Genomic DNA, 144,179 nt, shown 5'->3' with positions numbered 1-144,179 from the left:
AGGGGCATTCAGTGGACGCCTGAATTTGAGGACCGCATCTCTCTTTACGCGGATGACATTCTCCTGTACCTCACATCTCCCCGGCAGTCTTTACTTGTATTGGTCGATGTTCTAAACTCATTTGGTCGTAACTCCGGCTTGGTCATTAACTGGACTAAGTCATGCGTCTACGTTCTCTCGGGTGATGCTCCTCTCCTCCCGCGTGGCTGCCCTATCCAGAATTCGCAATCGGGGTTTAAATATTTGGGAGTCTTCATAACATTAGACCCTGTGGCCCGTTATGAGCGGAACTTGCTCCCCCCACTTCAGCGACTAAAGGCCGACGTTTTGGGTTGGCGACGGCTTCCGCTTTCGCCGATCAGACGTGCGGCGTTGTTTAAAATGATGTCACTACCACGATTCCTGTATGCACTACAAAACACGCTTGACGTTATACCGGCCCGCTATTTCCGTGAGGTGGAGAGTTTGCAGAGGCAATTGTTCTGGGACGGGCGATCGCGAATCGCTCTCACAAAACTGACACTCCCTTGGTATGATGGGGGTATTGCACTCCCCGATATCAAGCGATATTATTGGGCGTCTCAACTGGCGGCGGTGAATCACGGGATGTACGGACCGGCCCTGAACCCGGCGTTTGCGATGGATAAAATGTTATTGCCTGCTGGGGATTACAATAGGGCACTTTATTCGAAGTCTCCTGGTGTGCAGTTGACAGGCCCAACCAAGATAGCAGTACGTGTGTGGCATGCTGCGAATGCTGCGATGGGATGGAAGGACCGCCTGACTCGAGCGACCCCGCTGTATGCTTCAGAAAGGCTGGGCTGTTTGTGGAAAACAAAAGGATTTGAGAAATGGGATATGATTGGCATATGTAAGGTGAGTGATTTTTGGGTGAAAGGGAAGTTTAAAACGTTTGACATGCTGAAAGTGGAATATAAGCTGAACGATAGCGAGTACTTCCGGTATGCTCAGGTCCGCCATGCGTTGTGTTCGGTTTTTCCTGATGCTACTGCTATCCCGGAATATTCCCCATTGGAGGACAGGGTGCTAGATGGCTACGTGCCTGACAGCACAATCTCCTTGATTTATAAAAAGCTTATAAACGACCGGGCGGACCTGTTGACCCACCTGAGGGAGGTCTGGGTAGCTGACGGTTTGGTATTAGATAATGAGGACTGGGTATCGGCGGTGGCCTCCCCGAGGGAGGTGGCAATTCCGGCTCGCCTGCGGCTCGTACAATTGAAGATACTCCATAGAGTGTATCTCACTGGACCCCGCTTGATGCGCATGGGTCTTTCCGTGGATGGTCTGTGTAAGCATGGCTGTGGTTTGCTGGGTACTTTCCTTCACGCCATATGGGAATGTCCTGAGGTGGCTCGCTTTTGGAATCGGGTGCATGCGGTAATGGAAGAGGTCACACACGTCGCTCTGTTACCGGAAGCTAGAAGGTGTCTGCTGAACGTGTGGGAGCCAAATGATTATGATGTGGCGCAGACGCAGTGGGCGACTCTGGGGAATATGGTGGCTAAACGCGACATCGCACAGTTATGGGGTTCTCAGAGGTCACCCACGATCTCGGTATGGAAGGAGAATATGGACTGGTGCATGTTTAGAGAAAAGACGGTGTATGTGGCGAGAGGCAAGCCCAGGAAATGGTCTAAGGTGTGGGGTCCGTGGAATTCTTATCGCGGAGACATCTGCGCCCCTCCTCTGGCGATAGTATTGGATGTTCCTTTGTCCCCCTAGCTGAACATTCCTAATTTGTTAGGTCATGAGTATGTTACAGTTTGACTTTTTCTCCACTCCCGGCCCCCCCCCCCCCTCTGTCGCAGACCATTCATGATTACTATATGGGGGAGACTTTCCTACCCCGGGGAGCACGTCCTGATACTTATAATTCTTATTGCCTTGTTCGTGTGAAATGTTTATAAGTTTTAAATCAAAAGTTGAAACTGTTTTTATACTGGTATTCGGACACAACTGCTGCCTTCACTTAGAGTGCGGACGGACTAACGGGATCTTTTGATTGACATGTCAGTATAACGATGAACTAACTCTTCTCGTACTACTTAGCGGCCGGCCCAAGTGGTTGTAGGCCCATGTTTGTAACTCTTTGCAGTCAAATAAAGGTTTCTTTTTACAAAAAAAAAAAAAATCAATTACTAATTTTCAGATATATGAATATATGGATCCCTATTTCCATCCTCAAGGATTTCTATTTTTATTAGCTTTTGAATTTGACTTCTTTAGACATATAGTTAATATCTTTTAGCATACCGGGATACTTCTTTGCAAAATGTCAACTTTGTCTAAAATTCAATATCCCAAATTGGATCTCATTAAAGACCTGTACAGATGAATTACAACACATTTGTTCTACTAACTTCCCATACTGGGTTATTGAGTACTCCATCCTTTTGCAATAAGCAGATAAAATGCAATAAATACTAGAACCTTTAGAATTTGGCAACATGCACTTCTTAGTTAGCTATTTTCAAATTGTCTCCGGTAACTCAAATGTCACTGTATCTCAACCGTATGACTGCACTGTGGACAATGGTATTACCTTTCACTTTTTCCAATTCATACCACCTCCTGTCAGGTGTCGGCATCTAATCAAGGATTTGGAACAGAAACTGCAGCTGGAAACCACTGTAACATTCTACTACAAATCATTCCGCAGAGGTGATGCCCATTTCACAACACCGTTTTGTGGTGAGAACTAGAAATTGGTTGCAAAGTGTACACTGCGTTGCACAAGGATATCTGCAAAGTGCAATCTGCTTTTGATACATTGCAACTTTGGGATTTTGCAAATTGCAGGCTTTCAAACACAAAATCCATTAGTACAGCAGTACTGATGCTGTTCTTATACACCTCTGCAGAACCTTTATAGTCTGAAATACAAAACAATTTTGTAGACAAATGCACAGAGAATCTTTCAAAACTATGGTTGACCCTCTTTCCAAAGGGTGCTTCGCAAGGATAAAACTATGAAAAACCTGTTAAACTAGCAGGCTTGTCTTGAACCAAGAACAAGATATGTTCTGACTCAATAACGGCAATTTGGTCAGTGGCCATGAATGGCTATCTTGATGGAGTGCCATGGTATGATACGTTGAAGGTATTTCAGCATAGCGTAATGAATTTTCATTTCTTTCACTTCTTGAATTCAGGATTAGCTAGCATGTTTTTATAGTGGTGCTAGAACAATTATCAAACTGGGGTTGCTGGTCAATGGCATTAACTTTCTTAAGTCGAAGTCATTTTGAGAAATTCTGGTGTAGGTGAATACATGAGTTCAACAAATGAGTTCAGTGGGAAAGTGTGGTAAGGACGCCTTATCCATTTTTGCAAAAATAGAACACGGTTGTGCATTTTGAAGCACATATTTCTAAATATAGTGTTAAGTTATATACATATGCTTGTGTATGATTTATAATGAGCACATTTTCAAAATGGTGTTGTACTAATAAATCACCAAACCATCAATTGCAAATTCATCTTAGGATCATATTGAAAGAACTTTGCATATGTTCATTTGAAAGCTGGACTGGTGACCTTGAACTGATTCAATAACAAGACTAATTGAGATTCTAACAAATAGATAATATGCCATGAATACCCTCTAAAAAATAAAAAATATTTGCAATACTAATATAAAAATAAATGGAAAATGTTAGTTTTCCACAAACCTAGCTCCATCTTTTAAATTTAAAGAATGAAGAACAATTATATTTATCAGCTTGTTCAATATTTTACCATTGGGCAAACATTTATTTTGGATCACATAACATTTACACCATTCACTACAGCACAAGCACCAAAAATGCAGAATATGGGTTTTCCAGCTCTTCTTTTCTTACACCAGTACAACGTTTCTCTAATAAGGTCAATATTTGGAACCATATGATTGTATCCAAACCACCACTATTACCACAGTACACCAAAAGAAATGTTGCTGTAAAGCTTATAAAAAATATTATATTAGCATACAACAAATACTGTTGTTGGGGATTTAGTCCTTTTAACACTGTTTATTGTTGTTTTAAATGACAGGAGATTCTCAGCTTGAGGACAGGGAATGAATTAAGCATGCAAATCTCTAAACAAAAATCAAAGGTTGGAGAAGTTAATTTTTAAATTTTTTTGGAGGAGGATGTGAAGTTGACTGCGAGTTCACTAGCAGCAAGCAGCCAGCATGTATGCATACCCCTGTACAAACAGGGAGAGGAGTTGGCCTAACAGCTAGGGCGCTCGACCTCGAACCTGGGGAACTGGGTTGGAGCCTCGGCAATGACCCTGAACATCCTGTGATTCTGGGCAAATCACTTAATCTCCCTGTGCCTAACAAAAACATGAATGTGTCCTTGTGTAACACAACTGGTGCTATGTAAAACGCTCTGATACCCGATACCTTCGGGTCACGTTCGCGCTATATAAAACTCTGTAAAAGAAAAAATAGCGTTGGAGATAATTTGCAATATTTTCTTCTTTGCACTTCATGTTGCACACATTTAAAATCCCTAAACGTTTCTACAGATTACATTACACACTGAAGATTCCTTCTAAACTCGGTCTAGAACCAATGTAACTATATCATGAGGTTAACCAGAGATGATGACCTCCATAAGAAAGAAGTTAACCGACCTGCATATAATGGAACATCAAATGAACAGACATTCCTACTTAAGTAAGGATAACCTAGAACATTGAAAGTAATATATAAACAGCCATTGTACAAAAAGCCACTAAAGCAAGCTGCAGAATGATTAAAAGAAGACAGGGTTGGAAAAAAGTAATTCCACTATTTGTGTTAAAATATTCAACCTAAAAGTGTTGCAGAAACTTAAGTACATCCTCACAATCAACATTATCAGCAGCTATTCCAGACAGCTGTGCCCAGTTTCTGGTGACCGCTTCCCAATATAACTGTATGGATGCGCAGGCCCATAACACATGGAGTAGATCCCCCTAACTCACCGCAGCGAGGACAACCGGCGTCAGTGCAATTGAAGTATTTATTTATTTGGGCTGGGGTCAAGTACGCCCTATGGACTATTGTAATATTGTATGAGGCGGAATCTGGCATTGCGAGCGATGTGGGTAGGGCCTCTAAGGATATCCACCCATTCACGGTCGGTGCTAGGACGCTGCAAGTCAGAGTCCCAATGAGCTTGAAGGGATTCCAGCCACGGTGTAGTGTGTACTCAGCAAATTATCTGACCAAGGGCCTCATGTAGGTGGGCTTGCATTTACCACTTCATAAATACCGAATCATACCGATTCGGTATTTATGAAGTGGTAAATGCAATGTAGGTAATGAGTCGGTAAATATTACCGATTCGGAAAAATTCGGTAATTACCGAATCGGTATTTACCGATTCGGTAATGAGGCATACCTTCCCATTGATGGGAAGGTATGCCTCATTACCGAATCGGTAAATACCGATTCGGTAATGGGGGAGCACATGCAAGGGTGGCAGGGTGTCACATTGACACCCTGTTGCACCCCTGATTCGGCCATGTGTGCACATGTGGCACACATACATGCCCTAAGGGCATGTATGTCTGCCACATTGCACTCTTCTAAGCGCTATAAAATGCATTTACACATCCATTCATTATTTACCACCAACTATTAGTTGGTGGTAAATACCGACTCCAAACAACACCCACACACTCCCCCTACATCTCATTTCTGTATTCGGAATTTACCGAATCGGTAAAATTACCGAATCGGTAATTTTACCGAATCGGTAATTTTACCGATTCGGTAAATTCCGAATACAGAAATTCTCCCCCTACATCTCAAAAGCCAAAATACCGGTCGGTAACGGTATAATTACCGAAAATCGGCCGTTGCCGACCGGTATTTGGCTACCTACATGAGGCCACAAGTGACGCCCGCTTCCAACTCATGCAGATATTGGAAAGTCAGGTGTGCAGCGGGTTCCTGAGCAATCTCACCCCATGTCTCACACAGCACGCGTACCACCGCCGCGTGTAACAGAAACTGCCCTCTTGGAAGGCCCGTATCCTCTGCTAGAGTGTCATACGGCAGGAGTTGTCCATCATTAAATAAGTCCCCCAGTGTTAAAATACCCGCTTCCCCCCACTGGGATAACTCCGCACAAGTAACAGTCGATGTCTGTTAGGTGTGCCAAGAATTGGAAGAGACGGCGCATAGGGGGTCACATGACGCGTGAGTCGCAGACTGCGACAGAAGCAGTAGTGGGCACTTCTATCAGGAGTTTGGCAGGCGGCCTGCCCCTCTTGGCAATGTGGAATAACGCTACCATCTGTGGGTGAGTGAGTCCTGGGGCGCAAGTTGCTGAGTCTCTCAGATAGCGCGCGTCAAGCCATCTCGCCACCCCCTGGAGCTGGGCTGCAAGATAATACTGCTCCATGTGGGGTAGCGAAAGGCCCCCGCTAGCCGTTGAAGGGTACATTTTGACTAGTGCCACTCTACTAAGACCCACCCCAGATGAATCTTCGGATATCTAGCTCTAAACTCTTGAACAGTGACGGCTTGAGGCACAGGGGGACATTTACAAAATGATATAGCAGCCGCGGGAGACAGGTGTGGAATCTTAATTTTTAAATTATTATTGAAAAAAACAGCTAATAATTTTAGCACAAAGAATAATTTCCCACTGAAACTACCAAGGCCAATGTCTTATTCACAGATTGTTTAACTTTTTCTACAAACAGCTTTTCTAATGGGGATGAATGTTAAAAACAAGACAAGACTAATAACAGGGACTCCGTATTAGATGAGTTTCCATGCTTAACAAGGTCTAAAAAGGTGCGGAGTGAAATGAATGCACCAAATTCATAACAGCCTTGTAATAAAAACACATATAAGGATTTATTTTGTGTTGGTAATTTTTTTTTTTAGCTGAAACCTTTTTCTTGCTTGTACATGGACTTCACGTTTAGGAGGTTGCGTGTTTTTTTTGTTTTTCTTTCCTTTATTTTTGTGGTGTGTGCTAGCAATAAAAAAAAGAATTTCCTACTTCTTCCCATACCTCCCTCTCCGACTCATCTCAAACTCTGCGACTACTAGGGGCTCCCAACCACCTGCTCAAAACTCTTCCCCCTCAATCCAATTAATTCAACTAACAGTCGCACATGTCCATCACTCCCAATAACAACTTACTTCTTCCCTTTACTAATACACTTCAATTAATCCAACCCTTTCAAAACAAATACAGTAAATGCATGGGGTCTCAATGAGCACTAACTTAACACACTTACTACCACTAATCCACAACGAAGAAAACAAAACACTGTTTTCTAACCTACTACCTTCTCACCTCTAACCGTGAGTTCCGGAGAAGCATGCTACTTGCTGGAATGCACTTCAACACCTCACCAGAGGTAGTAACTGCTATAGAAATACAATTTACTACTAATATTTCCCTTGACTAATATCAGATCTTCTTTGCAGAAGTTTAGATTCAGTGGAACCTCTATTGAAGAAATGGCCTAAAATAATACAAAAGACTCCCACCAAAACCAAGTGGATGTCATCCTCTTCTATCAGCCTCCGCTAGCAACTTACTGCGGCAGGTGTCCCAGTTTTCTTGGACATGGGCAGGCTGTGGGTAAGCCACAGAGACTTCGAGTTCTCCCCTACTTCTGGTGCATCAAATGTGTCACTGAGCTGACACCGATGCTCTGGAAGGAAACGTAAATGGTACCATCCCCGGGGATGCCCTAGAGCGCAATCCTGCCCCTGCCAGACCACCTGGAAACTATGAGATGGCATCCAATTGCAACCACTACATCAAGGAGGCAACACTAACCTGCTCCTACAATTTAGTGAACTGATTGACCTGGCCATGGCTGCGCTCAGATGGCACATGTGCGTGTTTGGACTGAATACTTATTTCAAGGCGACTAAAGAAATAGATGGGAAAGGCAAATGTTCCCTGCTGATGTACTAGAAAGGGAAAACAGTATTTAAATTGTACAACAATCTCTCCGGCTTTGATGAAGAACATGACTATGAGAAGGTAATTTGAACCCCATAGCTCACTTTGATTTCCAAATGAACCCAAGTTTTAACATGTGCAAAAGGAGACAAGCACAGCAGAAAGAGGAAGAGTGCATTGACATCTTCTATGCAGGGATGTGCAAAGTCACAAGCACCTGCATAGGAGATGACATGGGGGGGAGGACACAAATTATACATGGCAGCCGCACAGCTGTACTGACACATCTCAGTCTCAGAAAACCAAGCATATCTACTGATGAGATACTCTCTCTGCCCCTAAACTGCACACGTGGAAGAGATGGAGTCTTCAAGGTGGTGGTTAAAGAGAAGCTCAACAAGCAACGAGCAATCAGGACAGAAACAGTTGAAGCCATCAGAAGATGGCAAAACCACAAGGTCATGGACAAACCCTACAAAGAAGACAAACACGACAGCAAAAACTGAGGCTACTGGGCATTGTTGCGGCTCTCACCCACCGAACGTTATGTGTGAGGGAAAACGTGCAAGCTGTGGCAGAACCAACCATTTTGCACTAATGGATGGCACCAAAGGAATGCCAGACCATAGTACAACCCAGGCTGGACCTGCGCATTGTCACTCAAAAAAGTGATGATAAAGAACAATCACAGTGACAGCCTAGGCTTCAATGACAATGATGATGAAAGGAGTTATTTCTAATTTTGTTCGCCACGGAAGCCATGAACCAGGAAAGAAGCCGTTCGATCTGCTATGTGCGAGTTTAAGGGCTAATCGGCATAGAAGTGTCAGTCAACTTGGTGAGCCAAGCTCATACAACCAACTGAAACAACACCCAGATGTGTCACCCACAGTCACCCGAATCTGCCATCCTCAAACACTAATGGGCACATTAAGCACAGGTATTAATGATGGTGAAAGCACATACCTAGCGAAATTCTTCACGTCCATGGCTGGCATGGAGACTCTGCTCAGCTGTATGACAGCAAATGACTCACGTTGCCTGCAGCATTTACTCACAAAGAGCAGATTTTGGGCACATGTTTCAAGACCTAACAGCCAAGCCCACCATCCTTTTGCACCGGAGGGTGCCACTCCACCTGTGCCCCCTTGTGGTGCCTAAACTCTTAGGGTTAGATGTACGACCATTGGAAATTGCGACTCGCAATTTGCAAGTCACAATTTCCAATGTACTACAGTGTCTGAGACACTGTTAGCGATTGCCAAAGGAGTCGCAAATTCCATGCCTCATAAATAATAATGAGGCTGTAGCAATTTGCGACCTCATTGCGAATGGCGGGCACTCCCAGGGATGGTGGCTGCTGGGGTCCGCAGACCTCCATGCCTGGGACCGGTTGTAAATAAAGCAGTTAGTTTTTAAATGCAGCCCATTTTCCTTAAAGGAAAACAGGATGCATTTAATTAAAAAAAATAACTTTTCATTTTCATTTTTTAAGGGCAGGCATTGGTCCCTGGGACCACTGCCTACCCTTAAAAAATGTTTGCGCATTCATTCCCAAAGGGGAAGGGGTCCCCTGGGGACCCCTTCCCGTTTGCGAGTGCTTTACCACCCTTCTGAAAAGCGTGGTAAACTGCAAATGTTTTACAACTGCATTTGCGGTCGCAAAACATTTGTGCATAGCTGTGGAGGTCGCTATCAGGAAGAGAACGCCCCTTACTAATAGCGAGTCGCTAAACACTATTTTGCGAGTCGCAAATTATTTGTGACTCGCAAAATAGTGTTACTACATGGCCCACAGGATTTTTGCATGCGCAAACGGGTCTGAAACCCATTTGCGCATGCAAAAACCCGTCGTACATCTGGCCCCTAAACTCTTGAATTTAATAATCTAATGCAAACCACCCACACCTCCAAACTGGACCAACCACATTGCCATCGGTATCTCCCTGCTCAGTGTTGAATCAATAAACTGACGCCAACCCATAAGAAGACAATAAAGCTTCGAGCCTTCAAGCACTTCTCCATCCACAACCTACAGCTTGAAGTTAACTTTTGCTCTACCAACTCCACTTCTGACATCAACACCCTTTTAAACGCCTTCGACTCTCTTCTGGAACAACATATGAACACTCGTTCTCCCACAAAAACACACAAGTGCAAACTGAAACCTTCAGCACCCTGGCACTCCAAAGATCTTGCTGACAGCAGGCGTTCCATCCGTCACAACCCCGATAAGCTCAAGCTACTGAAGTCCATCGGAATAAAAACAAGCATTGGCATAGCCAATAGGTCTCGCCTTTGGGACCTTATAAGTGTTTAGCCATGCAACAGTTGCATAACTAAATACTTATAAGGTCCCAAAAGCGAGACCTATTGGCTATGCCAAGCGGCCGTGCAGCCGCGAAAGTGAAAGTGATCGCGATCAAACATCAAAGCGGCCGCGAAAGTGAAAGTAATCGCGGTAAAGCGCGGTAAAGCGCGGCGCGCGCGCCCGCGCACATGCACTGTAGCTCTAGGCTGGCCTGGTAGCACTTTTTGGAGCCCTCTCAATAAGTCTCGCCAGACCAGCGCATGCGCTGGGTCAGGCGAGACCTAAAAACACCCTGTTTTACCACAGCAAAAGTGCAAGTTGCAGTGTACAAATGATAAACTGCGAGCTAGAAATGACGATGTAACTCGTAAAAGTAACTCTACTAGTGATTGAGATTTGGGAGGAGGAGGGATAATTCATCTGGTACCGACTTCCTCCTACAGAAGATAGTATTTCATTCGTAAAATGGAAGCTGTCTCTGTGGGGCAGCTTCCATCATGGGAATGTGCGCATCCTGGGTCACAAGGAGCTGGTAGTAGTCCAGAGGACAACTTCAATGTCCCCCAGTGGCATTACCCAAAAGACTGCTTTTGTTTTTGAAAGGAGCCTTGGACAGGGTCTGCTTTAAACAAAAATTGCCATGCGTGAATGTGAATGCACAGACAAGTACTGCTGCGCCTTGCAGGTTTCCACCCCCTCGTTCGCGGACATTTGCAGAGAATTAAAAATGACACTTGCATCATTCAAGTCAATAAGGCACGAGTTATTTAAACTCTCTGCGAATAGGCGAGTGATTAGTACATACGTTTAACATAATAAAACTGAGTAGGAATCGCCACTTAGGCAGTGTGCAAACACACCAACTGATTTGCGACCCCATCATTGTACATCAGTCCCACAAGCCTGCGCTTATACAACGGATGCTGGCTCCCATACCCTCCACACCACATTGAATTCACCAGGTTGTAGAAGAGTCCATTATGTCTTCGAATCAAAATAACAGGTGAATGAACCACAAGGAGTGGTTCGGACTCATTCAATTATCTCCGAAACCGGATAGTGGAATGAATCAAAGCCAGAAGAATCAGGCATCAGTTCAGAAGAAACAGCTAAGATGTGTGGGTGTGTTCAAGTGGTCTCTTGGGAGGTAAAGTAACACCAGCGATATTCGTTTTGTCGTCTGTTACGATGGGGGTGCATATACTGAGGCGCAATGGAAGGAGGCACTGAGGGGCTGGCTCTTTTCTCTCTAGAAATCATTTAGAAGTTGTGTTCCACTATCTGTGACAGGTATTATGGGTAGTCTGCTTACCCTTATGGCAGCTGGCTGATTTGCCAGCTGTGGGAAGTCATATTAAACTATGAAATGCATGTAGAACACTAGCAGATATGATACACAGTGGGCAGTGTAGGCCTGGGATGGAAAGCTGTTGCTAACAATTACAGTACGAATGTCTGCAGACAGTTTTGGCACAGACATAGATGTCACAGCTCAGCACGTATGTAATAGCTACATTGGACTAGAGGCCTATTGACGGAACTTGCTATCTGACTCATTTCCTGGTTTTTCACCTACATTAACTGACTATGCACTTATATTTTGGTGTGTGGCCAGTGTGGGTAGCCAAACCTGGTTACATATGAAAGCGAGTCTATCCTGTGCCTTGTAGTTAGGGCACTTCGCGAGTTGGGGATCTGGTCTCTAGAAGTGGACTTCAGCCATTGCCAGAGCCTGGTCACCAAACATCCATCGGCTAAAAAGTACAGCCTTGGTCTGTGTCCATTGGGCTATGGATTACAATTGTGTTTTTAGTTCTGGCAGTGCTAAGGCCCTTCGTTTTTCAAACAAATCCTTACACAACACACACATGTACATACTTACATACAAGGGTCTTCAGTCAACGAGCCCCACAAGTTGTATTATCATGCACAGCATTCTTCGGACCACCACATCATCCAGCATGGGGACAGCTTTCTGGAACTCAAGCCAGGAAGCTAGGAATGAGAGTAGGGGGAAAGGAATAGGGAGGAAACCTTGAACTAGAGCCCACGGGCAAGGATGGAGACTTGCGAAGTGGTGGGTTAGGGTGTGGTTTCATTCACTTTTTGCTGGCTGCTGAGAAGAGAGCACTGAAATCATGTTTGGTTGTGGACAGAGCAGAGGAAGTCCACATATTCTTGGTTTTGTGCTACTCAAGGAACATTCTGATCTCACTGTGCTTTGATTAGAAAAGTTATAGCATTCCACTGCAGACATCAGGACTTTGCATTGCAGTGCGTGAAAGAAAATGTTCTCTCCCTCTATCTGCCTCTTGTGGCACAACCTCCTTTCCCAGTGGTTAATTTCTCAAATAGTAAGTGCCAGGACCCCTCTTTTGAGGCCACTGCCGATAGGCACCAACCACTGCCCCTGCCTGTGCTACCAATGGAATGACCAACGTAACTATTAACCATCGCACTTCTACAAGTGTGACAGTTCAGACTATCACAAGCCACACAAAGATATAAGAATGGCGTAAGTGGCAGGTATTATTCATTTTTAATGTATATTGAATTATTAAACACTGTTGTTGTGCTGATCGCTAAATTAGACAGACAGTGCCACCATGTGGTGGACTGTCATTAGTGCTGGTGTTGAGCACTGTCCTTTCCTGACCCCCACTCTCTATTAAAAACTTAGTGCCATGTCACCCTTGATGCACAAGCCACTCCCATCCTGGAATGATTTTTCTTTTGCTTTAAGAGAATCCAATCAAAGATGACTACCACACTTGAGTAAGCACAACAGTCATCTCGGGGTAAAAACAAGCAATTAAAAAGCCAATGGGTGCTTGATTCTAGGTCTGGTTTGCAAAGCAGCGGTTGCCGGACCTTATGTCATCTACAGCAAAAGTGCTTCAGAAGTGTTACTAGTGTTGATTTTCTTGAATACAGATTTTGATTGGGCAATTGGGAAGAAGTTGTGTTCTTCCAATGAAACTGAAAATGAGTGCACTGTTTGCCTTGTGGGAAAGATTATCCTCAACACAGCAAGACTGGGTTGGTTTTAAGGGCTATCCATTGAACAAACCTATGGGCCTGATCAGTTTATTACTGAAGGTTACAACAAAGGCAGTAGGCCTGACTTATTTATTGTGAAATTCATTTGCTAAAGCCAGAAGGCATTTTGTTACCGTGTATCTCACAGATTAGCATAGTAGGCAAGACTTTTGGGGTTGGGATGCCCTCATGACAGAACCCTGTGGTAGAAGATTTGCACTTTGAGAATACTTGTTATACAGTTTCAAGAAGGGCTGTAAATTGTTTTTACATAAATCTAATTTCAGGACTACAGAAAGAGCGACTTTGGCTCTGCTCCAGTGTTGATTCCCTTGAGTTCAGATTTTGATTGGGCAAACGTTATGTGCTTCTCCTGAAAAAGTGCGTTTGTAATGCACTTTTTGCCCTGTGGAACAGCTTATACTCAATACAGCAGCTCTGAGTTGCTTAAGATGGCAAGCCATTTTTCAAGACAATAGAGCTGATTGGTGTATTATGCTAAGTTATGACAAAGGCCATGGAACTGGTGCATTTATTAGGACAGGCTTTAAAGGCCTTTAAAGGTGGCCTTTAAAGGTGGAGGATCATTACACTGTGCTAAAGCTTTACTCCATGTGCCAACCATTGGGGTAGAAGATTTGCACTTTCAGAATCCATGTTATGCAGTTTTAAGAAGGGCTGTAAATTGTTTTTTACATAATTGTAATTAGTAATTGTAAGAAGGGATGTATATTGTTCTCTAGTTCACTTTGTGCATAGTTTTATATGTATGCATCTATACTTTATGGTTATCTTGTAGGATAGCTTATGCACAATGGAGTAGGCCCAAGTGGGTGATGACCAAATGATAAAGGATTTTCGTCGGACTGGTTCATTAATAGACATAATGCTATAGCTCTGATCTGTTAATTATGGCACATTGCAATAAAGGCAGCAGGTCTGACTTATATATTGTCAAAATCATATGCTACAGCCAATCGGCCTTTAAGGTTGGATTGATTTTACACGATGCAAATGCTTGCAGACAGGCATTTTTTACATGGCATCTCATAGATCACTCTAGTAAGCAAGGATGTTGGTTATTTCCCTGACAAACCCTGTGAGTAGAAGACTTGGTAGGAAACTGTGGTAATCCCTGCTAGGCTGTCTCTCGGAGGGCCGGGCAGGTGTGACTGTCTACTAGGTCTTTGTAGTTAAAAAAAAAACATAAAAACTCTACATAAGTATAAATCCATAAAGGGTCTTTGGGTCAGCCCTCCTCTATATGTCCCTGAGTCATTAGCATTCTGCTTCTCCCCATGACAGCATAGTGCATGGGAAAACGATTAGCCCATTTCTGCTACTGGAATTGGAGCAGTGGCATTTTGCATGACCACATGTATGTATTCACCATAATATGACTGCAGTTCAATGTTTGGACTTGTGGCCACTTCTTTAGTTTTCCATTATTTCCTTTTATAGGCCCTCTTTCATTTCTTTTCCTCACCTTTTTTTAAAGAGAATCCTGCAGCTTTCCTAACAGCCCTACCAGGCTGCTTGATTGCCACTAATTTCATCCGCGCTTTACTGTAGGCTGTGCGGCTACTATTCCTAAGGTGGGTGGTCATCTTGGAATGGGATTGTCCACAGTGTATCATTGTTTACCCATCCGAAAATGGCCACCATGTTTAGAAGCATTATGTTGGTCGCCGTGGATCAGAGCAAAAGTTAAACTCTCTACACATTAAAATTCAAAGACAGCCTTCCAGTACAATGATAACTGAGCAGCTGACTTGGAATGGCATTGTGCACAGTATATTATTGTTTGTTTGATCCAAGGTGGGCAACACGTTGCTTTGAAATGTGCCAGCTGATTTGGAACTTTAGGTAGTTAATCAAGATGGGATTATTGGACAGAAAATAAGAACAAATGTGGCTCAGTCAGCCCCAACCGCCCCCCTCCCGCACTCTGCACCCTTTCCATGGATGCTCATTCCAAAGGATTGTGCCTAGGGTAAATAGAGCCCCTTTTCCTGTGTTCCATTAAATCGCTCCCCCCCCTCCTGCTCTGTGGTGTCCGGTGCCGCCAAGCGCAGAAAGCGATGGTATCGAGGGCAAGACAATTCAATGAATTCAGTAGAGATGAGTTCTATATAGCTCGCTATATGAGTCAGTGCAAGCATTAGCAGTTCCTTACCTAGGACACGCCATAGTCACTGAAGCCATGCCGTGTGGGATGGGAGTTTCGCTATACCCCGGTTAGAAACGGTGGCTTGGAGTGCCGCTCTCAGAGCCAGCCCAATATGGTGCCCTTTGCATGTTTTACGTGGGAACGTCAGCACATTGGGGAGTTCTAAAATATTATAAGCGGGAAAACCAGGTAACTGCATCTCAAAATACTGGTTAATGTCAGCTAGGATTTTATCACAGTGTTGTGTACATTTTGGTCAGTCCCACAGAAGGTGAAACAGGGTCTCAGGGTATCTACACAGCTGCAGTTTCTTCAATGGGGCGTGGGGTTGTTAACCCACTATCCCTGTTGCCCTCACACGCATTGCCAATAATGCCAAATCAAATTGCCATATTTACTACAGCCGTGGCGTGTTTTTTATGTCTGTCTGCCCATGTAAGGGTAGAGCAGGGCGTGGCTAATCCTGCTGATTAGCAGTCAGCAGCTAAAAGCGAAGTGTGCATGTTGGGTTGGATAGGTCTGTTACGGTGGCTAACCAGACATGCACACTTTAGGCCTCTGAACTGCACTGCTAATGAGCCAGGGGGAAACGCTGAACAGCTGCCCCAGTCTCCTTTGGAGCACTGGATCCACCCTGCTCATACCAATCCTTGCTTTGCTCTCATTCTGTTTACTAGTAAAAACAACATGTGAAAATGACAAAGATCTCAGAAGGAAGTACAGGGGTGGGATTACTGAAGAGAGCAGTATGTGTCGACATCGTCTCCATTGTCCAGAGTGTGCTTCTAGGCCCTGGTGACCAATGGTGAGTAGTTTATAATTAAGGCTCCCTGTTTTCCGTTTTTACTGATTGTTACAGATAAATACAGACAGAAAACATTTATTTTCTTGTCTGTATTTCTTTTTAAATGTGGATAAAAATGTAAATGGGGTTGATTTTTGAGTAATTCTAAACACTGTCTGCCATGACTGCCAGGCCAATAGCTGTGTGGATTGATTGGTAAGGGGCTAAAAAAGAAAGGAATTTTAGTAAAGAGCAGTGGAAATGCACAAGGTTGATACTGAAAAATGCATATTTTCTTATAAGTGCATTGATTTATCTTCTGTGGGGGCTTACAACATTAAACCCTAGTAGGCATTCAAGCATGGGTGCATATTTACCGGTTAAATAAATGTGGAAATATACTAATTTCAGTTTCATTTTTCAACAAAACACAAAATAAATATGGATAAATACAGATAAAATTAGCACCAAAAAATATGGATAAATACAGACGGAAATGCTAAAAAAATAAATACCATAAAACCGGGAGCCCTATTTATAATTATGTTTTTAAAAAACATTTTATTTTGAAAGCTTTCTCTATTTTTCCATGCACCCACACAGGCACTCGAGACTTAAGGGAGAATTTTCGGATGTAGTTTTGAATGAATGAACATGGCCCACAAGACTTCACTGCTGCTTAACGTATTATAGAACTATTTGTTTCTGGTGGTATTTTACTGTCAAATCAATAAAGGGGGTCACTGTTCCTGAGATAGTAAGATGCGGGAAGAGTATCTGGGTTCTGGATAGACCATCAGGGACAGTCAACAAGACTGTTTCTTGTTGCCCTCACATATTCTTAGGGATGATATGCTTCATTGTTGGGCAAGTGCTTCTCATCGGGCCAGCCCTCCAATGCACTATGGGTCCCCCGAAGGGTCCCTTTAGCGGTGATCTTTTGGTTTTATTTGGTGGCACTTCTTCCGGACCATAAAGGGGTAATCAGGCAACCCCAGATCCAAATAATTTCAAGTGGTGCCTCTCTAAAAGGTCGGTCCCTACTTGTTTTATGTTATGATCACAGCTTCGGAGCATGGGCACTGGGCCCTTTATCAGCTCATAGTCCACCTTCTTTCTTTTGATAATATGGTATTTTACTGTTAGTCAGATCTTTGAGCCAAGGTGACAATAATAGTGCCTTTCATTGACAGACCCCATTGGGTGGTCCCAGTCCAAAAGATATTCCAGATACCCCATTCAGCAGTGCACAGTATGCTGATAGATCGCTGCATGAATGTGTTTGAAAGGGTTTTTTAACACCAGGCTGACTGACCAAAGGTCTGTAGGCCTCCACAATCATGTATTCAGGGCACAGCATCAGCATCGCTTCTCTTGCTGTCTCGTCCATAGTAACAAGATGAAGACGTGATACATGGGGAGGAGTTGTGAATTCTTATACCTCACACATGGGGTATGATGTATTTGTTCTGTGTCTCCGTGGAAGCACACACTGCTACCAGTGGTTTTGCGGGAGCCTTACTCTGCGCTTCTCCTGTTAGACTTGTGTGGTAGGTCAGTGAAGTTTGGTGAACATCATTTCACTATTAAAACAAGCATTTGCAATGCAATAGGTCTCACATTGACGCAAGTTTGAGCTATTGACATTGCAAATAACAATGCCTTTCAGTTTTGTTTTCTCTTTAAAAACATAAATAAAAGGCATTGTTATTTACAATGTCAATAGCTCAAATCCGCTTCAATGCGAGACCTATTGCATTGCAAATGCTTGTTAAAACTGCCGGTGCTGAACACCGGCAGCACCTGGCCAACTTAAAGCCCTGGGTGTGGGGGGCAAAACGTTTATCGCACTGGACACCTTCAACGCTTACACTCAGTAGCTGCTAGAAGGGTTTTTTATGTTTAAAACGTTTTTATTGAAACAAAACAAACCATGGGGGAGGGGGGGAGGAGGTTAGGGTACATTTAATACAATCAAAGAAAAAAGGTGCCACTCAAGAGGGTTGGCGATGGATAGCTCGATGGGCCAGGGGAAAAGCACAGTAAATGAAAGGCTGGAAATGCAAACTGTGGAATCCCTGCGTGCATATCCAACACCCCAAATCTGAGCAATGAAAACCAGCAGCAACTCGACAAAGCACAATCCACCCCCCCCATCCCCCCAGTAAAGAAAGGAAGGAAGAAAAAACAATACCCCACCCCCCCCGTCCTATGGTCCCACGTCAGATTAGTCCTCACCAAGAAGCCCCGCACCCCCCCCCCCCCCCCCCCGAGGCCTCTATCTCACATGTGATCTAGTCTGCCGGGATCACCGGCGGCGTCAGCCTGAGAAGCCTAAGATACCTCGGACAGGTGAGCTCCCGGAATTCGGTGGACAGCAGCGCTAGAAAGGGTTGCCACAGCTCTTCAAATTGGTCTATTTCCCCCGCCACCGTGAGCGACAACTTCTCCATTCCCAGCACATGGCAAAGCCTATGCAACCAACCCGTGATGGAGGGGACAGTGTTGGTGCGCCAGTGGATAAGGATGTTCTGGACCGCAGACCCCAGCGCAATCGCGATCTGCCTGCCCCTGCGGGACTTCAGTGGTTACATTAGGTCATTGGGGAGGTCCAGCAGGACATACGCCGGGAAGCGCGGCAGCTCTATCTCGAAGTGCTTATCCACCTCGTCCAAAACTTCCTTCCAGTAAGCGGTCAGCACGGGGCAATCCCAAAGAATGTGTGAGAGGGTACCCTCCTGCCCGCAGCCCCGCCAGCACCCCTTGTCAGTGTGTTTATGCATTTCATACAGTCGCTCCGGGGTGTAATACCAATAAGTGGACACCTTAGTGAAGGTCTCCGTAAGGCCCGTGTGATATGCAGAGTGCCGCGCCCGATACGCAATTTTGTCCCATTCCTTGTGGCTGAGTGTCCTACCCAATTCCCTGTGCCAGCGCTCCCTCCCCGGGTTGTAATAGTGAAACGGCGGGGGTTGTAGGTACTTGTACAGATCGGTAATTAGCTTAGCGTCGGAGGTCCGGGTAGTCAGCCACCTCTCATACGGTGTAATTTGACGAACAGCGGTGTCACGCACCTGGGGCTGGAGGGCCCAATGCCGAACCTGCATGTAGCGCAATCTGTCCAGCTCCGTCAGGCCGAACTCCTGGCGGAGTTGCTGAAACGGAATCACTCCCTCCGGGCCATAGATCTGGAAGAGCGCCCTGCAGCCCGCCTGCACCCAGTGGGAGAAAACTCCCGGCTCCATCCCTGGGGAGAAGTCCGGGTTGCCCGCTATGGGTGTGAACGGCGAAGGGAAGGTGGTGAGGCCCCGAGCCTCACAGACTGCGTCCCACACCCGCAGGGGGACCCGCGTAATAAAAGAAGCGTAAAGGTTAGGGGGGCGGTGCGCGCGGCGCAAGAATGGAACCTCTTGTAAAGTGCGGCCCGCCACTGCCTGGTCTTGAAAGAGCCAGTGTTTGTCGGACTCCCACCTGCTCCACTCCACCAAATATCGCAGCTGTGCCGCCTGAAAGTACTTACGGAGGTCCGGAATACCGAGGCCCCCCGCCTCCGGAGCAAGCGTGGAGAGGACCCTCTTCATTCGTGGCTTGCGGCCCTGCCAGACAAAGCGGGAGATGTCAGCCTGCATTTGTCGTATCCAGCCCACCGGGGGCTGGAGAGGGAGGGCCCGGAAAAGATACAGTATCTGGGGCAGCACCGTCATCTTAACCGCCGCGATTCGCCCCAGCCAGGACAGTAGACCTTTGCTCCAGCGACCAAGCTCCTCCTTGATCTTCCTGCTGAGGGAGGCATAGTTAGCCGTGACCATCTCCGGTAATGTGGGCGCCAGCAGAATCCCCAGGTATGGCACCGTGGAGGAGGACCACTGCATGGGGAAGAGTCGCTGAAGGTCCCTCCTGGTGTCCGCAGCCAGGGACACGTCTAACGCCACCGACTTGCTCATATTCATTTTGAAGCCGGCCACACAGGCAAAGGCGTCTAGTTCCTGGAGGCAAGCAGGCAGCGACCTCCTAGGGTCGTCCAAGGTCAACAGGACATCGTCCGCGTAGAGACTGACCGTGTGGACATACTGGCCCATCCGGACCCCAACCGCATCCGGGTTATCGCGAATCCTCTGAGCAAACGGCTCCATGTAGAGGGCAAACAAGAGCGGCGAGAGGGGGCAGCCCTGCCTTGTGCCGCGTTCGATGGCAAATCCACCGGAGCTACACCCGTTGACCCGCACCGACGCTGAAGGATGCTTATAACAGTTGAATACCATGGTGCGGAACTTATCCCCGATTCCCAATTTCTTGAGAACCAGCTCGAGATACGGCCAGTGAACTCTGTCGAAGGCCTTCTCCGCGTCGACGGACAGCAACATCCGCTCCCCCGGGATCCGCGAGGCCTTCTCCAGAACATGCGCCACCCGCTTGGTATTGTCAACCGTCTGTCTGCCGGGTACAAAGCCAGCCTGGTCCGCCTCCACCAATCCGGGGAGGTGTGGACCCAGCCTGGACGCTAGAATCCCTGTATACAACTTGAGGTCGACATTTAAGAGCGAGATGGGTCGATACGAACCGCAGAGGGCCCGGTCCTTCCCAGATTTTGGAATTACCGCGACCGTCGCCCTCAGGAGATCCGGTGGGATGGCTCCCGGTTCGGAAAAGGAATTAAATAGCCGAGTAAGGACAGGGGCCACAGCCATGCAAAAAGTCTTGTAAAACAAAGACGTGTACCCGTCCGGGCCCGTGGCCTTACCATGCTTCAGCCGCGCGATAGCGGAAATCACCTCCTCAACATGGATATCCCGCTCCAGGTGGTCCGCCCGAGCCGGATCCAGCACCGGAAGGGTCACCGACTCCAAATAGCCTTTGGCGTCCTGTGACGAGGAGGGTTCCTCCGCATACAGCACCTCGTAGAAGCCGCGGAATGATTCCGCTACCTCTGCGTCCCCGGAGACGACCACCCCGTCCGCGCCCACCAGTTCCCTCACGACGCCACGCTGCTGCGTGACCCGGAGCCGGTGTGCTAGGAGCTTGCGACATTTGTCCCCCCCAGTGTAGAAGGCGTGTTTCAAGCGCAAGGCGGCATACTCCGCCCTATCAAGATCCAATGCCGACAGGAGCTTCCTCGCAGCCTTCAACTGCCTCTACACCCTTGGCGCCCCCGTACGGCGGTGGACCTGCTCAAGCTCCCGGACCTGAACGGTCAGCTCGTCCCTCTTCCGTTGCCGCTCCCTATTTTCGGCTGCGGAGATAGAGATAAATTCCCCCCGGAGGACTGCCTTCAATGCCGCCCACTGTGTCGCCTGCGAAGTGTCGGTGTTGCTATTGTGAGTTAGGTAGTCCTGTATGACCTCCCCAATGCGCTGCACTACAGACTTTTTGTGTAGAAGGGTATCCCGGAGGCGCCACACCCCCCGAGAGGGGGAGGCCGCCGGCCACTGGAAGACGCCGGTGACTGGTGCATGGTCAGACAAGGTCAGGACCCCGATGTCCGCCGCCGTGGCAGCGGCATGCATCGGTCCACTCACCAGAAGGTAGTCCAGCCGTGAGTAGGTTCGATGTGCGTGTGAAAAGTAAGAGTAGTCCCTATCCGTGGGGTGCATGGAGCGCCAAAGGTCGTGTAAGTCCATTTCCGCAATCCGGGCCTTCACAGCCTGGGACAGTTCCCCCGTCTGCGGGAAGCGCTGCGCCGATCTGTCCATCGCAGAATCAAATACAATATTAAGGTCTCCCCCCAAAATGAAGTGGCGGTCGGGGGAAGCAGTGACATCCACCAACACGGAGTCTAGGAAACGCTCTTGGTGGTCGTTTGGGCTATAAACGGAGCCAACCGTAAACGCTATGCCTCCTAAGCGCATGCGATACGCAAGAAGCCTCCCCTTCTGTTCAGCACACTTATACAAAACCTCCCCCCTAAAGGAGCTCGCTAGAAGAATGGCTACCCCCGCCGTCTTGTTCGCTGCCGAGGAGAAGAACTGGGTAGGGAACTTAGCAGGGCGCAGCCTATGGCAATCCCGGGACAATAAGTGGGTCTCCTGTAAAAGGCAAATGTCCGCCTGCGTCCCCTCCAGCAAAGATAAGATCGCTCTGCGCTTCACGGGGTTGTTCAGACCCTGAACATTAAGGGTCACTACCTTTAGGGCCGACATTCCTCTCGGGGATCTGGAGCGCCGTGCAATGGGCAGGGGATCAGCGGGTGGGGCGCGCGGGGCAGCCGCGCAGGACAAGCCATAACAGACCAAGCGTGGGCATGGACAACATTGGACGGGACCTCCCCAACCCCAGAACAACCCCTACACCCACCCAAAACACAACCCTGGCAACTAGCCAAACGCAAACTCAAACACCCCATTGTCCCAGTCAAGCCCCAAAACGGGCAAGTCCGTAGAAAGGAACGAAGTGGACGTCCAGCCACTCACCTCCAGCCGCTCCCCCCGCTCCCCCCGCCCCGAACCCAGCAGTTAAAGAAGCTAAAGGCATCTCCCCCCGGAGTGAGTGTTAGGCCGAAAAGGCCACGCCGGTGGAGCCAGCCGAGTCCCTGGCCGCCGCTCTCAAAGCGTCGGCCATGTCCGCCCTGATGGTAGGGGAATCAGGACGCCCTGCGCTGGCCGCTGATCGTCGCCTCGCCGACCTCCGCCGGCTCCGTCTCTCCGAGGCCCTCCACGACGGTGTAGCTCCTTCCTCCTCCGCCGCCGTAAGCCCCAGGACTCCACAAATGTCCTGCAGTAGCTGGTGTAGCACCCCGTTCCATCGGAAGATCAGGCGGAAGGGATGACCCCAAGAGTACGGCGTCTCGTGCTCGCGCAAAAAGTCAGTGGCAATCCTGAAGGACCTGCGTTTCTACAGCGTGATGGCAGAGAGGTCCTGGTAAAGCGCCACCGGCCGCTCCCGGAAAGTCAGGGGTTGTTTCCTGCGGGCCTCAGTCATGATGCGTTCCTTCAGCGGGAAATCGGGCAGGAAGGCCAGAATGTCCGGTGGAGGTGCCGATGACTGGCGCTGCCTGCCAACCCTATGTGCCCTATCAATGCTAATGGGGAAGTCTGCCGCTTCCCCCAGGATCTCTCGGAACAGGTCCCGCAGGTAGCTCCCCAGATCGGACCCCTCATCTGCAGTCGGCACACCACGTACTCGATGGTTGTTCCTCCGTGATCTGTTCTCAAGGTCCTCAGAGTGGGCCTGGAGCTCAACACACTGCTCCCGGAGGCGGAGAACGTCCTGTTGAAGATGGCCTATCTCCTCTTCCCGGCGTTGGGCCTCCGTCTCCATTGTTACAACGCGCTCGCCAAGGCCCTCCACTTCCCTGCGCACTTCCCGGACCTCGCTGGCCACCTCCCGCTTCAGTGTCTGGAAGTCCTCCCTGAGGGAGCTAAACAGTTCCTCCATAAAGGTCCTCGTGACGGGTGGCTCCCCCCCAGTCACGTCCGCCGAGGCCCGGGAGGTCCCCGGCGAAGGCTGTGTTCTGTCCCTCAGTTGCTGGGCCCTGCCAAGCATGTCCGGCAGGGTGCGGTCCCCCTTCTTCGAGCCTCCTCTTCCAGACATCGCAAGCACTGCGGTCGGGCCCTGGTCCAGCCGCCCCAGGGATGCCCAGCTGCTGGCAAGCACTCGACGTGGGTGTCCCCCCACAAGCAGGGTCGCTGCGTCACAGGTGACAAGATGGCGGTCCAGTCCGGTCACCGCCAGCCGCGGGTGCCCATCCGAGACAGGAATGGAAGCTACAGTGAGGGGCTCCTCATCAGCACATCCCCCAAAGAGTCAGCCCGGCAGCCGCGGCGGTCACATACATCCACCAGCAAGGGCTCCAGTGAAGGCCAACACCACTGATCCCACCGGGACAAGATGGCGGCAGGGCGAGGCAGGGCAGAGCAACCAGGCCCGACGACACCACCGGGGCCCCCAAAACGCACAGCAATCAAATAGGTTCCACCGCCGGTGTCAGTCTGTCACACGCAGGGGCCCAGATGGTCCGACCCCAACAGAGAGTCCGCCGTACTTCGGCCAAGGGACAGGGGCCTGCACAGTGCGAAGTGTCGCCGACACAGGTCTGAGTGCCAAAGCACCCGTCCGAAGTCTTCCGCACCGTCGGGTCCCCTCCCGCAGGGCTCCTTCACCCTCCGTCGAGCGACGGGCCAAATTCCCTCCAGATCGCAACTTTCAGCACCAGGCCCAGCCGAGGCGCCCGGACAGCACTCCGATGCGCTCCGCCTCTCAGGCCCTCCTTCGCTCCTCGAGCTCGATCGGACTTTTTGGGGGCTTCCCCCGAGGCGATCAGAACCAAAACGGCAACAACGTGCGCACCAGGTGCTCCGCCACGCTCCTCTTCCACGCTGAGCCTCAGCGGGGGGAGAAAAGCATAAGAAAAGGGCTCAAGCTTGGCCGGGCCGGAGGAGCTACGGGAGAAAGCGTCCGCTCACCCCGCCATCTTGGCCACGCCCTAGAAGGGTTTTTTAATTGCAGATAATGCCTGGGCATTCTGTTTGCGTGAAAGACAATATTTCCCTTGCAATATGAGTAAAGTTTAAAAACTTTCTCGTCATATTTTTTTCAATTATTAGTAAAATCTTGAATGTATGTAACTTTTATATATACTTAGAAATGCATATGTACATATAATAATAAAGACACAAATACACACAACTCTAATAAAATGTCAGACCAACACACACACACGCATACACACACACACACACACGGATGTGCACCTATGCACATGGAAAGTACGAGAAGAGCCTCTGCAAAATCCAGTAAATGGAGTGAAACGAGTTGAACATCATTATGTGGCAAAAATTGTATCTTCTTTCCTACGTCTCACCATGTGTTTCCCGCCAAAATAAAAATCAGAAATTAAATGGAGTTTTCCACCCATCCGTATTCAACACATAGATGAACTGTGTTTTTGAGTGGCGTGCCTTTTAGAGAAAAGCGACCTGGAATATCTCAACTAACTGTTCAACGTTGCCTTTCATTGCCCAATTGTTACTTGCTTAGTTAAGTGCTCTTTAGAAAGCTTGTGGTTTTCATGCAGTAAACAACTCAGTGGAATAAACACGGGTTGTCTCTTGAGTCACTGTTGTGCCTGAAAATTACTTTGATCAGACTATGTGTCTATGTCGTGTTTTGGTACCAACTGCACGTGGAGCATGGTGTGAATGCGCCATGGCTATCAAGGCGCACGGTGAAGTCCAGAGGACGTATGCACTGGCTCGTGAGTGTGTTTACAATACAACACTTCTACTACAACTAGACAAACACATAGAAAATTTCAACCTTCTCGACCCCTTTCAATCTGGCTTCAGAAAAGGCTGCAGCACCGAAACGGCAATGCTCAATGTCATAGATGACATTCATCAATCACTTGACAATGGCGAGACCTGCCTTCTTATCCTTCTTGATCTCTCCGCAGCATTCGATACAGTCAACCATTCAGCCCTACTTAATGTGCTTAGGAACCGTTTCGGCCTTAATGGTTCATCACTTATCTACAACACCGTACTCAGCAAATCAAAATTCAAAACTGTCTCTCTACCCCCACTCCTGTCTCCCTTGAAGTCCCCCAAGGATCTATTCTCTCTCCCTCCCTCTTTAACCTCTTTATGGAACCCCTCACCCTCATTCTTAACCAAGCAGGCATAAATTACCACCTCTACGCCGATGACACCCAAATTACAAGATTAAAACTCATGCTGACATCTTACACCTGAACAACACCCTTACCAAGATCCAAACCTGGTTCCATTCCAATCATCTCAAACTCAACCCTAACAAAACCGAAATCATTCTCTTCTCCCCCAAAAATAACCCTCTACCCGTTCAATCATGGATCCCTGACCTCAATGCACTCAACTGCTCACTCACCCTGTCCAACTCCGTCAAATCTCTCGGCATTACTATCGACAAAACCCTAACCCTTAATGTTCACATCAAAAACTCTGCCAAAGGAGCCCTCTTCACTCTCCGTCACCTCAAGAAAATTAAACCATTCATACCCACCGATGATTTCAAACTCGTAGTTCAGTCGCTTGTTCTGTCACGTATTGATTATGGTAATGCCATCCTTAATGGAATCCCCAAAGTTCACCTAGCTCCAATCAAAGCTGTGCTCAACCTTTCTGCCAGGCTCATCGCTTCGAACATATATCACCGGCTCTCAAATCTCTTAAATGGCTCCCTATCGAAGGCAGATCTGCCTACAAAACCGCCTGCATTACTCCTAAAGTCCTCCACCAAAACACTCCGCATTACCTCTCAAAGAAACTCCACACTGCGGGCTCCACTCGACCTCTGAGAAGCACCAACACCCTACTCCTAATCCCACCTCTGCATAAAAAGAAAGCTACACAATCTCGCTCCTTCTCTGGCAATGTCCCTATTATCTGGAATGCCCTCCCAAAAAACCTGCTCTGTAATCCCTCCTATTCTAGTTTCAAAAAAGACCTCAAAACCCACCTCCTCAATTATTATTGGGGTTCCTAACCTCTGTCCTACTCCTGATTTCTTATCTATCACACGATATTTGTTCAGTAATTTTATACCCTGCTCTCCTGTTTCACCATTTACCTAATTACTTAAATGTATAGCTCCTGCCCCTATTTTATTTATCTGGTTTTGTATAATGCTCATGTTGTCTGTACTTTGTAAATTTTTGTTGCACTACCTTTCATATGCTTTTATACCCTATGTGCCTTATTCTATCCTTATCGTATACCTCTGGGTCTAGCCAGCACTATATAAAACCTTCAAAGTAAATAAATAAATAAATACGACTTGTTGATGCTGTGGTATCTTTCAACCTGCGTTGTGCATGCTCTACCTGATCTTTGCTGACTGCGGATCGGTCTGTTGGAAGGGTAGGATCGAGGAGAAGGGGCTTATATCTATTCGATACAAATGGTACTAATATAAAGATCTTCTGTCCAGCGACATGAGACATATGAGGTGTAGACTGGCGAGCTAGGGTGGACTCTCTGTGTAGCGGGTCCAGGGCGGGGCTGCAGCCTTTTCCATAACAAGCTTCCCGAGGTGCGGCTCAGAGTATGGCTGCCAGGAGCGTGCGGCTCGTAGTCACACAGGCACGCGCTCGACCGTGTCGATCTGCTCGCGCCGATTAGCCAGACAACTGCTGTCAGGGGTAGTGAGCAGATGGGGTTTTTGCATGGGCGGGGTCAGCGACTATGTCAGAGTCAGGGCGCATGCCTATTGACTGTTGCCGTTTGTCCCGGTGCATCCCCGGGCCCCCAAGGCATTACCTTAAACTAATGGAGCTCGAGAGCGCGCGTAGAGAGGGGATGGGACTTCAGGTCACGCTCAGGGGTGGCAGATAGTAAATACCTCACAGCAAACAGAGAGTTTTCATTTACGATGCGATTATGGTACAATACCACGAAATTCAAATATGACGCAATACGATGATGCCGATTATATACAAGTCTTTATTTTAGGAAAGCAGGTACACAATGTATTTTTTCACGCAAGTGAAGTCGAAGCTTTATTAAACAAGCGGTCCCCATGACGTATCAGTCGCCTTTTTCTGCCGTCCCACTTGGACGGCCTCGCCTGCTAAAAGGTTTCTTGTCTTTATGGGGCCATGTGTTTGGCCCTATAAAGATAAGAAACCTTTTGCGACGAACGCAAAGCAGGCGAGGCCGTCCAAATGGGACGGCCGAAAAAGCCGACCGAATAAGTCACCAGGAGCTCTTTTCCAATGGCTGGCCGCCGTTTAGCATAAACGGTGACGCCAGCCAATGGAAAAGAGGGGCGGGGCTTAATGCCCTTTACTAAAAAATCCCCATATCATTAAATCTCGCCAGCGAGACTGCGCATGCGCGCAGCCTACGCCAGGCGAGACCTAAAAAAGTCAATGTGATTGGCACTATAAAAGGTCCCTTTCATGCATCTCTGTGCATTAAATGTACAGGCAATCTTTCCTAGCCTCGGCCAGAAGCCTAATGCACAAGTACTTGTTCATGCACCACTACTTTCAGCTGTGTGCTCAACATGGTGTTGCTGAAGCAAGGTTAGGAGCGCGACACATAAGCGTGAACGTGACTCGCCAGCAGACTATAGGCGTGGTGCGCACCAGTTCAAGTTGACACTGCGGTTACATTACACAAGGGCATTTTTTGAAGGCACCAGAAGATTACTTGATCTGCCCAGAATCACAGAATGTTGAGCCGACGCCGGGACTCGAACCTGGCCTCATCGGCTCCCCATGTGTATGCACCGGCCGCTTGAACTTTATATTTAACTTTCTGCCTCTCTACTTTTTAAAAGCACAAGCCGTTACTGGATCCACAGCCTCTCCAGCAATCTCGCGTGAATGTAGGGTTACCCCAGTGAAGTCTTGTAGGTGTGAGGTACCAGTAAGTAGCAATTTTAATGGCTGTTTAAATGCTTGCAGTATTACGTGTGCTGCGTTGCGCTCTGTGGAAAATCTCCTACCATTTCTTGTGTGAAAGTGTACGTTGTACCTCAAGATCCCATCTCTTCTGCCCCTGGGTTTTCACCACAGTGCAGGACTTCTACAGTAAGGCGTATAATTTAGCAATAAGGTGGCGGTCGTTGTTCTTGGATAAGAGCCACTTTTCAAAGGGTGTGAGCGGTCGAAGAGGCCCTTTCTGAATGGTTGGATGGGCAACCCAGTGTTCAGCCTCTCTAGCTCCGGCAACCCAAAGTCAGCCCTGAGCTGTTCAAAAGTAAGGGGGCCTGTTGTGTCAAATAAATGCTTGATGGATTGGCAGACTGCTGTTTGTCAGGCCGCAAAAGCATCCTGATTCAGCCCAGAGGTAAACTCTGTGTTGCCCGATATAGGAGTCAACGGGGTTGGAAATTATGTAAGGGCTTTCTAAGTAGCCACCCAGTCCCATATGCCAAGAGTGGCCCTGGTGACAAAGGATGAATAAAGTCCCCAGACCCTCTGTGAGCGTTTAAGAAAGGGGATCTTCCAGAGATGATCACCCACTATAGCCCTGTCTGTAAAAACCTGTGAATCTCGGACTCTTCACAACTCGCTTCCACCAGGAAGCAAAACTGCACCACCTGTTAATAATGTAATAGGCAAGGAACTCCTAGACCAGGTGGTAACTCTGACCATTGATAGAGCAGGGGAAAATACAAACATTTTTGTACCCCCTTCGAAGTTAATGACCTCATAACCTTAAAAATACTAACTGTTTGAATGCATGTATTAATCAATCAATGCACCTTTAATTAGACACTACACGCGGGGAAATTCACTGGCATTTGCAAAAAATCAAATTTATTTACCAATGTGAAATTAAATTAACATAGTTTTGTGATTTGTGTAGAAAACAGAAGTAAAATTGCATGTATTTCGTTGTAGTAAAAATATTGTGGCAAAAAGAATGCATAGGGTAAGTAAAATGGCTTTAAATGTCGCTTATGCTAGATAACACCTAACACGGGTCACTAGAATGGCGGGTGGTAAACAGCAGGGCTTATTTTCTATGTCTAATAACTGCTATGTTGTTTTCATGTTAGTTCCGTTCAGCCCTGCTAGGCCTCGCTGAGAAAATGGCCACTGCCGAGAGATGTGATTACGTATAACAAAGATGGCCCCCGCGCATGAGCAGAATGGAAGTTTCAGTCACGAGTGTGTGGCCTATGCCCAGAGTGAGAGATGCCATAATGAGTATTTTCTGCTTCTATTTACAATCTTTATTTGAATACTTATGAAATTAATGTTTATAATTTTGTCTAATATACTTCACTTATTCAATTTATTCAATGAATCTAGATAAAATGTCATGCTAACTCAAACTGAGTCTGTGGTTATTAAAATGAAAGTTATGATCTATAAAAGTTTTAGGGTTTAATTGTGATTGAGCTGGACTTAATGGCCATCAACTGATTCCTACTAGTTGGTCCATCGACCCAAAATAGCGGAGTGCCTTGATGTTTAAAGCCGAAAAATTCTAGAGTTAAATGTATATAATGTATATTGTTATTATTTAGGGAAAATTATTATTAAGGTACCCCGTATGTCTTGCAGCTCGCCAGCTTATCACTGATCCAGAAAAACCGAGTGAATGTGTGTTTTCGGTGTTATGGGCCCAGCCGATGAATAAGTGGTGTAAGGGTTTTCTGGGAATTGTGACATTTGTAAAGGGTTTGTTATAGCCGCCCTGCATCACCATGAATCATATGGGGTCTCCCGTCCGCCCAGACAAAGCAGTTGAATTCCCTCTGCAGAGACTGAGCATGCCTAATGGGGCTCAAGAGGAAGAGCTTGAAACAGAAACAGAGCCCACTGGAGTATGGTCATCTTCAGTGCTGCTACTATTCCAAGCTACGAAAGTATGCAGTGTTTCCAGTGGACAAGGTCCACCCGCATCTGCCAAAGCAAGCACTGGTACTTGAGGGCTGTGGTCCCTTTCACCATTTAGGCTAGCTAATCACCAAGGTAGGGAACTGAAGATGTTGCCCACTGAAATAGGAATTGGGCAGCTAGCTGTGTCCGCATAGAGGGCATCACCAGGAAGTTGAGGGCCTGGAGATTGACCTGAAAGCCCAAGACCTCCCTAAACCTCTTCAATTCTGCTAGAAAGGCCGTTAAAGCCCGTAGTGGGTCATCGAGCATGACTATTACGCCATCAGCATAAAGGCTAATGGTATGTCCCCTCCCTCTGTGCCATTGGCTCCACGTAGAGAGTAAATAGTAGAGGGGACAGCATGCTACCCTGCTGCATCCCCCTACTAATGGTTAACGGGGCTGATGTCTGGTCATTGGCCCGCAATGTTGCTCATGGCATCCAGTAATTACTAAGGACAGTGGCAATGCGTCACCTCCAGATAGGGCCAATGCACCTGATCAAATGCCTTCTCGACATCAATGGCATCAATATTTCTCTCTGTGAGCATTTAGCTTTGTCTACAAGGTGGAGGATCCTTTCGGTGTTATTGCAACAATGGCGATGAGGGAGGATGCCAGCCTGATCAAGATCCACCAGGCCTGGCATGTAGGGTCCTAGTGGGGCGGGTAAGATGCTGGTGAACAATTTAACGACCACATTGATAAGTGAGATGGGACAGTAAGAACCACATTACCTCTTATCTTTCCCAGGTGTAGGAATGACAGTGATAGAAGCCTCAAGCATGGAAGGTGATATGTCACCCCTATGTGCTATGGAATAAAAAAGTCTAGTGAGGACAGGCGCAAGTATTTGACAGAATGTTTTATAGAAGAGAACAGGAAAGCCATCAGGGTCCGGTGATTTTAGAAGATTCTACTTTACAATGGCCATTACAACATCGTATATGTGGATATGTTGATCTAAGGAATCTGACTGCTGGGGCGTCAACCGAGGTGTAAGCGCATCCTGAGGGTACGTGTGTGGGCCATCAGGTGGTAGGTATTGTGCCGTGTAGAGTGGCTCATAGAATTCCTGAAAAGCTGCAGCAATAGGCCCATCGCCTGTGATTTTGCCATCATCATGTTCAACTTTTCCAGCCTACTGCTGATCCTGGCACTTATTAGCCAATAACTGGCCGCATTTGTCCCCCCCGCATAGAAGGAATGCTGTAGACAAAGTATCGTGTATTCGGCCCTGTCCAAGTCTAGGCTGATCAGTTGCGCCTGTATGAATTCCACTTGACGCCATGTGCTGGGAGCCCCAGTGCATTTATGAATGAGCTCCAAGTCTTTCACTTTCCCCTCCAGTCCCTCCCATGTCTCTTGGTGGTGTTTTTTTGTCGGCTGCAGAAATGGCAGTCAGTTCACCCCAGATAACTGCTTTTAGTGCCTTCAATAGAACGGCTATGGAGGTGTCAGCTTTGTCGTTAATATCTTAAAAGGCCGTAATGGCTTGTTGTTAGACCTGGCATCTTTTGGGCGTCTTTCCATTGTCTTTTTTGCTTTTGAACTACTGTTTTTGACTGTGCGCTGCATTTAGTTTTTGCTGATATTTGAACTCTGGGTACTTTATCACTGCTGTTCAGTGCTAAAGTGAAAGTGCTCCCTGTGTAAATTGTGATTGTGATTGGTTATCCATTATTGCATATTTGATTAACTGGTAAGACCTCAGTAAAGTGCACTGCATGTGCCCAGGGCTTATAATTTAAATGCTACCAGTGGGCCTGCATAACTGATTGTGCCACCCCCATGACTAGCCCTGCAAACATATCTCAGACGTGCCACTGCAGTTTCTGTGAGTGCAGTTTTAAACTGTCATGTCAACCTGGCAAGTGCACCCACTTGCCAGACCCAATCCTTTCCTTTCACAACATGTAAGGTAAACCTAAGGTAGGCCCAAGGGAGTCCCATAGGCAGGATGCAGTGTATTTAAAAGGTAGGACATGTACTTGTGTGTTTTACATGTCCTGATAGAGCAATACTGCTAACTTCGTTTTTCATTTTTGCAAGGACTATCTCTCCTATAGGTTATCATTGGAGCTGCCTTGCAACATCTTACAAGTATAACTTCCAACTCGGATGAGATAGAGATTTGGAGTTTGGGGTCCCTGAACTCACAATTTATAAATACATCTTTTATTGAAATTGGTTTTTAAATTTTAAGTTTGACTATGGTACTTTTAGAAAGTGTTCATCTTCTTGCTTTACCATTCTGTGCCACTGCCTGTCTGTGGAATCCACGGCTAAGGGAGGGTGACAGTTGGGCTGTTTGTGCATTCACTCTAGACAGTCACATAAAGGGAGCTGAAGGGTGCCCGCGTATCCTGATGGCCCATTACTGGGCTGATGTGTCTTCCTGAGCTAGAGTGGTGGGATGAGTTGTCACTGACACCTGAATAGGGCTGTGCCTGTCCTCAAACAAAGCTGTTGCCACCCCTCTGTAGTATGTCTGAGCCAGATCACGGAAAGGCAGGGCTTTGTGCACTACAAAGATGTTCCTTTGAAGAGTGCCTATTTTAAAGGCAGAAACTGGTATAAGTACTGGAGCTGTTACACTATAACTTCAGAACACTTCTGGACTAATACGACATTCTGCGAAGAAGAAGTGCTGGAGAAACCGTCATGAGGGACTAACACTTTGCTGTGTGCTTTGTTGTGCTGGCCTGCTGCTTGCTGCTCTGCCTCGGGCAGTGAAAGGACTGGACTTTGCTTTCTACATCCTGCTTGCCAAGGTTCTCCAAGCGCTTGTATGTGCTTGCCTCCTGTTAAGGAGTTTAAGGGCCATCAAAGACTTCATCTGCAGCCCCTGAACTTCTCTACTGTGAGTTCTGACTTGCCAAGTAGCGCCAATTCCAGTTCTGGGGCCTTGGAGGTGGTTTGTGCTGACTAAGAAAATCCACGCATCAACCTCCAGCGCCTGATGCAGCAACACCGTGTGGCTGAAAAACCAATGCATCGCAGCTTTTCGGCCACAGAATCGATGCAGTGCCTGCCGTGCGGCTGAAATTATGCCGCAGCCTGAGCCCTGAGCAGTGTCAGTGACGTCTGTGACACTCACTCCTACTCCGACGCAGGCACTACTGTGCCTGCTGAAGAAATCGATGCATCACCATCTTCGCGGCTGGGGAATCAATGCAGAGCCTGTTCCGCTGCATCTACCCAGCGTGTCTCGATTTTCGACACATAGTCCCTGGGCGCTAAGTTCTTCATAAATGTGGCCCAGCAGGAAGGAACCTAAGCCGCGCATCTGGATATCAACGCATCATCTCCTCTCACAGTAAGGAATTGACTAATCAACACCCCTGCGCTGCAGTTAGAAATTGATGCATCACCTCCCCTAGAAGTAAGGAATTGATGCATTGCTCTGCTTTTCCGGCGCCTCATCTCCCCTACATCTGTTTCTGTCTTCAAATTTGATGCATCCCAAGTACTTTGTGATAAACGTGGCGCATCCATAGTTTCCTATGGACTGAATTGTTTTTTCCCCTTTTAAAAGTTATATCTATGCTTATGTATGTTGGATTTTTGTTGTTTTGATCTTGTTTTATTCAGATAAATATTGTTAATTTTTTTCAACTGGTGTGGTGTCCTTCTGTAGTGTTTTCACTGTGTTACTGTGTGTGTAGATACAAATGCTTTACACATTGACTCTGAGGCAGGCCTGACTGCTCGTGCCAAGCTACCAAGGGGGTGAGTAGGGGTTATCTTGGGTGTGTAATCCCCATACCCTGACTAGAATAAGGGTCCCTACTTGGACAGGGGGCAAGCTACTGCCAACTAGAGACACCCATTTCTAACACTTGTGTGATGTGGCAAACTGTATCCGGCCAACGCAGTAAGCTTTTTCGCATTCACCTTGGCCAGGGGACCTGCCCGGATGGAGGTACCTGAAGTGTAGGGCCCAGTGCAGTGTGCTCGGAGAGAGCCCTAGGCTCAATACTGACTGACTCCTCATCGGTTTGGATAGTGCTTATACCCACTTTACAGAGGAAGTAAGTACCCCTGCAACAGAAACCCCAACCATAAACTAAGGGAAAAAAAGAGTCACAGAAACTACCATATCACTGGCATAAGCCAGGAATGTCTCAAGAGTATCCTCAGGCGTGGGGTCCATTAAAGCGGCCTACAGCACTGCAAGGCAAGGCTGTCTGCCTTCCTCCACCCCACCCCAAATCCGGGAACCAGGCACCACGCCCCTCTCCAGCAGAGAGAGTGAGGGAATTTCAGGCCTGGGTGGGTCTCAGGTTGAGTCGGGCCGCTCTGGATCACCAGCCAAAATGTCCAAGACCACTTGTCTCTCCAGGGCTATGGTTGTTTGATCTGTGTGTAGCCCTTTCGGGGACTCAGGACCTTGCTCCATCTAAAGCATTTGTGGTCCCTTTGTCCGTATGAGCTGCTCTGTAAGCTCTCTACCTCCGTCACAGTGATGTTCAGAAGGCGACAGGCCTTTGACAAAGATTTCAGCTGGTGAAGTTTCCCATCTCATCTGAAGATGAGGTGGAATGGATGACCCCAGTTGAAGGAAACACCTTCAATAGATCAATCAATAAATCAATCAATCAATCAATCAGGGTCTTGGATAGTGCGGCTTACTCCCTCGTGAGGGTCTCAAGGCACTGGGGAAGGGGGCTGCTGGTCGGATTGGGTGGAGGATCATTCAAAGAGCCAAGTCTAGAGGTCCTTCCTGAATTGGATCAGCAATGCGGATTGCCTGAGGTGGAGGGGCAGGGTGTTCCAGGTCTTGGCAGCGAGGTGGGAGAATGACCTTCCTCCGGTTCTGGTCTTGTTGATCCTGGGGACGGAAGCAAGAGCGAGTTGCAGGATTGGAGTTGTCTAGGGTGTGTGTAGAATGTGAGGCGGTGGTTCAGGTATGCGGTTCCTTCATCTTGTACAGTTTTGTAGGCACGAGTGAGGAGCTTGAAAGTGATTCTCTTGCTGACTAAGAGCCAGTTGAGTTGTCGGAATTGTTGCATGATGTGGCTGCGGCCGGGGATGTTGAGTACTAGTCTGGCTGCGGCACTTTGGATATTCTGAAGTTTCTTGGGCTGTTTCTGTGTGACTCCACGTAGAGTGCATTGCCATAGTCCAGTCTGCTGATGATGAGCACGTGGGTGACCGTCTTTCTGGATTCTGTGGGGATCCATATGAATGTCTTCCGAAGGGAACTCTGTCCATCAGTATCTCCATGTATGTTGGTGCATCGAGGATCTGGAGGAAGAGCACCCTCACATAAGCTTCAATATCCAAGCCTTCTACCTCATCTGGTGCTCCACGGATACGAATATTGTTCCTAGGGGAACGATTTTCAAGATCTTCAGCATGTTCTTGTAAAGTGATTTGCTGGTCATGTAGATTTTGCACTTCCTGTTGAAGCTACTCAAGTTCCTCATCTCAACTAGATTTGTCTTCCACTTCTGTCAGATCTCGGCGAACATCTTGCAGTTCTTAAGAGAGCTCCTTTTTCACTTCATGGAGGTCTTCTTGTAGGGATGTAAGCAGCATCTCCATTAAGGATCTTGTCATCAGGCCCTTCTTCTCTTCTCCATCCGCTGCCTAACCTGGTTTCTGGGACTGAGCACTCTCCTCCATTGGTCCCCTAGCCGGCCGGGTGAGCATCGCCTTGAGTGACCTCTCTTTCCTCCCCCATGCTGCTGCCATGACATGTGGGGGGCGAGTCCGACGACAGCAGCTCACAGGGGATGTCTCACTGCTGTTTAGCTGCAGAGCCCTGTCAGCCACAATTTGCCCCTTGTATATGATTCCATAAGGCAGCTCAGCACTACACCTCACCACTGCCAAGAGGAGCCCGCCTTCAGCAGTAATGGATAACTGGTCTGGCCAACAGTAGAGAAGGCCCAACACACAGTCTAGGTGCGATAGTGCCACGAGTACCACCTTTATTTCACTGATGGTAGGATGGGACCAGACAGGCACTGCGACCCTCCAGTCAGGCCAGGCTCAGCATCCGTCGGCTCCACACCAGCAGCACAATGCGGTCCAGCAAGGACGCCTCAAGCCAGCGCTGCCTGCTGCCATGGTCATGGGCCTCTGCGAGTCTAAGGGTGTGGGTGGATGGGTATGCTGCTCACAGTCTTCGCTGAATTGGCCATCTCCCTTTCCATAGTTTCCAGGGAAAGACTTATATGTGAGGGCGTCTTTTGACATCACAGTCGCTGTGATTTTTGGGCGTTTTACGTCACTGTTCCGGTGTGAGTGAAACGCAGCCCGTCCTTTGCTCGTAGTCCAAGGGGCATGCATAGGGATCAGTTCATGCTGCTCCTCTTCCACATCCAGCAAGTATGCCCATAGCAGCAGCCTTGGGCTGCCCGTGACAGCCGCCAAAGCGCAGTCAGCAACCACCCCTCAGCGATAATCAGTGCAGTAGCCCACATGCCTGCACCCCGCTGCCAGGAAAGAGAAAGCAGCTGGCGAACTTCTTCACCGTCAGGGCCCTTCTGCTGTTCCTGTGTCACGCACAGGGAAACTGATAGTGTGGTCCGCAGCTCCCAGTGGCTCTCGTGCAGTCTGGCGCGACAGGTGCGCACTCCATCACAGTGTGGCCGCCGTCATTTTGAGGCCTCGTCTGGCGGCTTAACCTCCCCGCTGTGTGTTCGCTGACTAGAAGGAGTCCCGCTCTCTATGCTAGTGTCATCCTGGGCACGGCTTAGTCCTCTCACAGGACACCCATTCCAGGGCCTGGGTGCTAGGTGTTGGAAACCTATAGTGGCGGGTGGCAAAAGACTGGAAGGCACGTTCTGATAATCTGCCATCTTGGCCACCTGAGTTGGAACTTTAAAACAATGATATACCATGAACAATACCATTGCAAGATGATATGTTTAATTTAATTTTTAATTGCAAACATACACCCGGCACGTTTAGGTGAAGGTATGTTTTCTTCTTCCTACATTTATTTTGTTCATTTATCTTCCATATGCTTGCTGAGTTTGTGTGTCCGTTTTATTGAGAAAGTTGGTCAATACGAATATGAGTCAGTGGATGGATAAATAGATTTAAGAGTGTATGGTGAGTAACAAGTATGTTGACTTATTGCATATTAAACTAATCAGTGACTGAAGAGGCACTTTCAGTTATAAGTCAGATTTACTAACATTGCCAATACTTGTTTTTTAAGATTTAAAAGTTGTTTTACCCCATAATGGTCCATGGGAGAACAAAACACATCTCTTCCACTCAGATGTGCTTTTTAAATTAACTTTTAACTAGACTAAGCACCTTGCATTGAGCTACATCTCATATAGTTCTATCTGGTAATATTTGCAATGTGTTGGAGCAACAACATCTTGGCACTTTAAGTGGAAAACATAAGTTTTAGATCTCTCATGCAATTTTACCACGACTCATCCCTGGCTATGCACCTACTACGTGTACGAGCTCTGTGTACACATCTTTCCAAGATCAAACCTAGGTGGACAAATACTTTTTGGGGAAATTATCTTCAATGAGTCAAAATTATCAGTGATCAAAGAAGTGTTTTTCCTTTGAACTAGGGGTCTCAAGCATTTCTACTGAGTCCATATCGCCAGTAATGGCTGATGTTTGGAATGAGTGGCGAGGCGGGTGAGCAGGAGGTGAGAGGGGGCATAGGGGTTTGCAAAGGGAGGGGGTCAAATTAAAACCAATAATAATTTTAAAAAAATCTTACCTGCGGGCAATCCTGAAGCTGCTCTCACGCATGAGAGCAGCTTCAGTATTGGCCTGAGCGCCCTCGATTAGCGCTCCAGGACAGACTGGGAGTCCGTGCCAGCTCTCTCCAACCCCAGCAATGAAACTAGGGTTGGAGAAGGCTTCACTGCCCATGACCGTTTGGCTGGCTTGAAGTGGCCGGCCAAACCATCATGAGCAATAAAGGGAGTGCACTACCACTCCCTTCAGTGCTGTTGCTCCAGTCGTGGAGTGCAAAATATCCCTCCCTCCGTCACAGACCAAAGATCTCACAAACACACACTTTCCATACATTCGCTGGTGGGGCCCATAACACCAACATTCACTCACCATCAATCTGTGTTTCTTGGGAGGTGATTATCTTCCAAACGCTGGCATGAAAGGAATTACCTTTTTCATCCTAATGAGCAACAAATCTACGTAACCTTCTGATTCTCATTAGGCCCTGAACTTCACCTTTTAGTATTCCTCTCATAAATCGGGATGGATCAGTTAGTTGCAGGTTTAAGTTAACTTCCAATTCTCTAATTTACCTTTCATTAATACATTTTCAATGAATAAACAACCCAACTCATTCTGTAGTTTTTCAATTCAATCTTTATCTAATTAATGCAAATTAAATCATTAATTTTAGTCAAGTTGCCAATCATATTTACCTATTCTGGCTAATTGCTGTCCTCTATGTAAAATCTGGTAGTCTCGCAAATCTATGCCCATTAAATTTAGTAATTTCAGTTCATCAGGAGATTGGGCATTAATTCAGTCTGTCAAAGATTCAGGGAAACAGCTGTCCTGCAGTGTCACCGTCCTCTCCGTCAGCATAACGTCAGGAAATCGAGAAAGGCCAGAAACGAACCCACACCAACCTCTCTATTCTACCATAATTTATAGTAAAAATCATTGACAAATTGTAACAAAGACGGGTCTTCAGTTCCTCTGATTGGTCAATCGAAATCGTCTGACAGGGTTCACACCAAATAATGTCTCTGATGTCATCAATCTTGCTTGTTCCGGTTTTTAAAGGCGTTTAATTGTTCTTTCTGAAAAGCTGGCTTGCTTCCCAGGATGACCTAGATGGGTACAGTCTGGTTAGGGTCATGACGAGGCCACTGTAGCTGGCGTCAGCGCAGGCGCACTTCACCCAAGTCTTATACAGCGTCGACAGTCGGGTTAGGTACCAGAGGCAGCCATTTTGTGGCAGGCCCAAATGGTCAACTTAAACAAAAGAAAACACAAAACGTAATTAATACATAAAAATGACTAAATAAATGTTATTCCCTCACTAATACCCATATGTGTGTGTATGTATCTAGCAATAAGCAACACTCAAGCGGTTTTATACTTACAAAATAAAGCACAAATCACAAATACATCACAAAAGCGACATATATCATGCAATATTCTAATTGTCTATCATTAGTATGCGTACATAATTTAGTTTACGATTTAATAAAGTCATGCAAAGCAATCCCACGTGTTTTTCAATCATTAATAAGGTTGATTAGTAACCATCAATCCATTAGTTCGATTATAATTAATTAATTAATCTAATTAATAAAAATGCAAAATGGGAAGGGTATACAATTTTTTTGTATTACCCGCTCCAGCAATCCCCCCTTTGGTGATTTTATCACCGTACCACCCAAAAATGTTGTTCTGTCTTTAAGGAATCTTTAAATGTTTTCTTGCTTTTAATCATAATTCAGTTTTACCTACGTCTTCTCTTTTTGCTGATTCATACATACTCTCCTTCCACTCCTCCAATTCTATCTCCTCAATTTCCCTTTCTTGTTTCTTATCTTTTCTTTTTAATTTTTCGCTTTTTACTCTTTTCTTGTTTTTATTATTTTTACAACAAATACAACCTAATCTTATCACTAATATTATGCAAATTACACATGTTAATGGAAACAATATTTTGCCTACAAATGCACTACCAAGCTTTACTAAGAAATTTTTAATAGCAGCTATTTTCTTTCCAATTTTTTCCCAAACACCTTCAACCTCTAGTGGTACTATTTCATCATGCAATTCAGTAATATTCCTAATATAAATTTTCAGATCTTTGCTTTCGTCAGGAATGTAAGTACAACAATGTTGAACTTTCAGCATTCCACAGACTCCACCCTCTTTTGCCAATAATATATCAAGGGCAAGTCGATTTTGCATTACCATAGCACGCATGGCAACCATTTCAGTGTCTACCAATAAGAATCCTCCAGCGGTGCTTGTTGACAAGTGATCCACTACTGTTGAGAGTCTTCTAATTTTGTTTGCATTCAGAGATATTCCCACTGCTGGTATCAATGCTCCAAAAATGTCACCTACAATTTCTGCCCAAGATTCTCTCTTACTCCTCGCTAAATGATTACTTAAACTATGTACACCATTTTCTCCTCTATCCATATGAAAATTTTTCGGAAAAACCAGGCCTATATAACATGTGCCATACCAATGGTCTGGCAAACGATAATATGCCCTGTTCCCACAAATAAAATATAATCCAGGAAAGACTGGATCTTTTCCGCCTTTAAATCCCCATCCACCCATGATTCGATATGTATCATGGCACTCAGTATTACCTAGAAAATAATTATCCGTCACAGTTTGATTCCTTCGAATGCAAAATTTGCCTTTCTGAGGCCAATCTAAAGCTATAGTTGGACTAGCTTCTCCTTTCAAATGTTTTTCTCTTTCTACATCCCAGACTGTTTTCTCCACTTTCCCTTTCTTTGCATTTTCAGTCTCCTTTCTTCAACCATGTCTAAGAATGTCCTTTCCTCCTTCTTCAAACTGCATGTCAAATTGTTTCTAAACATATATATTCTAATGTTAGTTCTTTAGTTTCTAAGAAAAATTCACCTAATACCCTAGCAGGTTTTACTTTGTTTAGTTTATTAAAAGAAGGCACTTGCGCAAAAATGTTGTCTACATCGGAAAAATAGTATTCTAATTTTCCTGTCTGGTAAAATAAAATGCTATTACACTACATGTTATTCCATACGTTGCTGGAAGGTGATGATAAGTCACTCCTTCAGAGACAGATGCAGGCAACTGCATGCATACATAGCAGTCCCGTACGTCCATTGTCTTTACATATTCATACAATAATTTTGAAAACACATTATTAGATAAATCTGTTATTGACCTGTCTTTATGCACATAATTATTATCTATTCTAGTTGGAACTACCTTTGGAATCTTCCCTATATTAGTTTTGTTCAAACTCTGTCCCTCCAATGTATCTATAGTAACCTTAAAGGAAATAACAAGAGCAAGGATGCTCCATAAAAGCATTAAGAATCCTGTACAACAACAACACATTTTACACCACCTTTTCATGAATGTACATCTACCTTTGCTATCATCTATGTTAGCCATCTTTGTTAAAATGGAACGTGTCTTTTGACTTAGCCTCTTTCACTTCACAACTAGTTTTCTAACCTAAGGCTCTAACACCTATTTGGTTCTACCAGTATCCAGTGCTTAATTTGTGCCGGTGCTTGCCGGTGCTTAGCACCGGCACTTAATTATCAGGGCCGGGTCTACACGCATTTAGTGAACGTAATTGATTTGCTAGTAATTAGCGGCACAGCGTGAGTGCTGCTCTACCGTAAGTGCTGCTGTTACTGTTACAGACTTGTGTTACGTACTGTTGTGTTGTTGATGGCTGATGTTAGTTGTTTCTGACTTCCATTCTGTTAAATTCTTTCTCACTGACTCAAATCCTGTTCAATGCAGTAGCGGTCGCCGCCCAGCGGCCGCTGCTCAGTGTTGCCGGCCCAGTGGGCGGGACTCCTGAGTTGGGCAGGGCAGGGCTGGATTTTGTTCTTCTGCGGGGGTTGGGGCTGTGCGCGGCAGCGTGCGCAGATTTTTTTTCAGATTGCGCGCGCGCGCATTCGCCACTTCCCAGCATACCCGCACGGCCGCACCTCACCCAGCAGTACCGGCACCGAGCCATCATGGTTCAACAGCCGCCGCCGTTCAAAGTCTCTGACAGTGCGAAGGCAACCTGGACAACGTTGGCCGCGTTGAGGGCTTGAGGCGAGCCTTAAGGAGAAGACACCAGGTAAGGCAGGGCCTGGTACTGCTGGTACCGTCCCCTAGGCCTAATCATTAGTTAAAATAAAGCAACGCACTCAGCAGCCTAAGCTGCACCAGGTGAGGCAGGGCCTGGCAGGCGCCGCGGCCTAATCGGTTATGTAGCTGCGCAGCAGCCTAAGGGCAGTGCACACACAGAGCAGTGTCCCGAGTGAGTCAGGACCCAGACTCCCACAGTCCCACACTCAACTTACTGGTCCCGTGGTCTAAGTCCCATAGTCAAGAAGTGAGACCGTTGCGGACACGCCCGCTGTGAGCCAAGAACAGTTCAGCAGGCAGGCAGCGCTGCGTTCACTAAGTCTAAGTGAAAGTAAGTGTGAAAGCCAGCAGCAGCAATCGCGACTGTCACCGTTCCCGCCAGGTTGTATTTCTTCTACTACTTGGGTCTTGGGTCCTATGGACCTAAGCCACAGTGTGAATATGTGTGAGTTCATAATGATGTCAAAGACCATTATACAGCTGATGCGTACGTACTATCCTAGATAAAAGGAGCACCTTTACACTCGTGGGTTACACGTCATAGCTTTGCCATAGAGCCAACTGTACAAGCTCAAGAGATTATTTTATTTCATAGGAAGGGGCCTTTCTTTTCCTACGAAGGTAGGTTCACTTTTCATGGGAGCAGCTTCGTTTTCACGGAGGATATTTTAACTTTCTATTGAGATGCTTTTTTTTATTTTACAACTTTCCACTAATGAGGGGCATTTTTTCGGATTATGAGTCCACTCTTGAAGATTTTCATTGTCATGGACAGGAATTAGGGCTAATAAGGCCAGCAGCTGTTGGCCACGGGGGCACAAAGTGGCAGAAATGAATTACTGCGCGAGGCTGCAGGCTGTTCACTGCAGTCAGTGTGTGTGTGTGTGTGTCTGTGTGTGTGTGTGTCCCGGGCCAGCCACTCGTCCCAAACCGGTAACTTGTGAAAATTACACTGAGCACTCTGTTACTGTAACAGCATCAGTACATGTACTGCTGCTGCCACTGCCCGTGCCAATTGCTTGCCAAAACAACCAACGCTGCTTTTTGTTTGGGTGCGCACCGTGCGTGCCTCCCTCTCCACCCGAGTCGGAATCCATCATCAGACACAAAACACACAGACGTGAGAACAGTGAAGGCTGGCAAATGAAGTTTTTACCTGGGTCCAGTGACTGTATCTTATGAAAATATCTAGAATCTGCAATTTTCTTCTGCGATGAGCCAGAGAACGGTGGCAGGTTCGGAATTCCTCCATCAGTCCAGAAATAATTTAGATCTGTCTTTTTCTCCAAACTGTGTGTACCTGGCTCAGTGAATATTTGTAACAGGCACCATACACATGACTGCACAGGGCCAGCTGTAGGGCAGAGTGACTATCGCCACAGCACTGGGCGTTGACTTTGGGGGCAGGGTGGTTCGTGGTGCCATTTTCTCAAATATATAATGGAGTTAAAAGCACCTGCTACAGTGTTTCTGGCCTCCAGCAAACTTCTGGCAAAAATAAAAATGTCAATATAACTGGTGATTCAGGGAGCTGATGGACAGAGAATCGAGCTTTGTCTAGTGGAAGTTAACTTTTGACTAATCATAGGGTAGCACAGAAGGTTTATGCTTCAAAGCACGTGCACCATGCAGATCCCAATGAATGCGCGTGTAACAAATAGTTCAGTGGGATACTGTTTTTGTGGGGGAGATCCTTTTATTACTTGCAGTCTATAAGTTAAAATACTAATATAGAATATTGAGCTACTACGTCTACCTGTCACCAAGAGCTGCATGTAGAAATGCATGTGAGAGGGTGCATTAAGGAGATGTGGGTGGGGGACAGTATAGTAAGTGGGTGGAGTCAGAGGTGGAAGTGGGTGGAGCTGAGGAAGTGGGTGTGGCCTCCCCCCAAAAATTTGAGCACCTGCACTTCATATTTTACAAATTATGCACTGCCAGTATCTATCTTTTGATTTAATTTCTTGTTCTCTTCATCAACAGCTTTCTTGATTTATTCAGTTTGGCATCTCATCATTCTTCACTTTCCTCTCGTCATCCAAATACAGAATTTCCTGAACTTCCGTTTCTTCTTCTCCAATGTCGGACAAGAGAACTCTCAGGATTTCCAATTCTACTTCTTCTTCAACCACTTTCAGTACAGCCTCCTCTGGATTTCCTTGACTATCTGCCTCTTCTCCCTTTTCAGGCAGAGCCACGTACGTCCATTCCGGTGACTTATATTTCTGATTAGGTTTCCTTGTTCTTTTACTCTCTTTATTCTCAGTTATTTTGTCTTCTTTTGATTTTTCTTGATTTGTCACTTCATTCACCTGTTCAGCTCTTGGTGAATTCACTTGTGTCAGTCGATATCTCAATTTCCTTATTTTATTGGGCCAAACGTCATCTTTTGCAACTCTTTTTACTTTACTTCCTTTGTCATTCTTTTCATTCCTCCAAGCTCTCTTTCTTAGAACTCGACCTTCAGGTATTTCATTTTCACTCTCTTCAGATTCTGTCTCAACTTGCTTTGTCTTTTCAACGATTTCTTCTTCCACCACTTGTTTTTTTTCCCCTACTTCTATCCCTCCTCGGATCTCCGACACACAATCTTCCTGCTGACTACTTGTCCCTTCACCTAACTGGATGTTGCAGTTCCCTACACCTCCTCGGGGGTCTTCCGCAGAAATCTGTCCCTCTCTCTCTGTACCTGTCCCTTGTTCACTTAAATTTGTTATTTCCGGTGGAATTTCTCTCAGTCTCTCATCTGGTACTTCCTTCTCATGAATTTCTTTTATTGTTTTTTCCTCTTTTCTTTCTGTGTTCTTTTCTAGAACCCTGCGCTTCTTGCTCGTTTCCAGAATCGCTGGATTCAGAGATCTGCAATCTTCTTCTCAGAGAGCCTTCTGGGGACCTAAGCTGGACTTGGTTCTGTTTCCCCCCCTTTCAGAGTTTTCTCGTGTCTTCGACTCTTCGTCATCTGACTCAGTACTTGATTCTGATTCATCAAAATATTATTTTCCTGTGCTGTCCACTGGATTCGGAATTCTCAATGTGTGACTTGCGTGGATCCAGTTTTTCAGTCCAGCACACTTCACAGCTGTTGTCGTGGTCAGAATGACTTGTCTTGGTTTTCCCCACCTTGGAACCAAACAATTTCTTCTTCTGTGGACCTTTATCCTTACCCAGTCACCTGGGCTCAGATAACGGGCTGGCTTCTTTTCAAGTGTGGTGGCATCCGCTCCAACCTGATGAAACACAGTATGAACTGCGTCAGCCAGGCCTTTACAGTATTCCAACACCATGTCATCAGTTATAGTCATCAGCTTGTTGACTGGTATAAACACGTGTCTCATTGCTCGACCCATGATTATTTCATGAGGACTTAATCCTGTAGTTCTGTCTGGAATTGATCTAATAGTCATGAGTACCAGAGGCAAGACATCAGGCCATTTCATACCTGTGGCCAAATACATTTTCCCTATTCTATTTTTGATAGTACCATTCATCTGTTCGACCACGCCAGAAGCCTCTGGTCGGTAGGCACAATGTAGTTTTTGTTGTACATTCAATACTTCACAAATTAATCCTACAATCTCATTATGGAAATGTCCTCCTCGGTCGGATTCAATTGTCACTGGGAACCCGAACCTAGGGATGAACTCTCCCTGGCCACTGTCATCCCATCATTTCTCCTTGTTGGGAATGCTTCCACCCACCTAGAGAATAGGCAGACCACAACCAAAACATACCTCAGTCTGTTACAGGGAGGCATTTCAATGAAATCTACTTGCATTCTGGTGAAAGGCCCTCCTTCTCGACCTATTGTTCCCAGACTCACTACTGTCTTTCTCCCAGGATTGTATTGCTGACATATTAGGCATCTTTGACAAAGACTTTCTGCTACAAGTCTGAATTTTGCATTGTACCAGGTCTGCTTAAATGACCTGATCATGGCATCTCTCCCTATATGTCCCTGGCCATGATACTTCCGTGCCATGGTAAACATTATGCTATCAGACATGACTGGTCTTCCATCTCGATAGACCCACACATGATCCTTTTCCCTTGGGGCACATCCTGCTTTTACCCACTGTCTCATTTCCTCATCTCCTGCCTCTTCTTGCAATTGTCTTACCTCTTCCCAAGTTCCTACAATGTTAGTAAACATCAATGAGCAAGAAGACATTTCTCTTTCCTTAGCCCGATTGACCGAATTCTGATTACGTGCACAATACTGTGCCATGTCATTGGCGTATCGCTTTCCTGTGGCAATATAATCACCACCCTGACTATGGGCAGCACATTTTACAACAGCCAATTATCTAGGCAGCTGTATCGCCTCAAGCAATTTTCCAACCACTTCAGCATTCTTAATAGGAGTTCCACTCGAGGTCAGGAAACCTCTTTGTAGCCATAGTTGGCCAAAGTCATGGACCACTCCAAAGCCATACTGGCTGTCAGTTATCACAGTCACTCTCACAATCTTCACAATCTTGCATGCTCTAGTCAAAGCCATGAGTTCTGCTACTTGGGCCGATTTCACTCCTTTCAGATAGGATGCTTCTATTACTGCTGCGGCTGTGCATACCGCATACGCTGCACTCAGCACTCCTTCATCTGTTCTCAAACATGATCCATCAACGAACATCACAAAATCACTTTCTGGCAAAGGTACATCTTTTATATCTGGTCGTGGTTTTGTACAAAAATCAAGTACATCTAAACAATCATGATCCACTTCATCTCTTACTTCCACAATCTCAGCATCAGGCAACAAGGTTGCAGGATTTACATTCAAACATCTTGCAAGACTCACATTAGTTGCACCCAATATGACCTTTTCATACTTAGTCAGCCGACTGTGTGTCATATACTGAGTACGACTCCTTGTTAACAGGATCGCTACATCATGAGGTACACACACTTTCAATGGATATCCCATCACAATTCCTTCACTCTGCTCCAAACTTCGACATGTTGCAGCCACCGCTTTCAAACATCCAGGTAAAGCTACGGCTACTGGATCAAGCATTGATGAAAAATATGCAATTGGTCTCCTCAGTTTTCCATGCTTCTGGATCAACACAGAAAGTGCACATCCATTTCTCTCACTGCAATACAACTCGAATTCTTTTTCATAGTCAGGCATACCTAATGCAGGTGCTTCACACAAACCATCTCTCAATTTTCTAAATGCTGCCAATTCCTCCTTGTTCAATTCAATGGGATCTTTCACATCACTTCTCGTCAATCGCACCAAAGGTTTTGCGATCAAAGAGAAGTTGCTGATCCACTGACGACAGTATCCAACTATTCCCAAAAACATTCTCACCTCTCTTTGAGTCATGGGAGCTCTCATTCCTTTTATTATTCTGATTCTGTCTATGGTTATTTTCCTTAGTTCTTTCTCAATATTATGTCCTAAATACTGTACTTCCTTCTTACAAAACTGTAATTTCGATGGTGACATTTTAAGTCCTCCATCTGCCAAATGATTCAGCAAGGCTATCGTGTCTACCTCACAGGCTTCACATGTTTTTTGACGCTACCAAAAGGTCGTCAATGTATTGAACTAATACAGAGCTTTCGGGCATTTCTAGACTCTCCAAGGACTTCTTTAATAACTGATTGAATATTGAGGGGCTTTCTGTATACCCCTGTGGAATTCGGCACCATGCCAAAATACGCTCACCAAAACGAAATGCAAAAATTTGCTGACTGTCGTGCTGCAATGGGATGGAAAAGAAAGCATGACACAGATCAATCACCGTATACCATTCTGCATCATGGGGAATCTGATATAAAATCACTGATGGATTTGGTACAACATGATACCACAATTTTATTCACCTTTCTCAGATCTTGCACTATCCTGAATTTCCCATTAGGTTTTTTCAGTCCCATTATCAGTTAATTACATGGACTACTCATTATATCTCTCAAAATTCCTTGCCTGATCATTTTCTCTATTACAGGAGTTACTCCTTCAATTATTTCAGGTGTCAATTTGTATTGCGGAACATTTGGATATGTTACTCCTTCCTTTACTGTTATTTTTATTGGATCCACATTTCTCATTAGCCCTACATCTTCTCCAGTGAAATCCCAAACTTCTGCTTTTACAGACTGTCTCAATTCTTTAGGTAATTCATCAGAGTTGAATACAGCATATGTTTCAGTAACTTCATTTTCTCTGTTAGCTATGGTCATTTTATACAGTACATCATCATCCGGTGTTTCAAAAGCTATCCCATCCGGAGTACAGAATATCGTGCAATTCATTTTGCACAACAGGTCCCTACCTAATAAATTCACAGGACTGGTGTCGCACACCACAAAGCGGTGCATTTCTGAAAATGTCCCTATGCTTACTTTCACTGGTTCTGTAAGGTATGTTTTAATCTGTCTGTTGGACACACCAACTACTTGGATCGTTTCATCCGAGAGAGGAAGATTCTTAACATCAGCTGATCTAACAGTTGATCGAGTAGCACCAGTATCCACTAGGAAAGTAATATTTTCATCATTAACCTTCCCATCTACTAAAGGTCCTGTCTGGTGTACTTCTAGAGTTGCGCCAAGTACGCACTCTCCTTCCTCCCTTCGGCACCGTCAATAGCTTTCTTCTGAGTCACTCTCATCGTGTTGCAGCCAATACTGCGAGACAGCACTAGCGCATGGCAGCTTATTTACCTGTTCTTCATTGTAGAATCCCGATTCACTTCTATACTTCTGTGAGTTTCTGCTCTGTGGAAAAGGCGGTTTTGGCACCTGATTCTGTGGGGTAACAACTTGCCGCTGTTGCTGCAGTTGACCACTCACCTCATGCTGCACCTGTGGGTTCAATGATGGATTTTCATTATTAATACTTGGGGGAAACTTACACTCGGATTTCCAATGCCCTATCCTACCACATTTATGACACGGAAATTTCTTTTTAGCTTCTTCAATATTCCCTTTATATTTCCCAGGATTAAATTTCGGCTTTGACCCTGCTTGTTCCACTAATTGTGCTTCTTGTCTCTCCGCTACCTTTACCTGTGCCCACATCGCCTTCTCTTTTAGTTTCCGCTGTTTTGCTTCAATTTCATCACTGAAATATTTAGCATGTCTCAATACTTCATCTATTTTCTTGTTTTGCCAATCTGATGTTTAATCATTTTACCAATTTCTGGACGTAAACCATATACAAATCTGTATACAAAATGACTCAAATACTTTTCACTCAGATTCTCATCTCCGCTAAACTGCTTAAAAGCTAGTATTAACCTCTCATAATATGCATGTACTGACTCTTTACTTTCTTGGTGTGTTCGATCAATTTTTACCCAATCTGTCTCTTTAGGGGGCACTTTGTTTTTCAAAAATACCATAACCCGCTCATATTTCTTCATTACCTCAGGATCTGGAGCTCCTGTTTTAGGATCCCTAGGATATTCCTGGGTTGGCCAATTAATCATGAGCTTGCACTCTGTCCATAAATCTGCTGGTACGATTATGTCAAATAGACTATTCAAATCAATCCATAATACTTTAGACAATTTCACAAATCTGTCTACCTGCCTGTACCGCTCGACGGGCTTCTCACGCAGTCGAGGGAAATCATTCGTAAAAGACAAAATATCCTGTCTTGTCCATGGGACATGTACATTTCCTCCTCCTGGAATCTCTCTGATAGGGCATTCTGTCACTACCCTTTCCTTTTCTCTTACAGGAAATGCTGAAAATGTCTTTTCTGAGACATCATCCCGTTTTCTATACCATCTGCTTCTCCATTTATCCACATCTCCCCATTTTCTCAGCAAAATGATTATGTCCTTAATTTGACCTATTCGTCCTGTGGTGTTTATATTTTCAATATCCTTTTCAGTGAAATCTACTCGATATGGTTTCTGTAAGGCTTTTACCTTTTCAATATCAATGCCCATCTCATTTGCCACTTCTTCTAATCTTTCATGTAAGTTCTTTGCTCTCCAGGTCACACTTTTGCACAAAAATAATAATTCGTCATCCTGATAGGTTTTCAATTTTTCTGTTGGGATAGTCCCTACTATTAATTCTTCCAATACCATTCGTAACTTGGCCACATCAATTGATTGGGATTCTTTGGCTTTCCTCTGCAAGCTTCTTAACCATTCACTTAACTCCTCTGTCGATGGTCCTACTGGTTTTTCTACATTTCCTTGTCCAAAATCTTTTTGTGTCTCTGACACTGTCTCTATCATTGTCATACATCTCTCCGCACAATTCTGACCTACAAACGGGTTATTTGAAAAATTCGGTTCAATTACACTCATAGTCTGTCTCCATGGATTCTCATTCTGACTCACTCTTGGTTGTTCTACCGGTTTATTACTTCTGTAAGGGACTGTCAAACAATGCTCACTGTCCTTCTGTTTGTCAAAAATAGGCAATACTGGACCTATCGTTACTGGAACAGTTACCGCTTCTAGATTCTTAGTCAATTCTCTTATTTTCTCAGTTAATTCTATTGTCGTTTTCGCTAATTCTACAGAATTTTCTCCATCTGTTTTTTCTTCCAACCTCTTTTCTACTTCTCTAGTAGCATTGTTTTTACCCAAACTTAGGGATTCTGGTACCGATTTTATGATTCGCATTGTTTCTCTCATTGGGGCACTTGGAGTTAATATTTCTGGTTCTGGTCGATACGGTGGTGGATTCTTATAGAACATATCATCAAGAACATCATCCTCTGACTCATTCACTCCGTACCCTCTCGACTCCACATTATGTCTCTTTTCTACACACTTTCGTCCTTCATTCTCTCCTACAGTTCTTACAGGGAACACACCCTCAGTCATACTCGCATCTCGCCATCGTTTCATTCGATCACTATGCGTTTCATGTCCGTATGGTCTTCCAAATCAGTACCTATATCCTCTACCATTTCTTTGTCTCTCTCGTTCATGCATTTCGTCTTCCCATTCCGTCAAAGCCTCAAACTGCGTCGGTCTAGGTCTTGGTTCTAAACTCATCATTTTCTCTCTCAAATTTCTCAAAACAGCCAAATTAAATGAACCATGTTCTGGGAAAGCTAATACTCCGTCTTCTTTCGTGTATCTCACCCAGTTATCTAACCAAATACAAGTATGATACCCATATTTCGCAATCATAAAGGATGCGGGGGTTTTCGGTGGAGGAAGTAACTGTCCTTCCCTAGTTTTGACTGGTTTGTCCTTCTTAAACCACGTCTTGATTCTTCCTAACCATGACTTTTTCTCTTTTTCTGGTGGATTGTAATGCATTTTCTTGCCTTTCGTGTATCGCTAGTCTCTCTTTACAACAGTACCGTTATTCTATCCAATCACAGCGCGACTCACACTAACGCACCAATTCAGAGCGTCTACGTCACTGTCACAATCCTCAAATCTCAGCGCAACTCACACTAACGCACCAATAAGGAGCGTCTACGTCACCCTGTATTTCTCCACTCCTAGCGCGGCGTACACTAACACACCAATCTGGAGCGTTTCACTGTTATGTTATGTTATGTTAATCGTGCTTCTATAGCGCGCAGCTGCCCCAGCAAAGGGGCGTCCCGGCGCTCTGACTAGCAGAAAAGAGTACATAAAGCAGAGAAAGGAGAAAATCAGAAAAAAAGAAGAAACAACGGGCGTGATAAAAAGGTCCAAAACAAAAATTAAGATCCGAAGGGGAAAAGATGGGTTTTAATAGCCCTCCTGAACGTAAGCAAATCATCCAAGGCGCCAATGTGGGCAGGTAATGAGCTCCAAAGCCTAGCCGCCAAATAGCGGAAGGAACGCCCTCCCGCTCTGCAGCGTTTGAACCGTGGAACTACTGCTAGATTTTGACCCAATGACCTCAGAGGGCGGGAAGGGACATAGGGGGTAAGAAGATACTCTAAGATCGGGGGAGAGGACAACTTAAGAATCTTGAAGGAAAGACATAATCTTAAACTCAATCCTTTGAGCCATGGGCAGCCAATGAAGTTTCCGAATGGTTTCCTTAGCAGAACAGAACCTAGGTAGGCCCACCAAGGCTCTGGCCGCCGCGTTCTGTATGCGCTGCATCCGGGTAATTTCCGCCTGATTGTCCCCCAGCAGAAGCGAACTCGCATAATCGAGCCGGGAAAGTATAGTGGCCTGAATTATCAGCTGTCTAGTGGGGGCATCAAAAAATTTAAGTACTGGCCTAAGCCCACGCAGGATACCAAAGCAAGTAGCAGCCACTTTTTTAGTGTGTCCACAAAAGCTCAGGGCAGGGTCTAACCAGATACCCAGATTTTTACCCTCGGGGACCGGGGTAGTAGCTAACCCCAACTCTGGGGGCCACCACTGAGTACCCCAGAGGTTGCTCAGCTTACCGACAATAAGGACCCCCGTTTTGGCATTGAGTTGTAAACAATTGGCCGTCATCCAGCCAGCCACTGCTGACAAACCCTCCCTAAACCTTAATGCCTCAGAGTCGGAAACCCCATTAAGTGCAACTGCCAGCTGCGTGTCGTCCGCATAGGAAACCATAGTCAGGCCCCATTGCTTGGCGACCGCAGCCAGCGGCTGCACGTAAAGGTTGAACAACGTGGGGCTAAGAGCCGACCCCTGAGGCACTCCCTGCTCGATGAGATAGGGTTTAGACTCGAATGGAGGTGTAGCGACCCGGAATGACCGACCTGCTAAGAATGACCGAAACCATTCCAGTGCCACGCCAGAGACACCTGCTTCACTCAGTCGCTGCAAAAGTATCTCGTGTGAGACCGTGTCAAACGCGGCACTAAGGTCAAGTAACACCAGTGCCGCAGTTTGACCGGCATCCAGCACGGAGCGCAGATGTTCCGTCATCGCAAGGAGAGCAGTCTCCGTGCTGTAGCCTGCCCGAAATCCATTCTGGGAGGAATCCAGGATATTAGCAGTCTGGAGGTGTTGAGTCAAAATTCCATTAACATGGGCCTCCGCAACCTTGGCGGCCCATGGGAGAAGAGAGATTGGGCGATAGTTCTCCAATTTAAGAGGGTCCAAGGCGGGTTTCTTCAAGATAGGAGTGACATAAGCTTGTTTCCACTTAGTAGGTACCGTCCCTGAGGACAGCGAAAGATTGATAAGTTGGCGCACAGGGGGGAAACATAAGGCAGCCGATTCTCTGAGCTGCGCGGGTCTAAGCGGGTCGGCAGGGGACCCGGATTTAACTTTAGCCGTCAGCCTATCAAACTCTACCTCAGAGATTCCAGAAAATGTGGCCAGAGCCACATTAGCAGTAGAATTCAGCCTCAGATCCTCACACTGAGGGATGATTGTAGGAAAAGAGCGATAGATAGTATGTACCTTTTCCAAAAAAAAGGTGGCAAGCTCTTCACAATGGGACACTGAGCATATCTCAGCTGCTGAGGCTCTTTTAGCGGTAAGATCTTTAAGAACTTTAAAAATCAACTTCGCAGGATTAGGGCTGCGTTTAAACTCCTGGGAGTAATAGGCCGCACGAGCTCTACATATAGCTCTATGGTAGATTTTTGCTTTAGCGAGATACAGAATTTTTTTCTCTACATCATAGGATTTACGCCAGTCTCTTTCCGCTTGTTTACAAGATTTTTTTAAGAGTGATAGAGCGCTATCATACCATGGACTGGGTTCAGAAGACCGGCTTTTACTCCACGTAGCAGGGATCAGAGAGTCAAGTGACCGGGTGACCCAATCACAGAAGAGATCATAGCCGGATTCAACGTCGTTAAAAGGGCCCAGCGGGTATTCGCTAAGAACCCGAAGAAAGTCCTCAAGCTTAAGTTTCTTCCAAGGACGTTTAAAAATGGGTCTGTCAAGAGTTTTAGGAAGGGGGTTTCTGATCACAAGGTTTAGTTATACTAAAAAATGGTCTGACCAGGCTACCGGAACCGGCGGCAAAACATTAGTCACTGGCAGGTTAGTAAAGATAGGGTCCAGTATATGCCCACCCACATGCGTGGGGTGGGCGACCACCTGACTTAACTGCAGCGCCTCTAAATCTGCAAGAGTACTACTAATAGCAGGGGTGTGGCAGAGGTCAAAATGGAGGTTGAGATCGCCAAGGATAGTAAAGTTGGCCGATCCCAACGCCAGAGAGCTCACTGGTCTCAGGACACCCCCGCGCCGCACGGCCACCAGCTGTGTGTGTGCCCCTCGCCTCGCTGCTGCCCGCAGCCTCGCTGTGCCTGCCTCGCTGATCCCTGCCCCTCCGCCGTATTTGCGTGTGTGTAATTAATCGTTTTGTTTCCTTTTTGTTTTGTTTCCTATTTGTTTTTATTTGCCCCTCGCCTCGCTGCTGCCCGCAGCCTCGTTGTGCCTGCCTCGCTGATCCCTGCCCCTCCGCCGTATTTGCATGTGTGTAATTAATCGTTTTGTTTCCTATTTGTTTTTATTTGCCTTTTGACTGTTGTCACTGCTGTCCCCTTGCACCTTGTTGTATTAGCTTTGTTTATTGTTAATCAGTCCCCCTGTGCCTGCCCGCCCCGCTCCCTGCTTCCCGCCGCCGTCCAAGCGGCCACGCCCCCTTTTCGTTTTGTGCCCTCCCCGCTCCCGCCTCCCAGCTGCTCCTCCCTCCCTCCCTCCCACTTAGCCATAAATGGCGACCGCGCGTACGCGCAGCGGGCGCGCCGATTGTGCGCCGAAGGCGCCCCAAAGGCAAGCCCGTCTGCGCCCGTCCACACCTGGACCACGCCCAGTGCCAGGACCCCTGGTCCCCACCGATGCAAGTCGACCCGACAGACCTACGACGCCGCGGCCCTCAACGCACTCAATGCCGGCCGAAACCTCACCTGCTGCCGAGCCGCCCCAAGACGCATTCACGGACCCTTCACCTGCACAACCTGCAAGTTCTCCTGCCTCCGACCCTGCACCACGCCCACCAAGCCAAACTCCAGCAGCGACCTCAAGTGCATCCTGCTCAACACCCGCTCCGTCCACAGACACGCCGTGGAACTCTGGAACCTCCTCGACACAACATCACCAGACATCGCCTTCCTCACTGAAACATGGATGAACGCCTCCTCAGCCCCCGACATCGCCATCGCCATCCCGGATGGATACAAGATCATCAGGAGGGACCCCGTCAACCAGACCGGAGGAGGAATCGCCATCGTCCACAAGAACACCATCCGCATCACGACCGACGCCGACGACACCCTCGCCACCGCCGAACACCTCCACTTCCAGATTCACACCGACCCAAAGACGACCCTCAGAGGCACCCTCATCTACCGACACCCGGGACCACGCACGCAATTCAGCGAAGACATCACGGACTTCATCAGCCCACACGCCCTCCCCTCCGCCAACTACATCCTCCTAGGGGACCTCAACTTCCACCTGGAGAACGACAAGGACCGCAACACCGCCACCCGGCTGGACAACCTCGCCAACCTCGGCCTCAAGCAACTGGTCAACACCCCCACCCACTACGCCGGCCACACGCTTGATCCCGTCTTCTCATCCAGCAAGCACATCAGCTTCAGCCACTCCACCGGATTCCACTGGACCGACCACAGCTGCGTCCACTTCAGATTCAGAAAAACCACAACCCACCACCACCCGCAACAGGTTCCTCACAGGAGCTGGAGCAAGATCACCACCGACCAGCTCACCACCTCCCTCAGCCAGAACCCACCTGCCAGCACATCAGACGCCAACGAAGCAGCCCGTAACTTCACGCAGTGGCTGACCACCTGCGCCGATGACCTTGCACCATTGAAGAACCCTCCCAGCAGACCCAGAAGCAAGAAAGCCCCCTGGTTCACCGACGAACTCAAGGACTCCAAGAAGACCTGCCGCACCTTCGAGAAAGCCTGGCTCCTCGACCGGACCACTGACAACATGACCGCCCTCAAACACGCCACCCGCAAGCACCACCAGCTCATCCGCACCACCAAGAAGAAATCACTGAAGGAGCGACTGGACAACAACGCCCACGATAGCAAGGAACTCTTCAGCATCGTCAAGGAGTTCTCCAACCCCAGCACCGGCAACAACGACATCACCCCTTCACAAGATCTCATGCGACTCCCTCGCCTCGTTCTTCCACCGCAAGATTGCCGACATCCACTACAGTTTCGGCGCACCATCCACGCACCCAACCACCGAACCAACGAACCCCACCGCCACCCTCCGCACCTGGACCACGGTGACCACCGAAGACACAGCGCGCACGATGAACACCATCCACTCCGGCTCTCCAACCGACCCCTGCCCCCACCACGTCTTCAACAAGGCCGACTCCACCATTGCACCCCAACTCCGGGACATCATCAACACCTCCTTCAACACCGCAGCCTTCCCGGAGAGCTGGAAGCATGCCGAGCTCAGCGCCCTACTGAAGAAACCAACAGCAGACCCCACCGACCTCAAAAACTTCCGCCCCATCTCGCTCTTCCCTTTTCCTGCCAAAGTCATCGAGAAGATCGTCAACAAACAGCGTGCCGCCTTCCTCGAGACGAACGGATCCCTCGACCCCTCGCAGTCCGGTTTCAGAGCCAACCACAGCACCGAGACCGCCCTCATCGCAGCCACCGACGACATCCGAGTCCTGCTCGACAACGGGGAAACAGCGGCACTCATCCTCCTGGACCTCTCCGCAGCATTCAACACTGTCTGCCACCGCACCCTAGTCCAACGCCTCGACAACACCGGCATCCAAGAGAAGGCACTGAAGTGGATCATCTCATTCCTCGCCGGAAGAACACAGAGAGTCCGCCTCCCCCCGTTTCGATCCGAGGCCACCGAAGTCATCTGTGGCGTCCCGCAAGGATCATCACTCAGCCCCACCCTCTTCAACGTCTACATGAGACCTCTAGCTGCCATCGCACGCCAACACAACCTCAACATCATCTCCTACGCCGACGACACCCAGCTGATCCTCTCCCTCACCAGAGACCCCGACACTGCTAGAACCAGCCTACACGAAGGGATGAAAGACGTCGCCGAGTGGATGAAGAACAGCGACCTGAAACTGAACTCAGACAAGACGGAAGTCCTCATCCTGGGACCATCACCCTCCGCCTGGGACGACTCCTGGTGGCCCCCAGGCCTGGGCACCGCCCCCAAGCCAACAGACCACGCACGCAACCTGGGCTTCATCCTGGACTCCTCCCTCTCGATGACAAGACAAGTCAACGCCGTATCCTCATCATGCTTTCACACCCTTCGCATGCTTCGCAAGATCTTCCGATGGATCCCGACCGAAACCAGGAAGACGGTCACCCAGGCCCTCGTCACCAGCCGACTGGACTACGGAAACACCCTCTACGCCGGAACCACAGCCAAGCTACAGAAAAGACTCCAACGCATCCAGAACGCCTCCGCCCGACTCATTCTGGACATCCCCCGACGCAGCCACATCTCCGGCCACCTAAGGGACCTGCACTGGCTCCCCGTCGACAAGAGGATCACGTTCAGGCTCCTCACCCACGCACACAAGTCTCTCCACGACCTGGGCCCCAAGTACCTCAACGACCGCCTGACCTTCTACACGCCCACCCGCCAGCTACGGTCTACCAGCCTCGCCCTCGCATCCGTACCACGCATCCAAAGAGCCACCGCCGGAGGCAGATCCTTCTCCTACCTGGCGGCCAAGAAATGGAACTCCCTCCCCATCCACCTCCGGCTGACCCAGGACCACCTCGCCTTCAGGAGACAACTCAAGACCTGGCTGTTCGAGCAGTAGCGGACCCCTTCCCCCAAGCGCCTTGAGACCCTTCCGGGTGAGTAGCGCGCTATACAAATGCTGTGATTGATTGATTGATTGATTGACTGTTTCAGGAAGAGCTTTCCTGAAAGCAAGGTCATTACCAGGGGGCCTATAAATCAGAAGCCCAGAGAGAGTAAGGTGATGATTTACCGTAATACAAAAATGGGCACTCTCGCAGCCATCCATAACTAACTTCTTCCAGATACAAGGGTAGCATGATTTAACTACCACTGCAATACCCCCACCTCTGGAATTATGATTATGTGTGAAAATAGAATAACCTGAAGGGATTGCTAAGTTCACTTCCACAACGGACTCATCATGAAGCCAAGTTTCGGTCATGAAGAAAATATCAGGAGCCTCCGCTAAGATAAGATCATGAATTGCGGAATGGTGTTTGATCAGAGACCTAACGTTGAGATTCCAAATTTTAAGATCCCAAGGAACCGAAGGAATGTTGGACGGGAGTACCTTAGGAGGGGACTCAATTCAATTCAATTCAAAAACTTTATTCGATCATAAATTAATGATCATAAAAGTACATACATACATAGATATAAAAACATGAGGTTTCAGCAAATTTTAAATTAATCACATGTCATAAAACGGTGCTTTTCCTCATACATATCGATTTTAAAATATATACAGCAGTAAAATAGCAAATGTCCTGTGAGTTAAGCCCAAATAAAAGCCCCATGGCTGAAACAATATTAAATACTTTATATTTTTTAAAAAGTGGTTTCAGGTATATTTTTCGAAGATGGAGATAAAGAGGGCATAGCAGTAAAAAATGCTCCGTACTTTGTTTAGTAGTCCCATCACACGGACAGGGGGCAGTAGTATATATCTTCATTTCAGGATATGCAACAAGCAAATGAACAGTCCCCATCCGAAGTCTTGTTAACACAAATTGGTGGGAACGAATATTAACCATATTGAGGTATCCTGGGGGCCCCATTTCTTCCTTGTTATATTTGTCATAAAAAACATGTGTGGAGAACTGGACAGTAGCTGCGATACGCTTCATCCTGCTAACCCTCAGAAATTCATGTTTAATCTCAGTCTTCGTGATGTCTAAAACACAGGAAGGGTTATCACAAACCCTAAAATTAAAAAGGTCATCAAACGTTCGAATGATATAGTTAAGCCACGGGATACGGGAACATTTATCCAGGTTTAGACAATCGGAGATTATCTTTCTAGTAAAACCAGTCTGTTCCTTCGACCAGATAGATCTCCATACTAACAGGGGTCTTAATCTAATCAGGTCTGATAGATGTTCTAAGCCAGACTCTTGATGGATCAACTTTGTTGAAGAAGAAGATGGCAGACAAAGAAGTTTTTTAATAAATTTGTTCTAACGTTGAGATTCCAAATTTTAAGATCCCAAGGAACCGAAGGAATGTTGGACGGGAGTACCTTAGGAGGGGACTCACGTAGTGCTCTAATAGGGGTGGGGGAGCTAACAACAAAATTGCCACAGGGGCACCGAAAGGGGCCACACAACGGGTCAAGAGAGGGGTGCTCACAGCGAGAGGACAGCAGCCGCAAACTAAGTAATTCCTCTCTCATGTTCGACCTGCCAGCAAGTTTATGAGGCACACTGACCCTGGCGCAAGTTGCCTCCTTAGCGCTGACGGGCGCAGATGGGCAGGACTCTGGCACGACTCCGGCGCAGATACGGCGCGACCGGTGATCGCGTCCGCTGCGTGGAGACATGACCGTCCTTTTTTATGCGTGGCTAGAGCGCGTCCAGCAAAAGCCCCCACCCAATATGGCCGCCGTCCGAGACTCCCCCGCCCGAACCTGGTCTCTCAGCGTCGATACTCGGCTGAGAGTGGCCAGGCAACAATGGAGGGGAAAGATCTCTTAGCGGATGTCACCACACAATAGAGGTAAGAGCTGATGGTAAAGCGCAATGGAGCACGTAATAATCACAATGGCACATGCAATTTTTAAAAACAAAGTATAGTGTTAGAAAGATCTCCCGGCATCCGCCTCAGGAGAGTAAAAAAACCGTGCTGCTTAGTCCTTAGTTCTGACTGACTGTCCAATCCCAGCGCGGTCGTTCTGACGTCAGCAGCCGCTGCTGCAGCTCTTGCACCCGTCTCCTGTCTACCCCTCCTTTACAAATCTGCTCCGTAAGTTTTTGTTTCAATTTCTACACTTCTGTTAGTAACAACATAGAAACGTCTCCATTGTCCGCTTCGCTAACCAAAGAACAGCCAAAGACCTTTCTCACAAGAATTCCGTCTATCCCGAGAGCAGCACTTACCTCTGCCCTACTACGGAATCGTTACTTCCGTTGATAAAGTAGCACATCCCTCTACTTCACCCTTCTAACAAGCATTAGCTAATTGTTTCTCTAGTATTTAAGACACATAGTTGGAGACCCAATGCTCCTGAGAAATAAATCCAGAGTTTCGCAATTAACCCGAATGCCTTTACATTCACGCACATTCACACAAAAAAAATGTAGGACATTCACACAGAATCCTGTCTTTTCCGAGAACAGCGAACAGTCTGTTCTACTACAGAATTATGACATACGTTAACAAAGCAGCGCTTACCTCTCCTTTGTCCTTCTAACAAGCTCAGAGAGTTCCTATTACCTTTCCAGTGATAAGCGTTATCGGAATGCCAGTTGGATCCCTGGTACCTAAGACCAGAACTTCACAGGTAACCTTCACTATCATACACACTTCTCTCACACAGAAAATGTCTCTAATGGCAACACACGGCGATGTCCCCGAATCGAACACAGACAATGCGTCGTGCAACTTCAGTCGTCACACGTTTTCTCCTGTGTACCTACAGGGCAACAACAATTCCGTCTTTCCCGAGAGCAGCACTTACCTCTGCTCTACTACGGAACCGTTACAAAATTCCGACTTCCTACATCCCAGAAGCCGTGCAAACAACATATAACTCGACGCGACTCAACATAGAATGTTAGTACATAAATCAATATCAATCAATAGTCAATAATCAATAAGCAATGTATAAGCAATAATCACCAAATCAAAACAATAACAACCATCGTCTTGCTACCAGAAAAACTGCTCCAGTCGTGGAGTGCAAAATATCCTTCCCTCCGTCACAGACCAAAGATCTCACAAACACACACTATCCATACATTCGCTGGTGGGGCCCATAACACCAACATTCACTCACCATCAATCTGTGTTTCTTGGGAGGTGATTATCTTCCAAACGCTGGCATGAAAGGAATTACCTTTTTCACCCTAATGAGCAACAAATCTACGTAACCTTCTGATTCTCATTAGGCCCTGAACTTCACCTTTTAGTATTCCTCTCATAAATCGGGATGGATCAGTTAGTTGCAGGTTTAAGTTAACTTCCAATTCTCTAATTTACCTTTCATTAATACATTTTCAATGAATAAACAACCCAACTCATTCTGTAGTTATTCAATTCAACTTTTATCTAATTAATGCAAATTAAATAATTCATTTAATCAAGTTGCCAATCATATTTACCTATTCTGGCTAATTGTCGTCCTCTATGTCAAATCTGGTAGTCTCGCAAATCTATGCCCATCAAATTTAGTCATTTCAGTTCATCAAGAGTATGGGCATTAATTCAGTCCGTCAAAGATTCAGGGAAACAGCTGTCCTGCAGTGTCACCGTCCTCTCCGTCAGCATAACGTCAGGAAATCGAGAAAGGCCAGAAACGAACCTGCACCAACCTCTCTATTCTACCATAATTTATAGTAAAAATCATTGACAAATTGTAACAAAAACGGGTCTTCAGTTCCTCTGATTGGTCAATCGAAATCGTCTGACAGGGATCACACCAAATAATGTCTCTGATGTCATCAATCTTGCTTGTTCCGGTTTTTAAAGACGTTTAATTGTTCTTTCTGAAAAGCTGGCTTGCTTCCCAGGATGACCTTGATGGGTACAGTCTGGTTAGGGTCATGACGAGGCCACTGTAGCTGGCGTCAGCGCAGGCGCACTTCACCCAAGCCTCATACAGCGTCGACAGTCGGGTTAGGTACCAGAGGCAGCCATTTTGTGGCAGGCCCAGATGGTCAACTTAAACAAAAGAAAACACAAAACGTAATTAATACATAAAAATGACTAAATAAATGTTATTCCCTCACTAATACCCATATGTGTGTGTATTTATCTAGCAATAAGCAACACTCAAGCGGTTTTATACTTACAAAATAAAGCACAAATCACAAATACATCACAAAAGCTACATATATCATGCAATATTCTAATTGTCTATCATTAGTATGCATACATAATTTAGTTTACGATTTAATAAAGTCATGCAAAGCAATCCCACGTGTATTTCAATCATTAATAAGGTTGATTAGTAACTTCCACATCAATCCATTAGTTCGATTATAATTAATTAATTAATCTAATTAATAAACATGCAAAATGGGGAGGGTATACAAAAATGTTGTATTACCCGCTCCAGCACTGTCACCCCCCAGGCCCTGCCCCCAAGGCTCGGCAGGAAGGGAGAAATAAGAGGAGTGGTGTTTTATTTTTCCTGTCCTGCTGTTTTGGTGGGGGGGGTGGGCAGCCACCGCTGCATATCGCTAGCTCTGTGAGAACGTGCAACCTTTGTAAATTCAGTGCTATCCTCAAAAAGCTGTGTGTGAGAATCCTAATAACATAAGAACAAAATGGTCATTTTTTGGAATCACCCGTGGTACAGCCATCCCAAGTCCTGGGTTTTATTAATCAGAGAAGAAGCCACTATGCCACAAGGAAGACTTGCGGTATTTCAAGAAAATATGACCTTTGAACCGATGATCACCACTTATGTTTCTACAGGGCTGACGAGATTTGGCGTTTAAAGGTCTTTCCCTGCAGACACAAAAGCTGTTGTAATCAGAGCATTAGCGGGGAAAACTACTCTGCCTGGAGATTCAATATGTTGAAATTGTTCTGATATATTCATTGTTTGGATTAGGCTGGGGAGGATGAGACCAAGTGGAATAATGCCAGAAAGTATAATGAAAAAAAATATTGTTTACAATATTCTTCGGAGCACGTTGAAGGATTTCTGTCTGAAAACCGACATTTAGGTTACTGGGGATTATAATAATGCTGAAAATGTCAGCAGATAGACTTTATCATCAAAATTTGCAGCCGTGGTCCCTGAAGGTAACAGCGGTGGGGCCAGGTAAGGGGGTATTTCGAGGGACAGTGCAGAGGGTAAATACATTATTATTTATTTAATTTTCCCTCGGCATCGTCCCTCGAAATCCTCCCTTAAGCGACCTCACCGATGACCTGCACGGACTGCGGCTGTTTATTTGTGATTGTTGAGCGCTGACCAGGCGAGTTCAGGCCTCGAAGCACTGTACAAGAGCAGGCTAACACAACAGAGAGAAGAGCAGAACTAGTTGGTTCTGCGCTGAAGAATAGGGACTATTTCAGGATGAAACTTTGATGACTGGACCAGTGTACTAGTGAGAAAGAGCCTAGGCTAGTCAAGTAGAACATGTACCATTGTCATAACAGACGCATAGACAACAAAAATATCATATCCATCATGTAGGATAAAACTTAACACAGGTACTTCTCATAGTCATAGGACATAGACAAATATACACAATGTGAAAGAAGGTTGTCAGACTGACCACAGTTCAGTCTAAAAGTCATATTACTATAAAACATCTCTTTGAGAATTCTGTTTGGTACATTAAAAGCATATGAAGAGCGTACGTTGTCTCACAGAACGGAGCCTCTGGGACCTTTGCTCCCAGCCCTTCAGAAACCTTTTAGGCCTGTTTCAGCAGCAACGTTAGCTCGCTGGGTTCGATGGGTCATGGCTGAAGCTGGTATTGTTATTTCAGTATATGGTGCTCATTCCACCAGAGGTGCTATGGCCTTCAAACCCTTTGTGATAGGTTCCAGGTTAGAGGATATCCTCAAGGTAGCTGATTGGTCGTCTGACTCAATCTTTAAGATATTTTATTATAAACCAATTGTACATGTTGCTTCTGTTGTTGTTGGTCAGCTTTTAACCAGCATAATCTGAGCCTCCGGTCCTGCCATAAAATAAAGAATTTTCCAGCATTTGCGACAAGAATTTTAGATTCTATTAAGGACACGGAGGCGAAGATTATCCCACCCGGTAGGACAGGTAAGAGGAGTTCTTAACTGCCATGATGTTATGTGATATCTCTGACATGTTAATTTTTCCTCCCTTGCAATGATAAGATTCTCTGGGCGTTATAGTACCCAAACATCTTTTAATTTCTGGAACTGTATCCTGTTGATGCACTTTATGATGGACTGCTTGTGAAAAGAAAGAGGCAGTAAGATTGTTCCTTGCTATTTTGTAGACTTTGGACTAATGTGGTTGGTGTTTGAAGTAGACATGGTTCAAAGCCTCATTGGATTTGTAGTGTTTTGATACGTTACTGTTTTTTCATTGGCTGCTGTTTTATGGTGCAGTAAAGATTGAGAAGCATAATCCTCGCCTCAGTGTTCTTAATAGAATTTAAAATTCTTGTTGCATATGCTGTAAAATGTTCTATTCTTCTTTGCCATCCAACCTTTCAAAATTCTCTCTGTTGATGCATCACACCTCCTTGCCACGTTTCAGGATCAAGCCCAATTGGCTGTCAAATTCAAGCTACTTCATCTCGGTGGCCATCTTGGTAGAACCTCAGTATTATTATTCAAACTCTATTGGGTTTGAATATCATGTTACTTCTACTTCGATGGCCATCTTTATACAACGCACTTTTCTTCAAGGTGACGTGAAAGTTTTCCTCTGCACATTGACACGGTGACAGATCAGTTGAGTGTGCCTATCATTGAAGTCGGTGATAGGCACACCTTGCCTGCATTTTCCATAGTGATTGGCACACCTTGCCTGTTTATCGTAGGATTACAGACCGGCTGCCTCTGGTAAAGCAGCACACGATGACAGGCACATCTTGTTTCAATCTTACTGGTATTTAAAGTGGTAGACTTCCTTTATTTAGTATTTGGGTGTTTAATTGTTTATTTCTCTTTTGGCTATGTTTGTGGGGTAATTATTTATTATCATGGCTACATTTGAAGTTCAACCTCTGCCATTTTTACAAAACCCTGGGAAACCATCTATGTTTTGGAAGAAATGGTCGAGATTTTATGGAAACTTTTTTGTGGCTACTGGTTTTTCAAAATACAATGCAATTTGTCACACAGCTTTGTTACTCAACCATTTAGGAGAAACAGGTCAACACGTTTTTCATAATTTGCCGCCTGCAACAACACCATCAGGAGATGATGCTTGAGAGTTGATGCAGATACCCTGGCTTCTATAAGCAAACAGTATTCCAATGAGCTGTCTATTATGTTGGAGCGGCATAATTCTTTTAAGAGGAAACAACTAATGGGAGAGTCTGTTGAAGATTATTTAGCAGTTTTAAGAGTACTTGCCACAAACTGTGAGTTTGGTACCAACTTAGATGTGTATTTACGTGGCCAACTTGTTTTTTAATTGTTCGAACAAAAAGATTCAGGAACACATTTTGACATGCAAAATTCCGTCACTGAATGAGGTCATGGGCATATCCATGAATATAGAGCGATCACTCATATCGTCAAATGTTATGCAAAAGTATTTGTTTCTGAAGTTCATGATCCAGAAGTGTCAGCGATTTTGAATAAGCGCAAGGTCAAAAAGGTTCATAAAAAAGATGTTATAGCAATGGCTCAAAATGTCACTTTTGGTAATAGTGTATGATGCCCAGCTCAGGGTAAGAAGTGCAGTAACTGCAAGAAGATTGGGCATTTTTAGGCAGTATGTCGCTCAAGAAAAATCAAATCCAAAGTCAGTCAGGTACATGCAGATGTAGAAAGTTTGTGTGAGGGTCTTAACAATGTGCTGTTAATTGTTGATGTGGACATGGTGAAAACCGCTCATAGAAAATGTAAAGTAAATGTATGTGTGAAGTGATGATTGGATCTGTAAAACCTGGAATAATGGCGGATTCAGGTTCTTCTGTCACTATACTTTCTGACTGACTTTTGAAAGATTGTGGTCTAAATAATTGTTAAGACAAGCTGATGTTAACCCAAAAGCATTCGGCGAATATGATATCATCATGAAGGGTTTCTTTACAGAGAAGTGTTAACTAAGCTATATGTCACAGAGAAAGGAAGATAAGTAATGGGTTAGCAAGACCAGGCCAGTTTAAGTATAATTTTGAAAGCAGGACATGGACAACCTGTAGAGCTTGCTGATATCTCTATTTTGTCAGTGGACCATTCACATGTAGACGATGATGGAAGGAGGACGTAGGGTTAGTAAAGGGGTTTGAACATTACATTTAAATCGAAGTGTATTGCCACCCCTGTCACACAGACGATCAGGCCTGTTCCCATTTCAGTCAAATAAGATCTTAAGAAATTATTGAAAATAAATGTGTGATCAAGGAATAATAATGCCGGCTGAATCTTCTGAGTGGGTGACTGTGGCAGTTACTGACCAAATAAATCAGGGTTTTGCGTTTCTGTGCTGATCAAAGAGTGCTCAACCAAAACATAGTAGCAGACCGCCATCCTGTCCCGAGGATACATGATTTATTGGCATACATAGGCAATAGTAGATATTTTTCTACTATTGACCTACAGTTTGCTTATCATCGAATTACCTTTTCAAAAGAATCTCAGCCTATGACAACTTTTATCACACCTTTTGGGGCATTCATGTATTTGTGGATGCCGTTTGGATTGGCATCCACTGCCAGGGTTTTTCAGCAATTTATTGATGAAATGTTTGGTGGGAGTGCAATATACAAGCATTTCAAGATGATATTATTGTTCATACTAAGAATCTGGAGCAGCATTTTGAATGATTAAATATTGTGTTGAGAAAATTCGAAAAACATGGGGTTACTATCAAAAGAGAGAAATGTACTTTTATTGCTACTCATGTTGATTATTAGGACACAACATCTTTTTTACCCAAAAAACTTTCTTTATTGGTTTTCAAAAGTACATCAGTGCAACACACGCTAATGGCGGGAGGGTCCTAGAGAGGTATGTCACTAACGGGCCCCTGGTATATTTAAAATTCATAAAAGTGTTGGCAAAAATACCTGCCATAGGCTCCATTGTAAGAGCCTACCACAATCTATATGCCATTGCATTAGGGATGGGGCTTCCTTCTACTTCCAGGCGTATGCTATTGCCATCTTTGCCGTCCCCAGACATAACCATAATATGGTGTGATCCCCCACCATTTGGTATTTGAGTGAATCATCCCCGGGGACCCAGAAGCAGAAACCCCAGTCTGGTATGGGATATCCCACTACATCTTTAATCTGAGCAAGTATTTCCGTCCATGGCAGTCTTACCAAATATGCCTGAAGTCCGCCAGCAAACCACAGCCTCGCCAGCAGAGATCTGAGATATTGGGAAATATTTTCAGTAATTTGGTTGGGTAAAGGTACCAATCGTAGACAACCTTATAATGAGCCTCTCTGATTCCCATGGAAGGTTTGAACCTAGGTATGTCTCTCCAAAGCACCTTCCACTACGCCTCAGAGGCAGAGGTGCCTAGTATGTTCTCCCAGAAGACTATGTGTCGTGGTTGAGGGGAAGTGATTGTTAAGAGCAGGAGGGAGAGGAGAAAGGAAGTACGCCCTTTTGAGCCAAGTCCACTTCTGACAAACCATTCGATTTGTCGCAGGTCTCGAGTGGCAGCCTCCCTTATCTCTGGATGAAGGACCCAGTGTCTGAGTTGAGTGTAGTGTAAGTGTTCCAATGCTGGTAATTGGAAGTCTCTCTGACAATTTTTAAATGTGAGGATGTCCCAGTTGTGAAACAGAGTTGATATCATAAGACAACCTCCTCCCCTCCATGCATCAAAAAGGTCAGAATTTAGAGCTTGGGGGAACAATGGGTTGAAGTGAATCAGTGTATACGGGGGAGGGATAGGTCATCCACACTGATTATTTTGTAGTTGCATCCCAGACTTGGAGAGTAGTCTTGCTGGGAGTACTCAGACACACATTTGGAGGGCGGTCTGCTCTGGGCTTCTACAACAGGTCCCAAATGTATCTGCTAGCCACCGCTCTATCCATATGGAGCAAATGTTTGTCAGACACTCTTGCTGACCACTCTGCTTCACTCTTAACTGGGCCACTGTGTAGTAAAGCTGTAGGTCTGGCAGTGCTAGTCCTCTGGCGCTTCTCAATAGTCCAAGCTGTTTGTAAGGGAGCGGGCCCCCTTCTCCGACCAGATAAATTGAATAAGTAGAGATCTTAAAGCTGGGAGACATGGCAGATCCAATTCAATTGTCTGGGTAGGACATTCATTTTGATGACTTGTATATGTCCTAGCCATGAGATATACAAGGGGGCCCATTTATGGAGATCTTCTTAAATTGTTGGAGAAGTGGAGGATAATTACCCCTAAAGAGGTCTAAAAATCGCAGTGTAATATTGATGCTAAGATAAGATATTTCCCTCTACCGAAGGGTGTGACGCTGCTAAGGCGTCCATTTCCCCTTGCCGCATGGTAAGATTGAGGAGATAGGATTTTAATAGTTTGACTCGGAAGCCTGATAACCGTTTGAAGTCCCATGGCTCTAACTGTACCGTGGTCAATGTAGAGCTAGGGGAGGTCAGCGTCATCAGCACATCATTGGCGAAAAGGGAAATGTTGTGTTCATCTGTGCCAAAGGGGATGCCTAGAATCCATGGGGTCTCACGCACCTTCACCGCAAGGGTTAGATACTGAGAGCAAAAAATAAGGGCGAGAGGGGGCAGCCTCGTCTCGTCCCCCGTTCCAGGTGGATGAGTTCTGAGCCCACTCCATTTACCAAAACTCGGTCCCATGGTTGTGCATAGTTGGCCTTGATCATGGTTATGAATGCCAGGCAGAACCCGAAGTGTTGCAGAGTGTGAAACAGAAAATACCAGTCCACCCGGTCAAACGCTTATTCTGCGTCTCATGCGAGCAAGACTGACGGCACCGATTTCTTAACTGCCTTTTGAGCAAGGTGAAAGACCCTTTAAATGTTATCATGGGTTTGTCTACTACTTCTGAAGCCCGACTGGTCCGGGTGGATCAATTTGGGCATTAGGGTTTCCAGTCTTGTTGCTAAAATCTTTGTGTAAAGTTTAGCGTCTCGGTTGAGTAATGCTATCAGTCAGTATGATCCACACATTTGTTGATCCTTTTCCCGATTTGTGCATCACAGAGATAAGCGCCTCGCTCATGGACAGGATCACAGCTCCAGAGTTACAAGGTGTGGTATGAATTCAGAACCAACTGTCCTATAAAAGTGTGCTGTTAAGCCATCAGGGCCTGGGGACCTGTGGAGTTTAAGTTCCTTAATAAAAGTCCTCACTTCCTCCTCCACTATGGGCTCTTGTAGCAACTCATTTTGCGCTTTCGTTACTTTCGGGACAGCATCCCCTTCAAATATTCGTTCTGATCTGTCTCAAAGTTGGATTCTGCTTTATAAAGGTTTTTATAGAAGTTCCCAAAAGCCATAACTTTCTCCTTGTCTTCTGTGACTGCCATCCACATTTCTAGCTTAATGTTGCCTATGTAGTTCCTTTCTCTTGCCATGCGTAGTTGCCTGGCGAGCTGAGAACACGCCTTGTCACCCTGTTCGTAGGTTGTAAGCCGCGAAACGTGAGTTCAGCTCTGTTGGTATATATAGCATTAAGCTTGTCTTGTCTGTAACTTTTCTTTTCAAAAGGAGGGTCGGGTGTTGCTTGTGTGCCTGTTCTGCACGTCAGAGTTCCGTTTCTAGAGCGATCCTATCTCTGGTGCGCTATTTGTTTATTTAATTCAATCATTTGCTCCTAAAGGCAGCCTTTAAGGAGTCCCAGTTATTGGCATATTTTGTGTCTTTTGGATCATTCAGGAAGAAATATTCCTTAATGGCCTTCCTAAGGACGTCTCTCAGTGAAGTAAAGGAACTTGGGAACAACCAGCGCCGGTATTTTAAAGGCCCCAAGTCCCAACGCAGAGTCACCGCTACTGGTGCATGGTCGGAGACAGTAATTGGGTGGAACAAGACTGTTTGTAAGGCAGACGAGAGAGCTCGATTAATGAATACATAGTCTAGCCTTGAATATGACCGCTGAGAGTGCGAAAAGTAGGTATAGTCACGGTCAGTGGGATGCGTCAGGCGCCATGCATCTATGAGGCCCAAAGTGTTGAAGTCTTTCTTCAGGACCTTGGAGAATGAGGCCATAGTAGCTCTGTGAGCAGAAGATCTATCCAAATCTCCCTCCCAGCTAAGGTTGAAATCCCCCATCAGAAAAATGTCGCCTTCCACAAACCCACCCAGCAGCGACAGCATAGAAGAGATAAAGGCACCCTGATTCGAGTTGGGGGCATATATAGATGCAAGGGTGCACATGCGACCGCGTAGTTTGCCCTTAATCAAGATCACCTTCCCCTCTTTGTCAGACTTACACCCTTCCTGTTGAAATTTCAGCGAGGAGTGAAAAAATAGAGCCACTCCATTGTGCTTAGTGAGGGCTGAGGATTTATAATTGTTTTTTTTACGGAGTTTTTTTTTTTTTGTAAATCTTTTTATTATTTTCAGACAACAAAAAAAAACACAAAACAGGTCACACAAGACAGGTCTCTTTCATGCAGTGCATCTAGGGTGGCGCAGCACCGGGAACTTATGAGGACAGTCAAAAGACCAGGCTAGCAGCCCGAACCGGCCTGCAGCCTATATGGCGTCAACACTTTCGAGGCCGGATAGGCGGGCCCGCGGTGGCTCAACTATATCCCCCCGGTATGCGTTCCAGAGCGACCACACCTCCTCCCATTTCCTGGGACACCCTCGTGCCATGTATACCGTCTTTTCCTGTAGCATACACCAGTCCATATCGTTCTGCCAGTCCCTCAATTTCGGCAGGGTCGATGCCCCCCAGAGGCGGGCTATATTCCTTTTGGCAACAATTTGTCCCAGTGTGACCCATAGTCTCCCCCGTTGGGACAAGTCCGTGGGTTCCCAAATGTTCAGCAAGCATCTCTTAGCCTCCGTGCGTATCTCAGTTTCCCACACCTCCCCCATACAGGACACCACTCGCCTCCAGTACCGCTGTACCCCCGGGCACTCCCATAGAATATGAAAAAAGGAACCTCTCTCTCCACACCCCCGACGGCACAGTCCCTCCCCTCCCCTACCCATCGCCTGGAGCCTGGTGCAGGAGACATATACCCTGTGCAAACTTTTTAACTGCACCAGTCGGAGTCTAGCTGATATCGCTACCTCCCTAGGAGACCCCAGCGCGGTAATCCACTCCTCATCATCAATCTCCAGCCCGTCTGCCACCCATTTCGCTTTCAGGGAGTCTAGGGGTCGGGGGGGTTATTAATCAGTTTTTTGTATGTGAGGGAAATGGCATGCTCCGGCATGTGGCCGTCCAACAGCCTGTCCTCAAGCGGGGAGGCCTGCGGAGGGCGGGTCCCCGGAGGGATGTTAGCTTGAAGGGAGTGACGGACCTGGAGGTACCGGAAATATTCTGTTCGCGCCATGTCGTAGGTGTCCTGGAGGTAGTCAAATGGTCTGACCCCCTCCGGCCCCCAAAGGTCCTCCACCCGGGAGATCCCAATGAGGTCCCAGTTACGGAACCCCTTCGTGTGCCTCAGGCTGCCCAATCTCTCTGACGCCCATAGGGGGGTGGCCAGTGTAAGTGTGTTAGCCCACCCCAGCGCCCGGTGCGCGGTGTGCCATATTTGAACTGAGTGTTTCGTTGGCCCCATGAGGTGGAACTTGCCCGGTCTAGAGTATAACGCAACGTCGTAGTTCCCCATTGGGAGCAACCACCTGTCCATCCCGTACCCCGGGTCGTTGCCGTCGCAGTATGTCCCCTGGTTTATTGCCGACAGGTGGGCGGCCCAGTAGTACTTGCGGATATCCGGGAGAGCAATCCCCCCATCATACCACCCCAGGGTGAGCTTCCGCAGCGCTATTCTGGGCGCTCCCAACCATAGGAGGGCCCTCTGTGCCGCCTCCACCGCCGCAAAGTACGAGGCAGGCACCAAGTCCGGATGGTTTTGGAGCGCATACAGAAACCTAGGGAGGGCCATCATTTTGAAGAGGGCCGCGCGGCCCAGCAGCGACAGCGGCAGCCGTTGCCACGAGGCTGAGTCACGCTGGAACCGTTGAAGCGGCGGCATGAGATTCCTTTCAAACCGGAGGGCTTTATCCAGTGTGACAAACACTCCGAGGTATCTAAAGCCTTCATCCGCGATTGCTAGTGGACAGGTGTCAGGCAGTCTGGGGGGGTCGCCGTGCAGAACATAAAGGACGGATTTTGCCCAATTGATGCAAAACCCAGAATTCTTCCCGAAGCTGACAAGAATATCCATCACCGCCAGTATAGATCGTCGCGGGTGGGAAAGATAAAGGAGGATATCATCAGCGTAGAGGGATATTCTGTCTTCCCATCCATCCGCCCACCGTAGCCCCGTGAGGCATCTGTCCTGTCGGATCCACGCCGCCAGCGGCTCGAGAGAAAGCGCGAAGAGGAGAGGGGAGAGCGGGCACCCCTGCCTGGTACCCCTCTCCAGACCAAACACCTCCGACACCCTGCCGTTAACCACTACCTGCGCCAGTGGCTCCGTGTATAGGAGGCGAACCCATGCCGCGAAGCGCGGTCCAAAACCCAGCTTTCGGAGTACTGCCATCATGTAGGGCCATTCAAGTGTATCGAATGCCATTGTGGCATCAAGCGATACCACCACCGCGTCCTCCCGAATCGTATGGCACCTACCCAGTACCCCGTGCAGGCGGCGGAGATTGAGCGCCGTGTTACGGTGGGGCATGAAGCCGGATTGGTCCGGGTGGACCAGCATGGGGAGAACTGAGTGGAGCCTATTCGCAAGAGTCTTGGCCAGTATTTTCGGCTCTGCGTTTAGTAGAGAGATCGGCCTATACGAGGAGCAGGCATCCCTGGGCCTCCCCTCCTTGGGTATGGCCACTATGGTGGCCACGCGTTGGTCACGCGGCAGTATCCCCGCCTCTACACTCTCCTCGAACATTCGGAGGAGATGCCTGCCAAGGACGTCCGGCTTCAGCTTGTAGAGCTCGATAGGCAGGCCGTTGGGGCCCAGCGCCTTCCCCGGGCGGAGGTCCAAAATCGAGCGCTCCAGTTCGGTCGCGGTGAGAGGGGCTTCCAGAGCCTCGCAGTCGGCATCCGACAGGCTGGGCATACGAATATCCGCCAGCAAGTCGTCTGAGTCCCCCTCCGGACGGTCCGACCCTCTACTATATACCCGTCGGAAGTGCTCCGCGAATTCCGCGACAATCTCTCTGGGCTCTGTTACCGTATCCCCAGCCCGCGTCCTGATCTCCGGCACCACCGTTGCGGCCCGCTGCTTTTTCTCCAACCACGCGATAAGTTTGCCTGCCTTGTCTCCCTGGTCGTATATCCTGCCCACCTTGTGCTGAATGGCCGCCTGGGCCGCGTGTGTTACCAATTCCTTGTATTCTGCGGTTTTAAGACGCAGCCGGTGATGTACACCCTGCTCCGCCTCCTCACACGCGGCCTCTTCAAGCGCTCGCAGGTCCGCCTCAGCCGAGGCGACCTGCGCCTCTCGTTCCTTACGGCAGCCGGCAATAGCCGACCGGGCCTCCCCCGCAGCACCGCCTTGAAGGCCTCCCATAGGGTGACTGCCGAGCTCGTCGACCCAGTGTTGAGCTCAAAGTACCGCTCAATGGAGCTAGTCAGCTCTCTTCGCAGGCGCCAAGCGGGTATGGGGAAAATACATCCCTCCCTTCCACCCCCTAGCTCCGCCCGCACGTACACAGGCGAATGGTCAGAGATGCCCCGTGCCAGGAGCGAGGCCTCCCGGATGTGCATATCCGGCAGCAGGGAGGTCAGGACATAGTCCAGCCGAGAGAAAGAACGATGCGGACCCGAGTGGAAGGTGAAGTGTCTACTCTCAGGGTGCATCAGCCGCCAGGCGTCCGTAAGCCCGAAGGCCTCGAGGAAATCCGCCAACCACCCCTGCCCCGGGGGGGTCACCCTAGGTGGGTGCCTGTCCAGTGTGCCGGAGGCCACCGCGTTAAAGTCCCCCCCAACCATCAACTGTCCGTCGGGGAAGGAGAGCAGAAGCTTACCCAGGTCTGCGTATGCCAGCGTCTGCAAGCCGGGGGGAATATATGTGGAAACGAAGTTGACCCGCCGGCCCACCCACCTCCCCGACAAACCCGCGAATCGTCCCAGGGAGTCTATTTCCGTGCGGTCAATTTGGAAGGACAGGGAGCGTCGCAGCAGGATCCCCACTCCCCTCGAGCCAGAGGTGAAGCCGGAGTGCACCGCTAGGGTATATCCAAATCTATTGAGGGCCTGACACGTGTTTCCCATCAAGTGCGTTTCCTGTAGAAGCACTACATCTGGAAGGTGGCGTTTGATAAAATGCATAACAATAGTACGCTTGAGCCCATCCCCCAGCCCATTGACATTCCAACTAAGGAGCCTAAGGCCCTCCCCTCCACTACTAGCCATAGTCCCTACAGAGGATCTCCGCCCGTCCCCGGGCCCCGGCGCTGTCCGCCGTCCCCCAGCAACTAGCAATGTGTGACCATAACAACTCTACAACGTCCCCCCCCTCCCATCCATCCCCCCCGCAACCTTCTGCTGTAAACATCACGATTAAGGCCCACTCAAGAGGCCCAACTTCCGGCGTTAGCCATAACTCCCCTGCAGCCCCTAGAACCGTCCCCCAAACAAAACCCCCCACCCCCCTCCCAGCCCCCTGCTCTGCGGGCCTGAAACTACCTACTACCCCAATTAGCAGAGCGCCTGTCGCCCAGCCCAACCCGGAGAGAGTAGCCACCCTCCCCGGAAAACTCTGTTAGGGGAAAAAAAGAAAAAACTGAGGCCGGCGCCAACTCTAGCCGCCGCCCACACTATGCTGCCCGCAGTAAAACACCATGAAATGTGCAAGGCAATTTTAGGTATCAGCTCAATGTCATTGAAAGGCACTAAAGAGAGGGGGAGGGGAAGGGATTCCCATCCATCCCACCTCCCTGCCGCCCCTCCAGGTCCCCAGTTCTGGTCACATACTTTACTGTTCGTTGCGGCCTGCCGTCGTGGTCAGAATGTTCAGCGCTGCGTCGTGTCCGGGGGGGAGTCCCATCGTGGACTGGTCGATCTGGACCGCCACGACCCCTAGCTCTGTTCCGCTCTCCCCACTCCGGTCTCTAATGATCCAGGGGAAGTTTCCACCACCCGGGGCCGGCGGTCCCGGTCGCGTCCGCCGCCGCCCTCCGCCGGCGCCGCGTCCAGCCACTCCTGGACCGCCTCCGGAGAGGTGAAGAAGTGCGACTTGCCCTCTGCGATGATCTTCAGTTTAGCGGGGAAGAACATCATGTATTTAATCCCTCGCGCCCTGAGCGCCGCCTTGACGCCCAGGAACGAGCGGCGCTCCTGCTGTACCCGGAGCGTGAAGTCAGGGAAGAATCTGATGGTGGCCCCCTCGCGTTGGAGATCCCCTTTCCGTCTGGCCTCTTGCAGGATGGCGTCCCGGTCCCGGTAGTTCAGGATCTTCGCGATGATTGTCCTAGGTGGGGCCCCCGGCCGGGGCTTAGGGATCGGGGCCCGATGAGCACGCTCTATCGTGAAGAGCTTCGAAAGCCTTCCGGGCTTCAAGTGGTGGAGGATGAGGTCCTCGTGGAAGAGCTCCACACTGCCCTCCTCCATTCCCTCCGGCACACCCACGACACGGATGTTACTTCGCCTCGCCCTCCCTTCTTGGTCCTCGAGCCGCAGAGCCATTTGGCGGTGTTGAGAGACTAGCTCATTGATGCGGCCCTCCAGTCGCTTCTCAGCTGCCTGCAGGGCCTTAATGTCCGTCTCGTTGGCTTTCGACCGCTCTGTAGTCTTTCCGAGATCCGTGCGCAGTAGGTTGACCTCGATCGAGATCTTGTCCATTTTGGTCTCCAGGTTCGTTCCCAGCGTCTGGATGGCGGCCATGATGGAAGTCAGGGAGGGTTCCGCTTTCTCCGCCATGGGATCCGCCGTCGCCCCGGGGAGCGCCTGACCAGCGGGCACTGTATACTTGTCCAGCTTGTTAGTTTGCGAGGGTTTCCCTGCCTTGGGGCGCATGGCAACAGTACCTCGTCGCTCCGTCAAAGACGTGCCCCAGTCCGGGTGCAAGCCAGGGCCCCGGGCCTCGTGGTGTGTCCCCCTGTCGCCCGGGTCCGCGCGCCGTCGCCTCTTCCACGGCCGGCGTCGCACTCGTGATCCGACCAACAGTCGTCTCCCTGCTCCAGGCATCGGCCACTCGCGCCCTCCGTGCGCGCCAACCTCCGGCGTGAGTCACTCTCCGGGGGCCCCCAAATGGTGGGCGCTCGATTGCGGGATGGCTGTTCCAGCCCAAAGCAGGTCTCTGCCACCGGTCGGCGCCCCCCCGGCAGCCTTATTCTCAGGGTCGCAGCTGCCCACCGAGTTCGTGTGCCAGGGCCTGCACACTCTCGTCCCGGGCCGGGCGTGGGCTCCTCGTTCGTGGGGACCAATACACCTCACCCCCGCAGCGACCCTGCTGTCTCTGCCTCTGTCGCAGCCTGGTCACACTGTCTCGAAGCACTGCAGGGCCCGAGCGTCAGGGCCACGGCACTCTCCTCGCCGCTCCCAGTCCGGCCCCCGGTCAAGCGTCAGGCCTGCCACGTGTCTCCGGGGCCCAGCGCCGCGGAGGCAGCCTCCCCCTCCGGATCTCTGCAGGCTCGGCCCCTCCGCAGCACAGTATCCAGGCCCCACGCTCTCTCACGGCAGTCCGGCCACCTCCCGCAGGCGCGATCCAGCCGCGGCTCCGCAGGCGATACAGGCCCCAAGCCGGGACCTCAAGTTACGGCCGGCCCGGGTCTCAGGCTCCAGCCGGTCGCAGATGTGGGCGCCGCACCAGGCGATGCGGCCACCGATCGCCCCCTCCGTCGCCGGGTGCTCCCGCTGACCTCTGCTGAGCGCGCCCCCCTTCAGGAAGGCCGCGCGGCTGCTCCGGTGCCTGCAGGGCGGATATTAAAGCGGATTATGCGGGCAGCACAGGTAGCTCAACGGAGCTCACGGATTAGGCGGCCATCTCCGTCGGCGCCTGGCCACGCCCCCCTTTTTTACGGAGTTTTATATAGCACGGACTTGACCAGGAGGTATTGGGTATCAGAGCGCTGGGTATGCTTTATGCCTCAATCTGTGTCTGTCTGTTCTTCTCAAATGATTCTCCTGCAGCGCTACCACGTCAATCTGTCATCTAACAAGTATTTCCATAACTTGTGGTGCTTTGCAGGAGAGTTGAGTCCCTTAATGTTCCAAGTGAGTGTAGTGACTACTATTATACATTAGCAGGGGTTTCCGCTAATCACACTATTCTCTCGTCCGGTGTTCCCAACCATAATCTCCCATTCCTCCCCAGTGACCCCCAGTGTGTCTGTGAAATTCCCCATCTTACCGTCGTCTGTCCCCAAAGCATATATACATCGCTATTCCTATGCACCAAAAAGTATTCAAGCCAATTAGAGTTCCATATAGAAAAGAAAGACAATGCATATTGGCACATATCTGTCCACGAACATTAACATCGGTTAGAGGCTCAGGTAATGGATGTTTCAATCACCATTGAATCCCGCTAGCCCTTTTTCAGGGTTGGTTATATACACCAGATGACAACCAGGCGTACTAGCCTAAAGGAGTGAGGATAAGCAGTCCAATTGCAAGGAAAGAAAGGGAGTTATCACGTCTAGCAATGTGAATGCTTCATTGTTTCCATTGTGGGCGGGCTCTGGACTGCGATCTCCATAGGACTCCCTCCCCGCCACCCCACTCCGGGTTGCCCTGCGTAGCGTCTTTAGAGTGTTGCAGTTCAGAGAGCGCGAGCCCCACCACTCGCACTGCCTCAGACAGGGTCGAGACATAATAGTTCTTGTTATGGAGGGTGAATGCTAGGCCAAATAGGTATGTCCATCTGTATTTCACATTATCGATCCATGGTTTTTCAGTGACAGGATGGAACTGCTGGTGGCGCGCTAAGGTGGAGGGGACTATATCTTGGTTTAGAGTGCAGGTGGCGCCTTGAAAGGATATATCTCCCGCTTTTCTGGCTGTCTGTAGGATTGCCTCTTTCATCTTCAAGAAGTGGAGCTTAGCCAATACATCTCTTGGTCGTCCAGTGCTGCCCGATGCCGGGTGACCCTCTCTGTAAACTCTCTCTATTTAGATTTTTAAGCCTGTGGAGCTCAGTAGTTCTGTGAATATACCTGTCACAAAGGCCTCCAGGTCCGTTCCTCCAATGCCTCCACCAGGTTCCACAATCTAATGTCTCTTTGCGATCTATTGTCAAAGTCCTCATACTTCAGGAGGGAGGCCAGAGTTGTGTCTGAAGAAGTTTCACTGAGCTCTCTGTCTGGCCAGTGCGCTAGTCCACTTCCTGCATCTTAGTTTCAAGTTCTAGTGTGCGGGTGCCCACCAAGTCGACATCCTGTTGAAGGAAGGTTAACTTTGTCTGTATGTCAGAGCGGAACGTCTCCAGGGATGCGTTTAAGTGAGCATTCAGTTCAGCCCACAGCTCCTAATTTTGTGAGTGCCATGTCACTTGCCGCTGCCCCAGAGAGGGTACCCTCCTGTATCATCGCTGAGGTGAAATAACTGGAGACCCTGTTAACCTGGGATTTCTTAGGCGGCATAAAAATGATGGTTATGAGAGCTCCAAGCTCCCAAAGGGTCCCAGGAGCACCTGGAAGAGAGCCAGCTGGGTAGTCACCACTCACCTTTTTGCTGCCGCCCGGCTGTTTTGAGGAGAGGCCAAGATCCTGAGGCACCACGACCAGCATTCTCTCTCCTCAAGTCTCCCCGCTCTCCAAGCAGCGTGCGTGGCTACTCCTGTCTTGGGCGAAGATATCTCGGCCACTGTCCCCCTCACTTTAGGGCCTCCCAGGAACCACCCCGTCACTCCATCTCACAATAAGTTCACTCGGTTGTTGGGGAGTCCCCAGGGGCCGTCCTCTTCAGCATTGCGGTGTTCGTGTTGGGCCTACGATTCCCTGGCTAAAGTCCCCCATAAGGCTAATGTCCCATCAATACAAAATGTAGTCCTCGGCACCCTTTCCCCCCCAGTCACCCGACAGGGCTCGACGTGTCGGAGTCCAGAAAGCCCTCCCCCCTCAGAGGTCATCGGCATCTAGGGCCGCCATTACGGAGCCAGAGCCAGTCCAGTACCAAAGGATAAAGATGCTCTTAGGGCATTTCTAATATTAACTGAAACTATGCCAGATTTGTGCAGGGGTATGCCTTAGTGGGACAGCCTTTGCAAGCACTCTTAAAGAAAAATACTAAAGGGCTGGTTACGACGTGGTAGAGGTGCGGGCAACTCCACACCAGCGGACTGACTGCCCTATTATGAATTTGGTGGTCAGACTACCAAAGGCAAAGGACCGTTGCAACCTCCAGGAATCCCAGATCCCCAATGGTGGCGCAGCGGTCTGAGACCCTCAATATGCTTGGTGGTGCGACTGTGGCACTGCCAAGCATATTATGAGTTTCCACACTGTCACAGTTTTCGTGGCGGTAAGCCCACCATGAAAAGTGTGGATGGTGAGGAAAGAAAGGGGGCAAATGGTGTGCCCCCCTGTATGCATGCAACCCTAGTTCCTGCACGGTATAGACTTAACAGTCCATGCCATGTAGCAAGAGCAGCTGTAATAGACCTAGGTCACCCGAGGGTCAAAAACAGAGGAAAGGAGGGGGGGAGGAGAAGGGGGAAAGAGCAGAGCTATCTGAAGGAACCAAGAGTCCCAGTTTTAAAGGCAGAGGCAGAGGGAAAAAGACCTTTGTACCAAGAACCAAGATTACGCCTTCCTTACAATCCTATTATAAAGTCCTTGCTACGCCAGCTTCAACATCAGCCTTAGCTTTTACTAAGGTAGACGCTCCTAGCTCCGTTAAAGAAAGGATGGAGACAAGTCAGCTACAAGAAACACTTGGAGTAACCCCCCCATCCCTCCCTTCCTCCCGAGCTCCACCATATTTACCTGTGGTGACTACAGAGGACCCCAGTAGCTCCAAGACAATCTTATAACTCTCAATTCCTACTTCAAACAGATTTATTGCGCTGGAGTCATAAGAAGGGGCGATTAGGATGACCAGCCAGTAGCAATACTAAAACCAACAAAGTGCTTAGTGAGCCCACATCATACCCCTAAAACAAGCCCTGAGTCTCTGGCGGCCATTCTTTTAGCCCTTAAGGAGGAGATGGGAATTAGGTTTACAGTCTCCGAAGACAACCAAGTGTTGATTCAGGCCTCCTGTGTAGTACTAGCACAGAAGCTAGAATAAGTGTCCTTAAGAACCGATACGTTGGAGTGGGAAATTCCAAAGATAAAGGAGGCACTCGATACAACCTCAGTAGAAATGAATAGATTAACGAAGCAAAATAAAGAAATGAGGGATGACTTAGAGCGCCTCGAGAATCACTAAAGAAAGAATAACTTGAGATTGATCAACGTCCCAGAAGCCCTAGAAGGATCTGACATCAGGGCCTTGGTGATCTCGCTGCTAAGACTTAATGTCCTTAAAAATTCTCCAAATATAGATTTATCCATGGAGATACAGCGGGTTCATCGACCCATACAAGTGAAACCCCGCAAGACAGAAGCAGAGGAAAATTCTGATAAACTTTCTCACGTACATCGTAAAAGAAACAATCTAATCGATAGCACTTAAGGAAGGCTTACTGTCGTCTAGATTATTTTCATTCTCCATCAGATCAGATGTGTGCCACACTACAGCCCAGAAACAATGGGAGCTGGGCAAGGGGAAGGAGGAGTTGAACAAGTTGGGTGCCAGGGCGCAATTAAAGATTCCAGCCTCACTCCGTATTATGTGGAACAACCACATGTTTGTGCACCGCTCAGTAGAGGAGGTCGATGAACTGATAACCGAAATCAAGAAGGGGGCAGGGAGCTAGAGGGGGGTGGGCGAGAGAGTGACGGATGGCCGGGGAGGTGAGGGAGCCCAGGAGGAGAAAAAATGTGGAGAGAAAAAAAAACACAAGTTAATCTGCACAGGAGGGGGGCGAGCCCCATTAGGCTTCAAGCCTAGTATAGTAGGGAGGGTTCCCCAGTAGGGCGGGAGGGTTGATAGGGGCACAGGAAGGGTAGGGTAGAGGGGGGGCACGGGATAGGGAGCAGTGGGACAAAATCCCAAAACATAATCCTCTATTACGTCAGAAAGCCAACCCTATGCCCACCACAATAGCTATAGCCATGGTTAGCATGACTCTTGGATTGATGACTCTTCCTAATGGGTGCTGAGGTTTTATATTTTCTCTCATGGAATGTCAATGGCTTAAGATTTATGCGCAGACAGAGATTAGTCATGAAATATCTAGAGGAGAGCTCAGACCAAATATGCCTAATCCATGACACTCATCTGGATATCTGAGAAGTCTGGCATGGAAGAAACTTAGGCGAAGCTTTATAAAAGGAGGCCTGGCTCTTCCTGATATTAACGGGTATTGTGCAGCCTTTCAATTTAAAAAATCTGGATGTTGCTTGGCAAGGTTTACGACTCAACCTGGGGAAGACTCCTGGGCAAAATGGTGAGGCAGGAAGGTGGAGATGGTTTTCTGTAAAGGCTTGGTGCCCCTAGGTACTTCAAAAAGGTGTGCCTAAAAATATTGAAGTCTGCCCTTTATTTATGGTATAAGGTTAGGAGTAGGTGGGGCCTAGGGTACTATTTGCCCCAATCTGGGAATCTCCGAGGACCCCATTATGCTTGAGAGATTGTTTGAATATACCAATTAGAAGGGCAGGCATTATGAAATGGTCAGATTTGGTATCATTGGGGGGTGTTCACCCTTGGGAGGACCTAGGAGCAAAGATTGGGAATGATTTTTCCAGGTTTGAATATATCCAATTAACTCCTATAGGAATTTGTAAAACCAGCGAACATGAAAAAGAATCACTTCTACACCAAAAATTGCCTATACTGGACTCCAGCTAAGATAGCAAAGTTTGCCCATACTCCTCCTCACAAGTGCCCAAGGTGTAATTTTATAGTAGCCAATGATTTACATATCTTCTTTGAATGTCCGAAGTTGAGAGACTATTGGGGTGGAATCGAGAATGCTTTAAGGGGGATTTTCAGCAGAGAAATTAGTCTGAACACGGCACTTGTTTGATTTGGAGAAGATGGCATAATCAGTAGGAGGCTGAAGAATTCACATAGAGGGCTGTTGCTATACCTGATCCTGATAGCCCAGAGAGAAATCTGCATAAAATGGAGGGATCCCTTGCCCCCAAAGGTGCAAGATTGGGTAAAGTCAGCCAGCAAAATTGCCCATTTGGATCTGGCAGTGGGGAAGGAGAATAACCTTAATATCTGGCTAGACATTTTGATATGGAGTAGAGCCTTGGGGCTCAAACATCCTTTCTCTCTTTCTTGATCCAATGATTACACCAACAAAGGTGTGGGTCTGGCAAGGTTCACAGACCAAAGCGAATGCAGAAGCCGCAGGGTGCACAGGTCAGAAGGGCGGCTATGCAAAGTATTGCAGACGCTTTTTGGTGATATGAGGGGAAAAAAATTGTGACATCAGATTTTCGATGACTTCAGTGGAAAATGAACTTTCTAAAAATTGACTTTATCTTTCCTTAGCCAAAGGTTGTTTAGAGACAGTTTTGACTCTCATCTTACCTCCAGAAGTTCATAACACATTCATTGTAATAGCTAACAATCCTGCTTTTCAGAGGACAATGACTTGGCCACTAGGCCTAGGGTGGCTACTGTGCTGTCAATAAGGCTCCTCTTAACAGGAATTAGCTATCTAGGAGTGGTACAGGAACAGCTGCCATAAAAAAGGTTAGCCTTCCCACTATCTCCCATGACTTGGCGATTCTAAATACGACTGACAGGATCATTTATTCCCAATGCAACATTAAACCCTCTACCTCCAGTTTCAGGAGGTGGAAAACAGTTCTTGCCCCTGAGAGAACAAGAAGATCTCATTTAAATAGTGGAGTGGCTTAGGAAGAGTCAAGGACCTTTTGTATCGAAGGAGTTAGCCATTTTGTATTTAGAACTTCTGGGAATTTTTGCAGTAAAGCAAAAAGTAGGTGCTACAAAAAGAGGTAGGCATGGAGTAGGGAAGCAGAGAGAATTGGGTGGTGGAATAATTCTCCATTCACTGGCTAGTGCACAGTTTAAGACTGACACCTCCTCACCAACTACTCTTAACATTCCTGGACCTGGGAGGCCTACACTTGAAGAAGAAGGCCATACTGGAAGAAAAAAGATTAGGGACTCCTCCTGGCAACCAGGGACTGGAAATGTTCATCAATCGTCTATTGGCTGACCTCCGGTTTGCTTGCTCCAGGACCACATAAAAGCAGAAAGACTCCAGAAGCAAAGAAGGCCTTGTTGACTGGTCCTGCAGGAGCTCTGGATGGAGAGAGATCTGTTGACTAAAAGCCCCGAGGACTTTAGGGCTGCAGGAATCACCAGGATGCCCCTTACCAGCAGTAAGAGAAAAGTGGGATTAAGTGCTGAGACTTGCCCTGGGGATTCGCTCCCTATGTGACAAAGAAAACCAGATTTGTGCCACTCTGCTTTGCTATACTGAAAATGGGTTCAGCTGAATCTTGCTGTAAAGGTTGCAACCTTGTGGAGCCCTGCCCAGCTAAAGCTTCCAGCCTTTCCCTGCTGGAAGATTTTGAGAACCAAAAATCACAAGCCGAGGACCGGGAGCATGTAGGTTTGAGAGGCTGGGCGGGACTTGAATCCAAGACCACCCAAATAAGCCTACCGGTCCTATGTGAAGCTTTTTGCCTCCCCAACAAGGATGGAGGATCACACATAACGGATTAATTATCTGTTACATACACACGAAGAGCATCTACTCTGCCTTCGATCTACCGACAGGATAAGGACTCCCATCTCTGTATTCCCAGTGGGGGTAACCTTTGCCCTGAAGAAAGTCCAGGACCTATACGGCCAACCCAGGACTGAAACATGTTGGCACTAGAGTCTTAGGACCATAACACACCTATTGACCCGACTTTTAAGATTTTTTTAACAACCCTGACAGACCCAAGAATAAAGGGAAACCAGGGTCTGACTGAGGTTTTTTAATCTTTAATCCCCCTGGTCTTCACTTATCATAAGAGCTCATAACACTGTGGTTGAGCCCACTCCGACCTGTAGGCGTCGGAGTGACCCGATGATGAAGCATGACACAACTAGGGTGTGTGAGGGTAATTAAGCAAATAGTGTTTTCCTTTCTCCCGTTCAGGCTGAGTTAGGTGTATCCTTACACTCGATTTTTTCCCCTTTTTCTTACAGTTAGATTTCTGTTCTACTGACCACATGCTGGTTCATTGTAGTATTTTTTGTGGATTAACCAAAAATCACAGCCAAATCCAAATGTAATATCTTGGATCATGGTGAGGCAGCCAAACTATGCCAGCAGTGAGGTGACCTAAGTGACTACAACATTAAGATTTGCTATTCTCTGAGCTTTTGGAACAAAACCAATGGTTTCAGCGACAGCTTGAAGACAGTGTATCAGACTTCAAGAGTCCCTTGCCTCTTCAGCATTGGTCCTTGCTCAACTAGAAACATTTTATTTACACAAATTAGACTAAGGACCTGATTTAGATCTTGTGAGATCTGGTCTGTCACTTTTTTCGACAGTTAGGCAGAAGCGGATGTCGGCGAGAATCTAGCCAAGATTACTGCCAGGTCAATAAAGAAGTGTCCTTCCGTTGAGGAAAATGTGGCGGGGATACCTCCTACTTTGTGTTGACGGAATCAAAGGAAAAAAAGGTAGAAACTTACCTTTTTTATGTTTCCCACTTCCGTTTCTGTCTGGAACCCAATTGCCAGGTACTTCCTTTGCTGAGTCTACTTGACCACGATGGTAATCTACACTTGTCTTACTAGGAAACGTGTGTTGACAAGTGCTTTAGCCTTGTATATTTTTACATTGCTCTTACATGCAATTTTTTTATATGTAATACATAAGTGTTCATTTTGCAACTTATCAAGGTAAAATGAACACACCTCATTGACACAAAAATATATGTTGTTGTGTTGGTTGTCAGTCTTGTGCTTGTGGTGCCTGTGGGTGTGCATTCAGTAATGTGTGTGTGTTGTTTGTGTGCACTGCCATATGTAACAAGCATTGGCATAGCCAATAGGTCTCGCCTTTGGGACCTTATAAGTGTTTTGCCATGCAACAGTTGTTGTTGCACCAAGTATATTGTGCTGCATAACGAAATACTTATAAGGTCCCAAAAGCGAGACCTATTGGCTATGCCAATGCTTGTTCTTTCAAGTGGGTACGTGTTATACTATGGGTAGTCTTTTTACAGTGTCAATACACTATCGTACTGAAAAACATCGATCTGTGGTTTTCGACAAAAACTGTGCTCTGAATTCCTGCTGTCCGATAAAAAGCAGGTTCGATTCATGTTTTCCTTTTTAGCAGCCAAAATGGCTCTCTAGTGATGGACCCCACGGTAGAGATCATTGTCTGTGAGTAGGGGTTTGTGAAGCAGCTAAAATGTTCTCTCGCAAACTTCCTTGAATTCCCTCTAATACTATGATTACTGCTCCAAGACCATTGGAGTTTCTTTATTGGACATCTTTACCCAAGTTAACCGTATAGGAAAAGGTCACCAGCATTTATCTGGTTTAAAATTTTAGTTGTAAGAAAAGAGCACATTATTTCTCAGCTCCTACTAGTAGTCGCAGAGAAATAGTGCTCACTTTTGAGGATAAAACTATTTTAGAACTTGGACACTGGATTACCGGAAAACTCCACGAGGTACATGTAGTCCCATAATAGGGACCTATGTAAGATTTTGCTCGCATAATAAAAACTTTGCAGTGGTTTTTATAGGCATTTGCTGTTTTAACTGCACCACACCAAGGTTACGTGGGATCTTCTCTATGAAATTCAAGTTGACTACGGATGCTGTTAAAGCTGTACCTGGTTTTTGCTGTTTCCAGTGGTGCCCCTGTGTGTAGATGTTGGCCACCTCGGACCATTAGTATTTGCTAGACCGGACCACTGGTGGTATGGTCAACATGTCATGGTTTTGCATTTCCAAATCAGTGGATAACACTGAAGATGCAGAACCTGCCTAAGCTTGATTTTATATGGTCACCGAGCATTCCTCCTTTTTTTTTTTTTTTTTGTAAATTCTTTTTATTAACAAAATTCAACATATTGGTCACTTCACAGTTTCAAGTCATTAGAGGTACAGTGTTCAGCCGCAAACCCCTGGACAGTCCTTCAGTGCAATAGGGTACAGCATAACAGAATATGACATTTTCACCATCTTATGGGGATATGATTTCCTCTGGGTTAGAAGGGACTGGGGGCTCGCAGATGTTGCCCCGGTATGCATTCCAGGGAGACCAGATCGCCACCCACTTCCCGGGGCACCCTCTCGAGACATATACTATCTTTTCCTACAGCATGCACCAATCCATGTCTTTTTTCCATGCTCCAAGCAATGGCGGCGCTTCCGCCCCCCAGAGGCGCGCTATATTACGCTTTGCAACCGCCAGTCCCAGTGTTGCCCATATTCTGCCTTTAACCGGTAGGTCCGTGGGCTCCCAGATGTTTAAAAGGCATCGGTTGGCCTCAGGCCGCGACCTCACCCCCCACACCTCGCTTATACAGTCGTGTATCTTTGCCCAGTATGTTTGAACCTGCGGGCACTCCCATAACACGTGAAGAAATGTCCCCCTGTCCCCACACCGCCTCCGGCAGAGCCCGTCCGTACTCCTCCCCATCGACACCAGTCTAGTGACCGAGATATACACCCGGTGCAATACTTTGAGTTGCACGAGCCGCAGTTTTGCCGATATCGCCACTTCCTTAGGGGATGATAGCGCCTCTCTCCACTCCTCCTCATCAATTTCAAGGCCATCCGCCTCCCACCTGCCTTTGAGGGGCCCCAGCGGGTCCGGGGAGTGATGTATGAGTTTTTTGTAGGTGAGGGATATCTTCCTTTCAGGCAAGTGACCGTCTAGTAGTCTATCCTCTAGAGGGGAGGAATCTGGGAGCGACATCCCCGGTGGAATGTTGGATTGAAGAGAGTGGCGGACCTGCATATATCGGAAGAGTTCTGAGGGCGCCAACTCATGCGATTGCTGTAGTAAGGCAAAGGGCACCACACCCCCAGCTCCCCACAGGTCTCCTATGCGGCATATACCGATCAAGTCCCAGTTTCGAAATCCCTTAGTGCGTCCCAGTGACCCGAGCTGCTCCGACACCCAGAGCGGGGTTGCCTTTGTCAGTTTGCCAGCCCACCCCAGCTTTCGGTTGACAATATGCCACAGTTGGACCGAGTGTTGTGTGGGTCCCATGAGGTGAAACTTTTTGGGTCGCGAATAGAGCGCAGCCTCAAAATTCCCTCCGGGGAGGAGCCACCTATCCATCCCATATCCCGGGTCGTCCTCACTGCCGTACGTGCCCTGGTTGATGGCCGCGAGATGCGCTGCCCAGTAATATTTACGGATGTCCGGCAGGGCAATGTCCCCATCGTACCACCCCAGGGTAAGTTTCTGGAGAGACATGCGCGGCGCGCCACTCCACAGCAGGTCCCTCTGAGCGGCTTCAATCTCTGCAAAATATTTGTGCGGTACTAGATCTGGGTAGTTTTGGAGCGCATATAGAAACCGCGGCAGGGCCATCATTTTGAACAGGGCCGCACGCCCCAGCAGCGTTAGTGGGAGCCTTTTCCACACCGACACATCCCTCTGGAACCTTTGCAGAGGTGGCCTAAGGTTGGCATCGAAGCGTGTTTTTGCATCCTTGGAGATGTAGATTCCAAGATACCGAAACCCTTCCGTGGCTATCTGGATCGGGCAGTCACGTGGAACCAGCGGTGGGGCCCCATGCAACACATAGAGCAAAGATTTTCCCCAGTTGATACTGTAGCCAGAGTTCTTCCCAAAGCTTGTCAGGATGTCCAATGCCACCCGGAGTGACCTCGCTGGGGAGGCAAGATAAAGCAGGACATCATCAGCATACAGCGAGATCCTGTCTTCCCATCCCCCTGCCCATTTCAGCCCTCGTATCGAGGGGTCCTGTCTTATCCAGGCGGCAAGAGGCTCTAGGCAGAGCGCAAACAGTAAGGGTGAGAGGGGGCAACCCTGTCTCGCCCCCCTCTCAAGGGTGAAGACCTCAGAACTCCTGTTGTTAACTACTACTTGTGCCAATGGTTCGGTGTAGAGGAGGCACACCCATCCGACAAAGGCAGGCCCGAATCCCAACTTTGTGAGGACCGCCATCATATAGGGCCATTCCAGGGTATCGAAAGCCATAGCAGCATCCAATTACACCACCACCGCATCTTCCTGGATCGTGTGGCAGCGTCCCATCACCCCATGAAGCCGCCGCAGATTAAGAGCCGTGTTCCGATGCGGCATGAAGCCTGATTGGTCGGGATGAACCAACTTAGTGATTAGTGGTTTGAGCCGGTTCGCCAGGAGCTTAGCCAGTATCTTAGGCTCCGCATTGATATTGGCCTATATGAGGAGCAGCGGTCCCTGGGTTTCCCTTCCTTGGGGATAGCCACCAAGGTAGCAATGCATTGGTCTCTGGGTAATTTCCCCTGCGCCCTACTATCTTCGTACATACATTTGAGATGTGTACTCAGGCAGTCGGGCCGAAGCTTGTACAGCTCAATGGGTAGGCCGTTCGGACCCAAGGCCTTCCCAGTCCGCAGGTCTCCAATAGCTTTGGCCAGTTCGGCGACTGTAAGGTCGCCGTCCAACGCCTCGCGATCCACCTCTGAGAGCACCGGCAGCCTAATATCCTTCAGGAGCTCGGCTGAGTCCTCCTCTGACCGGTCCGTGCCTCTACTGTACACGCCCTTGAAATGTGCAGCAAATTTGTCTATTATCGCCTGCGGTTCGGTAAGGGGTAGATCTCCCGCAGAGCGGACTTCAGCCACCACCCTCTGTGCCATTTGTTTTTTATCGAGCCAAGCGATAAGTTTACCCGCCTTGTCCCCTTGATCATATAGCCGACCTCCTGTGTGTCTGGATAGCGTCTTGGCGGCCTCTGTGGCTAGGGCCCTATACTCAGCTGCCTTCAACTGCATTTGATGCTGGGCTTTTGAGGTCCCGCGCACCTGTGCCTCTCTTTCTAGTGTGAGAAGGTCCTGCTCCACCTCTAGCATCTGCGCCTCCCTCTCCTTTCGTTGTCCGGCAATTTTTGAGAGGGCCTCCCCCCTCACCACCGTCTTAAATGCCTCCCAGAGGGTCGTTGGGCCCTCCACCGTCCCGACATTTTCGGTAAAGTAGCGATCAATGGCACGCGCGAGTGTCTTCTTAAGCTCAGGATTACGCAGCTACCAGGGATTTATGGGCGCGACACATCCCACCCTCCTCTCTCCGAACGTGAGATGCGCCCATAGCGGAGAATGGTCTGTTATACCCCTGGCCAAATGCTTGACGTCTTGAACCATAGTGTCATGCTGCAGGAGAGTAAGGAGGTAGTCTATTCTGGAGAATGTGTGGTGTGGTCCTGAGAAGAACGTGTATTGCAACTGAGTGGGGTGGCGCAGGCGCCATAGATCGACCAGCCCATATGCTTCCAGTAAATTGGCGAGCCACAGTTGCCCTGGGGCAATGTTTTGTGGGGGCTGTCTATCCAGGTATCCGGATGCTACTGCATTAAAATCCCCCCCAACTAAGAGCTGCCCCTCAGGGAGGGAGAGGAGGAGCGCCCCCAGATCTTGATAGGATTGGTTCTGGAGACCAGGCGGAATGTACACTGTCACCAGATTGAGAGTGCGGCCCTCCCATCTACCCGTGAGTACTGCGTATCGGCCCAACGGGTCAGTTTGTGTATGTTGAATTACCATCGGGAAGCTACGGCGTATAAGGATGCCCACCCCTCGTGATCCCGACGTGAAGCCGGCATGTGTGGCTAATGTGTATCCCCACCTGTTAAGCGCCTGACATGTATTGCCAATAAGGTGCGTCCCCTGCAGTAGGACAACATCAGGGAGGTGCCTTTTGAGGAATTGGAGTACTATACTCCTCTTGAGCTTGTCCCCCAACCCATTCACATTCCAACATTCCAACTAAGCACTTTGATACTTTTATCCCACTTCCTAGCCATTTCCACAGATGATGCAAAGCTGACGTCCTGACTTCGCGGCCCACTGACCTCTCTTATTGTATTCACGTGACCAGATAACACTCCCACCTCCCCTCATAACCTTGCTAACAGCCCCAAAAACTTCCCGCCCCCCCCTGCCTCCCACCCCTCCCTGCTACCCTGCTGTGTAGGCTTACAACTACCCACATACCCAACTAGCAGAGCGCCTTTCGCCCTAAACAAGAAGGAGAGAGAGCCCCTCCCCTCTACAAACTTATCGGTGAGGCGTGCGCTAGCGCCAGCTCCAGACGGTGGGTGCCCCCCCTTTGCCAATGTTTACAGTGTTCTAGAGTCCATGCGAGGCTGTCACCACGACGGTTACAATGTCCCCCGCTGTACTGCCCCGCCCCTCCTTTGAGTGGGATAGTCAATGTCCACCGCCAGTGGGGCACAACCCCATTGATCAGCATGCTAGGTGGTTCCCAGCTCCCCCCCATCCAAGGCACCCCTCCCATACCCCGGCAGAGAGGCCCTCACCTCTGTGGAACCATCCTGGGCTTATCCCCCCCGCAATGTCTCAGAGTAAAGTTATAAATTACAGTTTAGCAGCCAATCCTCAGGGGGAACCTTCCACTCCGTGTCACCTACATCCCTGCAGTCTTCATATGCCAACCAGGTCCGGACTGCGGGATCGTGAACGTCACGAGCACTGACTTGTCTTATCCAGTTCCAGCCCGTCGACCTGGGGGGCCAGCGAGCCGATACGAGCAACGCCTCCCTCGTCCCTCGCCACGCCATCCGACTGTTGCGACGTTCCCCTGTCTAGCCAGTCTTGGACCTCTGAAGGTGTAGTGAAGAAGAGGGATCTGCCGCCATCGATGACCTTGAGCTTCGCTGGAAAAAACATCATGTACTTGATGCCCCTCTCCCGCAGTGCTGCCTTCACCCCCATCAAACGAGCGGCGCTCCAGTTGTAACTTGAGTGTGAAGTCTGGAAAGAACCTGCCAGTTGCGTTTTCGTACTTTAGGGCCCCTTTTTGTCTAGCCGCCTGCAGAATGGCGTCCCGATCTCTGTAGTTAAGGATCCGCGCTATAATGGTTCGCGGCGTGGCCCCCGGCCCAGGTCTCGGGACCGGCGCGCGGTGTGCCCTCTCCACGGAGAACATGGCGGAGAGTCGCTTCGGCTTCAGACTGTTAAGGATGAGGTCCTCGAGAAACAGGTCCATGCTCGGCCCCTCCGAACCCTCCAGGACACCCACCACCCGGACGTTGTTTCTTCGGGCCCTCCCCTCCTGATCCTCCAACTTCAGGGCCACCTGGCGGTGTTGGTGGACAAGGTCGTTTACCCTTTACTCAAGTTTCCTGGAGGAGGCTTTGAGCTCTGCAATCTCCGTCTCGTTGGCCCTGGCTTTGTCCGACGTTTTATTGAGGTCCGTGCGCAAAAGGTTCATTTCAATGGACATTTTATCAGTTTTAGTCTCAAGTGTGGTCCCCATGGTCTGAATGGCGGACAGGATGGCCGCCAGAGAGGGCTCAGCCGACACCTCCCGCTCCCCCGACGCTCCCTCGGTGTGGAGGGCCTGTCTCGGGACCGCGTAGTTGTCCAATTTGTTTGATTGGGCCGCTGCCGCTCCCTTTGGCCTCATGGTGCGATCCTCTAGCGGCTCCCCACAGGCCAGCGACTGCCACGCACCTCCGGATGTGGTCCCCGTCTGGGCCTCCGATACTTCCTGGCCCCACCGCTCTAATTGCACACAACCGCCAGTGGATCTCTGCAGACCGGGGATCGCTCCGGCGCCCCAGCGCTGCTCCGCCGCCCCCGGCATATCTCCGGATCAGTCCAAGGACGGGCGAGGGCTATATTACGCTTTGCAACCGCCAGTCCCAGTGTTGCCCATATTCTGCCTTTAACCGGTAGGTCCGTGGGCTCCCAGATGTTTAAAAGGCATCGGTTGGCCTCAGGCCGCGACCTCACCCCCCACACCTCGCTTATACAGTCGTGTATCTTTGCCCAGTATGTTTGAACCTGCGGGCACTCCCATAACACGTGAAGAAATGTCCCCCTGTCCCCACACCGCCTCCGGCAGAGCCCGTCCGTACTCCTCCCCATCGACACCAGTCTAGTGACCGAGATATACACCCGGTGCAATACTTTGAGTTGCACGAGCCGCAGTTTTGCCGATATCGCCACTTCCTTAGGGGATGATAGCGCCTCTCTCCACTCCTCCTCATCAATTTCAAGGCCATCCGCCTCCCACCTGCCTTTGAGGGGCCCCAGCGGGTCCGGGGAGTGATGTATGAGTTTTTTGTAGGTGAGGGATATCTTCCTTTCAGGCAAGTGACCGTCTAGTAGTGTATCCTCTAGAGGGGAGGAATCTGGGAGCGACATCCCCGGTGGAATGTTGGATTGAAGAGAGTGGCGGACCTGCATATATCGGAAGAGTTCCGAGGGCGCCAACTCATGCGATTGCTGTAGTAAGGCAAAGGGCACCACACCCCCAGCTCCCCACAGGTCTCCTATGCGGCATATACCGATCAAGTCCCAGTTTCGAAATCCCTTAGTGCGTCCCAGTGACCCGAGCTGCTCCGACACCCAGAGCGGGGTTGCCTTTGTCAGTTTGCCAGCCCACCCCAGCTTTCGGTTGACAATATGCCACAGTTGGACCGAGTGTTGTGTGGGTCCCATGAGGTGAAACTTTTTGGGTCGCGAATAGAGCGCAGCCTCAAAATTCCCTCCGGGGAGGAGCCACCTATCCATCCCATATCCCGGGTCGTCCTCACTGCCGTACGTGCCCTGGTTGATGGCCGCGAGATGCGCTGCCCAGTAATATTTACGGATGTCCGGCAGGGCAATGTCCCATCGTACCACCCCAGGGTAAGTTTCTGGAGAGACATGCGCGGCGCGCCACTCCACAGCAGGTCCCTCTGAGCGGCTTCAATCTCTGCAAAATATTTGTGCGGTACTAGATCTGGGTAGTTTTGGAGCGCATATAGAAACCGCGGCAGGGCCATCATTTTGAACAGGGCCGCACGCCCCAGCAGCGTTAGTGGGAGCCTTTTCCACACCGACACATCCCTCTGGAACCTTTGCAGAGGTGGCCTAAGGTTGGCATCGAAGCGTGTTTTTGCATCCTTGGAGATGTAGATTCCAAGATACCGAAACCCTTCCGTGGCTATCTGGATCGGGCAGTCACGTGGAACCAGCGGTGGGGCCCCATGCAACACATAGAGCAAAGATTTTCCCCAGTTGATACTGTAGCCAGAGTTCTTCCCAAAGCTTGTCAGGATGTCCAATGCCACCCGGAGTGACCTCGCTGGGGAGGCAAGATAAAGCAGGACATCATCAGCATACAGCGAGATCCTGTCTTCCCATCCCCCTGCCCATTTCAGCCCTCGTATCGAGGGGTCCTGTCTTATCCAGGCGGCAAGAGGCTCTAGGCAGAGCGCAAACAGTAAGGGTGAGAGGGGGCAACCCTGTCTCGCCCCCCTCTCAAGGGTGAAGACCTCAGAACTCCTGTTGTTAACTACTACTTGTGCCAATGGTTCGGTGTAGAGGAGGCACACCCATCCGACAAAGGCAGGCCCGAATCCCAACTTTGTGAGGACCGCCATCATATAGGGCCATTCCAGGGTATCGAAAGCCATAGCAGCATCCAATGACACCACCACCGCATCTTCCTGGATCGTGTGGCAGCGTCCCATCACCCCATGAAGCCGCCGCAGATTAAGAGCCGTGTTCCGATGCGGCATGAAGCCTGATTGGTCGGGATGAACCAACTTAGTGATTAGTGGTTTGAGCCGGTTCGCCAGGAGCTTAGCCAGTATCTTAGGCTCCGCATTGATATTGGCCTATATGAGGAGCAGCGGTCCCTGGGTTTCCCTTCCTTGGGGATAGCCACCAAGGTAGCAATGCATTGGTCTCTGGGTAATTTCCCCTGCGCCCTACTATCTTCGTACATACATTTGAGATGTGTACCCAGGCAGTCGGGCCGAAGCTTGTACAGCTCAATGGGTAGGCCGTTCGGACCCAAGGCCTTCCCAGTCCGCAGGTCTCCAATAGCTTTGGCCAGTTCGGCGACTGTAAGGTCGCCGTCCAACGGCTCGCGATCCACCTCTGAGAGCACCGGCAGCCTAATATCCTTCAGGAGCTCGGCTGAGTCCTCCTCTGACCGGTCCGTGCCTCTACTGTACACGCCCTTGAAATGTGCAGCAAATTTGTCTATTATCGCCTGCGGTTCGGTAAGGGGTAGATCTCCCGCAGAGCGGACTTCAGCCACCACCCTCTGTGCCATTTGTTTTTTATCGAGCCAAGCGATAAGTTTACCCGCCTTGTCCCCTTGATCATATAGCCGACCTCCTGTGTGTCTGGATAGCGTCTTGGCGGCCTCTGTGGCTAGGGCCCTATACTCAGCTGCCTTCAACTGCATTTGATGCTGGGCTTTTGAGGTCCCGCGCACCTGTGCCTCTCTTTCTAGTGTGAGAAGGTCCTGCTCCACCTCTAGCATCTGCGCCTCCCTCTCCTTTCGTTGTCCGGCAATTTTTGAGAGGGCCTCCCCCCTCACCACCGTCTTAAATGCCTCCCAGAGGGTCGTTGGGCCCTCCACCGTCCCGACATTTTCGGTAAAGTAGCGATCAATGGCACGCGCGAGTGTCTTCTTAAGCTCAGGATTACGCAGCTACCAGGGATTTATGGGCGCGACACATCCCACCCTCCTCTCTCCGAACGTGAGATGCGCCCATAGCGGAGAATGGTCTGATATACCCCTGGCCAAATGCTTGACGTCTTGAACCATAGTGTCATGCTGCAGGAGAGTAAGGAGGTAGTCTATTCTGGAGAATGTGTGGTGTGGTCCTGAGAAGAACGTGTATTGCAACTGAGTGGGGTGGCGCAGGCGCCATAGATCGACCAGCCCATATGCTTCCAGTAAATTGGCGAGCCACAGTTGCCCTGGGGCAATGTTTTGTGGGGGCTGTCTATCCAGGTATCCGGATGCTACTGCATTAAAATCCCCCCCAACTAAGAGCTGCCCCTCAGGGAGGGAGAGGAGGAGCGCCCCCAGATCTTGATAGGATTGGTTCTGGAGACCAGGCGGAATGTACACTGTCACCAGATTGAGAGTGCGGCCCTCCCATCTACCCGTGAGTACTGCGTATCGGCCCAACGGGTCAGTTTGTGTATGTTGAATTACCATCGGGAAGCTACGGCGTATAAGGATGCCCACCCCTCGTGATCCCGACGTGAAGCCGGCATGTGTGGCTAATGTGTATCCCCACCTGTTAAGCGCCTGACATGTATTGCCAATAAGGTGCGTCCCCTGCAGTAGGACAACATCAGGGAGGTGCCTTTTGAGGAATTGGAGTACTATACTCCTCTTGAGCTTGTCCCCCAACCCATTCACATTCCAACATTCCAACTAAGCACTTTGATACTTTTATCCCACTTCCTAGCCATTTCCACAGATGATGCAAAGCTGACGTCCTGACTTCGCGGCCCACTGACCTCTCTTATTGTATTCACGTGACCAGATAACACTCCCACCTCCCCTCATAACCTTGCTAACAGCCCCAAAAACTTCCCGCCCCCCCTGCCTCCCACCCCTCCCTGCTACCCTGCTGTGTAGGCTTACAACTACCCACATACCCAACTAGCAGAGCGCCTTTCGCCCTAAACAAGAAGGAGAGAGAGCCCCTCCCCTCTACAAACTTATCGGTGAGGCGTGCGCTAGCGCCAGCTCCAGCCGGTGGGTGCCCCCCCTTTGCCAATGTTTACAGTGTTCTAGAGTCCATGCGAGGCTGTCACCACGACGGTTACAATGTCCCCCGCTGTACTGCCCCGCCCCTCCTTTGAGTGGGATAGTCAATGTCCACCGCCAGTGGGGCACAACCCCATTGATCAGCATGCTAGGTGGTTCCCAGCTCCCCCCCATCCAAGGCACCCCTCCCATACCCCGGCAGAGAGGCCCTCACCTCTGTGGAACCATCCTGGGCTTATCCCCCCCGCAATGTCTCAGAGTAAAGTTATAAATTACAGTTTAGCAGCCAATCCTCAGGGGGAACCTTCCACTCCGTGTCACCTACATCCCTGCAGTCTTCATATGCCAACCAGGTCCGGACTGCGGGATCGTGAACGTCACGAGCACTGACTTGTCTTATCCAGTTCCAGCCCGTCGACCTGGGGGGCCAGCGAGCCGATACGAGCAACGCCTCCCTCGTCCCTCGCCACGCCATCCGACTGTTGCGACGTTCCCCTGTCTAGCCAGTCTTGGACCTCTGAAGGTGTAGTGAAGAAGAGGGATCTGCCGCCATCGATGACCTTGAGCTTCGCTGGAAAAAACATCATGTACTTGATGCCCCTCTCCCGCAGTGCTGCCTTCACCCCCATCAAACGAGCGGCGCTCCAGTTGTAACTTGAGTGTGAAGTCTGGAAAGAACCTGCCAGTTGCGTTTTCGTACTTTAGGGCCCCTTTTTGTCTAGCCGCCTGCAGAATGGCGTCCCGATCTCTGTAGTTAAGGATCCGCGCTATAATGGTTCGCGGCGTGGCCCCCGGCCCAGGTCTCGGGACCGGCGCGCGGTATGCCCTCTCCACGGAGAACATGGCGGAGAGTCGCTTCGGTTTCAGACTGTTAAGGATGAGGTCCTCGAGAAACAGGTCCATGCTCGGCCCCTCCGAACCCTCCAGGACACCCACCACCCGGACGTTGTTTCTTCGGGCCCTCCCCTCCTGATCCTCCAACTTCAGGGCCACCTGGCGGTGTTGGTGGACAAGGTCGTTTACCCTTTACTCAAGTTTCCTGGAGGAGGCTTTGAGCTCTGCAATCTCCGTCTCGTTGGCCCTGGCTTTGTCCGACGTTTTATTGAGGTCCGTGCGCAAAAGGTTCATTTCAATGGACATTTTATCAGTTTTAGTCTCAAGTGTGGTCCCCATGGTCTGAATGGCGGACAGGATGGCCGCCAGAGAGGGCTCAGCCGACACCTCCCGCTCCCCCGACGCTCCCTCGGAGTGGAGGGCCTGTCTCGGGACCGCGTAGTTGTCCAATTTGTTTGATTGGGCCGCTGCCGCTCCCTTTGGCCTCATGGTGCGATCCTCTAGCGGCTCCCCACAGGCCAGCGACTGCCACGCACCTCCGGATGTGGTCCCCGTCTGGGCCTCCGATACTTCCTGGCCCCACCGCTCTAATTGCACACAACCGCCAGTGGATCTCTGCAGACCGGGGATCGCTCCGGCGCCCCAGCGCTGCTCCGCCGCCCCCGGCATATCTCCGGATCAGTCCAAGGACGGGCGAGGGGGGGCTGAAAGAAGGAGGGGAAAGTATCTCCCGGCCCAGGAGCCCACTTCACGGATCTTATCAGCCGGCAGCTTGAGGACGAACCAATGGGGGGGCCAGCGCAAGCTCTTCGCCAGCCGGGATCTCCTCCTGTGCGCCTGGCCCCTTTCACCGGGCCTAGCAGGATCTCCGCTTACACGTCAGGGGGAGGGGGGGGCCCAAGAAAACCACACGATCTTCGGGGCATCGCCGACCAACCCCCACCTCACACGCATAAAGCAGGTGCGTAGAAGCGGGGTCCCCAGGCACAGCCAAGCCGCCCCAGCGCTATCGTCCTCTCTGGGTGTCCCCCAATGGCCGCCAATCTCGCCACCTCACCTCCGCCTCCACAGGTTTGCCGCTGTCGTGGTCAGACCGGGACGTCGCGTGCCCTCCTCTGCCCGCCTCCGAACCGCTCCCAGGCGCCGCCCGACCCAGCCGCCGTAACTCAGCAGCGGAGGCGTCCCCAGCTCCCGGGGTTCGGATATTCCGGAGCACTGGTCACAGGCAGGGTCCCCGCACCGCGTGGCCGCACCGCACGGGCGATCTTGGTCGGATATTTGCGGGGAAAGACGCCGCTTCGGCAGAGCCTCGAACTAAGCGGCCATCTTCGCCGGCGCTTAGCCACGCCCCCCATTCCTCCTTTTTTTAACCAATTGTGTTTTTAATGTTTCCAATTGTTTCCCCTCATTGGTTGTTTGTTTGTAAAACTTAGCATCATAGAAAGTGTGCTTACTACCCATTGGCCTGAGGTGTGTGTTACACAAAAAGAAAGTTTTGATTTCTTTGATATATTGAGAAAGATTAACCTTTATACTTGTATAGTTAAGATAATAACCATATAAGTTGCCGTGATTTGCATTTGTACATAATTTGTGTGCAAAGTTTATGTAATCGGGCACTTTGAACATACCCTCCAAACATGGCAAAAAAGGCACCTATGCAATGAAATGTCCAAAATGAAGATAACTGTACATTTATATAAATGTTATTCCTAATGCGTGCAGACTTGTCTCTTGATGCACGCAGGTGCAGTTTTATACTGGAGATGATTTATGTTGGTAAATATGATAATCAGCAAACGGTCCGTCAAGTGCACTACAACTATGAAGGTATTAACCACCAACCCTTACTTCATGCTTATTGAATGAGAAAGAAAGAAAAAAGATGAGGGGGGAAAATGCTTGGCCGGTAATAATTCTGGGCACATTCCACTCGCTGCTGCATAGGGCCCAACCTTGCCCAAACTTCAAGGCCATGTCTCCTAAATAGGAGCACAAACAACCACAGCCTCGTTTCACCATTATTTGGCCCCTCACTGGAGGCCAAACGTGCCTGGTTCTACTTGTGCTCCCATACAAAGGGTACATGGCGTAGCAGCTAGTTCTTGTAGACTGTTACTTCTGTGGCAGGACCAAGACTGCTTTGCATTGGATTGGTCCGAGTCCCTCGTGGCACGGTGAGCTTAAGATCAAGGTTCTGGAATGGATCCCAAAGTAACATTGACAAGCATTTCATCATTTTTATTTTTATTTCAATTTTGTTTTTAAATGGCATTATTTAAGGTCATCTTTAACTATTTCTGGGAAAGGACGACCAAAATAAATTAGAAGACTACAGCCTGCCAGGCAACAAATTTGCAAAGTTTGAAACGTTGGTGATTAAACCTCCCCATCAACTAAATAATGACATTCCAAAGAACCTCTGATTCAAGGGGAGTAATAGTTGAGGAGAAGCCATAGACTAGATCCGTCTGGTACTCCCAAAGGTATGTAGTAGGACAGCTGAGCACACCTTTTTAGTCATGCTCAGTATTTACTTATTAGGTGACCGTGTCACATTTGTTGTGCACTGTGTGACTGATTACTCCATTAGCCGGCCCATGATGAATTCATAACATTAGCAGTTTTGGTTCGGCTTTGAGCAGAACCGAGTGGAGGGAGAAACGAGACCTCCTCACTTTCATGTAAATTGTGTCCCTGCCTCCTCCGGCTGGACTGTTTGAAAAATTCAGGTCATTGTGTTTTGCACATCAAAGAACAAAGGGTCCAGCAGTCTGGGTGAGCAGGAAGCACACTAGTGCTAGAAAAATAAGCTCACGCGGCGCGCTTAGATTAACTTGAAAGAGTCTCTTACTTGAGTAGAGGAAGTAGAGTAGAGGCTTTTGTCGGCTCGAGGGGTAGAGTTATTGGAAAGCTTGAATTGAAGAGTAGTTACTAGAGTATACTGTTCACAGAGGTTCAAGGTATTGAGTTAATGCATATTTGCATAGATTGGATGCACAGTACTTTATTTGAGCCAATAATTAAAACAGTTAATGCAATTACAAATTAAACAAGCATTGGCCGCGCGGCCGTAAAAGTAACCGCCGTGAAAGTGGAAGTAATCGCGATCAAAGTTGAAAGGGATCGCGATCGCAAGGACGGGAAGCGCTGTGTGGTTAGCACGTGAGTTGTGCGCGCAGCGATTGGCGGCTGCGCACGTACACGCTCACGTGAACGCAAGCGTTAGGCCAGTGCTGGTAGCACTTTGAAATCCCGTATACAAAATGTCTCGCCTGAGACATGGAGGACAAGAGAGGGGGTATGCAACACAAGGGCGAAGACAGTGAATCAAACAGAGACAGAGCAGTGTGGAGAGGGGTGGAACTGAATGAACAAGAGCGAGCTCAGCTTGGAGTTAAAGGGCACAGAAGGGGGCTGGAAGGGCAAGGCTGTATAAAACAGGCGCACAGAGCGGCTGGAAGAAAAAGGGGTGAAAAATGAATTTTTATAATGTTATGAAAGAATTGTGCTGAGACAAGAATCAAAAACACTGAATGGTAAGAACGTATGGTGTCCCAAGGAATGCTTAAGACAAGCATGGATTAACTTTTAAAAATTATGATAGTGTTACTGGTAAAAAATAAAATTTGAACGCATAAATTTAAAAGTGATTGTGCACTGGAGAGCATGTGGAAGGGTGAATGTGCATAAAACTATAAACAGACTGAGTGCAGCTCAAAGGAAAAAGGTTTCAAAAGTAGAACTTGAATATGTTTTGGAAAGAAATGTTCACAGAGAAATACATAGGAAACCACTGAGGTACTGATTACGAGTTGGGTGGTAAATTCTGACCCATGCATAAACTCCTGTTTACTCAAGGACTGGAATTATGAGTTCTTAGGTATTTAACGCATCCAATAATTAATGGCTGCATTAAATAACACAACCATTGTTATACTTCGACAGGTCAAACCTGCTGAAATTCAATGGGGAAAACCATACAGTATTCATCGTATCATGCAGATTAAACACCAAAATCCACATATTATTTCATAATTGGTAGTATTTATCGCACCTCGTGGTATTGTTATTTATCATGTGTGATAAATACCACCTATACTACCTATACACATAATAAGGGCAGGCAATGAAGGAAATGGATGAACTCACTTGGAGTGCTTTTACAAAAAGGAAAAAAGTCCCCAAAAAGTGAACACTTAAGGAACGATAATAGGAGCCAATCAGAGATACAGTAAAAGGCTATGCTCTACAGGAGGGACAAAGTCTACAAAAGGAAGGCTAAACAAAGAAAACCACTGAATAGAAAGCAAGAAAATAAGGGTGACAAAATAAAAAGTCAATGGAACGCAATGGGTGGAGTTACTTTCCAGGTGCTGATGCGAATGAAGTTATTTGCAAAATGCGTTATTAAACATATAATGTGTAGAGTTTACATTTAAAAATGAAGTATGTTAAATGCAATTGTAGCAGGCAACCATTCTTAAAAACTATAGGCCTGTAACACAGAAATGAAGCATGGATTTTTAACTTGACATAACCGAAGATACCATGAAGACAAATTAATACTGTAAGGCTTGTTTTCTCCATTAAATGGGCATTGTGCAAGATTATTTTCATCTCTTCGCTGCAGTCATTGCAATTTTATAAGCTGCTGTTTATTAGTTAACAAATAGATATTAGTTATATTAGACTGATGGTAAGGTTCATACCGCAAAAGATGCAAACGACAGGGAGGATGTTGCATGGGAAATATGTTTGGAATACAAGAAGGGACATGCGCAACATTTAAGGACACATGCTTAGAATATTTTTGTTCTCTGGTGAGATATGGGGAGTAGAACTGTTCCCAGGAGTGTGCTGAAATCTTATTGATCAACATGAAGCAGAAATAATAGTAATGTTGCAACATGGAACATGTGTATTTATATTAGCGCATGTTCCAAATCTAGGCAGAGAGGAGTAGAGTAGAGCAGAACGAGCAAAGATAGACTGAGAGTTTGTCCCTTATCCCAGACTCATTGAGAGGAGACTCTTAACCTTGTGAGAAGTCTTAGCTTATTTCTTGATCCGCTGTTATTTAAACTGAGAATATTTTTCAGCTTATTATGCTAAAGCTTCATGCTTATGCTTGATTCTATCATCAGGGTGGGTCTCAAAACAGACACCTTTAATCACTCTCAAATTTAATATTGATTTATTTAGAACAGGGAAGTTTCTTTATGGTACATACTTGTGATTGCTGAGCAAGTGACAGGGAAACCCCATGCTCCAGCAGTAGTAGCAGAGTAACAGTTCATGTCATGAGAGAGGAGCTGAAATAATTAGCCCTAGTTTAGAAATACCCATATCCTTAAGCCCAAAGCCTGAACTTGAAGACTGACAGGGTTGCAGTTTCAAATTGCGTTGCAGTTTTGGAGGTATGAGTATCAATAGGACCATGTGTTGCTATTGTTTTTGTTGAGGTTTTGTCATATTAATTTGCTTGAGAATAGTGGTGTTTAAACACAAAATGTTGAGCAGTTGAAATGGTTATTGGACTCAAAGGAGTCTAAGGTGTTGAAATTGTGGTGTTATTTGTCTGCTAAGATTTGTAGGGCAGATTTGTGAGATACCATTGAATTGCACAATTGAGATAGGGACTATAACATTGTTGTGATTGTACTAATATAGATTGGTGCTAGTGGAGCCTATTGTGTAAAGGGGAAGCTACATCAGTTAAGAGTGATTTCCCTCTGGTGGAGATTCCATTTGAGTCTGTGTATAAGAGTAGAGAAGTCGGAGGGTATTTAAATCTTATTTCCAATTGTTTCTTGTATGAGAGAATTACATTGAATTCGTTAGTGGAGCAGACAAAAGTTATTTGTTTAATATGCTTGCTTAGAGTTGTAAAATGTGTGTATGAGAAAAGTTGTAAAGAAGGGTGAACCATTGCAAGGAGTGAGGTGTACGTCATATTGTGCCATGCTGAAATTGGACAGTTGGCATTAGTGTCACGCTGTTATTGGTTGATGGCGACACATAGTGCCGCGTTGAGATAGGCCAGTTTTTGTGAAGTGCTGTGCTGACATAGGTTGACGAGTCATAAAGCATTAAACTGTGACAGGATTGGAGAAAGAGATTGATGTATACCGAACTAAAGCAGAAACAAAACATTGAAATTTGTTATTTGTTGAATTTTTGCAAAATGTAAATGTTTAAAAACTTTGGAGATTTGATAAGGTGATGTAAGAGTCTCAGTACAGGATGGTGAAGAGGCGCCACCGGAAAGTACACCAGATCATCATATGGTGACGATTGCAAGCCTCCATACATGTTTGTGGCTTCATCAATGGTGCAAGATTACTGAAAATGAGGGCCCATTTACATTTCCATAATATAGTACATTTGATTTAAAGGTTATTGAACATTTAAGGGAGAAATGATACAAGATGAAACCCAGTCTAGACCCACACCATAGAAAGCATAAAATGTTTAGGAGAGAACATAACATGCTAAAGAGAAAGCGATATACCAGAACAGAGCAAAGAGAGCTGTGCAAAATAATGCAGATTCTGTCATGTTCTCACCTTTTTTTCATGAGCAATAGGGATCACAATTAAATGATCCCAACTCCCCCCATGACTCAGACAGCCTAACAAGGTCAAAGCTGGTCCAGGTCGATGGGGAAGACGGGAAGAAAGAAAAATAAATGTCCTCCTGCGTCAGTGCGGTAGGGCTAATGTCTAACAGGCATACTCAACACTCCTCCTAAGCAAAAAATTAAAGAAAGGGAGAATCACTTACCGCTTTGTTCGCCCTAAGTTGGCAGGGTATGGTCAGACGTGAGTCCCTTGCTCACTTTGCCACTGGATTCCAGCAAGCCTGGCTGAAGACGGCTGAAATGCCAGAAACTGGTCTTAGGAAGCTTGTTTCCGGTCCAGGGACAGATTCCTCCAGAGACAGGACGTTTGCCTGCGCTCGCTCAAGTATGCAGTAGTTGCTCCCTGCCGGGCCGACATTCAAGTGATTCGTTCCTCCTGAGGACACTAGACTTTTGCCATCCGTGCACCTCTGCCGCCCTGGATTAGATTCAATCCCTTGTGCGGAACCTCAGAGGGATCAATAATTCGATTTAGAGGTTACCCAACTCCATGAATCTCCTCCTTTGAACCAATTTGGAGAGAGAATACATCCACATACCCGACTCCTAGCCACGTCTTACAGGATACAGTTGCTCCTGTCTCTCCATCCTTCTACTCCGCCCCAAGAGTTACATTGGGCTCTCTTTTTTGGCTGTCACTCCCTGTCCTGATGAAGACCCGTATTGACTAGCTAGTAACGCTACCTTGGGTTGAAACGTCGACATTCTTTCAAGGATCAGCTGAAAATACTCTGCATAAAAGACTCATTCAATCTATCTGCAGACTGTTTCAAATATTCGCTTGACTGGCCTTTGTAAATTATCAATACCTCCATAAGTCACACTGTATATATTACGCACCGTTCACCACAGCACTGAGCACTATATGTCACTTTGTCACAAATATGTTTCACGTTTATTTTTTCGACAGCCATTGTAAGTAGTTATCCATGAATGATGCAATTCATAAAGCTGTTTTGAATACTATTTATGGTCTCTATGTGTGTTCGCATAAGCAAACAAATGAAGGGTTTTTGCTAGAAGTAATACTGTTTACCCGACAGAACCGTTTGTATCATTCCGGTCCAGGGAAGGCATGGCTTGGCAGTTCGGGCTGGACTGTTCCCATGAGGCACAGGGTTAGACTGATTTGCATATGGCCATGTCTGAACTGGGGTGGCAGAGTGGGCTAAAGAACGCTGATTGTTCAAACCCAGATCTGTTGACTGGGTGTGAGTGTTTGATTGGTTCTGATGCTCCGTCCATCACCACCCCCTTTTGTACCGCTTTGTTCGCCCTAAGTTGGCAGGGTATGCTCAGACGTGAGTCCCGTGTTCACTTTGCCACTGGATTCAAGCAAGCCTGGCTGAAGACGGCTGAAATGCCAGAAACCGGTCTTAGGAAGCTTGTTTCCGGTCCAGGGAAGGCATGGATTGGCAGTTCGGGCTGGACTGTTCCCATGAGGCACAGGGTCAGACTGATTTGCATATGGCCATGTCTGAACTGGGGTGGCAGAGTGGGCTAAAGAACGGTGATGGATCAAACCCAGATCTGTTGACTGGGTGTGAGTGTTCGATTGGTTCTGATGCTCCGTCCATCACCACCCCCTTCTGTACCGAAATTGGACAGTTGGCATTAGTGTCACGCTGTTATTGGTTGATGGCGACACATATTGCCGCGTTGAGATAGGCCAGTTTTTGTGAAGTGCTGTGCTGACATAGGTTGACGAGTCATCAAGCATTAAACTGTGACAGGATTGGAGAAAGAGATTGATGTATACCGAACTAAAGCAGAAACAAAACATTGAAATTTGTTATTTGTTGAATTTTTGCAAAATGTAGATGTTTAAAAACTTTGGAGATTTGATAGGGTGATGTAAGAGTCTCAGTACAGGAAGGTGAAGAGGCGCCACCGGAAAGTACACCAGCCCATCATATGGTGATGATTGCAAGCCTCCATACATGTTTGTGGCTTCATCAATGGTCCAAGATTACTGAAAATGAGGGCCCATTTCCATTTCTATAATATAGTACATTTGATTTAAAGGTTATTGATTATTTAAGGGAGAAATGATACAAGATGAAACCCAGTCTAGACCCACACCATATAAAGCATAAAATGTTTAGGAGAGAACATAACATGCTAAAGAGAAAGCGATATACCAGAACAGAGCAAAGAGAGCTGTGCAAAATAAAGCAGATTCTGTCATGTTCTCACCTTTTTTTCATGAGAAATAGGGATCACAATGAAATGATCCCAACTCCCCCCATGACTCAGACAGCCTAACAAGGTCAAAGCTGGTCCAGGTCGATGGGGAAGACGGGAAGGGAAGAAAGAAAAACAAATGTCCTCCTGCGTCAGTGCGGTAGGGCTAATGTCTAACAGGCATACTCAACACTCCTCCTAAGCAAAAAATTAAAGAAAGGGAGAATCATTAACAGGTAAGTAAATGTGTTTTCATATAGATATATAGGTCCTGTGTATCTCATGTAAAAGTATCTGAACACTTCCCCCCTTCCGTGTGTAAGCAGAGTTCTCAGACAATGTATGTATCTAAGGAAACAAGAAAGGGAATAATGAGATTTATGTGGTGGGGAAAACAGAGAACTACTTATACATGATATGCATTCTAAGGGGGAGGCATTCCTCTTGGCTTACTGTCACACGCAGTAAGTAGGCTCACAAAACATGTACTAGAAAGTTTAAGCACAAAACACAAAAAATAAGAAATGACATGCATGCATTTCCACAAGGTATCCCATTTCTAGAAAATGTATAATCAAGGAAGCTAGAATATACCCAGTTATAACTATAGAAAAGACTAAAAAGAATCCAAAACAGGGAAATTATGAAGAAGCTGCAAAGACAACAGACACTGATAGTGATTGAGGGGATAATATTCTAGATGCTTTATTGTCTTCGTGTCCACAACCATTTGTGGCCCCTACAACAGCTACTAACTACTAATACTACTAAAACTACTAATAGTGATACAACTTCTAGTGCTACTGTGGCTACAGCCCCTGTTGATCCGAATGCAGTTCAGATTGAGAGACCACTTCCAATACTTCAAATTGCACCTGTACCTGTTAAAATGGTTCGTGCTGCAATAATTCCAGGTACTGCTTCAATTGTGACTGTTCCTCAACACGGACATTGCTAGTGCCAGTTACAGCTGCACCAATCAATATTGTCCCGAATACCATTGTTCAAGGTACTGTAGAAGGAGTACTTGCAACAGGGTTCATCCTGACAGAATTCACAGATTGTTGCTAGTACACCACCCCTAAATGTTCAGTTACTGAGAAAAAGAAGGAGGATTATCTTTACAACACCAGTTGCAGAAAGTGAGAGAGGACGATTTGAGGTTGCAATTTTTCCCCTGAGATTTGAAGAAACCACAGACTATAAAAAGACAGCAAGTGCAGAAAGATAGAGAAAAACCATTGGATGTCTAAAAATTGAAGGCGGAATTAGAAGAAATGATTAGGGGATGTTTAGAGATTTCACATTAGGAACATTATCAGGAAAATTACCTGATATATGTAAGTAAGAACTCACAAGGCATGCAGCTGCCACACCAGACAAACTAATTAAATTGGCAGGGAAATATAAAGTGGATCTTTCAAAGAGTGTTCCATTGCAAAGAAGCTTTAGGACACAATTTGATAAAGAAGCTATTGTGACAATGCGATCTTCAGGGAAGAGGATACACATTGCGGAATTGGTCAAATATATCTGCAAATGTGATTTTGACAGATCAGAAAGCAACTGGGAAAAGAAACGGGAAAGGAAAAAGAAACCAACAGATGCTGCAGAAGCAAATAGTAAACCATCACCAGCCCCTATTCGAAAGTGAAGCATTTATTCTTCCTATGAGGGAGATACCAGGTGGAGCGTAAATGCATGTACCGTGGAGTAGAGGTTACCTTACTACATTTACAAACAATTTTCCAAAATTGAGAGAGAATCCTGCACAGTGGTATGCACAAGTTGACAGTTTTGTTAAAATTTTAAAAGTTTTGTGGACAGTTCTGAATACTTTCTGTGACATTGTAGTACAGAGTGATTTGTGGCCTGAGTGTAAAATAGCTGTGCAGTGGCCACGTTCGGAACATCCGAGGGATACGCCTTCACTTGTGAAAATGACAAGTATGATGAGGTGATTACCTTTTAGAAGGTAAAAGTTCAGCGAGAGACATTGATTGGCTGAAAATCAATTGAACCACTCAAGAGGCAAAAGAATCAGTGCATGGCTACTATTGGCAATTGTTACAGGTGTTTAAATAGCACAGTGGGCAAGAAATCCCTGACAAAAGTGACATGCGGAGTTTTGTGTCACAGTTTGTTCTTGAGTTGGCGACCACAGATCAATATGCACATCCAGCAAGATTTGATTTGTTGGCAGACAGAACCTTTAGACGAGATCCAGAGGTATGCAAAAATACTGCAGTGATGAGGAAGGAATGAAGCAGAAAAGACCTAAGAGGTTTATTCTGGTACAGACAAAAGTAGCCCAGAAAGGATTCCAGAATCAGTCATATGAAAGAAACATCAGTGGAATGCAGGTTGTTGGTTTTCCAGCTGGAGGTCAGATTGCTCAGAATATTCCAGTTCAGGTATCTGCACAATTAATGCAAATGTCAGCACAATTGCCAGTTCCTGTGATGCAGTTTCCACAAGTTTCAATGGCCCCACAGAATATGGGAAATCCCAGGTTCAATATGAATCAAGTACCAAGAGCAAATCCAAATCCATTTAAAAACCAGAACCCATTCCAACAGTACCCATGTTGGAAAACAAGAGTTTTGACAATTTCCTGTGAAGGTGCCTGAGTGGAAGGAAGATTGTGTACTTGGCACAGTCTTAGAGGTAGACCTAAGTGAACCATTTGTAGAAGGAGAAGTAAGTAGTTACCAAGTGTCATTTCTTATTGACACTGGCTCTACCCAATCCACTGTGAACAGCGGAAGTCCCAGACCTACCCCTCTTAGGAAAAAAAGATCCAAGTTGCAGGTGTTACAAATAATCACATAACTTATCGTGTTTCAGAGAAATATGTCTGTACAAATAGGTTCATTTGAGGAGAATCATCCATTTGTAGTATTTGATTCAAGTCCTGTAAATCAGTTAGGGGGAATCTTTTGTGCAAGTCAAAATGCACCATTTACTGCACACTAGATGGTGTTGAATTCCAAACGCATGATGAAGATGTTGAATTAAAAATGGCCCGACAAGGAATAGCTGTAGGATTGTATCCAGTGAGGACAGTAAAGGATTTTCCTCCTGATTTGAAAGATACAAAGGTGTAGAACCAGTTCAAATTACAGTGAAGTAGAATGCAATTTTTCCCAGAATGCCACCTGATAATCTAACGCCAGAGGGAGTAACAGGAGTAACACCAGTGATCTGGAACATGCTAAAACAGGGAATTTTAAAAGAGATTGTTGGAAGCCCTTGAAATGTACTAATTATGTATTTACAGAAACCCAGTGGGAAACACCGGATTTTACAGGATCTTTGAAAGAACAACAATACTTTTCAGATTCCTTGCACTGCAGAATAGTTTACAGTTATGGATTTCTGACATACTTTATTTTCTATTCCATTGCATGAGGACAGTCAATACTTGTTCTCATTTGTGTTTATAGGTAGAGGTATGGCATGGTGCCAAATTCCACAATGGTATACAGAGAGTCCATCATTCTTTAATCAAATCATGAAAAATAATCTTGAAACTGTGCATATATCTTGCAATTCAGTTCTCATGCAATACACTGATGACCCACTTATGGCATCAAATACATGAGATGCTTGCAAACTAGATACAATTGCTCTACTGAAACATTTAGCTGAGAACAGACCGTGTCTCTGAGCAAGATATAATATTGTCAAAAATAATTCCAGTATTTGGGACATATAATTGAGAAGGGAACGAGAAAGGTGTCAAACTATCTTGACAATGAATCCTCCAAGAACTCAGAGAGAGGTCAGGATGTTACTGGGAATGGTTGGCTACTGTAGACAGTGGATACCAAACTTTTCCTTAGTAGCCAAGCTTTTATAGAGGCTGACACAGAAAGATGTGCCTCATCTGTTTCTATGGCACAACGATTGCTTGAAAGCTTTTTACTAGAGCTGAGGTAAAGTCTCTGTAGTGCCCTGGCCCTAGGAAAGTCAGATTATTGTAAAATGTTCACATTGTTTTGCGTCGAAAGCAAGGGCTGCACTCTTTCAGTGCTTACTTAGATGCATGGAGATTCACAAAGACCTGTAGCATATTTTTCAACTACTATTGACCCTGTTGTCCAGAATTGCCAGGCAGTTTATGCGATTATGGCAGTTGGTGTCAATACTGAGAGATGTGAGAGCATAGTGATGGGACATCTTCTTAAAGTGAGGGTTCATCATTCAGTAGAAATTTAGCTCACTCAAATGAAAACACAATATTTGACAAACAGCAGACTTACAAAGTATGAACAACAAATACTTGCAGCAGAAAATGTGGTGCTGCGAAGATGTTGCATGGTGAAACCAGCTACTCTATTGTCATTGCCTGGAAATGAAATTGATGGGGATGAAGGTTAATCATGATTGCCTAGATGTTACAGACTTATGCACAAAGTCAAGATCAAACATAAAAGATTAACCTTTCGGTGAGCCCGATTATGTAATCTTTGTTGAGGGCTCATGTCCAAGAAACAATGAGGGAGCTTTGAGAGCAGCGTATGCAGTCTGCACAATTCAAGAAGTGGTAGAAACTGCATGGCTTTGAGGCGTAACCTCTGTAACCTCTGTACAAGTGGCAGAATTGATTGCCCTTACGAGAGCACGTTGCCTTTCAGAACAAATGACTATATTTGCAGATAGTCAGTGTGGCTTTGGTGTGGTCCATGAATTTGGACAGTTATGGGGGTTCATGACATTTTCAGGGTTCCCATTCAGAATGGTGACTATGTGAAAGAATTGTTGAATGATTTGCAGTTGCCCCATGTACTTTTATTGGTAAAGTGTGAAGCACACAGAACCGGCAACTACTATGTCACAGTTGGAAATCCATATGCAGATGAAGTTGCTCAGTATTGTGTGCTTGTGGCTTACACATTTAACTGAAACTATGCAAATGAATCTGATAAGGACATTGCTTTCTCTATGTTGTTTTCAGTAGCTGACACTTGGGAAGAGATTAAAAGATTGCAAAAGAGGTTTCAGAAGCAGAACAACAAAATTGGGTCAGAGCAGGTTGTATGAAAGATGAAAATGACAGTTGGGTTTCAGCTGATAGAAGAACAATGTTGCCAGACAGTTTGCTGTTTCCCATGACACACCATTTTCAGGGTCCTGCACACATCGTTAGGGATGTAATGGTTTTGTTGTTTAGGCAAAATTGGTTCAATCCCTGATTCAGAGTTCTAACAGAAGAACTGTGCCACAGATGTGTAACATGCCAACAGATGAACGAAGTAAGAAGAACACCAGTAACCATGAGTCATGTAGGAAGATCACATAGGAAGATCAGGTGGACCATTCAATTGGATGAAGTTAAACTTTATTAAGATGCGTGTATGTGACGGACTGAGATACGTCCTGGGGATAGTGTGCATGTTATTTTGATGGATAAAAGCCTACCCTACACATAGAAATGACAGTCTCACTGTAACTAAACTGTTGTTGTATGAGCTCATAGCCAGGTACGGATTTATAGTTTGTTTGAAGTCAGACCCACGGACTCATTTTAATAATGAGGTCTTTATAATATTGTGTGAGGCTCCTCCAATGGAATAGAGATTACACTCTAGCTATCATCATGCAGCTTGAGGAATAAAGGAGAAAGTAAATGGAAGCCTGAAGTCACAATTGGCCAAAGTTTTTGCTTCCACTTCTGTGAAATGGCCAGATGTATTACCATTTGTTCTGATGAGTCTTCAAAATACTCCTGACAGGAGCACAGGATTATCGCCTCATAAAATCCTCATGGTTTGTGCAATGAGACTGTCTTTGCTACCTGCCAATGCACTCGTGAACATCACAGATTACATCATGCTTGATTACTGCAAAGGACTAGCTGATGTGGAGCTTTCTATTTGTCACCAGGTTGGTGCTGTCACTGCCAATCCAGATCAAGGGCCTTAGTCCCGATGACTGGGTTTTGGTGAAGAAGCATTAGCAGAAATCCTGTTTGGAGCAAAGGTGGAAAGGCCCCTACCAAGTCATCTTAATCACAAACTGCTGTCAAATGTGCAGGGATACCTAACTGGGTGCATGCATTGCATACTCAGAGAGTAAGGTGTCCACATGAAGAAATAGTGTTCTTTGGACCAAGTCAGAGAGCACCTCTCACTGTAACAAATCATTCAGAAGAACAAGAGAGGGGTGAATAACAGCAAGATCTCACACTGGCACAGGTTCCTAAAATATTGCAAAGTGGTAAGGAAAAACCCACTGAAGAAACAGTTGGAGTGTCACAAGAGCAATTGAGTGACCCAGATGAAGGAACGACTGTGAGTAAAAAATGATAAATATGGAGATTTTAATGGCCAAGTGGTAAGAGGCCAATAAGATCAAGTGTGAGAATCAAACGTATACCACCAACAATCATAGAAGAAACAGAATCCAACAATATAAGTGGCACAGAATAAGATCAGCAGACACTAAGAAGATCCTTGAGAACAAGATTACCTTGGTTTTCAGCACCTGGATGGACTTACTATGTGAGAAATGTGCCACTTGGTTTAAATCAAAGTCCAGATGAATTGAGCTCTGATTTGTTTAAACCTCCATGACCTGCCACACTGACAAATAGCATTGATGAAAATAAAATGTTTGAAACATATTGTAATTGAGAACTTGATAAACATTATTATTTGAACTCGAGACTATAAGCAGCTTCAACGACAAGTGATTAACCGTGTGAAAGTCAAGAAGCAAAAGAGACTGAAGTAATAGAAAGAATTAATAAAAAGAATTAAGAAGAATTCCCTACGGCCAATGTTGCAGTATATGAGTAGGGATAGCACATTTAGAAGAAGACAGATAAGGGCTAAGGATGACTCACTGAAATTATTGAATATAAGCTGCATGAAATAACTGCAGGTCAATTTTCAAAAAGCTTTGCTCTTTTGCACAAGGAGAAGTTAAGGCTGAAAATCGAAACTACTTGCTGCTATATTCTACTGAAGGTCTAACTGTAGACAAACATGTGTTTCCTGACCAAAACTATATGTAGGATCATTGTAGAAGTCACTATAATAGTTGTAGTAATCATTATCATAACACAATTATTTGGACTCCATTTTACACCAGAGATAGAGATGCCTGTATCTACACCAGAACTACAACACAACTGCACTCAAAATACATGAAACAAAATTAAAAGCTTCATTTGTAGACTATTCACTATATATTTAGTATAGTAGAGGAAAGGAGATCTCAAACTTTACAAAGTGGAAACAAAGAGAATGTTTTAAGAATGTTTAGAAGAAAGATGAAGATGAATATAAAAACAATGGTATATCCAAAATTGAAATTAGACATACGACAAAAAGGGAAATTATGTGTTTAAAAAGAAGAAACCCATTTTTTAAAAAGCCCTTTGGGATCAGTAGTTGTGAAAACACATTTAAGGTTTTGGAAGGACCCGTTCAAATTATTACAGGGGAAGAAGCAGTCATTCCAGAGGTTTCTTTTGTTTGCGAAAAAGATGCTGATTCCTGTTTACAAGCTGATTGGGAATGTATTTGTTACTTAGCCTGATTGTTTCCTTAAATGTATCATGTAAATAGCATAGATGCTTTGTCCATAATACCATCTCATAGACATATACGAATTGTTTATGATGGAAAACAGTTAGTAGAAGATATTTTTGGAGTAATCATATCACCCATAGTAGTAGTTTTAAATGATGAGAGAATTAAAAAATTGTCAATACTAGTAGATAAACTGGCAACTAGTACATCTGGTGCTTTGTGCTCTGTTAACACAGAATTAGTGGCTATTAGATCAATGGTTTACAAGATTGATTGGCTTTAGATATTTTGCTGGCAGAGAAAGGCTGAGTTTACAAAATGCTGAAGGCTCAACATTGCTGTTCATACATTCCAGATGATAGTAGAAAGATAGAAGAATCTGCAAAGAACATTTCTGACCTGAAACCTGAACTAGAACCACTAGAAACTGCTAGTGTATTAGAGAACTTAGCTAAAGGAGCTTCTACTATTAGTAACCGGTTTGCAACAGTAGGACTAAGACTTTTTAGAGTCATTCAGAAGCTCCCTCTAATCATAGGTGTTTGTTTGATAACTATATACGCTTTATATAAAACAGTTAGATGCTGGCTAAACAGAAGAAAGGATAGAAAAAGAAACATAAATTAGGAGAAAATTCGAAATGGAAGACAAAAAGAATAGAGAGTACAAGAAATTAAAAGAACTTGGAAAACATAAAAGTGAAAAAGAATGCTAAACAGAGAGTGATAGTGTGCTCTAAAGATTCATTTGCGAAGATATTATGATAGTTTTTCAACAATCAGAGGGGGAAAATGAAGCAAATTTAGTTCTTTGCAAAATGTGTTATTAAAAATATAGGGCCCAATTCACGAAGGTAAACTGAGACGAAAGTATAACTTTCGACTTTCGGTATTGACAAATGGCATTTTCGAGTAGTAAAGTTAGACTTTTGTCTCAGTTAATATTAAGTTTTGGACTTAAGTTTAACCAAAACTGAGACAAAAGACTAATTTTACTACTCGTAAATGCCTTTTGTGAATACCAAAAGATGTAAAGTTGGACTTTCGTCTCAGTTTACCTACGCGCCGTACCTACGGGGGTGGGGGTCCACACCATACCTATGCGCTGGGGGTCCGCACCGTACCTACGGGGGTCCGCACCGTACCTACAGGGGTGGGGGTACGCTCCGTACCTACGGGGGTGGGGTGGGGGTACGGCGCATACAAGGGGGGCTGGGGGTATGGCGCGTACATGGGGGGGCTGGGAGTACGGCGCATACTTGGGGGGGCTAGGAGTACGGCGCGTACATGGGAGGGGCTGGGGGGCTGTTCGGCGCGTATGCAGGCACATCTTTGGACGTCTCCATGGTTGCCATGGGAGTTCGCTCCGTACAGTGTTTTTTCCATACGGTTGTGCATTCGGACGGACGGGACGGATCGTACTTGCGCGCTCGGACTTCAGTTTCACGATTCGTACGTAAAACTGTCCGGGGACGTGTCGGACACTTTTTCCGACCCGAGGACGTGTCGGGGAATTTTCCCAATGCGATTCGTATGGATTTTTTAACATACGAATCGTACTTGCCAGTTTGTACGGGACTTGTACGATTCGTACGTAAAAAAATCGGATCGGAATCGGCACCCAAATGTCTAAGTTTACAACTTTGGGAATTCACAAGGGGCATTAAGGGTACTATCTTTAGGTCCGCACTTGGGCCAGATCTCTGCCCCATGTGTGGACATAAAGATAGTACTCGTAAATGCCCTTTGTGAATTCCCAAATGTGTAAACTCAGACATCTGATCTAAGTATAGACCAAATGTCTAAGTTTAGCTTTGTGAATCCGGCCCATTGAGAGAAGACTCTTTACCGAGTTTTTCCTTAGATATCTCTTCATGAGAAGCATTAGCATATTTCTTGATCTGCTTTTATTTGAGCGTTCCCGCTTATTATGCTAAAACTTCATGCATATACTTGATCCTCTCATCAGGAGCCTCCATGGGTCTCTGAAATGACACCTTTAATTCTTCTTGCATTTAATATTGATTTATTTAGAATATAGAAGTATCTTTTTGGAAGATGCATGTTGCATTTTTATTGTATTGATGCTTTATTGATTTTCTATAAACTTGGATAATAATACCTTGATAAAGAATGGAAACCTTCAAGATGTGAAAATAAAACCTTTTAACTCACCTTAACTCTCTTTATTTAGGAGCACCCACAGGCCCCTGCCCCCACCATGTACTCAACCTCGGAAAACAAAACTATCAGGGATGAACTCAGAAAGGTCCTAAACCCCTCCATCATATCAGCCTCCTTCCCTGAAGACTGGAAACACGCGGAAGTGAGGCCCTTCCTAAAGAAGCCCTTCGCCAGCCCCACAGAGCCTAAGAACATTCTGCACATCTCCCTGCACCCATTTCCATCAAAGATCCTCAAGAAAGTGATCAACAAGAAACTCACCCACCACCTGCAGCACCTCAACCTCCTGGACCCCTCCCAATCCGGATTTTGGCCCAACCACAGCACCAAGATGGCTCCGATAGAAGCCACCAATGACATCAGGGTCCTCCTGGAACGCAGTGAAACGGCAGCCCTCATCCTCCTGGACCTATAACCTGCTTTTAACACAGTCTCACATCACACACTGATCAACAGACTCCATCAGGTTGGGATCATGTGAAACACTATCAAATGGATAGCATCATTCCTCTCCGGAAGGACCCAGAGTATCCATCTCACACTGTTCAAGACCTTAAGAAGATCGTCTGTGGAGTTCCCCAAGGGTCATCACTCAGCCCCACCCACTTCAACACATACATGACTCCCCTGGCTCATGCCGCCAGATCACACAGACTCAACATCATCTCATACGCCGAAGACACCCAGCTCATCATCTTGCTGACTGAAGACCCTTCTACTTCCAGAGCCAACATCCACACTGCCGGTCTGCCTCCAGATTACTCGCAGACACCCTCCAGATCCGCCGAACCAGAAGCAGTGGACACTCCTTCTCGCACATGGCAGCCAAGACATAGAACTTCCTTTCCCAGGCACCTTAAGACTGCCCCATCGCTCCATCAATTCACGACAAAACGCAAGACTTGGACGTTCGAATGAGATACTACCTGCAGTGGCTACAAATGCCTTGAGACCCTAAGGAGTGAGTTGCTGCACTCTATACATGATTTTTTGATTGGTTTATTGACTGAACTAAACAAACATATAATTTATAATGCTTCATATTGACTACAGCTCCTTACATATCTGCGTCATCAAAGATCCATCAACCTGTATGCAGGGTTTATGAATGATGAGTAAGTGGCAGTAAAACCCCATGCTCCAACTAAGGTAAGTCATTGACATATCCATAAAAAGTCTTTTGCAACCAGGCAGCTGCACTGTCTAGCATGCTTCAACCTAAAAATGTGTCAAGCTTTGTCAGAATAAAGAACAGGATGAGGTGTCTGTAAATATTAAGAATGACATTGTTCCTTGTCTGCCAGCACTTTGGGTTCAGTGCTGCCTCCCCCAACTTGAAGTAGTTTTTTTTCCAGGGCACTGTCTGAGGGGAAGACAAAGAATTACACTATTGAATGAGAGGCACTCACCTGTGCTTGACATTTAGAATATTTTAAGATGTTTGTGTGAGGAAAGTCTTTTTTTATGAGAACCAATCGCAAAATTATTAAATAGTGATGGCATGGGTCAAACATGCATCATCATGTTTGTTAAGTACTTTGGCTACGTTTTATGAATTCAGTTTGTCTGTGCTTTACATTCATAGCAACACTAGCATGAGAGCAGTTTGTCTCTAAAGATTGTCTTTGCAAGAGTCTAATGAGATTTGTTTTAGGCGAAAAAGCAAAATGTGTTGTAGCATCTGTGCAAGATACCATGAATGGTGTTTATCAGTGAGGTTGGAAGCTTCATAGAATGTTTCTTTAAATAAAAAAGTCAAGTAATTTATTCTTTTGAGTTGGTCGAGGGAATAATTACTGAAATCTGAGTCAGAGTATCGTGGAAGGTAAATGGTGATTGGTTAGAAAACAAATTGACCACAAAGAATGAAATTTCATCCGATCTGCGTCTCTTCGTACACAAATGACAACAATTGCACACAGTGGTCACAATGGTGAATCTAGCACAAAAAGATCAGTTGCGTAGTGCAATTCTGCAAGCAGTGTGTCAACTTCGAAAATAGTACTTAAGAGGTCAACTTCGGAAGTTGTATGTCATGAATTTCCATCTGCTCCTTGGAGTTAGTGAGCCAGGGATTAGTTGAGCCCAAATGATGGTCGTTTAGATGGCAAGATGCATGCTATTGTGGTTATTGATTACTTTTCCAAGTAGGTTGAGCTTAGGTGGTTAAACAGAGCCAATACAGCATCTGTTATAGCTTTTCTTCGATGAGCGTTTCCAAAGAGAGTGTTTCCCATCCTCGATTGTATAAGAAAATTTGGTGCAATTCACTTCTCACAAGTGGATACAGTTTTTTAAAAGAAAGAGGTCTTGGGCACAAGTGCGTGGCATTATATTCCCACATGAAAGTATTGGGTGAGGCATGCCTGCACAGGACGTGATCTCCCCTTTGAATGGCCAGTATATCTACTACACGAATGCCAGAGATCGGCGGCCACTAAAGTGACATCCAGATTCCTAGACCTGGCGATAGTGGTGGCCAAGAGATTGCTTACGAAAAAAGGAAAGCAGAAGAGCCACCTCATGCACAGGCATGCTTGCTTGGGCTATGGCAGAAAGCCTCGCCATCAGACGCAAGGAAGCGCTGGGTCTGAGGCAGATCCCCATCGCAACACGCTGGAATACCTGTTTAGCGGAGTTGCACCAAGACCAAGCAATGACTCGGGGGGCTCCACTGTCTGAGGGATACACGGGTAACTAACATACACAGTCATGCTACACACGTGAATTCCACCTCGCCATGCTATTAAACATATGTCTGTCATGATGTACTCAAGCTACTGTGCTGCATGTGAGAAGTAGTGGGAAACGCGTTAACAAGGCAGCAATACACACCTAAGTACAAAGAGGGGGTGGGGGGCTACAGGAGGGCCTATGTTGTTTACGGTGTATTCCTTTTTCTTTCTTTCTTTCTTTGCTTGTTGAAAAGCCTGTTGACATTTTACAACCTCTGCTATAAATTGTAACTGGCTGTATACATGCCGTCATGCACGGGGCTGTACACGCTATATGATGTGACAAAAGGACTGATGGTTACGCAATTGAGAGTTCTCGACTTTGTAGCTGATGCTGTGTCAACCCAGAGATCTGTCACAGAGACTACACGCATGCTCTGATTTGTACATGCAATCAACGAAGCTTCGGGTATGTATGAAACACCAGATCATAAAATACAAACTTAATAAAAGAGATTTAAAAAAAAAAAGAAAGTATTGGGTGAGCGATCGTGGTGGAAGGCATTCCATTTGCAAAGAAGACAGAGTTGATTGTGAAATCACACAATGCCAAGCGTATTTCGGCATATCCATGCACTCCACATTGTACCACGGGTTACACTCCATTTGAAATGCCTAAAAAAGGAAATCACACGAAAGATGAGCCTAGAATGGCTGATCGGCCTGTTAGAGTCAGTGTCTATGGAAGAAATGTACAATAAGGAGCGAGAAAATGTGAAGAGTAGGCAAAATAAAAGTTGCAGTTTTCAAACAAGTGGACCACAGTTTCTGTGCAGGAGATTTTATAAACATGAGTAAGTAAACCTATGCTGGTGAGTGTTTCCACATTTTCCAAACCATCCCCCTTGATAAAAATGGAACTTGGGTAGTATTTTTCCATTTGCTAAAATGAAGAATGTGACATTGATCTCTCTTGTGCTGCGCACCAGTCCACCCCCCTGCACCATTTCGTTATAGTGGGTGGGGCAGGGTTTATTCAGTTGGCAGCAATGTCTCACTTGGCCATTATCATAGCTGTGTTCAGAAATAGTTTGTCGAATCTGGATCCGTCTAAGCCGTCCGTGATTCCCAGGAGCGCGTTTAGTGGATTATGGGGGACCTCCCATCCCAAGACCTCTGTCAGTTCCCTCTCTATGGAGTCCTAGTATCGTGCGATGAAGGGGCAGATCCATGCCATGTGGAAGAAATCTGCTTGGTATTGAACGCAACGTGTATATGATGCAGTTGGCTTCAGACCATGCAGCGAATAAATAATATAATTGGACCAGACGGAGTCTGGCGGACGTGGCGACTGTTTTGGGCGCCATCAGTGCATCTGTCCAGCCTTCCTCCTCGAAATGCCAGATCCATCCTTCCCATTGGCTCCTAAGCCGATCTAGAGTTTTTGGGGTGTTATTTTTTAGGGATCGGTAAATGCAAGAGATCCCTCCCTTTCCCAGGCCATGATTTGTCCCTCGGGCTGACTATACTCTGGCAGTAGAGTGTCATTTGGTATGTGGCTGTGGACGGCATGACGTAATTGTAGGTACTTGTAGAATTGGGAGGAGTGTAAGGCGTATCTGGTCTGCAAGTCTTGAAAGGAGCACATGTGGTCGCCTGCCCATATGTCTCCAAGCTGTGAGATGCCTATGAGATCCCAGGCTCTGAATCCCTCTAAATTGCTGACCTCTCGGAGTCAGGATCCCTGCCAGAGCAGTTTGTATTGGTTCAGCTTGTTCGACCAATGGGTGTGGCACAAGAAGGTGCGCCAGGCCAGGAGAACCCCCGTGTCACCATGGGCAGAAATCTGGGGATAGAGCCCCCATACAGCATCGCTTGTATCCTGGGTAGGCCCAAGTCATTCAACTCTACTCTGTACACCGGATGAGACCATCATCTATTGAACCAGTCATGTAACGTGAGCAAGCAGGTTGCTAAATAGGACAAATATAAATTAGTCATGCCCATACCCCCATCAATGGGTGGGATCGGGCACTGGGACAGGGCCATACGAGGTCTCCATCCTCCCCAGTGGAATTTAGTGGTCAACTGTCCAGTTCTTTGAACCAGGTCCTTGGGAACTGAAACAGGGTATTTTTAATTATGTAGAGGAATTTGGGAAGTATCATCCATTTTGAAGAGGACAACTCGTCCCAGAGGGTTAAGTGGTAGTGTCTGCCATTTGTGGAGGTCCTCCCGGGTTTTCTTCACCAATGGGGTAACATTGAGTGACCACGCAAGGTCAGGAAGCAGGGCCACCCAGATCCCAAGATATTTAAAGGATTGCCTTCTAATGTGTATGGTGGATTGCCAATCAAAGCAGTCTCTCGAGATATGAAGAGGAACTAAGACAGATTTAGTGCGGTTTAATTGCAGGCCAGAAGCTTGTCCGAAAGAGTGCAAGGCCCGAAGACATTGGGGACCAGATTGGGCCGGTTCGGCCAGAAGAGCAGGACATCATCCACGTATCGAGCGATTTTGTCCTCGACAGAACCTGGCCATCCCTTAGTTCAGTTGTTGGACCATATAAGGCAGGCTAAATGCTCCATCTCCAGGGTGAACAGGAGCAGTGAGAGGGACAACCTTGCCACGTCCCTCTCCTAATAGGAAACGGCGCTTACAGTGCCCCGTTTACAAGCACTCTCACCTGTGATCTGGCATATAGCACCTTCACCAGGGCGCAGAAGTGCTGGCCCAGACCCATCACCGCCAGTACATCCTCCAGGTACCGCCAGTCCACGGAGTCAAAGTCCTTCTCAAAATCAATGAGGAGAAGTGCTAAGTAGGGGGTCAGTAATTGGTGATTTGCTACGGCTAGGTGGAGGCGTCTGAGGCAAGTCTGGTACCCCGAGATGGCATAAACCCACATTGGTCAGGATAGACTAGTTTAACAAGATAAGGCCGCAATCGTTATTCTAGATTTAAATATTACTCAAGGGTGCAATGAAACAGAAGTAGACTACTTTACAAAAACCAAATGCAAAGAGTGCAGTGCTGCAGAGTAGAGTGTCATTGAGTGCAGTCGTGTAGAGTAACAGAGTGCATTGGCTTAGATTGCAGTGGTGTAGAGTAGTGCAGAGTATAGTGCAGTGGCATACAGTGTAATGGAGTAGAGTAGAATGGACGTGTGTAAATTGCAGTGGCGTACAGGGGTGCAGAGTGGAGTAGAGTGCAGTGGCATACAGTAGAGTGGAGTAGAGTAGAATGGATTTGTGTAGAGTACATTGGCATAGAGTGCAGTGGCGTAGAATGCAGCAACAAAGAATTCAGCGGCGCACAAGGCAACATCGTAGAATGCAGTGGCATAGATTAGAGTGATGCATAGTAGAGTGATGTAGCATTGAGTGCAGTGGTTCAGAGTGGAGTGGTGCAGAGTAGAGTGGCATAGAGTGCAGTGGTTCAGAGTAGAGTGGGGTAGACTAGAATGGTAAAGAGTGCAGTGACATAGAGTGGTGCAGAGTGCAGTGGCGTAGATTGCAGCAGTGCAGAGTAGAGTGGTGAAGAGTTCAGTGGAGAGACTGCAGTGTTGCAGAGTAGTGTCGTTGAGTACAGTAGTGTAAAGTGGCAAAGAGTGATTTGGCATACAGTGCAATTGTGTAGAGTGCAATGGCGTAGAGTGCAAATGCGTAGACTACAGTAGTGCAGAATAGAGTGCAGTGCCGTAGAGTGAATTGGCATAGAGTGCAGTAGTTTAGAGTGACATAGAGTGCAGTGTCGTAAAGTGCAGTGTCGTAGGGTGCAGTGGCTTAGAGTAGATTGTTTAAGAGTAGAGTGGTGTGGCATAGAGTGGAGTGGTACAGGGTAGCGTGGAGTGGTGCAGAGTAGAGTGCAGTGGTTTAGAGTGAAGTGGTGCAGGGTAGCGTGGCGTGGTAGAGTAGAGTAGAGTGCAGTGGATTTGAGTGAAGTGACATAGAGTGCAGTAGTGCTGAGTAGATTAGAGCAGTGCATAGAGTGCAGAGTATGTAGAGTGGGGTGTAACAGAATAGAGTGCATTGCCATAGACTTTATTGGCATAGAGTGCAGTAGAGTAGAGAAGGTGTTACAGAGTGACATAGAGTGAAGTAGCGTAGAGTTGTGTAGAGTAGAGTGGCCTACACTGGAGTGGTGTACAGTGCAGTGAGCATAGAGTGTAGTGGTGTAGAGTAGAGTAGTGTAGAGTACATTGGCATAGAGTGCAGTGGCATAGAATGCAGCAACATAGAACTCAGTGGTGCACAATGCAGCCTCGTAGAATGAAGTGGCGTAGATTACAGTGATGCATAGTAGAGTGCTTTGGCGTTGAGTGCAGTGGTGCAGAGTAGAGTGGCAAAGAATGCAGTGCCATAGACTACGGTGGCATACAGTGCAGTAGTCCAGAGTAGAGTGGCATAGAGTGCAGTGGCATAGAGTGGTGCAGAGTGGAGTGGCATAGAGAGCAGTGGTGTAGAGTGGAGTGCTGCAGAGTGCAGTTGTGTAGAGTGCAGCAGTGCAGAGTAGACCGGCGAAGAGATAAGTGGAGGAGAGTGCAGTGTTGCACAGTAAAGTGTCGTTGAGCGCCATGGTGTAGAGTGGCATAGAGTCAATTGGCATAGAGTGCAGTTGTGTTGAGTGCAGTGGCATACAGGGCAGTGGAGTAGACTACAGTGGTGCAGAATAGAGTGAAGTGTTGTAGAGTGAATTGGCATAGAGTGCAGTGGTTTAGAGTAGTGTGGCATAGAGTGCAGTGCCAGAGAGGAGTGGCATAGAGTGCAGTGGTGTAGAGTGCATTGACATATAGTGCAGTGGTATAGGGTGCAGTGGTGTACAGTAGATTGTTTCAGGGCAGAGTGATGTGGCATTGAGTGGAGTGGTGCAAGGTAGCATGGAGTGGTGCAGAGCAGAGTGCAGTGGCGTAGAGTAGAGTGGCATTGAGTAATGGCGTAAAGTGGTTTAGAGTGAAATGACATAGATTGAGTGGAGTGGTGCAAGGTAGCATGGAGTGGTGCAGAGCAGAGTGCAGTGGCGTAGAGTAGAGTGGCATTGAGTAATGGTGTAAAGTGGTTTAGAGTGAAATGACATAGATTGCAGTAGTGCAGAGTAGATTAGAGTGGCATACTGCGAATTGGCATAGAGTGCAGTGTGTGTAGAATAGAGTGCAACAGAGTAGAGTGCATTGCCATAGAGTTTATTGGCATAGAGTGCAGTAGCATAGAGTACGGTGTTGCAGTGACGTAGAGTGGAGTGGCATAGAGTTGTGCTGAGTAGAGTGGAGTGGCCTACACTGCAGTGGTGTAGAGTGCAGTGAGCAAAGACTGCAGTGGTGTAGAGTAGAGTGACAGAGTACTTTGGCATAGAGTAGAGTGGTGTAGAGTAGAGAGGCATAGAGTGAAATGACGTAGAGTGCAGAGGCATAAATTGGATTGGTTCAGAGTGGAGGAGAGTTCAGTGGTGCAGAGTGCAGTTACGTGGTGTTAAGTGGAGTGGTGCAGAGTAGAGTGGCGTAGAGCAAAATATGAGTGGTGTGGTAGCACAGTGCCATTACAAACAACACATTTTCAAGTGAAATGACCATTACATTGGCACAGACATACAGTTTTATTAATAAAACAATGCAGCGTACAAACGATAATGTGCGGAAGTGTATTGCTTTGTTTTATTTATATTAAAGTATTTGTTTCCAAAACACTTCAGAATTAACAAAAACTTTGCTTCATTTGAGCTTTGCTAATTCTGACATATTCTGAAATACTTGCACAGTTCATTTAAATGTTGTTGTGTGCTAGAAAAAAATCCTTTCCACTACCCCCAGTTTCCAGCAAGATTGTCTCATAAATCCTCTCTCTTTGAAGTCAGAGAAAAAAAAGTAAACCCCAAGCTCCCTCACAAGACAGAGTCTGACATGTGACCTCTGTCTTTGAATGCAGAGCAAATTTGACAAGGTAAAAACAAGATATATAGTCCTATTTACAAAAAGGAGCACTTGTGGAAGAATACAAGGAGAGGTAGTGTGAAAAGGCTTTGCTCCTTGGTAGGGACGAACAGAACTTTGTCAGATCCCACAAGAGAACAACGCGCACACGCTAGAACACTGCCATCAAAGTATTCCTGACTACACTTCCTGTGGCCGGAGATGCGTAGGTGTCATCACGTGGACCAGCATAACTCTATATATACACTTCGAGGGCATTGCAGCACTGCCAATTATTCTGCTTGACTCCGGCGTTTGTATCCTGGTGAGCTGGTCCGGTAAGGGTGTCTGTGGCACCACTTCTCCTTTGTTTCATTTACCGGTGGGCTCGCGGGTGACTCCTGTGGTTAGCGAGGTCTTCACTCGGACCTTGCTGTTGGCTGACGGCTTACTCTCCCTTCTGTTGGCGGGTCTTTGGAGTGACCCTTGCTGAGGAGGTTGCAGAAGGGAATAGTGCTTTCACCACTTGTCTTTGTGTTGTTTTCTCTCCGATGGTGAGTCGGATGACTAGACTCATGCAGAGAGAAATATTAAGGGGCTAATAGTTATTGTGGATACATTAACAAAGGCTTTTCAAACTCTTATTCGGAGTGAAGGTAACTCCAATGTTGTTTACAGTCTGACCGTGGTGTTAAGGGGCCTTTCGCTTCTCAAGGATTCCTGAGAGGCACCAGCTTTTGTTTATGACTCTTCCTAAATTACCATGAACTATAGAATCGTTTTCAGTGGAACTTTATCTCATATGGATGCTATTGGAGAAATAGCATGTTGATTCTCTGTTTACTTTCTTGCTATTTTGTTATGCCTACCAACGGGAGAAAGTGTGAGCTAACACCTCTCCTGTGATACAATGCATGACTAATAAAGGGATATATAGACACAGCTTAGAGCTAACAGAACATTAGTAATATAGCAGGATATTTGTGATCTTTTTCTCTTTCCTTTAGTTGTACCTATACTACCTTACTAGTTCCACTGTGAAGAAACATCCCATAAGTGCAGGCAACTATAACTCGTGCGACCGCAATCCTCTGCTGATGACGTCAGATATTACATCACTGATTACATATGTGTCTTTCTGAAAATAAATATTTGTAATATATGTATAGCTAAAGATTAATGGAAGAAGACATGGGTAAATAGGTGTCTAAATACAGTGATGTAATATCTGACGTCATCAGCAGAGGATTGCGGTCGCGTGAGTTATAGTTGCCTGCACTTACTATAACGGGGGAATTTCATTGTTTTTTTACGAGGGAAATGTCCAGCTAACTATAACATGTGTGAAACCTATGGTTTTTTCAGTGAATATATATATATATATATATATATATATATATATATATATATTCACTGAAAAAACCATAGGTTTCAGGGGTGTTATAGTTAGCTGGACTTTTCACTTGTACAAAACCATTGAAATTCCCCTGTTATAGTTAGTTCAGCTAACTATAACTCGCGCGCCCGCAATGCACTGCTGATGACGTCACATATTACATCACTCATGACATGGTCAGTGACATCACTCATGAAATCTCAAATGACATCACTGATGACATCACTGATGACATCATCCAGTGAATGTGTGTTTTTCTGAAAATTAAATATGTTTTATATATGTATATCTCAAGGTCGATGGAAGAATAAATGGGTATATAAGTGTCTAAATGGATGATTTGTTTTTGAAAAATTGATTGTGTAACTGACTGAGTGTATCATAGTGAATACATGGCTTAGTGAGTAATGTTTAAATATGTAAATATCTGTATCAGTCTCTCACTTTGTGTATAAGTGGCTGCATGGGTTGGTGAGTAGCTACATGGGTGTCTATATAGGTTATTAGTTGGTTTTTTGAGTATCAGTCTGAGTGTCTGCATGGTTCGGTGGGGGGTATTACGTAGTGCATAGGTGCATGAATGAGTGACTCTCTGTTTGTATGTGTTGAAGACAGCATGTGTGCAGGACTGTATGGGTGGATGAGTGTGTGTATGGGTGTGTTAGTGAGTGAATGATTGTCTCAATAGTGTCTTTATGAGTAACTACATATGTTTTAAACTAGTATATGTGAATGTTGGTGTATATAAGTGAGTATAGGTGAGAGTGAGAGATTGAAAGAGTTCCTGTATGAATAAGTATGTGTTTCTATATGTGATTGTTTAAAAGACTAAGTATGTGTAAGTTTCCGTAGAAGTAAGTGTGGTGGTGTGTGTATAACTGTATATGCAAGTAAATGTATGTTTGATTCTTTATTAGCATGAGTGACTATGTGTGTGAGTAACTCTATGGATGAGTGGCATTGTGAAACAGGATGTATAGGTGTATGAGTACATATGATGAGTGAGTACATGTATGAGTGACTGTATAGGACTGTTGGTGAATGAGTGGATGTGTATGTGGATCTTAGAATTACTGAAGAGGTTGTTGTAACTGGTATTGGTATGTCCATAGTTTTGAAAATTTTAGTCTCTATTTTTGAATGTGTGTATCAAAGGTTATATTAGGGTGAGAGGAGGTCTGCCACTCTATCACAAGGATGATGTCATCAGTGATGTCATCAGTGATGTCATTTGAGATGTCATCAGTGATGTCATGAGTGATGTCACTGACCATGTCATGAGTGATGTAATATGTGACGTCATCAGCAGTGCATTGTGGGCGCGCGAGTTATAGTTAGCTGAACTAACTATAACGGGGGAATTTCAATGGTTTTGTACAAGTGAAAAGTCCAGCTAACTATAACACCCCTGAAACCTATGGTTTTTTCAGTGAATTTCTGAGGTTTTTTAAATGCTAATTCCTAACTATAACGTGCCTGAAACCTATGGTTTTTTCTGTGAATTTCAAAGGTTTTTTAAATGCTAATTTCTAACTATGCCTACAGAGATAGGACATGTGAAGAAAGAAGAAAAAATGCACAGAAAGAAAAAAAAGAAGTGCAGAAAGAAGCAACAGAAGTCCTCAAAGACGAAGAAAAGTGCAGGAAGAAGGATAACGTGCAGAAAGAACAAAAAGAAGAGCAGAAAGAAGCCTTGTTGCAAAATCATCCTGTACCCTCAACTTTTTCAGATGGATACTGGTGGTAACTAAGTCTGACTGACCAGTCCTAGAGCCATTGCTATGTTAAAAGACACTTAGAATACAGTGAAAACACCTACATACACTAGGGAACATTATGCGTTGGGGTCCCCCTGTGATTAGCATGACCTCCTCTGTAAGCCCCTAATATATAATAGGGCAGGGGGATTAAAACTACCTCTTAAAACAGGCCACAGGGCGTTTTTGCACACGTTAACTCAGGCCCCGTCCCCTCCCTTCACCACTGTGTAAACACGCCCTGTGTCCGTTTTTAGTTGGGAGATTAAGTTCATTTGAATCCTGAGGGTCCCTAGGGTCCAACTAGCCCACTAGGTACCTCCAGTAAGTGCCACAGAGCTGCGTTGCAGAGAGGTGTAAAAAGTGGCACGGCCTGGACCACCTCTCTGCAATGCAGCTCAGTGGCGTTTACTGGAAGCACTTGGTGGGCTAGTTAGCCCCCAGGGGCCCTCAGTATTGAAGGGAAATTATATCCCCAATGTAAAACGTGCCATAGTGCGTGTTTGCACACGTCACCTCAGGCCCCGTCCCCTCCCTTCACCACTTTGTAAACGCGCCCTGTGGCTGTTCTAAGTTGAGAGATTAAGTCCCCTTGAATCCTAAGGGTCCCTAGGGTCAAACTAGACCACTAGATACCTCCAGTAAGCGCCACAGAGCTGCGTTGCAGAGAGGTGTAAAAAGGGGCTTGGCCTCAGAACACCTGTCTGCAGCGCAGCTCCCTGGCGCATACTGGAGATGCCTGTTGGGCTAGTTGGCCCTCAGGGACCCTCAGTATTGAAGAGGAATTAATTCCCCAACGTACAACTCGCAAGGGGGCGCGTTTGCAGAGTGCTGCAAGGAGGGGGCGTGGCCTCCGGCACGATGCCAGTCTTTTATTTATTTTAATTTTTTAAGAAGGGGGGCTGTGTGGTTCCCCTTCTTATTCTAATTTATTGGCCCTGATGACCCCATCCCCCAGGGCCTGTCTCCTAATTATATTTTTTTGACCCCAATCTCCAGGGCCGGCCACTGTTTTTTATTATTTTTAAAAAATATATATTTATAGACACACCTAGGACATGCTGGACAAACCGTACGTACCTATCACCATGACGATTTGCGTGATATTCATTAAAAGGCGACTATGCATAAAATGAATCCACGTGGAATGTATTTACACCACTAGTGAAGCTCTGACATGTCTGATGCCCTACCGTGCCTAATCCCGGTAGACACCCTTGTCGTTTATTTATACAAACATGGGTAGCTATTGACGGGCACATTTAATACACATGCACACCAAGCCATTCAAAGGGGATTCAACTAAAATTCGACCAGAACTATGCAAGAAACCCCCCTCACGGTTAATAAAACACACATCCACTGCCGGATGTGTAATACTTTTTATTTTACTCTCTGGAAAGGGGACGAACATCACTTGAGAGTCACAGCGCGCTCCTGGCAGAGCCCAATGCTGTGTTACACCCACCATTGCCTGCTGAGTGCCACACACCTCTGTGTTGTATTCCACTAGCTAGTGCATATGCTATGACACTCTCTAGCCCATGTGCACTGTAACACCACCCTGTGAATATGTCATGCCACACTTGTCTTCGCACGGGTTATATTGCCCCATCTAACGTGCCTTCCTCGATGCCTATGTTATAACGCACAGTGCTATGCCATACATATTACAATCTGGGATCCATATCTTTGTCACAGTGCATATGCAACGTTACTCTCCCCAGCACATATTTTATATTACAACTTTAGAGACTATTTAGGTTACACAACACTGCCCTGTGCATATTACACTCCAAGGCGCATATCGCATAGCACGCGCTAGTGCCTGTGCTATCTCGCGCTCTCCAATGAATCTGTCATTGCGCACAATGTATTGCATATTATATTTCACGCCCGGTTCATCTTGTATCACACTTTTTGGTGCTTAGTTTATACCATACACTATATCTAGTTTTCATTTTCAATCATGCTCTCAGGACTATATTCTATATAACACTGTGTTCACCTACCCTTTTCACGGGCATTACATTTTGCGATAGGGGGTGGAGGGTCAGGGGGTGTTTCTGCCAAGTGAGCCCGGAGTCACAGTCACAAACGTCCTCTTCTTCCTGAATAAAAGTGAGATTATGCTGCATACTTGTTCATATTTTAAGTAGTTCGCACAGACACACGTTATAAAAACAATAAAGTTCCTAATACCCGCCTTCTGTGAACAGTTAGCTTGCTGCCCCATCCCCCTCCTCCCTATCCTCTGTTGTGTGAATCCATGGACTAGCCTCCTCCCTCCTGCCATGCATGGTCTGATGTGCTGCCACTGCCCTCAATTTAGTATGATGTACCAGTCCACTCCTCCTGCCCTCCATTGCCCAATTCTATGCCCCATCATTGACCTCCTGCTTAAACTCTGTGCTTAGCTTGCTGCCCCTATTCTCCTTCCCCCAACCCTCCGATGTCTTTGTGCATGCCCCTGCTCCATCCTTTTTGCCCACCATGTTCCATGGACCTGCCACTCCTATCTACTCTGAGTGTTCTGTTGAGCTGCCACTCCCCTCCCACCTGCCTAGCATTGTCAGATGACTGTAACCTGTTCCTGCCACCTCCACCCTGCCTGTCCACATGCCATGCCCCTATCCTCTTCCTCCTGTCCTACATGGTCCATTGTACTGCCACACCCTTCTGCCCTCCCTGGTCTGTTGTGCTGCAACTGCTTCTCCTGCCTGCCCCGTGCGGTCTGTTGTGAGGCCCCTTCCCCTGAACTTTCTCGGCTGTGCACAGGTCCTGACCCTCCCTTCTATCCTCCATCGTCCTTTGTGCATGCCCCTGCACCCTCCTTCTTGCCCATCATAGCCATTGTGCTGCCACTAACCCTCCCACTTGCCATGCATGGTCTTCTGTGCTGCCATGGCCCCTCCCACCTTCCCTGTATGGTCAGTTAGCTGCCCCTGACCCCCTCCCACCTTCCCTCCATTGTCTGTGTGTATGCCATCACAGTCTCACTGTTGCTCTTCATGGTGTGTCTTGCTTCTAGTGCCCATCCTGCCTGACCTCCATGGCTATCTTGCTGCTCGGCCCTGCCCCCTTGCCCCCAGCCCTCTGTTTACATGTGCAGACCCCTACTCCCTCCCTCCTGGCTTGTCTGTTCCATTGTAATGCCCCTGATCCGTCCCTCCTGCCCTTTATGGTCTGTTATGCTGCAGCTTTCTCTCCTGTCTGTCCATTATGGTCAGCTAGCTACCATTGCCTCTTGCCCCTCTGTTCTCTGTTGTCCATGTGCATGGTCCTGTCCCCTCCCTCTTGCTTTCTATGGATTGTTGTGCTGCACTCCCGTCCCGCATGCCCTTTGTGGTGTATTGTGCTGCTGCAAACCCTGATGCCTGCCCAGCAGGGTCAGTCTGGTGCACCTCTCCATGTCCCTCCTGTCCTCTGTTATCCAAGTCCATGTCCCTACCCCATTTCCTTCCATGAGCCAATGTACCATACTTGCGAACATTTTGAACTTGGTAAGAGGGAGATTTTGAAAAAAAACTGGGGTATTGATTTTCCCCTTTGAGTTACATTGAAAAGGAGGAGATTGTAGACAGGAGACAGATCAAATAAAGCCCATTTGAGCTTAAAAACATTGGACGTTTCCTGGCTGAATCGGGTCTGTTGGCATGTATGGTTGTACTACCATTGCCTCTTCCTTCTGCCCACAATGGTCTATTACATTCCCACAGCCTCTCTTGCAAATCCTGTATTGTTGGTTTGTTGCCCCTGCCCCCCTTTCCACTGCCCTCCATAGTCTGTTGTGCTGCCACGGCCCTTCCTGCCTGCTCAGTGTGGTTAAATTGTTGCCTTTGCACCCTCCTACCTGCCTTCAATGTTCAGAGTCCGTGCCCCTGGCCTCTGCCTCTCAACAGTATCCTAATGAACAACTAATTGCTAACATTCTATATTTATTACAAAAGTGTGGAACGCCTGACGTCATCTTGATGTAATCAAAACTGTAATACCTAGAGCATTTCCTTTAGAAAATACATATATGAGAGGGTCTTATTGGCATCAGAATTATGGTTAGTGCTCTAAAAGACTAAAATAAGGACATATTTTCCTAGTTTTCAAATAGCGACAAAGCACTTTTAAATTATTTGTTATCTTTGTTTTTTAATCCAGTTGACCACTTGATTAAATGTTGCACTTAGGGGAGAGGATGTGGTGTTACTTCCAGAACTGCAGTCTTTGCAACTGGGGAACCAGGTTGGAGTTTCTGCTTCAGCTCGACATTCTGTGATTCTGGTCAAATCACTTAGTCTCCCCATGTCTACAACCAAAATGAATTTGTTCTTGTGTGATGTAACCAATGCTCATGTAAAGCACTCCAATACCTGACAAGCCTGCACTATATAACACTGTAAAAACACAAAATAATAAGTGTTTTGCACACTTTTGTCATTGGGCTATATTTGGGCTACATCTGGGTGATTTTGGGCTACATTTGGGCTCTTTTGTCTCCGGTGGCCATCTTGGGAGATATATTTATTATGAAGTTTCCTAATTTCCTCATGTACTGCAGTCTCCTCAGTAGGAAATGCTTTCAGTTTTTTACTTTGATTCCATCATGAAGGTATTCAGATATGTCACACATTTGCCATAAATTCTGAATGTTAGCTCTCTAGTTGCTCATTAGATCACTGTAGTAAAACTACTGTTCACCATGGAAGTCTGCTCCTGGTATTAAAAGTGCATGTTTCAGTCTGCATGTCAGAATTTTTTAATGAAATAGAAGAGGATTTGAGAAGTCACTCAATGTGCCCTCATTTTCTTTCTTCAGCATTAATCATAATTTCTATGGCAAAATAAACCCCCTCATTGTGTTCCTTTTTAAATTAAATGTTTTAAGTGTTACCAGTTTATTCCAATCAAGATGGCTTTAGGTGTGCCATACTTTTGTCATAATGAAGACAGTAAGCGCTCTAGTTGTTTTTAAGAACACTCTGGGACATTCTGTCATTGGGCTATACTTGGGCTACATCTGGGTGATATTTGGGCTACATTTGGGCTCTTTTGTCTCTGGTGGCCATCTTGGGAGACTTATTTGTTATGAAGTTTCCTAATTTCCTCATTTACTGCAGTCTCCTCAGTAGGAAATACTTTCAGTTTTTTACTTTGATTCCATCAAGAAGGCATTCAGATGTGTCCCACATTTGCCATAAATTCAGAATGTTAGCACTCTTTTTGCTCATGAGATCACTGTAGGAAAGCTACTGCTCACCAGGGAAAACTGCTGCTGGTATTGAAAGTGCATGTTTCAGTCTGCATGTCAGAATTTTTTAATGAAATAGAAGAGGGTTTGAGAAGTCACTCAAAATGTGCCCTAATTTTTCTTTCTGCAGCACTAATCATACTTATTATGGAAAAATGAACCCCCTCATTTTGTTCCTTTTTAAATTAAATGTTTTAAGAGTTACAACTTTAATCCAAGCAAGATGGCTTCAGGTGTGCCATACGTTTATCATAAGTAGGACTGTTAGCGCTCTAGTTGTTCTTTGGAACACTCTGGGAAGCTGCAGTAGAAGACAAAGGAATCAACTGACAGTCTCTGCCCTTGTTGGATGTACATGTTTTACTGAGAATATCAGACTTCATTCTCACATGACTGAGAAAGATAATGTGAATTTACAGAAAATAAGCTCTCAGTTTAGCTTATAGATCACCTTCCAAACCTCTGTGGGAAAAGCATGAGAAAATATTTTTCTCTCAATCATGATATCCCAGCAGAAGGCTTTTTCACATGGTGAAATCACCTTAGAACATACCACAATTCCTAAAATGAGTATGGTACCATCAACAAATGATTTATAATGTAACTAAAGTCTTAAAACCTTCTATTAACTGCAATGCTTTTTAATGAGGTGCTATCATGTATATTGGTCCCAAGATGGCTGCCAACAATTCTTGGATGAAGTGCTGACAGCCAATCAGATCTCAGGATGAGATGTGTGGTTAGGCTCCACCCACATATATATATGATTTTACTTTTGATTTTCTCAGGAACTACTGAACAGATTGACACCAGACCTGCAAAAGGAACTTCCCTGACCTGAGGACTACCTTTCTGCCAAATTTCAAGTAATTCTGTTCAGCCGTTCGGGCTGTACCTTGGACTAAAGGTCCATATGGAAAATTGCATGGGGAAAATGCGTTTTGGAACCCCCCTTTTTTCTCAGCCCCCGCTTGACGAATCCCCCCGAGACTTTCAGGGTAGGAGCGGAGCGCCCCACCTATTTTGAAAATTTCGCAAGGATTCGTCAACCGGCGCCAAAGTTATTCCAAATAGAATGTTGCGGATTTCCTATGGAAAAACGGTCCTAACTATAACTATCTACTGGCGACCGCCAGTAGATAATATATATACATATATATATATATATATATATATATATATATATATATATATATATATATATATATATATATATATATATATATATATATATATATATATATATATACGGAAACAATTTGACTATCAGTTCCTATGATAGATAAGAGGCGTGATTTCCTGGACGTCAATGCAATGATGTCTCTAGGACAATATCAAAACAAGAGCATCTTAACTATCCCTTCCTGCAGCAAATAAAAACACATGATTGTGTGGACTTTGAATAGTCAGATATTTTGAGCTTTTGGCCTTTTAAAAGATGGTAGGAGACTCAGTACAAGGCCTCTGGTGTGAAGTATTCAGTGTTGACAATAAGAGTGTAACTTCCATATATAAAGTGTAAGTGTAAATTATATTTGAAATCATGCACTTAACTAAGGCCACAAAATGCTCATATTTAAAATTGCGACATCATATTGTCAGGGGAGAATCTGCGATCATGTAGAAAGCTCCTACCCCGAAAGAGGCTAATAGCTGTGGTGATTCCGAATGAACTGAACACATATACTGATATATAGATCATAGGTCTGAAGAGCCAATATTAAACTAAGTTAAATTATGGGGCGCTTGCAACCCCTCCTTCTTGTTCATCACTTTCCTTCAATGAAAATGGTCCATATGAGGAGCACATTCTCAACAACTTTGCATTCAGAGTTGGGCTATAACAGGGTCACTGAAGAAAAGTGCTTCCTGTTTTATTAATTAGGTTCTTTTTGCACGAGGTGTTATGCGTGAGCAGGCGCACAACACTCATTGGGCAGAACAGGCTTCAGCCCCGCCACCCCCATCAGCTGCTGTCGGCTGGGCTGCCCGGGTTGAAGTTGGTGCCTGTCAGACGGACCTTCAAGTAGGGTGACCAACCGTCTGTAAATTTCACGGACCGTCCCTGATTTGGATCACACACCCCTTGTCCGTGATGATCCCTTTTAGGGACGCCTTCTGTCCATAATTTTGGGCACTGGGGAACAGCACTGTTCACCTGCGAGAAGCCTCAGTTCCCTGATGGGACGCCTCACACTCTTCCTTTGATCACAAGAGCAGCCCCACCCCGCCCATTGTCATTCTGTATTTGGCTGAATGTCACATACAGAATGACATTGGGCCAGTCTGGGCTGTTGAAGCATGTGGTGGGCCTCCTCCTGCCTCGGTCTAGGGCAGGGGATTCTGTTTTAAAAGTACATAAAGAAAAATGTCGCACCTCACGAAATGAAAGGAATGTACAGAATCCAGTTCATGTAAACAAGCCAGCAAAAGAAGTTAAAAGAAGAGGTTATGGGTCTTTCACAATCTCATTATTTTAGAACTGAAGCATTTTCTTTGTTTTGTCCTCATACTGCCAACACTCTTATTGGGATTCCTTCTGTCTCTCCTTATCGACCTGTGCCAACCCTCGGAGGAGATAGAGAGTAGACAGAGCTTTCCCGCAAAGATATTACCGTTTCCATTCCCAACTCCTGTTCACTTTGGGGGCTCCGGGATGTTACTAAGGAGGCCGGACCAACAGTAAGCTTGTCTTAATCATAAGACTCACTTGCCTTCTCCCTCCAATCTATCAATGCAGACCAAATCGTAGCTTTACTTCTTTGGTCACACGCAATGTCAGATTCACTAGTGCAAATAATGTTCTTTAAGCATTCTGCAAAGGTTGGTGGAGTTTCTGAGTTCCATTTCCTACATATCTCTCGTCTCGCTAAGATTATCACATAAAACGTAAACTTTGCGCTAAGTGCATTCAAGTGGTAGTCATTCGTAAGACCAAAGAATATCAAATTGGTAATTACTTCTGTTGGTATCCCCAGCACTTCTTCCACAAAGTACCATACCCCCCAGCCAGTAGAGTTTGATTTCTGGACATTCCATGAACATATGCATATCATCTGCTGCGGGATACTGTCATCTTAGACAGTTATACACGTTACCTGTAACTTTAGATAACTTTTGTGGAGACCAGTATACTCTATAGGCAGTGTATAGGTGATTCCTCTTGAGAGATGCTGGTTTTACCACAGCATGACGAATGAATCAGACCAGAATTTGTTAATGTCTTCACTTCTGTATTCTTTACCCAAAAGATTCAAAATGTCACTTTCCAGATTGTCCTCTGCATCCACTAGGGCCCAATACCAAAAGGATATTTCTTTTTTCCACTTGTCTGTTCTGGTTACTTGATCCCATTTCGGATTTTCCTCCTCCTGAGGCCAGCTCTGTGATGCCCATCAAGGGGATTTCTGATAATATTTAAACCGTGTCAAATTTCCTTTTGTGAGATTATTAAGCACTTTCCAGCTGACTAGGTTAGATTCCTCTATTAAGTCTCCCGTTTGTTTAAACCTCCCATTCTCAACGGTTGACTAAGTTGATCCCTCAGAAATTCAGGAGTACCTGGGGAGTCCCAAATTGGGGCGTGTACTGCGTAGTATGATTTCTTCATTCTCTTCCTGATATAGACCCAAGTCTCTAAGGCAGCTCTTAAAATCTTTAGCCTTACTTTCTTGTAAAACTTTGGATCTCCATATTTGTAGAGAAAGTGATTCTGACCTTGCACCACATCTTTTAACATGGCCTCAAACAATAGCCCTAATGTTGAGCTGTCGGTCTTACTAGCTAACATTCGAAAAAATTTTAAGTGGAAGGCATAACAATAGGTTAGTAAATCAGGTAGTGCCAGCCCGCCCACAGTGAGCCCTTTTCTAAGTTTTTTCCAGGCTATTCTTGGGCCTTTTGTTGCCCAAATAAAGCATCCTATTTTACCTTTCACCTTGGCTATGTCTGCCTTCCTGAAAGAAAGTGGGATAGAGTTATATAGGAAAGTGATTTTTGTTAGAATAATCATTTTCACGAGGTTAACCCTCCCATAGATATTTAAAGGGAGGTTTGCCCATCGTAGAAGTAGACCCATTACTTCCTTGCTTACTCTCTTCCAATTAACTATAAGGATATCCTCCAATTGCTGGGTGAGCTGTATCCCTAAATATCTCATTTGATTTTGGATCCCCTGGCTTCTCACTTCCTGATTCCATTCCATAGTTTCAGTTTTTTTCCCTATTGATTTTGCACTCCGAGACCTCACCGAATCTCTCTGCCTTCTCCATTAACCTTGGAATTGCTTATTGAGGATTTGTCATATATAGAAGCAATAGTTTGAACAGGAGTGGGGACATAGGACACCCCTGCCTAGTGCCCCTTGTGATACCAAACCAATCTGTCAAGTACCCATTTACCAGCACTTTTGCTTTAGGACTAAGGTATAGGTTTTTCACCATCCTAACTAGATTATTTGGAAAACCAAAACTTTTTAGGGTCTCCCACAAGTATGCCCAATTTACCTAGTCAAATGCTTTGGCAGCACCTATTGCCACTACCGTTAATGGGGCATTTCTTACTTCAGCCGAATCAATGGCCCCCATTACCTGAAAGGTTAGTCCATTTAACTGCCTCCCTGGTATGAAGCCTCTTTGATCAGAATGGACTACCCCCTTTATTACTTTTGCGACCCGTGATTCAACTATTCTTGAGAAGATCTTATACTCCGTATTTAATAAGGATATGGGTCTATAAGACTCAATCAGCTGGGGGTCTTTGTTTGGTTTTGGAAAAATAATAACTTTGGCTTCTGCCCATGACCTAGGTGGATTTTCCCCATCTATATGGATCTTATTGAACAAGATTTTTAAAATTGGCACCACTTTATCCAAGATACACAAGTACAACTCTACTGGCAGCCCATCTGGGCCTGCGGCTTTTCCTCTTGCCATTTTTTTACATTGTGCCAGTATTTCTTCCTCGGTGATGCCTTGTGCCACAAATGCCTTTTGTTCCTCTATCAATTGGGGAAGTGTTATCAGTTTTAACCACTTCTGAATATTTTCTAGTCCAGGCTTTATATCCTCTCTATACAATTCGCTCATGAAACTTCGAGCCTCTTCAAGGATCTCTTGGTCCACTTGTATAGTTACTCCTGACCCTCTTTTTATCAAGTTCTTAATTGTATTCCTTGCCCTATCTACCTTGGCCTTCCACGCCAACAAAGAGCTGCACTTCTCCCCATATTCAAAATGTTGATGCTTGCTTGCCTTCCACCTATCTAAGAGCTTCTTATCTATTTTTGCCTGGAACACAGCATGCAAGTTGCCCAACTCTTTCGCTAATATTGAGATTGTACTTAAGCCTTCCATTAATGCAGCCTGTAATTCTCTCTTTTTCCTTAATCTCATTTATTTTCCTTGCCTCCTCTTTACCCATGCTTAGCTCCACAACAGCTACTTATTTACTGCCCAGTGGCTGTGTAGAGGGACTAGAATGTAAAAAATCCAAAAGACTTTTAAAGCTATGTTTATTTTCTGATCCTTTCACTTAGACAAGGTGTACTGAGTGCAGTGTGATGAGAGCCAAGTGGAAAACTATGTCAACATCTCTTACCCTTGGTAATCCCAGATTGACACCCATCTGTGATGTGGGCGTATCATCTATAATCAACTGTGTGTGCTTTTTTCTATGCTTAATGTATGTTATTAGAGCAAATCTTATCAAACATGGGTTGTGCTGCTTGGTAAATGGCTACCCAAGTATTTCAAATGCAAAAATATTTGGTGGGGTCGTCACAAAGTAATAAATAATATATATTCAACATTCTTTGTGCTATAGAGCTACGATATATGGCAGCTTCCCCAAACAGCTACAAAGCTGTTTACTATACTAACCTTATATTCAGAAAATAACATAAAAGTATTGTGTGCGAGAAATTGAAGCATGAACAGAGGAGTAACTAAAATATGTGCTTAAAATGCATTATTAGCTTTCAATTTTCAAAACCTTTCCTTGGAGGGAAGGATGGTGAAATATATTGTAAAAGATTTTTTTAAGACTAGTTAGGTTGACACGACTGGCCCAGAGGATTTGGAGTGTACAATTTGCCCGAGATTGTGATGTAGAATAGAATCTGGGGGTTGACATTGCACAAGGTTTACTGGCCTAATGTGTATTAAAATAGAACATTTGTCATTCACTGGGCTCAAATTCCTTGAGAGCCCCAAACTCATGTTATGCCGAGAATAATGCTACTCCCTGCGTGCTTTAAAATGCACTATATGCCACATGTAGTCTAAAAGAATGACTCTGTGTTTTACACACTACATCGGAAAAGCGAAGGGAGCCCCCCCACAAGTAATTTTGATTCTACTTTTATGATGTCTCCACTAATCCATGTGTTAGCCCCCACCCTTCCCCACCCCTCCAGGAAGTTTGAGTTCAGTTGCACCCCAAGTGCGTGAGCATGTGTGAGCCAGAGTCCTGTCCTGGCATCTTTGTGCAGTGCTTGCCACACCAACCTGACCAACGGCCACCACCAGAAGTGCCCATGTAGTGGTTATATATGTACGACCAAATTTAACAAAAATATTCCATGGTGACAATTTTGTGCTCTGTCGTGAAACAGGTAATATTATGAAGACGGCTTAATTTCACAGTGCTGCAGGGAACAAGGGTGGAGACGTAGGTGACGCCATCCCCAAACTCGACGATTATCCGGAAGCCACGTGTGTGTGGCTCATGAGCATCGTGTGCGGGTCAACCGGATATTCAAATGGCTTGTTTGTTAATCGGGGGCCAAGTACATTTTTTATCATTCTTGGTGTGTTAACGCAAAAGAGCTCAACCAGATGTTGATGTCAATAGCATACTACTGGCAAGGAACTAGGTGCTGCTTCAAGCAGGCAGTGAGGTTGTATCAAATAATCAGGCACAAAGTGTGCTAGCAGTCCCGAAAATTACTTTTCAGCCAGAGATAGCTCATTGTACGTCACTACTACAGAGAAGGATGTGTATAGACTCTTTTTGTAATACACGTTTGTGTGAAATTCACACAGTCTTGTATGGTCATGGTTAAACTTATGCTTTTAATACTGTCAGCACTGCTACATTTTAGCCCTCACACAGGATGGGAACTCCTCCTTGGCTGTTTTTTTTTTTTTTGCAGAACTTTCAAATAAAGCAGCATATACCCAGAGACAGAGATGCAAACATCCAATTGGGCCACGCAGTCCGGAAGCAGGGATTTCAAGAGAGGGGGTAGAAAATGGGTAGACAAAACGCACGCTAGGCAACACGTTTTGGTTCTGCACCCACGAGTGCATTGCGCAGTTACATTACACCCCAGAGACTGCCCAATCTGGTCAAACAAAGACTACAGGTTTAAAAATAGTCTCGAAGAGAGGCGTCAACCTAAGTACCTGCATAGATAACATTCATATGAAAACTACCGTTCCAAGGGAAAAAAACGAGGCACCTTTTACAGAGTTCAGCCGGTCAGGTGTATATTTCTGGGTGCATTCGACTGGTTGTGCGAGGGTCTGCCGCTGTTCTGCATTTAGGGACCTGCCCTTGGGCATGGAATACATTTCTCGGCGCAGGGGCGGGCAGTGTGTGGGAGCAGGAGGCGCTTCTGGGCGCACAATCAGCCTTTCTATGAATCTACATTCCCCGCGCTCTGCTCGCCCCTCTTATGTTTTGATTGTGGCTCTGAAAGGAGTTGTAATTGTTGTCATGCTGCGCAGACACTAATCACGTCTTTTTTCTGCTAGCGCAGGGATGGGGGCTATTTATTGGGCGCTGGCGGTTCATACATTCTGAAACATCTCTTGTTGAGAGGGAGATAACTTGTTTGTGCTGCCTGGGCAGATTCTGATTGGCTGGCTGCTTCCATATAAGCTTATTTCTACCCAGTTACCTAGCCAGCATTGTGGGCTCCGCGCGCAACCGTTAAGGTCGTTTCTGGCCAAGTGATAAAGCCTTAAATGGAGCGCGGGATGAAGAGTTTAACGAAATCTCCAATTCCTCCCCTCTCGCTTCAGACCCAGCCTGGTGTGGGCTTTCAGAGGGTGCAAACGCCTGAGCGAGCGGAAGGGAGGGGTCATTAGACATGCAAATGCAAACTAAGCTGACTAGGGGAAGCATCATTTACACGTGCTTGTTAAACTGTAAAAAAAAAAGGCGCGTGAACAGCTGGCGGATATAAATATATACGGTAAAAGGCGTGAAGGAAGATTGTGTAGGGTTGCTGATTTGTTATGGGTTTGTTCTCAGTCATGGAGCCCACACTGTAGTAGTGACCAGTTTAAAATGAAATACCTGTAGAGGGGAAACAACCTTCAGCCATTCTCCTCTGTAATCAACTGGTCGCTCCAGTGCCCCTGCTTGCTGTACCCACTCACCTGAACCCCACCCCAGCCAGCCCACTGTCACCACCTTGCCCTGTTCCTGCTTCCATGCGCTGTTGCTACACACGTGTTTGCTGCCACTGCAGGTGCGCTTTTATGCGCGAGACGCTGCCTGCAGAACGAGAAGCTCTGAGCTCTAATCCTGGCTCTCCCCACTTAACCACGCTGTGTGATATTGGGCAAAGCCATTTATCTGCACGTGACATGGTTCTGTTACCTTTTAAAACGGAGTGCGCTTATGATGAACCCGACATCAGTAAATGGGGCTTATGTACGTGTGCTTAGGAACGTTGTTAAGCAAGCACTGTCGGTCATGGGCGTTGCCTACCCTATATACAATGTCTTAGTAAATGTGAAGAGGTTAAATAAACCTATAATGTGAAATACTTGTTCATCACAAATTACGTTTTAAAGACTAATATATGAACTGGTGCTGTCCAAAGATTTACTATTAAGCGTATCGAGGTTCTTATGTTGCAATCAAAAGAGTACAGTTAACTTGAATTTTACATAGGACCTTGTGCCACAGTTTGTCGTTTCCAAACTCTCTTAATCACAAAAGGTTCATTACCCAATTTAACTACACTAAGTTTAGTGTCCAAGGAAGAATTAGGGTCCTGTTGTATTTGTGTTCTTGTCACACACAAAAATGCAATTTACGGAGAAAAAATGGAGGCCAGAAGCTTATTTTGCGAACCGATTTATTTATTGATAGGTTGGATCGCAAAATGTGCAATCAGAGTGTGTTACCTATCTAATTAAAATTAATAAGGCTGGTCACACATTGCAGCCCACTCCAGTTGATCAACATCACTGGGAGGGTAAATAGACCACCATGTCTATGACTGCTTTTAACTAAAGTTAGCTTTTTTCTTTAAAGCAGCTCAATTTCCTTATGCGCTAAAGGAAACAGTGTTTTAAACACACACTTGACAAATAATGAATGCGTTGCCTTCTTTGCCTCTGCTGCTGAGTTTACAGCGCCGGCGACTACAGAATTCGATCCCAGAGTGCATGGCTCTGATCCGATCCCGCATGGCTCTGATCCGATCCCACCCTGGGAGGCTCCAGAGTCTCAAGCGCAGAGCCAGAGTCACACACGTTTTCAGTTCCATGTGTGAGTAGCATTATGGTATTTGTACTGCCGATTATGAGGGGAGCAACAGGGCATCAATGCCTAAAATGCAAAGCACACATCTGGAGAGGACGAGCTAGTCATGCATGAACAGTAATAACTTATTGTTGGGTTTTCAAAAGCGTATAAACCCTCACCCAGACAGTAAAGCATTAATCATAAACAATCATCATATAGTGCAGTGCAAAGTCCAATCTACAAGCAGAAACGTCATCAACCGGGACAGATTGAGCAATGGCCACCCGTCTCTCGGCACCTGAGCGGACAGAGAGGAGAAATAAAAAATACACATCTGCAAATACTCCTGACATTGCAAGCTAGGAGATTACCAGACAGTGTGCAACACGTTTCAGTAATGTCGGACTAACAGGTCCTTGGTAAAGGGGAGTTTAATACACCTAAAGTGAGAGGGGAGTGTCCTGTAGCGCAGATTAGCGGGGAGCCTGCTATCCAATCAGAGGTGCGAGGATGGGAGCAGGTGCTGGCATGGATGTCATTTAGGGACCACCACGGGTCGCAGCTGTGACCCCTGGCTTGCTCCTTGTGACTCCTGGCCTCAGAGGAGGCAAAATCAATGCCAAGAACGCAGGTTCCGTATTCTCAGCACATTTTCCTATACTAATAGTGAATAATATCCCATTATTTACTATTAGCATAATAACAAATGGAGCATACTTATCTGGAACAGGACCTTTGATGACACCCGTGGTAAGTAACAAAGGGTTTTAAATGTATACAAATGTTTGCTTGCGGGTGAGTGGGTTTATGTGAGACCATGTGTCTGTATGTGTAAGCATGTGTGTGTGAGTGAAAGTGAGTAAGTCTTTGCCAGGTAGTGAGTGGAATTGTTTGAGACTGAGACCCAAATTAACTATTCTTTGAAGCAAGGCAACGCTGCATCAAATATGCTGCACTGCCTTCCATCAAAGGGAAGGGCATATCTCCCATGATATGGTGCATTTTTTCTCTCCGTGTGAGCTGGTGCACTTTTGGTAGCTACACACCAATGCACACACTCTTGCGCCATAGTGCAAGGGTGTGTGTGCATTCTCTGAAGCATAGGTTTTGCTCTGGAAGTGGCACCTTCATGGTAAAAAGAATATGCTTTTAGGCTTTTCCCGCTTTGTGTGCTGTACAATACAGCACACATGCACAGTTGGAAACACGAGGAGATATAAAAACATTTTGGTGCAAATTTCTCTCTACCAATTTTGTAGATAGGGATTTGTGTCAAAATCTATGGGTGGGTGCATTTTTGAAACGCCCATGTACCACCCATTGAACGCACACTCAATGCAAAATAACATAAAGTAGTGCATAGCACAATTTTGCATTACTTTGGAAAACTATACCTCGGGGTGATCCTGTTAGACGCCGAGAAGGCGTTAGACAGGGTCTCCTGGGGGTTCCTATGGGCTGTGCTCCGCTGGAAAGGCTTCAGCGCTGAATTTGTTCAGGCTGTCAAGTCATTGTATACCTCCCCAGCAGCAGTACTCCGTATATCTGGTCATCAATCAGGATCCTTCGATATTAGTAGAGGTACAAGGCAGGGGTGTCCTTGTTCACCCCTGCTGTTTGTCTTGTATATTGACCCGTTTCTTGGTAAAATTGAAAGAGATCGGAACATCTGGCCGATTAAGATCGAAACTACCGAATACAAGACATTGGCATAAGCGGACGATATAGTTGTTTTAACCAGTGATGTCAGATCCGTGTTTCCAGGTTTAACAACTCTTGCTGATCAGTTTGGTTTGTTATCTGGCTATAAGCTGAATGCTTAAAAAAACGCAGGTAGTTCAATCAACTGCCATGAGTCCCTCTGCTGTCCCTGTGGTATCTGAAGCAATTTATTTAGGGGTTAAAATTACCGCGTTGGTTGACAATATCCCCAACCTCAATATTCTTCCAGTAATAAAGTCGATCAATATCAAGCTTGAAAGGTTAGACCACCTCCATCTTTCTTTGTATGGTCGCTGCAATGTACTTAAGATGCTGGTCTTCCCCAAATTTCTCTAGTTTTTCAGAACTATTCCCCTAGAGTTTTCACAAAAGAGTATTGCTAAGGCTGAAAGGATTTGTTTCAATTTTCTCTGGGGGTATCGCCGCTAACGAAGGGCAGCCAAGTGGATGTTTCTCCCTAGGGATCGGGGTGGATGGGCTGTCCCTAATCTTTTGTTATATTATTGGTCTGCCACGATTCAATATCTAGGCTTACCGTTGCTGGGAGATGGGGCAGAGGTTCCGCTTTCGAATAGACCAACAATCTATGAGATTGGCCTGGGCTCGGCAGCTAAGGGTATATTAACGTGCATTCTGGAGCCGAGCTACTTTAAGAGAACTAGGTTCAAAGTCATAGCTATCATGTTCTCAGTCTGGCGGAAAATTCGCCATAAATGGTCAATTTCTAATATTA

The sequence above is a fragment of the Triturus cristatus genome, chromosome 3_1 (genome assembly GCF_964204655.1).
Source record: "Triturus cristatus chromosome 3_1, aTriCri1.1, whole genome shotgun sequence".
Classification (NCBI taxonomy): domain Eukaryota; kingdom Metazoa; phylum Chordata; class Amphibia; order Caudata; family Salamandridae; genus Triturus; species Triturus cristatus.
This window is presented reverse-complemented; position numbering follows the sequence as displayed.